The sequence below is a fragment of the Pelobates fuscus genome, chromosome 5 (assembly GCF_036172605.1).
Source record: "Pelobates fuscus isolate aPelFus1 chromosome 5, aPelFus1.pri, whole genome shotgun sequence".
NCBI classification, from domain to species: Eukaryota; Metazoa; Chordata; class Amphibia; order Anura; family Pelobatidae; genus Pelobates; species Pelobates fuscus.
In genome coordinates this window covers 378,458,860-378,570,901 of record NC_086321.1, presented here as the reverse complement: position 1 = coordinate 378,570,901, position 112,042 = coordinate 378,458,860, and the positions used below count along the sequence as shown (strand labels likewise).

The 112,042-nt window shown below is 44.9% G+C and overlaps 2 protein-coding genes across 6 annotated transcripts; one reads left to right on the top strand and one right to left on the bottom strand.

Moving 5' to 3' along the window:
* Positions 1 to 8,904: 8,904 nt before the first annotated feature.
* SGSH (N-sulfoglucosamine sulfohydrolase) lies at positions 8,905 to 36,658 on the top strand. 3 transcript variants are annotated; one of them, XM_063456278.1, is made up of 8 exons: positions 8,905 to 9,021; positions 10,638 to 10,798; positions 13,198 to 13,303; positions 13,608 to 13,758; positions 26,185 to 26,341; positions 26,734 to 26,815; positions 33,658 to 33,861; positions 35,289 to 36,658. In XM_063456278.1, the coding sequence occupies exons 1-8, from the start codon at positions 8,934 to 8,936 to the stop codon at positions 35,843 to 35,845; spliced, it is 1,506 nt and encodes a 501-aa protein (XP_063312348.1). In that variant the 5' UTR covers positions 8,905 to 8,933; the 3' UTR covers positions 35,846 to 36,658. The 3 variants fall into 3 exon arrangements, with proteins under 3 accessions (XP_063312348.1, XP_063312350.1, XP_063312349.1); XM_063456280.1 differs by having other exon boundaries at positions 35,246 to 35,327; XM_063456279.1 differs by lacking the exon at positions 8,905 to 9,021 and having other exon boundaries at positions 10,727 to 10,798; positions 13,161 to 13,303.
* Positions 36,659 to 38,489: 1,831 nt separating this feature from the next.
* Positions 38,490 to 110,090, bottom strand: CARD14 (caspase recruitment domain family member 14). Of its 3 annotated transcripts, XM_063456286.1 has the most exons (23): positions 75,171 to 75,206; positions 74,995 to 75,078; positions 74,642 to 74,759; positions 72,687 to 72,983; positions 69,870 to 70,007; positions 66,956 to 67,281; positions 57,883 to 58,041; positions 57,625 to 57,741; positions 55,714 to 55,839; positions 54,570 to 54,722; positions 53,653 to 53,781; positions 53,244 to 53,344; positions 51,816 to 51,895; positions 49,419 to 49,473; positions 48,361 to 48,550; positions 46,977 to 47,103; positions 44,065 to 44,302; positions 43,909 to 43,972; positions 42,954 to 43,044; positions 41,179 to 41,352; positions 40,074 to 40,213; positions 39,877 to 39,992; positions 38,490 to 38,866 (listed from the first exon to the last, which is right to left on the bottom strand). In XM_063456286.1, exons 4-23 carry the CDS (start codon positions 72,895 to 72,897, stop codon positions 38,659 to 38,661), a joined length of 2,943 nt encoding a protein of 980 aa, XP_063312356.1. In that variant the 5' UTR covers positions 72,898 to 72,983; positions 74,642 to 74,759; positions 74,995 to 75,078; positions 75,171 to 75,206; the 3' UTR covers positions 38,490 to 38,658. The 3 variants fall into 3 exon arrangements, with proteins under 3 accessions (XP_063312356.1, XP_063312355.1, XP_063312357.1); XM_063456285.1 differs by lacking the exons at positions 74,642 to 74,759; positions 74,995 to 75,078; positions 75,171 to 75,206 and adding an exon at positions 110,054 to 110,090; XM_063456287.1 differs by lacking the exons at positions 74,642 to 74,759; positions 74,995 to 75,078; positions 75,171 to 75,206 and adding an exon at positions 73,590 to 73,607.
* Between the last annotated feature and the right edge of the window lie 1,952 nt (positions 110,091 to 112,042).

Below are 112,042 nucleotides of genomic sequence, written 5' to 3'. Positions count from 1 at the left end.
GTTGTCACACAGTAGGCAGGCAGTCACTGGTCACACAGTAGGCAGGCAGTCACTGGTCACACAGTAGGCAGGCAGTCACTGGTCACACAGTAGGCAGGCAGTCACTGGTCACACAGTAGGCAGTCAGTCACTGGTCACCCAGTGGTCACACAGTAGGCAGGCAGTCACTGGTCACACAGTAGGCAGTCAGTCACTGGTCACACAGTGGTCACACAGTAGGCAGGCAGTCACTGGTCACACAGTAGGCAGACAGTCACTGGTCACACAGTAGGCAGACAGTCACTGGCCACACAGTAGGCAGGCAGTCACTGGCCACACAGTAGGCAGGCAGTCACTGGTAACACAGTAGGCAGGCAGTCACTGGTCACACAGTAGGCAGGCAGTCACTGGTCACACAGTAGGCAGGCAGTCACTGGTCACACAGTAGGCAGGCAGTCACTGGTCACACAGTAGGCAGGCAGTCACTGGTCACACAGTAGGCAGGCAGTCACTGGTCACACAGTAGGCAGGCAGTGACTGGTCACACAGTAGGCAGTGACTGGTCACACAGTAGGCAGTGGTCACACAGTAGGCAGTGGTCACACAGTAGGCAGTGGTCACACAGTAGGCAGTCACTGGTCACACAGTAGGCAGGTAGTGGTCACACAGTAGGCAGGCAGTCACTGGTCACACAGTAGGCAGGCAGTGGTCACACAGTAGGCAGTCAGTGACTGGTCACACAGTAGGCAGTCAGTGACTGGTCACACAGTAGGCAGGCAGTGGTCACACAGTAGGCAGGCAGTGGTCACACAGTAGGCAGGCAGGCAGTGGTCACACAGTAGGCAGGTAGTCACTGGTCACACAGTAGGCAGGCAGTCACTGGTCACACAGTAGGCAGACAGTCACTGGTCACACAGTAGGCAGTCACAGGTCACACAGTAGGCAGTCACAGGTCACACAGTAGGCAGGCAGTCACAGGTCACACAGTAGGCAGGCAGTCACAGGTCACACAGTAGGCAGGCAGTCACAGGTCACACAGTAGGCAGTCACTGGTCACACAGTAGGCAGTCACTGGTCACACAGTAGGCAGTCACAGGTCACACAGTAGGCAGGCACAGGTCACACAGTAGGCAGGCAGTCACTGGTCACACAGTAGGCAGTCAGTCACTGGTCACACAGTAGGCAGTCAGTCACTGGTCACACAGTAGGCAGTCAGTGGTCACACAGTAGGCAGTCAGTCACAGGTCACACAGTAGGCAGGCAGTCACTGGTCACACAGTAGGCAGGCAGTCACTGGTCACACAGTAGGCAGGCAGTCACTGGTCACACAGTGGTCACACAGTAGGCAGGCAGTCACTGGTCACACAGTAGGCAGGCAGTCACTGGTCACACAGTAGGCAGACAGTCACTGGTCACACAGTAAAACATAAAAACATAGAATGTGATGGCAGATAAGAACCATTCGGCCCATCTAGTCTGCCCAGTTTTCTAAATACTTTCATTAGTCCCTGGCCTTATCTTATACAGGGAGTGCAGAATTATTAGGCAAGTTGTATTTTTGAGGATTCATTTTTTTTTTTTTTAAATTCTTTATTTTTGTTGCGCAGGTGGTTACAGAAATATTGACGAACGCCACAACAGCGTATACGTGCAAATCAACGACTTAAAACAGTGGCAGCGCTACATGCGCATTTTTAGATTTTTAGGTACAGGCTTATCTATACGCCATAGATGCGTTCCTAGATGCGTATACATGCTTAGTAATGGCGTGAGAGTATGTATGGTTTAAAACATAACTGGTTAGACCTTTTCGCTTTAAACAAAACTAGTGGGGTGTTACGTTGCTACATATTACGATCATATAGTAGTAATAACAGTAGTATGGTTATCATATCATGAGGAAAAACAAGTGAACAAGACATTATGCTAGCAGAGCTGTACTGTATATAAAGAGTAAACTTGGGAGCAAATCGAGCATACACAAAATAGTGATACTGTATAAAACTGGCATTATAATTATGGGTATTGGAGTCACTAGCTTAATAGGGACTTTACTGATCAATGATCTGCGTCCAGTCAGCCAATACCCAAGTCTGGGAAACCGAGACCTGGAACATGGGGGTTCAGTAAGGCGATCTTGACTGCACTGGGTGTGAGTCCCTCTCCGGTTTGTTTTCTCTCCATGTTCTTTGGTGCTGTGGCGTGGTGTGCCGATGGGGTCTGTTTCCAGGCGTACCAGGGGTGCAGCCCGCGGGAGAGTCGTGCGGGTGAGTGCCCTTTAGTGGAGAGCGCTTGTGTGACTGTCCCTGTAGTGGATACTTGGTTTAGGTTAGGTCGAGGTTGGTCTTGGTGCATTTTGCCTTTTGGGTGCTTTTTTCTTCCCCCTCCCTGGGCATATTTGTTCTGCTTATACAGGGTTTTTCCATGGTGTGCTTTGTACGCCCTGAGGGAGTATGGCGGTTTCTGCAGCTGGCCAGGTTTGGCCGCTCTCGTGGGACCTAGTGGTCTTTTCGGCAGGGCGCACATGGTAGCGCTGCTGTGCCCAGCCTCGTGTTCAGTGCTTGCTGCTTGCTGCAACCTGTGGGGTTCCCCCTGTTGTTGTCTGCCCCCGGGAGGTGAGTATCCCTGCTGTACCTGCTTTGTTTGTTGTGCTTTGTGTCGGAGCTTTCGCCAGAATCTTTTGAACAGGTCGTCCAGACGCTGTTCCAGCGTTGTGTGCTGCTCGTCTGCCTCCGCCTCGTGGTCAGCTGCCGCCATCTTGGTCTCTGTGGCTCGACCGAGTGTGCAGCGCTGGCCGACCAGTAGCGAGGTGTGGATGCGTGCGGTTGCTGTTCGGCGACCGGGATAACCCCCACCGGTCGGGGGGGGGGGGAGGGGAAGTACTTCGCTGTGGTCCCTGTTACTATTGATATGCCCGGAGAGCGGCCGTCTCTCCGTGGCTCAGTCCCATGAAGGCCGCAAGCCTCGTCGTGTCAGGTCGGCTGTGCAGGGGATTACAAGAGGTACCATACGATTCGGTAGCCTACCCTGATTACGGGTACCGAGGTCTGCAGTCTGTGGGAGTCAGTGTGCAGGCGCTGTGCCCCGTTTTTTGTCCCCAGACGTGGGAGCTCTTGCTGGGCACGTCTGGGCTGCTTGCCTGCTTGGCTCCGCCCCCTTGAGGATTCATTTTATTATTGAACAACAACCATGTTCTCAATGAACCCAAAAAAACTCATTAATATCAAAGCTGAATATTTTTGGAAGTAGTTTTTAGTTTGTTTTTAGTTATAGCTATTTTAGGGGGATATCTGTGTGTGCAGGTGACTATTACTGTGCATAATTATTAGGCAACTTAACAAAAAACAAATATATACCCATTTCAATTATTTATTTTTTACCAGTGAAACCAATATAACATCTCAACATTCACAAATATACATTTCTGACATTCAAAAACATAACAAAAACAAATCAGTGACCAATATAGCCACCTTTCTTTGCAAGGACACTAAAAAGCCTGCCATCCATGGATTCTGTCAGTGTTTTGATCTGTTCACCATCAACATTGCGTGCAGCAGCAACCACAGCCTCCCAGACACTGTTCAGAGAGGTTACTGTTTTCCCTCCTTGTAAATCTCACATTTGAAGATGGACCACAGGTTCTCAATGGGGTTCAGATCAGGTGAACAAGGAGGCCATGTCATTAGATTTTCTTCTTTTATACCCTTTCTTGCCAGCCACGCTGTGGAGTACTTGGACGCATGTGATGGAGCATTGTCCTGCATGAAAATCATGTTTTTCTTGAAGGATGCAGACTTCTTCCTGTACCACTGCTTGAAGAAGGTGTCTTCCAGAAACTGGCAGTAGGACTGGGAGTTGAGCTTGACTCCATCCTCAACCCGAAAAGGCCCCACAAGCTCATCTTTGATGATACCAGCCCAAACCAGTACTCCACCTTGCTGGCGTCTGAGTTGGACTGGAGCTCTCTGCCCTTTACCAATCCATCTGGCCCATCAAGACTCACTCTCATTTCATCAGTCCATAAAACCTTAGAAAAATCAGTCTTGAGATATTTCTTGGCCCAGTCTTGACGTTTCAGCTTGTGTGTCTTGTTCAGTGGTGGTCGTCTTTCAGCCTTTCTTACCTTGGCCATGTCTCTGAGTATTGCACACCTTGTGCTTTTGGGCACTCCAGTGATGTTGCAGCTCTGAAATATGGCCAAACTGGTGGCAAGTGGCATCTTGGCAGCTGCACGCTTGACTTTTCTCAGTTCATGGGCAGTTATTTTGCGCCTTGGTTTCTCCACACGCTTCTTGCGACCCTGTTGACTATTTTGAATGAAACGCTTGATTGTGCGATGATCACGCTTCAGAAGCTTTGCAATTTTAAGAGTGCTGCATCCCTCTGCAAGATATCTCACTATTTTTGACTTTTCTGAGCCTGTCAAGTCCTTCTTTTGACCCATTTTGCCAAAGGAAAGGAAGTTGCCTAATAAATATGCACACCTGATATAGGGTGTTGATGTCATTAGACCACACCCCTTCTCATTACAGAGATGCACATCACCTAATATGCTTAATTGGTAGTAGGCTTTCGAGCCTATACAGCTTGGAGTAAGACAACATGCATAAAGAGGATGATGTGGTCAAAATACTCATTTGCCTTATAATTCTGCACTCCCTGTAGTTAGGATAGCCTTATGCCTATCCCACGCATGCTTAAACTCCTTTACTGTGTTAACCTCTACCACTTCAGCTGGAAGGCTATTCCATGCATCCACTACCCTCTCAGTAAAGTAATACTTCCTGATTTTATGTTTAAACCTTTGTCCCTCTAATTTAAGACTGTCCTCTTGTTGTGGTAGTTTTTCTTCTTTTAAATATAGTCTCCTCCTTTACTGTGTTGATTCCCTTTATATATTTAAATGTTTCTATCATATCCCCCCTGTCTCGTCTTTCCTCCAAGCTATACATGTTAAGATCCTTTAACCTTTCCTGGCAAGTTTTATCCTGCAATCCATGAACCAGTTTAGTAGCCCTTCTTTGAACTCTCTCTAAGGTATCAATATCCTTCTGAAGATAGGGTCTCCAGTACTGTGTACAGTACTCCAAGTGAGTAGGCAGTCAGTCACTGGTCACACAGTAGGCAGTCAGTCACTGGTGACACAGTAGGCAGGCAGTCACAGGTCACACAGTAGGCAGGCAGTCACAGGTCACACAGTAGGCAGTCAGTCACTGGTCACACAGTAGGCAGGCAGTCACTGGTCACACAGTAGGCAGTCAGTCACTGGTCACACAGTAGGCAGGCAGTCACTGGTCACACAGTAGGCAGGCAGTCACTGGTCACACAGTAGGCAGTCACTGGTCACACAGTAGGCAGTCAGTCACTGGTCACACAGTAGGCAGGCAGTGGTCACACAGTAGGCAGTCAGTCACTGGTCACACAGTAGGCAGTCAGTCACTGGTCACACAGTAGGTAGGCAGTCACTGGTCACACAGTAGGTAGGCAGTCACTCGTCACACAGTAGGCAGTCAGGCAGTGGTCACACAGTAGGCAGGCAGTCACTGGTCACACAGTAGGCAGGCAGTCACTGGTCACACAGTAGGCAGGCAGTCACTGGTCACACAGTAGGCAGGCAGTCACTGGTCACACAGTAGGTAGGCAGTCACTGGTCACACAGTAGGTAGGCAGTCACTCGTCACACAGTAGGCAGTCAGGCAGTGGTCACACAGTAGGCAGTCAGGCAGTGGTCACACAGTAGGCAGTCAGTCACTGGTCACACAGTAGGCAGTCAGGCAGTGGTCACACAGTAGGTAGGCAGTCACTGGTCACACAGTAGGTAGGCAGTCACTCGTCACACAGTAGGCAGTCAGGCAGTGGTCACACAGTAGGCAGTCAGGCAGTGGTCACACAGTAGGCAGTCAGTCACTGGTCACACAGTAGGCAGGCAGTCACTGGTCACACAGTAGGCAGGCAGTCACTGGTCACACAGTAGGCAGGCAGTCACTGGTCACACAGTAGGCAGGCAGTCACTGGTCACACAGTAGGCAGGCAGTCACTGGTCACACAGTAGGCAGGCAGTCACTGGTCACACAGTAGGCAGTCACTGGTCACACAGTAGGCAGGCAGTGGTCACACAGTAGGCAGGCAGTGGTCACACAGTAGGCAGGCAGTGGTCACACAGTAGGCAGTCACTGGTCACACAGTAGGCAGTCACTGGTCACACAGTAGGCAGTCACTGGTCACACAGTAGGCAGTCACTGGTCACACAGTAGGCAGTCACTGGTCACACAGTAGGCAGGCAGTCACTGGTCACACAGTAGGCAGGCAGTCACTGGTCACACAGTAGGCAGGCAGTCACTGGTCACACAGTAGGCAGGCAGTCACTGGTCACACAGTAGGTAGGCAGTCACTGGTCACACAGTAGGTAGGCAGTCACTGGTCACACAGTAGGTAGGCAGTCACTGGTCACACAGTAGGCAGTCACTGGTCACACAGTAGGCAGGCAGTGGTCACACAGTAGGCAGTCAGTCACTGTTCACACAGTAGGCAGTCAGTCACTGGTCACACAGTAGGTAGGCAGTCACTGGTCACACAGTAGGTAGGCAGTCACTGGTCACACAGTAGGTAGGCAGGCAGTGGTCACACAGTAGGTAGGCAGGCAGTGGTCACACAGTAGGTAGGCAGGCAGTGGTCACACAGTAGGCAGTCAGGCAGTGGTCACACAGTAGGCAGGCAGTCACTGGTCACACAGTAGGCAGGCAGTCACTGGTCACACAGTAGGCAGGCAGTCACTGGTCACACAGTAGGTAGGCAGTCACTGGTCACACAGTAGGTAGGCAGTCACTGGTCACACAGTAGGCAGGCAGTCACTGGTCACACAGTAGGCAGTCACTGGTCACACAGTAGGCAGTCAGTCACTGGTCACACAGTAGGCAGTCAGTCACTGGTCACACAGTAGTAGGCAGTCACTGGTCACACAGTAGGTAGCCAGTCACTGGTCACACAGTAGGTAGTCAGTCACTGGTCACACAGTAGGTAGTCAGTCACTGGTCACACAGTAGGCAGTCAGTCACTGGTCACACAGTAGGCAGTCAGTCACTGGTCACACAGTAGGCAGTCACTGGTCACACAGTAGGCAGTCACTGGTCACACAGTAGGCAGTCACTGGTCACACAGTAGGCAGGCAGTGGTCACACAGTAGGCAGTCAGTCACTGGTCACACAGTAGGCAGGCAGTCACTGGTCACACAGTAGGCAGTCACTGGTCACACAGTAGGCAGTCACTGGTCACACAGTAGGCAGGCAGTGGTCACACAGTAGGCAGTCACTGGTCACACAGTAGGCAGTCACTGGTCACACAGTAGGCAGGCAGTCACTGGTCACACAGTAGGCAGGCAGTCACTGGTCACACAGTAGGCAGTCACTGGTCACACAGTAGGCAGGCAGTCACTGGTCACACAGTAGGCAGTCACTGGTCACACAGTAGGCAGTCACTGGTCACACAGTAGGCAGGCAGTGGTCACACAGTAGGCAGTCACTGGTCACACAGTAGGCAGGCAGTCACTGGTCACACAGTAGGCAGTCACTGGTCACACAGTAGGCAGTCACTGGTCACACAGTAGGCAGGCAGTCACTGGTCACACAGTAGGCAGTCACTGGTCACACAGTAGGCAGTCACTGGTCACACAGTAGGCAGTCACTGGTCACACAGTAGGCAGGCAGTCACTGGTCACACAGTAGGCAGGCAGTGGTCACACAGTAGGCAGTCAGTCACTGGTCACAAAGTAGGCAGTCACTGGTCACACAGTAGGCAGTCACTGGTCACACAGTAGGCAGTCACTGGTCACACAGTAGGCAGGCAGTGGTCACACAGTAGGCAGTCACTGGTCACACAGTAGGCAGTCACTGGTCACACAGTAGGCAGTCACTGGTCACACAGTAGGCAGTCACTGGTCACACAGTAGGCAGTCACTGGTCACACAGTAGGCAGTCACTGGTCACACAGTAGGCAGGCAGTCACTGGTCACACAGTAGGCAGTCACTGGTCACACAGTAGGCAGGCAGTCACTGGTCACACAGTAGGCAGTCACTGGTCACACAGTAGGCAGGCAGTCACTGGTCACACAGTAGGCAGGCAGTCACTGGTCACACAGTAGGCAGTCACTGGTCACACAGTAGGCAGTCACTGGTCACACAGTAGGCAGGCAGTCACTGGTCACACAGTAGGCAGGCAGTCACTGGTCACACAGTAGGCAGGCAGTCACTGGTCACACAGTAGGCAGGCAGTCACTGGTCACACAGTAGGCAGGCAGTCACTGGTCACACAGTAGGCAGGCAGTGGTCACACAGTAGGCAGGCAGTCACTGGTCACACAGTAGGCAGTCACTGGTCACACAGTAGGCAGTCACTGGTCACACAGTAAGTAGGCAGGCAGTCACTGGTCACACAGTAGGCAGTCACTGGTCACACAGTAGGCAGTCACTGGTCACACAGTAGGCAGGCAGTGGTCACACAGTAGGCAGGCAGTCACTGGTCACACAGTAGGCAGGCAGTCACTGGTCACACAGTAGGCAGTCACTGGTCACACAGTAGGCAGTCACTGGTCACACAGTAGGCAGTCACTGGTCACACAGTAGGCAGTCACTGGTCACACAGTAGGCAGTCACTGGTCACACAGTAAGTAGGCAGGCAGGCAGTAACGGTATACAGGTCACACGGAAGGTAGGTAGGTAGGTAGTTAGTTAGTTAGTTACAGACAGTAGGTAGGCAGGCAGGCAGGCAGGCAGTCAGTCAGTAACGGTATACAGGTCACACGGTAGGTCCCCCCCCCCCTCGGTCACTTACCTGCTCCAGCTGCCGGTACCGATGGGTTTGCCAGGAGGGGCGGGGCTTTCTCTCATGTGACAGGAGGCGTGGCTACGTGTGAGGGGGAGGGGTTAGATACCGGAAGTATTGCTGGGTGAAGCAGCCATGGGATCCCCAGCCTGGTACTGGCTGCTGTCTGCCCTCTGTGCCCCCAGTGTGCAGAGCCAGGCCAGGAATGTGCTGCTTATTATAGGTGAGATTAATAAATAATAATAATAATAATAATATATCCTAATACAGAGCCAGGCCAGGAATGTGCTGCTTATTATTGGTGAGATAATAATAATAATATTAATAATAATATATCCTAATACAGAGCCAGGGCAGGAATGTACTCATTGTTATAGGTGAGAATAATATTAATAATATTAATAATGGAATATATCCTAATACAGAGCCAGGGCAGGAATGTGCTGGTTATTATTGGTGATAATAATAATAATAATAATATATCTTAATACAGAGCCAGGCCAGGAATGTGCTGGTTATTATTGGTGAGATATTAATAATAATATTAATAATAATAATAATATATCCTAATACAGAGCCAGGGCAGGATTGTACTCATTGTTATATGTGAGAATAATAATAATAAATAAAAATAATAATATATCCTAATACAGAGCCAGGCCAGGAATGTGCTGGTTATTATTGGTGAGATATTATTAATAATAATAATAATATCCTAATACAGAGGATGAGAGGTATGTGTCCAGATTAGGAGGAGGTGAGAGGTAGTTGTCCTGATGTTTGTGTATTAGGAGGAGGTGAGAGGTACGTGTCTTGATGTCTGTGTGTTAGGAGGAGGTCAGAGGTAGATGTCATGATGTCTGTGTATTAGGATGAGGTGAGAGGTAGGTGTCCTGATGTCTGTGTATTAGGAGGGGGTGAGAGGTAAGTGTCCTGATGTCTGTGTATTAGGAGAGGGTGATAGGTAAGTGTCCTGATTAGGAGGGGGTGAGAGGTATGTGTCCTGATGTCTGTGTATTAGGAGAGGGTGATAGGTAAGTGTCCTGATTAGGAGGGGGTGAGAGGTATGTGTCCTGATGTCTGTGTATTATGAGAGTGTGATAGGTAAGTGTCCTGATTAGGAGGGGGTGAGAGGTATGTGTCCTGATGTCTGTGTATTAGGAGGGGGTGAGAGGTACGTGTCTGGATGAGGAGGGGATGAGAGGTACGTGTCTAGAACAGGAGGGGATGAGAGTTACGTGTCTGGATTAGGAGGGGATGAGAGGTAAGTGTCCTGATTAGGAGGGGGTGAGAGGTAAGTGTCCTGATTAGGAGGGAATGAGAGGTAAGTGTCCTGATTAGGAGGGGATGAGAGGTAAGTGTCCTGATTAGGAGGGGGAGTGTTCTGATTAGGAGGGGCTGAGAGGTAAGTGTCCTGATTAGGAGGGGCTGAGAGGTAAGTGTCCTGATTAGGAGGGAATGAGAGGTAAGTGTCCTGATTAGGAGGGGATGAGAGGTAAGTGTCCTGATTAGGAGGGGGAGTGTTCTGATTAGGAGGGGCTGAGAGGTAAGTGTCCTGATTAGGAGTGGGTGAAAGGTGTACATAAAATATTGATAAAGTAACAGATCACCATATTATTGCTCTCTAAGGTCGATGACATGTCAGGGCTGCCATGATAATGAAGGGGTTAATGATGTTAGTAATTATGAGAGCATGTTACCTTCACATCCTGTGCTCCTCTTTCCTGCAGTAAATGATTGTATTGGGGGTATTTCAATCCTGTCTTTTTGGAGGGGTGGGATTTGTAACCCAGTGGGTGGGGCTTACTTTTAACCCTTTCCTCCCTCTCTCCCTTGCAGGTGACGATGCTGGCTTTGAGACTGACGTCTATAATAACACTGCCATTAACACCCCCCACCTGCGACAGCTGGCTCAGAAAAGCCTGATCTTCAAAAACGCCTTCACCTCTGTCAGCAGCTGCTCTCCCAGCCGGTCTGCAATACTGACCGGCCTGCCACAGGTACTGCTGCATGAATCGAAAGCTCTGCCCTGATGGATGTAGTATTCATAAGCTGTCAGAGGGCAGTTCGGGGGTATCCCTGCCTACAATGATTGCTTCCCCTTCTGTACCATGTGAATAGTACATACAGTGCGGCAGCACCTTTCATGTTCAGCCCATCACCCTTGTGAAGTGGACTGGGTCCAGGAGAACAGTGTGGTTCTGACAGCCCTAGGCTTGGACTGGAAACTCTGCAAATTAGCTGGTGATTCAGTGGAATTGTAGAGACTAGAAAAACGAATTAAAAAATGTACACAAAACTAGCTGATTTAGTAAATTCTCCAAATCAGCTAAAGTCCGAGCTTCACTAATTTTACCTAAATTTTGCGATTCAGTTGGTTTTCATATAATCCCGTCAGATCGGGTTACTTTCTGACTGTGCCACATCGCTTTATGTCCTTATGATGAAAGTGACCCGTTCGCTGATCCTTGCAAGATTACATGAAGTGATCCTTGGAGCGAATTCACACAGCTTGGCATTGCTCAATGTGTCTTTGTTTTTTTAAATCAATCAACAGTTTTCTATTTCTGTTTTATAGAAACGTTATAGTCACTTTTTACATGTTTGTGTTTTTTTTTTTAGGATTTTATTTAAAGTTCCCAGTGTTTTCTATACACCCCAAATCAGATAGATGATTTAACCAAGGACTATTTATCCCATCCAGAATTTTATTCCATGCAGAATTAACTAAATAGGAAACTGGGGAATTGGCAAGGAAATTACCAATCTGAGGCCAAAGTAGCAGAATTAAAGAAAACCAAAAACCCAATCTATTTCTCCAGTTCGGATATTTTGGTCTGCAGTTTGCAGTTCGTCATAATTCACATTATATTAAACTAAACTTGTATTCTCAGCCCAGCGCTCTGTACTCCAGAACCAGATCTTTGTAGAATGTCTGTGAGTGATGGGCAAGGAATATGAAGGCCAGATTTCATTTCTTTGGAGAAATTCATTTTAAAATCTTTCTACAAAGTTTGTACCTTGCATGAGCATTGATGTATTCTATGGTTATATGCCTACTTGCATCCAAGGGGTTAAAACTGTAAGTTAAAAAAATCTTTTGAAACGTTCTGTATTCGGTATAATGGGCCAATAGTGTGATTTCGCAATCCGTGGTCCCCTGACCTTCTCTGCTCGCTCTCTGTAAAACCACAATCATGCTGTAAATAGAATCATGTTATTCATAAGATGTGCTAACATTTCGCAATCGCTATAGATTTCCGGCTAGCGCCGCTGGTCGAAGGCTTGGCCGTGATATCAGATCTTAACAGTGAAACAGATTGGTCGCTATCGCAGTTCTGTGGTTGCACAAATTGTCTTCTGAGATCTGATAAATAGCCACGAGATGAATTCCTTCCTGTAACAAGCAGTTATTAGAAGCTTTCAGGCTCTTGGTCCAAGGATTGCACGCATGCAGCGTTATTTACTAAAAAGAGAATTTAAAGTGAATTTCACATTTAAGGCCAGAGTAGCAAACATGAAAGCAAAGCTGACTTCCAGTTTAACAACCCTGACAGTCTAATTCAATTAGCAAATCCAAGAAACTTTGGGAGAGACACCCATGCTGAGCAAAAATAAAATCGACTGGGTTATTCGCAGAACTTACCAAATGTATTAACACTGGGGCCTAAATAGCCACGATCTGACTTGGCTCAGGTGGAGAATTTTTCCTGATCTGATTTTCTGGCTCTGTTTTATCATTTAGAATTAAGTCACAAATGTTCAAGTTTTTTGTAAAACCCTGAAAGAATCACCTCTGTTTATCAACTGTGCCCCTCTTAAAGGAACCATTGAATCACCATTAAAGCGGGCAGTAGTGGTTATGGTGCCAGGAATGCTCTGTCAATCCACCACCTTGAATATATAAGTAGTCAAACTGTTTGGTAATCTGGGGTCTCGTTGGTGCCTGTCTCATTGCGGTCTCTTTGGCTGAGAGTGTCAGTTGATCTCTCTCCAGCAACAGCTAAGCCCTGTAGTTAGGTAGCGGTACCCAGAGGCCTCCTGGTGAGAAGCCAAACTATTACCAAATGGTATGACTTCTAACAAGCCTGAAAAAGGTTTGACTGCTTATATTGGGCGGACACCAGAGGGCTGTAGTGATTATGGTACTTGGGGGTCTAACTTTAAAACCGGGAGGAAGAAAGCAGGAGTTGATTGGCAATGTGGAATGTCACTGAGAGCTCATTTAATGATGGATGCAGGAGTCCGGAAACAAGTGTTATAAAATCAGGACTGTTCTTCCAGGTTTAGAACTATTGGCAGGTATGACGTTTGACATAGACTTCGTGGACCGTTTAAACCTTTACTGTTCCTCTTGTATAGGAACCTGCTATAGCTTTATCCCTCCATGTCTCTACAGCATCAAAATGGCATGTACGGCCTGCACCAGGATATGCACCACTTTAACTCGTTTGATGACGTGAGGAGTTTACCCGGGCTGCTCAGACAGGCTGGCATCCGCACAGGTACTAACTATCCCTCTGGTGATAACGCCACATCAGTCTTTCCCAAGGCAGCTTTATCTGATTGGCGTTACAGTGCTACCTAGGCCATCAGTATGAAGTCAGTTCTAGTGCAAAGTGGAAAGCTTGTTTCAAAGCCTTGGCTCAGCTTCTCTGGTGATTTTCTGCAGGCGTAGCATTATATTTTATAACAGGACAATATATTCTGCTTAACTTGTGGTGCTGCAGACATTCTGTGAAATCAGGGGATTGGAAGACATGTTTCCACTCCCCATTGTGTTCTGATTAATCTGTGGTTTCACTGCAGGAATTATTGGGAAGAAACACGTGGGTCCAGAATCAGTTTATCCGTTCGACTTCGCGTACACGGAGGAGAACAGTTCGGTCCTACAGGTTGGGCGAAACATCACGCGGATCAAGTTGTTGGTCCGGAAATTTCTGAATAGCAAAGACCAAAGGTATGAAATGGATGCCTTTTCAATGTTCTTTATTTTATTTCTATATGATTGTACATCTCCAGATCTCAGGGTATCTTCTCACAGAGTGCAGGGTGTCTCCCGGCTTCTAATATTCCCTGGGTTACAGAGTGCAGTGTGTCTCTCGGCTTCTAATATTCCCTGTGTTACAGAGTGCAGTGTGTCTCTCGGCTTCTAATATTCCCTGTGTTACAGAGTGCAGTGTGTCTCTCGGCTTCTAATATCCCCTGTGTTACAGAGTGCAGTGTGTCTCCCGGCTTCTAATATTCCCTGTGTTACAGAGTGCAGTGTGTCTCCCGGCTTCTAATATCCCCTGTGTTACAGAGTGCAGGGTGTCTCCCGGCTTCTAATATTCCCTGTGTTACAGAGTGCAGTGTGTCTCCCGGCTTCTAATATTCCCTGTGTTACAGAGTGCAGTGTGTCTCCCGGCTTCTAATATCCCCTGGGTTACAGAGTGCAGTGTGTCTCCCGGCTTCTAATATTCCCTGTGTTACAGAGTGCAGTGTGTCTCCTGGCTTCTAATATTCCCTGTGTTACAGAGTGCAGGGTGTCTCCCGGCTTCTAATATTCCCTGGGTTACAGAGTGCAGTGTGTCTCCCGGCTTCTAATATTCCCTGGGTTACAGAGTGCAGTGTGTCTCCCGGCTTCTAATATTCCCTGTGTTACAGAGTGCAGGGTGTCTCCCGGCTTCTAATATTCCCTGGGTTACAGAGTGCAGTGTGTCTCCCGGCTTCTAATATTCCCTGTGTTACAGAGTGCAGTGTGTCTCCCGGCTTCTAATATTCCCTGTGTTACAGAGTGCAGTGTGTCTCCCGGCTTCTAATATTCCCTGGGTTACAGAGTGCAGTGTGTCTCCCGGCTTCTAATATTCCCTGTGTTACAGAGTGCAGGGTGTCTCCTGGCTTCTAATATCCCCTGTGTTACAGAGTGCAGTGTGTCTCTCGGCTTCTAATATCCCCTGTGTTACAGAGTGCAGTGTGTCTCCCGGCTTCTAATATCCCCTGTGTTACAGAGTGCAGTGTGTCTCCTGGCTTCTAATATTCCCTGTGTTACAGAGTGCAGTGTGTCTCCTGGCTTCTAATATCCCCTGTGTTACAGAGTGCAGTGTGTCTCCCGGCTTCTAATATTCCCTGTGTTACAGAGTGCAGTGTGTCTCCTGGCTTCTAATATTCCCTGTGTTACAGAGTGCAGTGTGTCTCCTGGCTTCTAATATCCCCTGTGTTACAGAGTGCAGTGTGTCTCCCGGCTTCTAATATTCCCTGTGTTACAGAGTGCAGTGTGTCTCCCGGCTTCTAATATTCCCTGTGTTAGAGTGCAGTGTGTCTCCCGGCTTCTAATATTCCCTGGGTTACAGAGTGCAGTGTGTCTCCCGGCTTCTAATATTCCCTGTGTTACAGAGTGCAGTGTGTCTCTCGGCTTCTAATATTCCCTGGGTTACAGAGTGCAGTGTGTCTCCCGGCTTCTAATATTCCCTGTGTTACAGAGTGCAGTGTGTCTCCCGGCTTCTAATATTCCCTGTGTTACAGAGTGCAGTGTGTCTCCCGGCTTCTAATATTCCCTGTGTTACAGAGTGCAGTGTGTCTCCCGGCTTCTAATATTCCCTGTGTTACAGAGTGCAGGGTGTCTCCTGGCTTCTAATATTCCCTGGGTTACAGAGTGCAATGTGTCTCCCGGCTTCTAATATTCCCTGTGTTAGAGTGCAGTGTGTCTCCCGGCTTCTAATATTCCCTGGGTTACAGAGTGCAGTGTGTCTCCCGGCTTCTAATATTCCCTGTGTTACAGAGTGCAGTGTGTCTCCCGGCTTCTAATATTCCCTGTGTTACAGAGTGCAGTGTGTCTCCCGGCTTCTAATATTCCCTGTGTTAGAGTGCAGTGTGTCTCCCGGCTTCTAATATTCCCTGGGTTACAGAGTGCAGGGTGTCTCCCGGCTTCTAATATCCCCTGTGTTACAGAGTGCAGTGTGTCTCCTGGCTTCTAATATTCCCTGGGTTACAGAGTGCAGTGTGTCTCCCGGCTTCTAATATTCCCTGTGTTACAGAGTGCAGTGTGTCTCCCGGCTTCTAATATTCCCTGTGTTACAGAGTGCAGTGTGTCTCCCGGCTTCTAATATTCCCTGTGTTACAGAGTGCAGTGTGTCTCCCGGCTTCTAATATTCCCTGTGTTACAGAGTGCAGGGTGTCTCCTGGCTTCTAATATTCCCTGGGTTACAGAGTGCAATGTGTCTCCCGGCTTCTAATATTCCCTGTGTTAGAGTGCAGTGTGTCTCCCGGCTTCTAATATTCCCTGTGTTAGAGTGCAGTGTGTCTCCCGGCTTCTAATATTCCCTGTGTTACAGAGTGCAGTGTGTCTCTCGGCTTCTAATATTCCCTGTGTTACAGAGTGCAGGGTGTCTCCCGGCTTCTAATATTCCCTGGGTTACAGAGTGCAGGGTGTCTCCCGGCTTCTAATATTCCCTGGGTTACAGAGTGCAGGGTGTCTCCCGGCTTCTAATATTCCCTGGGTTACAGAGTGCAGTGTGTCTCCCGGCTTCTAATATCCCCTGGGTTACAGAGTGCAGTGTGTCTCCTGGCTTCTAATATTCCCTGTGTTACAGAGTGCAGTGTGTCTCCCGGCTTCTAATATCCCCTGGGTTACAGAGTGCAGTGTGTCTCCCGGCTTCTAATATCCCCTGGGTTACAGAGTGCAGTGTGTCTCCCGGCTTCTAATATTCCCTGTGTTACAGAGTGCAGTGTGTCTCCCGGCTTCTAATATTCCCTGTGTTACAGAGTGCAGTGTGTCTCCCGGCTTCTAATATTCCCTGTGTTACAGAGTGCAGGGTGTCTCCCGGCTTCTAATATTCCCTGTGTTACAGAGTGCAGTGTGTCTCCCGGCTTCTAATATTCCCTGGGTTACAGAGTGCAGTGTGTCTCCCGGCTTCTAATATTCCCTGTGTTACAGAGTGCAGTGTGTCTCCTGGCTTCTAATATTCCCTGTGTTACAGAGTGCAGTGTGTCTCCCGGCTTCTAATATCCCCTGTGTTACAGAGTGCAGTGTGTCTCCCGGCTTCTAATATCCCCTGGGTTACAGAGTGCAGTGTGTCTCCTGCCTTCTAATATCCCCTGGGTTACAGAGTGCAGTGTGTCTCCCGGCTTCTAATATTCCCTGTGTTACAGAGTGCAATGTGTCTCCCGGCTTCTAATATTCCCTGGGTTACAGAGTGCAGTGTGTCTCCCGGCTTCTAATATTCCCTGCTTTACAGAGTGCAGTGTGTCTCCCGGCTTCTAATATCCCCTGGGTTACAGAGTGCAGTGTGTCTCCCGGCTTCTAATATTCCCTGTGTTACAGAGTGCAATGTGTCTCCCGGCTTCTAATATTCCCTGGGTTACAGAGTGCAGTGTGTCTCTCGGCTTCTAATATTCCCTGCTTTACAGAGTGCAGTGTGTCTCCCGGCTTCTAATATTCCCTGTGTTACAGAGTGCAGTGTGACTCTCGGCTTCTAATATTCCCTGGGTTACAGAGTGCAGTGTGTCTCTCGGCTTCTAATATTCCCTGCTTTACAGAGTGCAGTGTGTCTCCTGGCTTCTAATATTCCCTGTGTTACAGAGTGCAGTGTGTCTCTCGGCTTCTAATATTCCCTGGGTTACAGAGCGCAGTGTGTCTCCCGGCTTCTAATATTCCCTGTGTTACAGAGTGCAGTGTGTCTCCCAGCTTCTAATATTCCCTGGGTTACAGAGTGCAGTGTGTCTCCTGGCTTCTAATATTCCCTGTGTTACAGAGTGCAGTGTGTCTCTCGGCTTCTAATATTCCCTGGGTTACAGAGTGCAGTGTGTCTCCCGGCTTCTAATATCCCCTGTGTTACAGAGTGCAGTGTGTCTCCCGGCTTCTAATATTCCCTGGGTTACAGAGTGCAGTGTGTCTCCCGGCTTCTAATATTCCCTGGGTTACAGAGTGCAGGGTGTCTCCCGGCTTCTAATATTCCCTGGGTTACAGAGTGCAGTGTGTCTCCCGGCTTCTAATATCCCCTGGGTTACAGAGTGCAGTGTGTCTCCTGGCTTCTAATATTCCCTGTGTTACAGAGTGCAGTGTGTCTCCCGGCTTCTAATATCCCCTGGGTTACAGAGTGCAGTGTGTCTCCCGGCTTCTAATATCCCCTGGGTTACAGAGTGCAGTGTGTCTCCCGGCTTCTAATATTCCCTGTGTTACAGAGTGCAGTGTGTCTCCCGGCTTCTAATATTCCCTGTGTTACAGAGTGCAGTGTGTCTCCCGGCTTCTAATATTCCCTGTGTTACAGAGTGCAGGGTGTCTCCCGGCTTCTAATATTCCCTGTGTTACAGAGTGCAGTGTGTCTCCCGGCTTCTAATATTCCCTGGGTTACAGAGTGCAGTGTGTCTCCTGGCTTCTAATATTCCCTGGGTTACAGAGTGCAGTGTGTCTCTCGGCTTCAAATATTCCCTGCTTTACAGAGTGCAGTGTGTCTCCCGGCTTCTAATATTCCCTGTGTTACAGAGTGCAGTGTGTCTCCTGGCTTCTAATATTCCCCGTGTTACAGAGTGCAGTGTGTCTCCCGGCTTCTAATATCCCCTGTGTTACAGATCGCAGTGTGTCTCCCGGCTTCTAATATTCCCTGGGTTACAGAGTGCAGTGTGTCTCCTGGCTTCTAATATCCCCTGGGTTACAGATTGCAGTGTGTCTCCCGGCTTCTAATATCCCCTGGGTTACAGAGCGCAGTGTGTCTCCCGGCTTCTAATATTCCCTGGGTTACAGAGTGCAGTGTGTCTCCTGGCTTCTAATATTCCCTGTGTTACAGAATGCAGTGTGTCTCCCGGCTTCTAATATTCCCTGTGTTACAGAGTGCAGTGTGTCTCCCGGCTTCTAATATTCCCTGTGTTACAGAGTGCAGTGTGTCTCCCGGCTTCTAATATTCCCTGTGTTACAGAGTGCAGGGTGTCTCCCGGCTTCTAATATTCCCTGGGTTACAGAGTGCAGTGTGTCTCCTGGCTTCTAATATTCCCTGTGTTACAGAATGCAGTGTGTCTCCCGGCTTCTAATATTCCCTGTGTTACAGAGTGCAGTGTGTCTCCCGGCTTCTAATATTCCCTGTGTTACAGAGTGCAGTGTGTCTCCCGGCTTCTAATATCCCCTGTGTTACAGAGTGCAGTGTGTCTCCCGGCTTCTTATATTCCCTGTGTTACAGAGTGCAGTGTGTCTCCCGGCTTCTAATATTCCCTGTGTTACAGAGTGCAGGGTGTCTCCCGGCTTCTAATATTCCCTGGGTTACAGAGTGCAGTGTGTCTCCCGGCTTCTAATATTCCCTGTGTTACAGAGTGCAGGGTGTCTCCCGGCTTCTAATATTCCCTGTGTTACAGAGTGCAGTGTGTCTCCCGGCTTCTAATATTCCCTGTGTTACAGAGTGCAGTGTGTCTCCCGGCTTCTAATATTCCCTGTGTTACAGAGTGCAGTGTGTCTCCCGGCTTCTAATATTCCCTGTGTTACAGAGTGCAGTGTGTCTCCCGGCTTCTAATATTCCCTGTGTTACAGAGTGCAGTGTGTCTCCTGGCTTCTAATATCCCCTGGGTTACAGAGTGCAGTGTGTCTCCCGGCTTCTAATATTCCCAGTGTTACAGAGTGCAGTGTGTCTCCCGGCTTCTAATATTCCCTGTGTTACAGAGTGCAGGGTGTCTCCCGGCTTCTAATATTCCCTGTGTTACAGAGTGCAGTGTGTCTCCCGGCTTCTAATATTCCCTGTGTTACAGAGTGCAGTGTGTCTCCCGACTTCTAATATTCCCTGTGTTAGAGTGCAGTGTGTCTCCCGGCTTCTAATATTCCCTGGGTTACAGAGTGCAGTGTGTCTCCCGGCTTCTAATATTCCCTGTGTTACAGAGTGCAGTGTGTCTCCCGGCTTCTAATATTCCCTGTGTTACAGAGTGCAGTGTGTCTCCCGGCTTCTAATATTCCCTGTGTTACAGAGTGCAGTGTGTCTCCTGGCTTCTAATATTCCCTGTGTTACAGAGTGCAGTGTGTCTCCCGGCTTCTAATATGCCCTGGGTTACAGAGTGCAGTGTGTCTCCCGGCTTCTAATATTCCCTGTGTTACAGAGTGCAGTGTGTCTCCCGGCTTCTAATATCCCCTGTGTTACAGAGTGCAGTGTGTCTCCCGGCTTCTAATATTCCCTGGGTTACAGAGTGCAGTGTGTCTCCCGGCTTCTAATATTCCCTGTGTTACAGAGTGCAGTGTGTCTCCCGGCTTCTAATATCCCCTGTGTTACAGAGTGCAGTGTGTCTCCCGGCTTCTAATATTCCCTGTGTTACAGAGTGCAGTGTGTCTCCCGGCTTCTAATATTCCCTGTGTTACAGAGTGCAGTGTGTCTCCCGGCTTCTAATATCCCCTGGGGTACAGAGTGCAGGACAGATTTATAGCTACAGTCCTACAGACTCGATATCCTGCAAGGCCGATACATTTATTGCAATGCATAATGGTACTTCTGTAACAGCTGGGGGGGCATTGATTACATCCAGTATTTATTATCTGACTAATGCTTGATGTATTAATATCGCTAAATATCTCCCAGGTTCGGCCTTCTCTTTAACCCCTGACGATTAGTCCTTTTTTATTATTTGTTCCTGTTTCCATCCATACTCTTGCTCCCTTCCTGATTTCTTTAAAGGTCAGGGTTAATGCCGTTCTTTGTGTTATTTTTATTTTTCCATTGTCGCATTCATAGATTCACTTCAATATGTCAAGGGTTGTGAAACAGTGTTTTTTCCCCTTAAATTATTCTTGCTACATGTTTTGAGGACAATTAGAAGCTTAAAAATTATTCATTTAAGGGCCATCTACTGCTCAAATAAAATAAGAATCACTATTTATTAGATAGGCCCCCAATGAAAACCTGCATGCATTTAATTGTGAATTTTCTCATTGGGTATATGTAAAAGCAAATGCAAAAGTTGTAGATCTCTTGTCTGCAGCCTTTGCAAGCCCTCCCCTTCCAACCCCGCCCAGACTTTCTCTGGCTGTCCAATCACAGACTGCCCAATGCAGCTCAATGAGAAGTCTTTACAAGGCGGGTGCTCTCGACAATTGTTGCTGTAACGGACCGTTTCAGCATACAAGGGGAAAAATGCGTTTAGGCGATAATCCCCTTTTCCATAGACAGGCACAGCTACTGCAGAACATCAGAACTCACGAGCTGGATACGAAATACACTCCGAACTGGAACAGCTGAACAAGAAAAGCAGACATCGGCTTACACTCTTGGCAGTCAGCATACAATCCCATTCCCCCAAAGACCGAGACGACACATCGCTTTGAGGGTTAAGCAAGACTCAAGACTGGGACACCCAGTCTGGCTTTTATTACCAACAAGTACATACAGGACACTCCCAGGGGGAGGATGAAATTAACCAATCACATGGATGTACCTCCCACACATTTCCTCCCCTTAGATTAACACTTAACACAATTATACTGTACACCTTTTTCCCCAATTCCTGGATGTACCCCAAATACATATGCTACACCTCCAAAACAGGTATCCCCTGATAGCCCTTATTCAGGGGGACAACATATGCAAGAATCAGCCCATTCGGATAAATGGTTCAGGAGTTATGGAACTTTAAAGTATTGACCGACCGCATGGGTAAAGTATCCGAAATCAGTTCCATGCATTTTGGCCCTGCGGTCGGTCACAAACAAGGGAATGAAAACAGGCGAATTGCCTGTGTTATAGAGCCTGGAGAGGGTTAGAATGAATTCCCTTGTTTGTGGGGTTCTTTCTACCGAACGGCGGGTCATTCGGTAGTTTCCATACGAATTTCTGGAAGTATGGAGGTCTCAGCGGTGTTTGCCTAGTCAAGTGTCCGATTTTAGTTCCAGACACTCGACGGCAAAACACCGCTGTTCGGTAGTTTAAGATGGCCGCCGCCACGTGGTTGTTTCCTGAATGGCGGCCACCCAGAGGACACAGAACACATTACATGATTGCCAATTACCCGTTTGCAACATTGTTGCAAACGGTAATTGGAGGCACACTTAGTCCTGGGTGGTCTGGTTGTTCGGTAGTTTCCTCAATACAATGAATGGAGTGATTCTACCGAACAATCAGATGAATGCTGTACACATATATAACCCAGGTTAACTGCATACAAAAATACATACATGACATGAAAGTATTAAAGGCAGGATTACTGTACTACGCTCCACAGTCTTAAAGGGACAGTAGTCCCAAAATGTCCATTGCTGATTTTAAAGGGCCAGTAGCAGCAATATAAATTAGTACATGCCCAAATATAGTCTTTAAAGTGCAATATGTCCAGGGGCCATAGTCAGCGGGCAGGAGGCTAGCAGCCAGGCCTTTCCAGTTCACAGTGGCGAAGCTGGTTTCGCCACATTTCTCCCCTTTGTCAATTAGACTAACAGGGTACCTGACTTTCTGCCGGTCAGTGCCCTGGTTAGTCCAGCAACCCACCCACGAAACAGAAATAACAGAGCAGCCCACCCACACTAACCGGTTACTACATCTGGGTGAGGAAGGATTTTGTCCAAGTTCTGGTGTTTCACCACTGCTGGGTGGGAGACGGGTAGGCTGCCTTGGTGGGTTGCTGAGGGGGCAGAGACCAGCGGTACTCTGTCCTGTTGCCAGCCCTACCACGGGAGTAGTCTGGTGGGCGCCTGGTTGCTGGAGACTGGCTGTCTCCCCTTTAGGTGCACAGCTCGACTGCCGGAGGGGGAGACCGACTGTCTCCCCTTTGGATCCATCACACTGAGGCTGGGGAACAGGACCGACCGTCCCTATCCCTTGTGCTGTAAGTGCAGAGACTACGGTCCCATCTGCACAGTTGTGGGGCTTAACATCTCCCCTTGGTGAGTTAGGCTGCCGCTGGAGAGAGGGTGTAACAAGCTCCTCTCTCTGGACGGTAAACTGCCGCTGGGGAGGGGGGTTAGCAGGCTCCTCTCCCTGCCACTCTCTCTGCTGGTGGAAAGGGGGACCAGCTGTCTCCCCGGTCATTCTCTTGTCCGGCTGCTGGGGTGCGAGACTGACTGTCTCTGCTCCCTGCAGGACACACTGCCGCTGGGGAGGATGGACGACACCATCAGCTCCCTGGGGCACACACTGCCGCTGGGGAGGGAGGACGCTGCTCTCCTCTCCCTTCGCTTCACACTGCCGTCTTGGCATCTCACTTTGCTGCTGGGGGGCAGGAACAACAACCTCTGCCCCCTGTAACTCAGCCTGCCGCTGGGGAGGAAGGACTGCACCTTCGGCTCCTTTGGACCCACACGGCTGCTGGGGAGGATGGACGACACCATCAGCTCCCTGGGGCACACATTGCCGCTGGGGAGGGAGGACGCTGCTCTCCTCTCCCTTCACTTCACACTGCCTTCTTGGCATCTCACTTTGCTGCTGGGGGGCAGGAACAACAACCTCTGCCCCCTGTAACTCAGCCTGCCGCTGGGGAGGGAGGACGACACCATCCGCTCCCTGGGTTACACACTGCCGCTGGGGAGGATGGACGACACCATCAGCTCCCTGGGGTACACACTGCCGCTGGGGAGGAAGGACTGCACCTTCTGCTCCCTGGGACACACACTGCCGCTGGGGAGGATGGACGACACCATCAGCTCCCTGGGGTACACACTGGCGCTGGGGAGGAAGGACGGCACCTTCTGCTCCCTGGGACACACACTGCCGCTGGGGAGGATGGACGACACCATCAGCTCCCTGGGGTACACACTGCCGCTGGGGAGGAAGGACTGCACCTTCTGCTCCCTGGGACACACACTGCCGCTGGGGATCTGGGCCGACTGCCCAGCATCCCTGTAGGGCCGGTAGAGAGATCTCGGTCCCATCTCCCCCGGCCATCTGTGGGTCTCTCCAGGGCCAGTCCATGAGGTCCCCCACTTCTGCAGCTGGTAGTGAAGCAGGAGGTACCTCGGCCCCGTTTTCCCAGCTGTAGGCTAGCAGGTCTGGGTCTGCCACCCAGTTTTCCCGGTCTGCGTCCCCTCTCTGCGGCTGGCCGGAATTTAATAGTTCTACATAGTCCATCTCCAGCCCTTGTTCCATGCCAGCGAAACGGCGGAGGTCTTGTCCCAGTCCAATAGATCTCGGGCCCTGTAACATCTCACTCCGGTAATGCACGATAGCCCAGTACCGTGACTCTGCTGGACTGCCGAAGTCGACGTCTTCTGTTAGGGCCTTCCACAACAGGCCAGGGCTAGTGTAGTGATCCCCCTCCGGCTGGATGCCCTCTGCCCTCCACGTCTCTGGCTGGACAGTGCACCACCACAGTGCCCGGTATGAGACGTCCAGGCTCAGTTCCCTTTCCACGAGGTACTCAAGTCGTCTTACCCGCTCCCCTCCGGGTTGGTCCCCCAGAAGCGGCATCCGCCAGGCCATTTGTTCCTCCAACTGGTATGCGGCACCAGGAAAGCGCTGCTGCCGTTGATACTGGACTTCTTCCAGGGCATCATCCCATAATTCTATCCGGGCATTATCTCTCCATTCTAATTCACTCTCTTCCTCAGGTGTGTGTGTTGCCCAGGTGTGCGTGTTGCCCATTTTCCCAAAATCCTTTGTAGATAGGGTCGCTGTACGGGTACTGGCGTTGCCCTCACTTTGTAATCCAGGAATGGTGTTGTCTGTAGCTGTCCCTCTGGTTGTAGAAACGATCCCACCGCTGCCACCAATTGTAACGGACCGTTTCAGCATACAAGGGGAAAAATGCGTTTAGGCGATAATCCCCTTTTCCATAGACAGGCACAGCTACTGCAGAACATCAGAACTCACGAGCTGGATACGAAATACACTCCGAACTGGAACAGCTGAACAAGAAAAGCAGACATCGGCTTACACTCTTGGCAGTCAGCATACAATCCCATTCCCCCAAAGACCGAGACGACACATCGCTTTGAGGGTTAAGCAAGACTCAAGACTGGGACACCCAGTCTGGCTTTTATTACCAACAAGTACATACAGGACACTCCCAGGGGGAGGATGAAATTAACCAATCACATGGATGTACCTCCCACACATTTCCTCCCCTTAGATTAACACTTAACACAATTATACTGTACACCTTTTTCCCCAATTCCTGGATGTACCCCAAATACATATGCTACACCTCCAAAACAGGTATCCCCTGATAGCCCTTATTCAGGGGGACAACATATGCAAGAATCAGCCCATTCGGATAAATGGTTCAGGAGTTATGGAACTTTAAAGTATTGACCGACCGCATGGGTAAAGTATCCGAAATCAGTTCCATGCATTTTGGCCCTGCGGTCGGTCACAAACAAGGGAATGAAAACAGGCGAATTGCCTGTGTTATAGAGCCTGGAGAGGGTTAGAATGAATTCCCTTGTTTGTGGGGTTCTTTCTACCGAACGGCGGGTCATTCGGTAGTTTCCATACGAATTTCTGGAAGTATGGAGGTCTCAGCGGTGTTTGCCTAGTCAAGTGTCCGATTTTAGTTCCAGACACTCGACGGCAAAACACCGCTGTTCGGTAGTTTAAGATGGCCGCCGCCACGTGGTTGTTTCCTGAATGGCGGCCACCCAGAGGACACAGAACACATTACATGATTGCCAATTACCCGTTTGCAACATTGTTGCAAACGGTAATTGGAGGCACACTTAGTCCTGGGTGGTCTGGTTGTTCGGTAGTTTCCTCAATACAATGAATGGAGTGATTCTACCGAACAATCAGATGAATGCTGTACACATATATAACCCAGGTTAACTGCATACAAAAATACATACATGACATGAAAGTATTAAAGGCAGGATTACTGTACTACGCTCCACAGTCTTAAAGGGACAGTAGTCCCAAAATGTCCATTGCTGATTTTAAAGGGCCAGTAGCAGCAATATAAATTAGTACATGCCCAAATATAGTCTTTAAAGTGCAATATGTCCAGGGGCCATAGTCAGCGGGCAGGAGGCTAGCAGCCAGGCCTCTCCAGTTCACAGTGGCGAAGCTGGTTTCGCCACAGTTGCCTCTTGAGTTCAGCTCAACTAAGTTAACCAAACCAGGAAGTTACAGGACCGGTTATCTGATTGATAGCCGAGGGGTGTAACAGTGTAAATTTCCATTGAAATCTGCTCTTTTTGTAAAATGAAAAAAAGGACAAACTTTTCAACAAGGTAAAATGCTTTAGGAGTATGGAGTGTCCTTTTAAACGTGTGTTTGTTTTGGGTGGAGAGGGGGGAGTTTGTGTTTTACACTGAATTGCAATATGGCTTTCAATTCACAACCGATAGTGAATTAAATCCCAACATGTTTTATAAATATTTGAATATTTATTGGAGGGAGTTTAGTACATTTTTCTGATTCAGTCTATAAAGCCAAATCTGTTTTTGCCATTTATTTGAGAAGAATGTGATCATTTTGCTTAGTCCATGCTACAGATTCTGTCTCTCGTTCTGTCGTTCCAGGCCTTTCTTCCTATACGTTGCATTTCACGACCCTCATCGATGTGGACACTCCCAGCCTCAGTACGGCGCCTTCTGCGAGAAGTTTGGAAATGGAGATGTTGGTATGGGACGGATCCCAGACTGGACCCCACAGTACTATACCCCCGAACAAGTTCAGGTTAGAAGTCGCATTCTTTGTGATGGTTAAAGAGGCTGTGGGACTTGGTTTATAGAATCAGTCATTAATGGCTTGCGTATTTACACATTGAGAATGCTAATCTTGGAGATGAAACTCCAGAAGGCAATAAGGCACAATTTTCTGCCTCTCCTTGTAATGTGTTCTGAATGAGAACTAGAGTTGGTGATCACCAATGGTTTTCCCTTGGTTTTCCTTTTTCATTTTACTCCTATTTTTTTTTCTTTCCTTTGTTCTGAGTTGTTTTGTTTTTTACCTGACTTATCTTAACTCAATATTTACTAAATCGAATTCTTGGGATTCTGCACCCCCTGCTCTCTCTCGATTGTTATTCTTTATATACTGTTTTTTCTTTTTTTTTTTTTTTCTTGTAGCTTCCTTATTTTATCCCCGACACACCCAGTGCCCGAGCAGATGTGGCCGCGCAATACACCACAATTGGCCGAATGGACCAAGGTAAGGGGAAGAGAGACCTTCTTATATCCATATCCGGTAACAGTTGGGCCTCAGATCCACAAAAGGATGCCAATCCATTAATGGTTAATCCTTAATCCAAGAATTGTTATAAATTGAGAAGGTAATTCAAATTTTAAAATGACACTATTGTGTGAGGAATACAAATGTGTATTCCTGACACAATAGGTCTAAATACCCAATTAGCCCCCAGCACCCCCTTCCTCCGGTTAAAATGTGATTTACTCCTTGGCTGAGATTATCAAACTTGATGATCTCAGCCAATCCAATGCTTTCTTATAGGATAACATTGGTAGGCTAATGCACATGCGAGGAAAAACACCGCTCTGCGCAAATCAGCATCTCCTCAGTCGACTTATTGCATCTCTATGGGAAAGTTCAGTGCCTCCAAGCATTTCATGTTGTGTTTGGATCCAAATCCCAGACCCTGACACGTATCTGCACGGCTCTGTCTGACTCTGGGAAAGGATATGTGACCAAGTCATGTGCCGTTCATACGGGTCATGGAACATCTCACTACAAAGCTCGCATTCCTAATCCGGATTTTGGATTTGTGCCTGTACACCCTGCAACAAGAGAAAAAAAAAAAAAAAAAATTCCCACAAAAAATTAACCCCTTTAGTGCCTTGGTTTATTGTGATTTAAAAAGCCTGTGGTGCATTCTGTATTGCAGGGTTGGTAAACACTATAGAAGATAAGTAAGCGTCCATCTCTTTGTCTATTTGTTTATAAAAACGTGGGAAGGTGCCGAAACTCCTGTTTCATCAAACCAATAGATATTTACAAATATTATAAAATAACTGCCCAGCAGTGGCATTTAGACCACGCGTGGTCTTTGTCAATCACCAGCTGCCAGGGAAATCATACTGATCACTGCGGCCGTCAGCGAAAGGCAGAGAGGAGGCAGCGGTGTGGGACGCCGGACCAAAAGAGATATTGTTTCATGTCTCCCGCTCTCTGTCTGCTCTCTGTGCTGACTGCCAGTTGTAGAGAGGGGAGCTTATAAAACAATGACTGACAGGGAGCTAAGATGGAGGTGTCTCTCTCTATACTGATTGCCAGGTATAAAGGGCAGAGCTTATAAAACAATGATTGACAGGGAGCTAAGATGGAGGTGGCTCTCTCTATACTGACTACCAGGTGTAATGGGCGGAGCTTATAACATTGATTGACAGGGAGCTAAGATGGAGGAGGCTCTCTCTATACTGATTGCCAGGTATAAAGGGCAGAGCTTATAAAACAATGATTGACAGGGAGCTAAGATGGAGGTGGCTCTCTCTATACTGACTACCAGGTGTAATGGGCGGAGCTTATAACATTGATTGACAGGGAGCTAAGATGGAGGTGGCTCTCTCTATACTGATTGCCAGGTATAAAGGGCAGAGCTTATAAAACAATGATTGACAGGGAGCTAAGATGGAGGTGGCTCTCTCTATACTGACTACCAGGTGTAATGGGCGGAGCTTATATCAATGATTGACAGGGAGCTAAGATGGAGGTGGCTCTCTCTATACTGACTGCCAGGTGTAAAGGGCGGAGCTTATAACAATGATTGACAGGGAGCTAAGATGGAGGTGGCTCTCTCTATGCTGACTGCCAGGTGTAAAGGGCGGAGCTTATAACAATGATTGACAGGGAGCTAAGATGGAGGTGGCTCTCTCTATACTGACTGCCAGGTGTAAAGGGCGGAGCTTATAACAATGATTGACAGGGAGCTAAGATGGAGGTGGCTCTCTCTATACTGACTGCCAGGTGTAATGGGCGGAGCTTATAACAATGATTGACAGGGAGCTAAGATGGAGGTGGCTCTCTCTATACTGACTGCCAGGTGTAATGGGCAGAGCTTATAAAACAATGACTGACAGGGAGCTAAGATGGAGGTGGCTCTCTCTATACTGATTGCCAGGTATAAAGGGCAGAGCTTATAAAACAATGATTGACAGGGAGCTAAGATGGAGGTGGCTCTCTCTATACTGACTACCAGGTGTAATGGGCGGAGCTTATAACATTGATTGACAGGGAGCTAAGATGGAGGTGGCTCTCTCTATACTGATTGCCAGGTATAAAGGGCAGAGCTTATAAAACAATGATTGACAGGGAGCTAAGATGGAGGTGGCTCTCTCTATACTGACTACCAGGTGTAATGGGCGGAGCTTATAACATTGATTGACAGGGAGCTAAGATGGAGGTGGCTCTCTCTATACTGACTGCCAGGTGTAAAGGGCGAATCTTATAACAATGATTGACAGGGAGCTAAGATGGAGGTCGCTCTCTCTATAGTGACTGCCAGGTGTAAAGGGCGGAGCTTATAACAATGATTGACAGGGAGCTAAGATGGAGGTGGCTCTCTCTATACTGACTGCCAGGTGTAAAGGGCGGAGCTTATAACAATGATTGACAGGGAGCTAAGATGGAGGTGGCTCTCTCTATACTGACTGCCAGGTGTAAAGGGCGAATCTTATAACAATGATTGACAGGGAGCTAAGATGGAGGTCGCTCTCTCTATAGTGACTGCCAGGTGTAAAGGGCGGAGCTTATAACAATGATTGACAGGGAGCTAAGATGGCGGTGGCTCTCTCTATACTGACTGCCAGGTGTAAAGGGCGGAGCTTATAACAATGACTGACAGGGAGCTAAGATGGAGGTGGCTCTCTCTATACTGACTGCCAGGTGTAAAGGGCGGAGCTTATAACAATGATTGACAGGGAGCTAAGATGGAGGTGGCTCTCTCTATACTGACTGCCAGGTGTAAAGGGCGGAGCTTATAACAATGATTGACAGGGAGCTAAGATGGAGGTGGCTCTCTCTATACTGACTGCCAGGTGTAAAGGGCTTTGCTTATAACAATGATTGACTGGGAGCTAAGATGGAGGCGGCTCTCTCTATACTGACTGCCAGGTGTAAAGGGCGGAACTTATAACAATGACTGACAGGGAGCTAAGATGGAGGTGGCTGTCTCTATACTGACTGCCAGGTGTAATGGGCGGAGCTTATAACAATGATTGACAGGGAGCTAAGATGGAGGTGGCTCTCTCTATACGGACTGCCAGGTGTAAAGGGCGGAGCTTATAACAATGATTGACAGGGAGCTAAGATGGAGGTGGCTCTCTCTATACTGACTGCCAGGTGTAAAGGGCGAATCTTATAACAATGATTGACAGGGAGCTAAGATGGAGGTCGCTCTCTCTATAGTGACTGCCAGGTGTAAAGGGCGGAGCTTATAACAATGATTGACAGGGAGCTAAGATGGCGGTGGCTCTCTCTATACTGACTGCCAGGTGTAAAGGGCGGAGCTTATAACAATGACTGACAGGGAGCTAAGATGGAGGTGGCTCTCTCTATACTGACTGCCAGGTGTAAAGGGCGGAGCTTATAACAATGATTGACAGGGAGCTAAGATGGAGGTGGCTCTCTCTATACTGACTGCCAGGTGTAAAGGGCGGAGCTTATAACAATGATTGACAGGGAGCTAAGATGGAGGTGGCTCTCTCTATACTGACTGCCAGGTGTAAAGGGCTTTGCTTATAACAATGATTGACTGGGAGCTAAGATGGAGGCGGCTCTCTCTATACTGACTGCCAGGTGTAAAGGGCGGAACTTATAACAATGACTGACAGGGAGCTAAGATGGAGGTGGCTGTCTCTATACTGACTGCCAGGTGTAATGGGCGGAGCTTATAACAATGATTGACAGGGAGCTAAGATGGAGGTGGCTCTCTCTATACGGACTGCCAGGTGTAAAGGGCGGAGCTTATAACAATGACTGACAGGGAGCTAAGATGGAGGCGGCTCTCTCTATACTGACTGCCAGGTGTAAAGGGCGGAACTTATAACAATGACTGACAGGGAGCTAAGATGGAGGTGGCTGTCTCTATACTGACTGCCAGGTGTAATGGGCGGAGCTTATAACAATGATTGACAGGGAGCTAAGATGGAGGTGGCTCTCTCTATACGGACTGCCAGGTGTAAAGGGCGGAGCTTATAACAATGACTGACAGGGAGCTAAGATGGAGGTGGCTCTCTCTATACTGACTGCCAGGTGTAATGGGCGGAGCTTATAACAATGATGGACAGGGAGCTAAGATGGAGGCGGCTCTCTCTATACTGACTGCCAGGTGTAAAGGGCTTTGCTTATAACAATGATTGACTGGGAGCTAAGATGGAAGTGGCTCTCTCTATACTGACTGCCAGGTGTAAAGGGCGGAGCTTATATCAATGATTGACATGGAGTTAAGATGGAGGTGGCTCTCTCTATACTGACTGCCAGGTGTAAAGGGCAGAGCTTAAAACAATGACTGACAGGGAGCTAAGATGGAGGCGGCTCTCTCTATACTGACTGCCAGGTGTAAAGGGCGGAGCTTATAACAATGATTGACAGAGAGCTAAGATGGAGGCGGCTCTCTCTATACTGACTGCCAGGTGTAAAGGGCGTACCTTTTTTCAATGATTGACAGGGAGCTAAGATGGAGGTGGCTCTCTCTATACTGACTGCCAGGTGTAAAGGGCGGAGCTTATAACAATGACTGACAGGGAGCTAAGATGGAGGAGGCTCTCTCTATACTGACTGCCAGGTGTAAAGGGCGGAGCTTATAACAATGATTGACAGGGAGCTAAGATGCAGGTGGCTCTCTCTATACTGACTGCCAGGTCTAAAGGGCGTAGCTTATAACAATGATTGACAGGGAGCTAAGATGGAGGTAGCTCTTCTATACTGACTGCCAGGTGTAAAGGGAGGAGCTTATAACAATGACTGACAGGGAGCTAAGATGGAGGTGGCTCTCTCTATACTGACTGCCAGGTGTAAAGGGCAGAGCTTATAACAATGACTGACAGGGAGCTAGGATAAAGAGATGTGATTTTCTACTTTTTAATCTATTATTAATTTATTTTACACCTCTAAAAATATATCTCTGGTCACAATATGGGACAAATAAACATCATTTTAAAACAATCCTGGAAAATTACATGTCCATTTAAAGAAACACTACAGTCAGTTCAAGGGTGAGTGGTCAAGCCCTTTGCAAACAGTTTCACAACTTACTTGGGGTCTGCCAGGAATCCGTCACTTGGTCGTCTGGAGCCCAGAAGCTCCCGCAAGGATCCTTCATCAGCTCCTGTGAGGTGAGCCCTGCATTGCTGGCCTGGCTCGTTGGCTTCTGTCCTTGTCAGCTGAGTTCTTCCACCAATGAGATAAGACCTGCACTGCGGGGCGTAGCTCAGTACTGCGTAGGAGGTGGGGACCAGTGCCTGGCAGACCTCAGGTACGTTGTTAAACCTTTCGCAAATGATTTTACTACTTACCCTGGTATGGCGCCAGGGAACTAACGACAGCACTCTGCAGTAGTTATGGTGCTTGGAGTGCAATGTGGTAGTTTGATGGTGTATCCATAACGCCTGATCATTTGATTCAGTTGCTTAGTAACCATGTAAACATTCACATTATAAACAAAGTACAAAATGCCAGATATTCATCACAACTTTGTGCTAATGAATCATCCCTGAAGTGATTCATTTTCCATTCGCGCCTGTTCATCTGTGGTAATAGTGGAAGTTAGTTTTATTCCGCTAGTGACCATATTACATAAAATATATCTGCTTTTGTAGAATGTTAGAATGTTGTGGATATACCCTCCAGCAAACGGTTCACCATTATGACTCTATAACCAGAACAACTGGTGTGATGCGATAGCCTGAAGGAGGTAACCCTGAATATCACATACACATAAACACATACATGTCTAATCGGCTGTGAAAATTCTTACCTTTTTTCTTTGATAGTCCCAGTGTTTATATTAAATAAAATGATGCGTCTTTACTATTTAACTATGTTATAAGGGACCTTGTGTGCATTATGGACGTTCCAGCCCATTAGACATGTATGTGTTTCTGTGTACATTATGACGATGTATTACTTTTTTTTTTTAAGTGAACTTGCACTTTAATTACCTTTGCGATCTCCCCTCCCCGAGTTCATTGTTTTGTACCTATTTTTCCTCATTCATTATAGTTCACTGTTTTACAGATTAATGACTTGTTGTACGTGGGATTTTTATACAATATGTTTTTGTTTTATAATTAATGCTGGAGAAATTGTTAATTCCATTATTACAGCTCACATAAGGCATGGATCTCACCCTGTCACCCTGTTTCTCCGTTTTTTATATTGTTTTTCCATTTATTTATTTTTTTTGTATTGCATGTGTTAGGCCAAAGTAACAGCTGGAAAAATGATCCAATCTTGTTCATTACATAGTTCTGCTATTTTGGTCTAAACAGTGGAAATGAGTGATCCTTGAGGGATGGTTAGAGAAGTGAAGCTGTAGGTGAGGGATTTCTGTGAATCAGAGTCTCTTCTATTCCTTCCTTCATTTGAAATCGTCTGTCATTAGGACGGGTCCACACCTAATCTAATTACTTAATGAATAGAAAAACTAGCATGAATTAGTGCCAGGGTATATCCCAAAACTCAAATCCAAATCACTACTGAAATCCTAATCATTTATTATAATTTCATCAATAAAATAAACTGAAAAAACACAATATAAGAAAGAGTTGGGAAGTGAAGGATTAGTTATTTACACTGGATGCTGGAACACTGTTTGTTGTATGTCCGTATTGGTTAGTAATTACTAAAGTGGCAATTTGTACTGAATCCCCTCTAGCAATAGTGCTGAGAAGGTGCAGGAACCTTAGAATGAGGTCTTGAACATTTCGGCTGAATTCACATCACCAAGGACATGACCGAAACCCCGAATTGCTGTTAGCACGCATGCATGCCCTGTTCACACAGTTTCTTTGTTGCATTGTCTGATTTTTATCCTCCAGGAATAGGTCTGATCCTTTCTGAGCTGCGCAGTGCAGGACACGAGAACGACACACTAGTGATTTTCAGCTCTGACAATGGAATTCCGTTCCCAAATGGACGCACCAACCTCTACTGGTCGGGCAGGGCGGAACCACTCCTGGTGTCCTCACCCACCCAGCCGAAACGCTGGGGACAAGTCAGCCAGTCATTTGCCAGTTTGCTCGGTAAGAAATCAACTCTAGGCAGCGTGATTACAGGCTATTTACTAACGCACTCGTTGTGGAAAGTTCAGAGTGAATTTCAAATTTTAGCAGTCAGATTTTAGGAATCAAATTAGCTGAATTTAAAACACAGAGCATTTATTCCAAATCTGCTGTCTTAGCCTCAAATTTGAAGTTCACTTTGAATCCTGGCATTTCAGACTAGAGAATTACCATAAGTGTCTCTTGTGTGATTCTATATATTATTATTATTATTACATATTTTTTTTTGAAGTGCAGTGTGATACATTAAGACAAATGTTTACTTTCTCAAGTAGCATATAAATAGCTGTCAATTGCATTTGCACAGTATGAGAGGTTGCTATTATTTTTTTTTTTTAAATTCTTTATTTATTACAAGGCGTGAAACCACAAGCATGTGAAAACTTAAGAAATAACACAAAGTGCGGTAATACATTATCATATATAAGAACACTGAGAATAACAATACATAAAAGCATTGAAAACATTTATGCTGAGGAGAGTAGAAATGATGATCGATCCGAGGTTTTCGTAACAAATAAGTGTTCCGTAGCCATAAGTGTGTAAAATTTTATGGTGTTACACCTTATTAGTTTTATTTTATTAAAATAAGAAAATATCGGACATCCCCTGTACACCTGTCAGGCCTATGTATATCCCACGTTTATTAGGGTATCGGGTACGGGCTTTCGCCCAAAAAGCCTAGTAGATCAAATCCAGTAGGCGAGACCCTTTAGCATAGGTGATCCATTTAGAGGTTGCTATTATAACACTTATTTTTTTGGTAAGAGAGCGGAACTGATTGCATGATCGGTTGCCAAATGAAGGAATGTGTGAGCCATCTATGGGTCGTGTGTCTACTTGAACCATTCTATATATTATTTTGAAAACATGCTGCTGCCCTTTCACGGAACGGGCTTCTACAAAAAAAATCCCAAACAATTGGGGTCCCCTAGGATGCCCCCAAAACAGTAGAGACCCAGTGAACGCTCCCCCTCATGTGGCCAGTGGGGTGGAGAGCAAAATATAAATATTTTTGTTTTGTAACTTAAAATTTTTGTTTTGTAAACTTTGCTGTAAACGAAATTAAACAAAGACAGGCTCTACTGAAACAACACAACTATATGGATGCTATTCAGTTGTCCTCTAGTAAATAACATGTAGTTATATATTCAAACACCATTCACTCAATGCATGCTGGATAGTTTATCTGAAATGTGAGCTGTGGATTTCTTTAAATTACCCTTGATTCCATTTTTATACATATTTTAGCTTTAGTTTAGCGTGTGTTTTTCTCTCTGAAATCGCACAATTTTTCAAGTAATTTCTTGTCTCAGAAAATGTTGTTTCCATTCTCCCTAATCAGACTCTTTAGGATAATTTGAACACCTTACATTTTTCTTGGCCAGATATCACTCCCACTGTCCTGGATTGGTTCTCCGTGCCGTATCCTGACTATAAGGTATTTGGGAAGAGTGTTGAGCTCACTGGGAAATCCCTTCTTCCAGCTCTGGAATCGGAGCAACCTTGGGCGACTGTCTTTGGAAGCCAATCCCACCACGAGGTCACAATGTATTACCCAATGAGGTCAGTCCAGCATATGCAGTATCTCCTCATACACAACCTCAACTACAAGATGCCTTTTCCCATCGACCAAGATTTTTACGTCTCTCCAACCTTTCAAGATCTGCTTAATAGAACTGTTTCTGGCCAGCCAACTAACTGGTTCAAGACCCTTCACAGCTACTATTATCGTGACCGCTGGGAGCTTTACGACCGATCAGGAGACACGGCAGAGATAAAGAATGTGGCTGGAGAGGTCATGTACCAGGGAATTTTAAATTCCATGAAGGACTTACTGCAGAAGTGGCAGTGGGAGACCTCAGATCCTTGGGTGTGTTCTCCTGATGGAGTTTTGGAGGAGAAGTTAGATCCAGAATGCCGTCCTCTTCATAATGACTTGTAATGATTACTGGGTTAAAATAGACATAGAAGTCGTTTTAACACCAGGTCATGCTCTACTGTAATGCTAGTTAATAGAGAATGTGAGTAAAAAAGGATCAGCTGGTGTGATCCTCGCATGGACCTTTAAATTAAAAACGAGAGCAAATGTCCAATGCTAGGCATCAGCCCAAGGTTCTACCTTGGGATCTTTCTCTGGAATGTCTGGGTTTTCTTTTGACTAAATGTATGAAGACCAGTTCTGTGGCTGCTAAAAGGTAGGGGTGGCTGGTGGTTAAATAAGCCCGTCATGCAGTATTACAACCCCAATGTGCATGTCCACTCCAGAAGCATGGGGCAGAAGCCTTAATACTCCTATGCACTAAATACTGAATGTTACCAGAAAGCCTGCTTATTTTTTTGCACTTTATTTCAAGAACTGTGCCTTTTAAAAACCAAGAGTGCGGTTAGTACATGGAGTATTCATTTAATCCCACATTGTCATGGTGTCTGCTGGGTTTCTGGTGCCATCGTCGGGTAACTGGTAACTCGGCCTTTTCATCTCCCCAACATCCATTTTTGAGAAGCATGTGTTGTATTTAGTTTCGGGTGCCATTTTTGCAGGTTTTATATTGAATTCTTTTTTTTTTAACCTAATTTACCAAAGTGAACCATTTATTTAAGTGCCGTTTATTGACTGTGTCTGTGATGCACAAATTGTATCGTTCTACATTTTCACGTTTGCTCAGTATAAAATGCGATTGCCATAATACCTACAGGAAACTCTTACTGTAGGATTAGCTGTGATCATCGTGCCTTTTATCAGTTTCGATAAAAACACACAGTTTAATTTACCACCAGTACAGCTATCTGATATCAGCAGATCCATTTCATATCCAAACCGATACGATCATAACTTTCTGTACGCATTGTTTTTTTTGTTTGTACATTTTAGAATGATAATTCTGTTACATTTTTTCATAGCAATAAATCTGGAAAAAAACAATGAATATTGTATATTTGTAATTTGTTCAATATCTTAAATATTCTTCCAGATTGACACTGGATACCTGGTTCGGGCTTCTTGATTTCTGCTCACTTGTTCTAAGTATTTTTCCCAAGATTCTAATTTAAAAAAAAAAAAATAGAAACTTAAAGTATTATTTTTTTGTGTGGAAAAATCTAAACTTGGAGAAAATATTGGAGTGCGGTCCAAGGGCCCTTTATTGCCAAGTACTTTGTGTGTTTAGCCAATCTGCATTTCTGTTTTTATTGTATACACCGGTCCCTCCCTACCCCGAAAGGCTCGTGTTGTGGCTCAGCAGATGTTTGTAAACGAAAACAGGCAATGTCACTTTACAGCTCTCTTTCCAAAAATCCAAAATGGAGCTGTCTGTAAGCTGATAGCAAACACTGTGCAGACTTGGATACTTATTGCATTGATGAAAACAGAAACAAAATAATCAAAACTACAGTTAGCTACCCGTCTGCTTCCACAGTGTTCCTCAGCCAGCGTAGAAATACATGTGTCTATTTGTAAATGATATCAGGCAATTTGACAATATGCTGGAGGAGTAAGTTCAGTTCTGGGAATGAAGCCTATGCCTGGTTTTATCTGAGTAAACACATTCAATGAATGTGGGCATTGAACTCGCATGCATTCATAATGATTTCATTCTGATGGCTTATTTACCAACAGATTGCTTATAAATACTCCACAGCGTGCGATTTGCCCTTAAAAAAAAAAATTCACCTTTTGTTTTTTGATTCTGATAAAAATACAATATTATGGAGGTTATCTGCAAAAACTTCTCATTCTTTAAGTCCCACATAATGCTTTCTTCAACCCCACCATTGCAGAGGAACTGTGCCTTTTCATTTTAATATTCCTAATAAAGGGACACTATAGGCACCCACACCACTTCACCTCACCTATTTTCAGCAGAGATTCTTCAACGATATCACACAAAGTCCATATCTTTAAAAATCGCAATGGAGGAAGGAGTGGATTGTTCTAAGGGATAATGTATTATGTGAGAGAACAGATTGGAACAGACCAGGTAACATTCTTTTCTTTACTGAAATAGTTTTAAGGTGCAGATACAAGCGAAGTTTCATAGTAGGGGTGCTTAGCACTGCTAAGTACCAACAAAGGTGAAACAGTGTCAGAGAAGGATATAATTGCTATATACAAGAAGAAGAGCGATGCTTTGCAATGCTATGTACTAATGAAAGATCTACTAAGTGCTGAGGTGGCTCCGAGTACACTCCCAGAAATTAATTCTTAATGATAATTCATCCTAAAACATTCACTAAACTGTACATAAACCGTTATGTCCATTAATCTAAAGCATTTGAAAAATTCCAAATTACGTGTGAATTGGATCACTATATGCTCAGATCTAACGTCCACTGTTTTGCAGTTCGTAGGGCTCTTCCTCACACATGACAAACTTAGAAGAGAAGTCGAGCTGCGTCATTCTGTCTCCTGTTTAACCATAATGCTCACAATCCAGAACGAGCACTAACACAAGCTATAGTTTGTCAGGATTCCCAGCTGGAGACATCTGGTAGTTGTAGTTTCACCCTTGAAGATAATATTCGTTGCAGCTCCTCAACATCTGTTGAGTCGTCGGTTTTCTAAAATGGCTTTAGAACATAAGCACTCGTTGTTTCTCTTTATCCGCCAGCAGTGGTCTCAGAGGAAGTGTGAAAATAGCTTTTCAGGCGATCTTGAGGACCTGTGCTGCTAGGGAGTCCTGGACAGTTGGTTTGAAACCCGACATCCTCTGATATGAAACGAGCTGTGAAGTTTTGGACACGTTTAACATCCAACGATCAGCACAGCTTGTTCTCCAGCCACACAAAGCGTTTTTGTTCGTCCATTATAACTTCCTTCACGCTGCTCAGCAGAGATTCCGTATCGTTCCACGTCTCTGGTTCCACGGTGCGGTAAAAGCATGGCAAGGCGTCTAACTCTGTCTCCTCCCGCTGCGCACACTCCAAGAGGAGATCCTCCCAGTTTCTCCACCAATGGAGTGGTTTTCTAAGGAGAAAAAAATGGCGGTGAAGGTTATGCAGCTGCATATACGAGTCGTCAACTAAGCCAGTGATTCCCAAACCAGACCTTATTGCAATGGAGATACTGACAAAACCTGGACTGTTGCTGAAACATGAGGAAAGGTTTGAGAATCACTGTTCTAAGCTAAACAGAAATGCACAGAAATTTAAAGGGACAGACACTCTTTAGTTTTGTTTAAAAAGAAAATTGCACCATTTAGCAGTATAACTCCACTCCATTAACCACATCTCCCCTTTTCACAAGGCATCTTTTTGATTGGAAGGTACGCAGTGTAGCTCAACCATTGACAAAGCGTTGTGAGCTAAGCTGCTGTTCTGACTCCTCCCAAGAGCCAATCGCTGTCCCTTTATTATACCTATAGTATGTCAAAGCCATGCGCAACACAAAAGGGGCATATAAGAGGACAGTTAAAAAAAATAATGTTAATGACATATATTCATTGCTATATACAATTACACAACACCATCAGTTTAAAAACGCCCAATGACTATTCATATACAAACACAAAGATAATGCACCGCGCTTACAGCAGCAGTAGCTTAGTATCCAGCAGCTTAAAATACATAGTAAAAACAAAGAGATCGTTACCTGCGCTCTGGCCTAAATCCCCAATAACTATTCGCCTATAATCCACACATAAACCATCCAGTACCCTCCCCATACCACTCCCCACCAAAACAAAAAAAAACCTGGGTCCATCTTGCTCTACATCACATCCTACCTACTAAATATTAAAATTTTCTAAACTCTCAAAGCCTACCCAAGATGCCTTGCTCCCACTCAATGTGAACACCACCCCTGAGGAGCTACACATTGATATCAAAGCTCTACCCTACGCGTGGATATATTATGTGTATCAGGGTATTTCGTGAGACATTAACTAAGTTAACACCAAGGGAGGACACTCCCGGCACCCTGTTCTCCCTTTCTTATAGAAACCTACGCAGTACATAAGGCATGGAAGTTGCACTCACTTCAGTTTTTTTATACTCTTCTCTGTCAATGGGACATGCAGGACAATTGGGTAGATCCCCACTCGGATCAGAGGAGCCAGACAAGACAGACCAAGTTCCAAGAGGCAGTGTGTGTTCTGCGAGAAAATAAATAAAAAGTGAGATTGCCCTTTTTATATTCCCTCAATTCAGCATTGCAGATCTTCAAGTGCACCTACCTGCTGGGCCACAGACTCCACAGTATGTCTGGTGAAACAAGACACAGTATGTCTGGTGAAACAAGACCTCTCACCCTCCTTCTCACCGATCACATCACCGCGCTGATACTTTGCCGCGTACTCTGCGTCAGTCAAGCATTCTGGAGTAAAGGTAAAAGGTCACAACATGTTACCATGAGGACATACCGATTACTGTGTTTTGGAGCTGGTTGTATTAAATATCATTATCTGATGTGCTAGGACAGTGGTTCTAAACCCAGTCCTCAAGTACCCCCTAACAGCCCAGGATTTAGGGGTTGCCCAACTGTGTCTAAGGTGTTTTTAGAAGAATAAAAAAACACTTTAGACACAACAGGGTAATCCCTAAATCCTGGACTGTTAGTGGGTACTTGAGGACTGGGTTGGGAACCCCTGTGCTAGGAGATGCTGGACACAATGAGTAGACTTTCCATCCATCCACACATCTCTCCAAAAGTGATCGATTAGATACCTCTGGGACAGGAAACACTGTCTTTTCCCCTTGAGCAATATATCTCTACTATCAAACCTCAGTATGGAGAAGAAATGTGATCTAAGGGACTGGTAGCAGAATGATTACTGGAGTCATCTTTTGGGATTTTCTTGCACAGTAGCCTTTAGAGCATGGCTCAAAATTAACACTCACCCACTCACAGCTTACAAGTAGAAGTTGAGCCATGCTGAGATATTTTTGGAGACTCTAGTGACCCAAGAATCCCGGAGTCTTAGGTAGCTGCTATGAATGCAGGAATCGGGGTTTCTAATATTGGCACTTTCCTCCCAAGCAGCTCACTGTGACAAATATACAGAAATTGGTTAAACCATCCAGTGAGTCCTGCTAATAAATCAGAGGCATTGCCAGCCTGGTTCAGTATTAATAAAGTGACCAGTCAGTGTTATAGTGTGCAGTAGACTATGATCTTGTTCCACCACATTGGATTACCAGCTAATGATGGGGCACTAAGCTCCATAGTCTTTCGGGACTCTGGGTCCGTGGTCTCAATGAAGACCCTTTAGAACGCCGTGCAAGAGCCCGTACCTTCAGTAATTATGTAACGGAATGAACACAATGACGAATGGAAGGTACCTGTATCACATTTCATGAAGTCCTTGGTGGCACAGAGCTTCTCACTCAGATGTCGGCCAAGCAAAGAAGGGACAACCAGGACCGGTCGTGGTAACGTAACCTTGATTTGTGTCACCAAGGTGTATGGCATCAGCGTGAAGCAGCTTCTGGTCAGTGCCGAACTTGTAGAGGAATCTGTACAAACACAAAAAATGAAAACAATGAGAGAACAACAAGTGGTGTTACTTGAAATTAATATAAAAAAAGGAAATACTACAAACTAAAAAGGTATTTCTATAAATTCATAGTCCAGAGACTTTATAGAATGAGTAATTGGGCGTTAGTAACCTGATGGGCATATTACCAAACCAAATGTTCTTTGCAACATACTGCAACCTGTCATTAATACTGCTTATGTAATGGCTATTCTTTTATGGGAAAATGGGCAGAGTGACGTTGCAGATACAAAGTCACCCCTGATAGTGTTTTTTATTGAGGGGGGGGGGGGGTGAGCGGTGGCCACAGCAAATAATTTTGTGACAAGATAAACATTTACTCTTCTACAACCAAATTTAGCAAACAGAAAATAAATTTCTAATAAAAATACATATTATAAATAAATTCAAAAAAGTTTACAAATTATAAAAACCTTGTCCAAAGAAGGGAGCGATATAATCCTTAAAGGGGCTCCCAAAGCTCTAAAACAGCTTCAGCTTAATGAAGTAGTTTTGGTAAGTAGATAATATCCCTGCAGTCTCACTGCTCAACGTACACAGCCTCCATTAAAAAGTGTTTTGTTTTTCAATCAGATCTTACAGCATAGTGTGTTTTCTTTAGAGGTTCTTATCTCCGGTTCTGTTAATTGAACTTGAATTATATACAAGAAGCTACTGAATGATCTAACAGGCAATTAACAGGCGAGTAGGAGATAAGACCAAACACTATATGCTAAGTAAGATAAAAAATATAAGCTCAAAAAATATAAGCTAGACAAGAGCCTATTATATATATATATATATATCTCCCAATAAACTGACTTAAGAATTTAAAAAATTAAAATAAATAGGATAAAGTATGCAACAACACCAAAAAAGTTATACAAAAAAGGGGCCATCAAGCACAGCAAATTATAAACGAACAAAATCTCAAAATGTCTCCAGTATAAAGTCCCCAACAATAACTCTATCTACAGCAAACACCCAGCCAGGCTAGGTATATGTGTTAAAAGGATAGGATAGATTTGGAATATTAACAATATCAGTCCTCATATAAATATGTTAATATTGTCATAGGCAATCTCCATTATATTAAAGGAGCAGCAAGAATCACATTAAATCACTTAAAACGTGTGTATCCTGTGTGACTATAAAAAAACGAATAGAGCAGTAATATCGCGAATAGAGCAGTAATATCGCGAATAGAGCAGTAATATCGCTTGTAACCTTTAGAGGGCAGTACAATCCACACTAGAAGTGTCCAGAGGGGAGGGAGAAAAAGGGTTAACCATATTATTATTATGTATATAGTGCCAGCAAATTCCGTAGCGCTGTATAATGATGGCAGAGGGGAAATCCCTTATTGCTCACATTTTTGCTTCACATTTTTTGATACTGGTTCACACTTTTTACTAAGGTCTGGATTTGGGATTGTTTAGTATATATTGTAAGCATATAATATTACGAGCCAAGAACTACAATATCCACACCTTCCTCTACATAGGTTACAGTCTAGGTGTGGGCATCCACGCTTTCGATGCTGTGTGGCCCGGAGAGCAAAGCTAACAAACTAGTACTTACCTTCACATCGACAAAGTCCACAGTCTATAGATGTCCACAGCAAGTGAGACGTGCACCGGTCTGTACTCACTATGCGGACTTGCTTTTTTGACTGTGGAAGAATAAACCAGAGACAGATACTATTACCGACAGGATCATGTTACCAACACAAGGCTATGGAAATGAAGTAAAAGTAAGCTGTGAAACTGACATAGATAATAAAAACAATTCTACATCGGGGTAGGCCCTATCTTTTGGTGGAGCTGTGACAAAGTAAAACTTTGAAGCCCCTCAGGGTGCCGGCCCTACTGTTGTAAATAATGTTTATGTATGTTAAGGATTTCTGCTTGTGTTATGTATGGGTGTAGAAGATGCTTTATGAAGTTGTATATGTGTGTATGTAAGTGGGCTGTATGTATTGTGTGTGGCAGGGACGGTTTGTGGGGTTGTTTATCTGTACATTGTTTGTTGTAGTGTGTTATTTTTCATGTTATGTATGTGTGTTCCCTGTTTGAGGTAGTTATGTGGGGGGGGGCTGTCTGTGGTATTATACGTGTGTATGTGGAATGTTTGTTGTATTTGTGTTTGTTGTCTGTGATAAATTGTGTGTATGTGAGTCACTTGTAGTATTTGTGCGTGTGGTTAGAACTGTCTGTGGTGTTGCATGTTTGTTTGGGCATTTGTGATACTGTGTGTGTGTGATGACTGTTGTGTTATGAATGAGTGTAAGCTTTCTGTGGGTAAGTTAGTGTATTTGGGATGCTTGTAATATTTCTGTGTGTGGTGTGTGGGTCTTAAGGTGCAGAGCCTCATTTTCAGCAGTTTGAAAAAAATTGGTTTCCTGACTCCCAAACGTCAGCCTCTGCTACTATAAATCAATTCGATCCCTAGTAACACAGTAATACAAGTATATGCCTAGTAACAGAGCTGTAAAATACTCCTTGAAAGAGAGGACTTGCCCGTCGTCCCACCTTACCTTGCGATGGACAGCATTCTGCCACGTTATGGTCTGGATGGAGCTGATTAAATGTTCCTGAGCCCTGATTTATGGCAAAGAAAGGTTTTAGTTGGAAGTAGTGATGGGCAGGTATACTTAAGGTTCTATGCAATAGGGGGGGTATCAGTAACTTACTGTCGATAGTTGGGAATTGATCCAGACTCGCCGTCATTCATGGTGTAGGGATTGACTCTGTGAGCATACCACTGCTGACGCCCTTTGTACATGGTGTCTTTAATGTGAAGTATTTCACCACATGTGACCTGCATGCCGCCCCCTAACCGTCCTGGCATAGATTGGTTGACACGTACGTAGAAGGAGTCCCCCGAAACGGCTGATCCGCTGTCTATATCATTCAGCAACTTACGGTACTCTGTGAAATGACATGCAGAATGTCAGGTATGTCTTAACGTAACCCGGCAAGAAGACGATCAGAATTATCATATCGCACCCTGGCAAGAAGATGAGTCAGAATTCTGTGCTGTCACCATATTCTTTATATCAGAACTGGATGAAGGGGCATTTCTAAGCATCCAAAGAACAGGAATATAGGATCTATCTTTAAGAAAATTAGTATTTTATGAACTAAAGGATACCCAGCATAATTACCGCAAACGTTTCTAAATCTATCTAAAGAGGTCCATATATTCAACATGAATGACAGCCTTATGTTATCCCATGAACAAAAATTCTCAAGGAAGCAAACTAACATTTGGAACCTTAGGTAGGCAAAAAAAAAATCAAAACCTAGAGCCTTAGCAGTCAAGTTTCTGTCAAAGAAAAGGTCCAATGCTAAACTTGGGAACTCTCTGCTAAAAATGTTGTCGAATTTTTCCAAGTTCACCTTTTAGCTCGCCAAAACTCAAGTCACAGGAATCCTGAATTTAGCACCTGTAGATACAGTCTAGCAAACGAAGAATTGTGTCTGCGGACTCTGTGGATTCACTAAGGTTTTATATAAAATATCTATTTGGCCAACGCACCAACAAAGATCTGGCCAGTGATCTTTTCAGAAATATAAATCATGTCTCATATCTGGAAATGGACCTGTTCTTCCTGGGAAAAGTAACGTTGTCTGAACGTTTGGTGTCATCACATTTTTAAAGTGTAATTATAGATCTGTTTTGGGAAGATCTCATTTGCTTTCTGTCATATAGTGACATCCTGACCTGTTACTACACAACCACAAAGTGTTTTATATGGGGATTGTCTGTTCTGTTTCTGGAAATCAACTTTGTACACACAGACACAGAATCCTGAAATGCTCTACACATGGAATGGACACACACAGAATCCTGAAATATTCTACACATGGAATGGACACACACAGAATCCTGAAATATTCTACACATGGAATGGACACACATAGAATCCTGAAATATTCTACACATGGAATGGACACGCACAGAATTCTGGAATATTCTACATATGAAATGGTCATGCACAGAATTCTGGAATATTCTACACATGGAATGGACACACACAGAATCCTGAAATATTCTACACATGGAATGGACACACATAGAATCCTGAAATATTCTACATATGGAATGGAAACACAGAATCCTGGAATATTCTACACATGGAATGGACACACATAGAATCCTGGAATATTCTTCACATGAATCTACACAGAATCTGTTGTCGCTATATAAATGGCAATAATAATAATAATAATAATGAAAAGGACACAGAGAATCCTGGAATATTCTACACATGCAATGGACACGCACAGAATCCTGGAATATTCTACACATGGAATGGACACGCACAGAATTCTGGAATATTCTACATATGGAATGGACACGCACCGAATCCTGGAATATTCTACACATGGAATGGACACACATAGAATCCTGAAATATTCTACACATGGAATGGACACACATAGAATCCAGGAATATTCTACACATGGAATGGACACACACATAATCCTGGAATATTCTACACATGGAATGGACACACACAGAATCCTGGAATATTCTACACATGGAATGGACACACATAGAATCCTGAAATATTCTACACATGCAATGGACACACATAGAATCCTGGAATATTCTACACATGGAATGGACACACATAGAATCCAGGAATATTCTACACATGGAATGGACACACATAGAATCCTGAAATATTCTACACATGGAATAGACACGCACAGAATTCTGGAATATTCTACATATGAAATGGTCATGCACAGAATTCTGGAATATTCTACATATGGAATGGACACACATAGAATCCTGGAATATTCTTCACATGAATCTACACAGAATCTGTTGTCGCTATATAAATGGCAATAATAATAATAATAATGAAAAGGACACAGAGAATCCTGGAATATTCTACACATGCAATGGAAACACAGAATCCTGGAATATTCTACACATGGAATGGACACGCACAGAATCCTGAAATATTCTACACATAGAATGGACACACACAGAATCCTGAAATATTCTACACATGGAATGGAAACACAGAATCCTGGAATATTCTACACATGGAATGGACACACACAGAATCCTGAAATATTCTACACATGGAATGGAAACACAGAATCCTGAAATATTTTACACATGGAATGGACACGCACAGAATCCTGGAATATTCTACACATGGAATGGACACACACAGAATCCTGAAATATTCTACATATGGAATGGACACGCACAGAATCCTGGAATATTCTACACATGGAATGGACACACACAGAATCCTGAAATATTCTACATATGGAATGGACACGCACAGAATCCTGGAATATTCTACACATGGAATGGACACACACAGAATCCTGAAATATTCTACACATGGAATGGAAACACAGAATCCTGGAATATTCTACACATGGAATGGACACACACAGAATCCTGAAATATTCTACACATGGAATGGACACACATAGAATCCTGAAATATTCTACACATGGAATGGACACACACATAATCCCGGAATATTCTACACATGGAATGGACACACATAGAATCCAGGAATATTCTACACATGGAATGAACACAAGCGGATTATTCAACATTTTTTACCGTCCATGTTGCATCGAATGGAAAGACAGCAGAACCCGTTCACTCTGTTCAGTGTCCAGTGGGCATCTTCTGAAGTCATCCCTTCCAGATCCACCCTGTGAGAGGGATTCATGACATCAAAATCTACCTGCACAAAAAAAGTATATATAAAAATGTTAAGATTAGTCCTCGGTATTAGAATTATTAAGATACTTTGTTTACTGATAATGTTTTACAAGTGTCAATTGATTGACCCAATGCATGTATAACGAGACAGTCTGTATGAGGTCTAGCAGTGATTATCAATTTCTAGAAACCCAAATACTTAAGTCGAGATTTTGCTTCATAGTTAGCAACTAAGAACACGTCAAGCAGACACACAGTTTGAAAACAGTGCAAATACTGTGACATCATCCTTCCCAGCTGACCACCTAGACAGCAATTACAGGAACACTATAGGGTCAGGAACACAAACATGTATTCCTGAACATAGTGTTAAAAACACCATGTAGGACCCTTGGCCCCTCATTGTCCCCTAAATATAGTAAAAATTTACTTTTAATCCAGTATGTTGCTGCTGGCTCTGCCCCTGATCTGCCTGCTTGGCTGACATTATCAGAGGTGATGATCTGAGCCAATAGCAATGCTTTCCCATAGGAAAGCTTTGGCTTGGCTGAGACTGTCAAGAAGCCTACATTTTACCTGTGGGTAAACGGCTGGTTGGGCTAGTGGCCGCAGGGGGAGGTCTTCTGGCGGCCGCTGGCTGGCGGAGGTCTGCTGGCCGGTGGCCGCTGGCTGGGGGGAGGTCTGCTGGCGGCTGGCTGGGGGAGGTCTGCTGGCGGCCGCAGGGGGAGCAGGCTGTTCTGTCTCTGCTCCCCCGCCCTTGCGCGCTAGAAAGAGACCGGCGCCGGAATATGACATCATATTCCGGCCCCGGTCTCATTAAGCTGCGCGCGAGGGCGGGGGAGCAGAGACAGAACAGCCTGCTCCCCCTGCGGCCGCCAGCAGACCTCCCCCAGCCAGCGACCAGCAGACCCAGCTGTCTGCCCGGCCCCAGGTGCCGACGGCCCACCGGGAAATTTCCCGGTATCCCGGTGGGCCAGTCCGGCCCTGTATACAGTACAATAAGCTGTAGTTGTTCTAGTGACTACAGTGACACTTAAATAGCTTCTGGAGTTCCAGGGGTTACCTACTCACAGTCCAAATGCTGTGAAGAAGAGTGTCCTTCATAGATTATCACTTAGAAGACAGGTTCACGCTCACAGTTCTAGACGTTGCCTATCCAAAGTGCAGAGTCAAAGTTGAGTATGTTGAGTAGAATTAGTCAATGGACTGAGTGTGCCATGGTAGGGAGGTTGAAGTTATGAGTGTATTAATACATGTAAGAGGATATAAATTGACTCACAGCCATTATCTGACATCCTGGAACCAGTGACATCTCATCTGCTGCGGAATCCTTGGTCACCTGGTGGATGAATATTCCTGTTTTGTTTCCCCCAATGATGCAGATCTGCTTTAGAAGGTCATCACCCTGGAAAGCTATTATGGTTGTCCGCGTGTTCATTCTTTGGGCATGACGCCTTCGTGGCATGGATCTGTTAACGCAGAACAAAGTTTCAGTGAGAAAGGAGGACGGACCATATGCAAAACATTATTCATAAGGAATTATTGCAGATCTCAAACTACCAGCAAGTAAAAGTTATGTTGTGTTTGGCAAATGATCCCCCCAATACAGGCAGGTACAGAGACTGCACTTACTTAACAGCCCTATTAATGATTATTGTTTTTTTTTTTACAAATCGGTGTTGATGGAGATACATGGGACAACTGAAGCACCCTGAGAACAGACAGAAGCTTATAGATAGACTCAGTAGCTTGTCTTTCAGTACATCCCCGCTCGGGTGAGTTTTTGCTCACTTGTGCCATTACAGAGAGAACATATCTGAAGCATATCAGACTGGTCCCACCCGTACGGGCAGTTCAGATCCGAAATGCCAGCAAGTTCCCTCTGCACGAGAGATACGGCAACCCCAGACAATCATTTCAACCTTGTAAGGTATCAGCAGTGAAGCATAGCTAATATCCCTCTAGGCACAGGGAGCACCGATGTTGGACATAAAGTGGGTGAATGGGTTTTGGGGGTGTGACGTGTACAGTCGGCAAGCTTTCAGTATTCAGGGGAATTGGGTAAAAACTTGCTTTATATTGTCTACATGCCATTTATATATTTACAATACAAATATTCCGAGCTGATACAAAGTATTCACTAATGTTACAAACATCAATCTACACCAGTAAAGCTCTGATGGAGCTATGAGCATCAATTTTAACATTAAATCCAGCAAATCAACGCAGACCTTGGATGGCTGCAACAGGCAAAGTCAGGTTAAAAGAAGTTCTGTTTTGCTGGATAATAAATAAAAACTAAAATACAATGTATGAATTAGAAGCGGGCTTACGTACAATCCTTTCTCCTCCGTGCTCTCACCACTTTCCATATTAGAGAACATCTGGAGATCTGAAACACAATGAGGGGAAACGTGTGTTTGGTTGGTAGGACCTCAATAGATGCCATAGACCAGGGGTAGGCAACCTTTTAGCAGCACTGTGCCAATATAAGATTGTGATGTCCCGTAGCGTGCCGGTCCTATTTTTTTTAATTGAGGTGTGTATGCTGCCGTATTCTGCTTGTGTTATTTTTACTGTAATTGCTTTGTATCGTTGTATTTGTGCGTAATATGCAGGGACGTCTTTAATATTGACTGGACCTTGGGCAAAGCATTTGCTTGGGGCCCCCTGGACCCTGTCCCCCCTCCCCAGGCGTGCAATCACGTCCTCCACCTCAACGCAGTGGCAGACCTAAAGTAGAGAGGTGCAAGAATTTTATTGGGCCTCCCTGTTGCACGGGTGATTAAAAGGTAGATCCCCATCTGTCGTGCAACTCCAGAAATGCATTGACAGCTGGGGCTCTACCATTAACCCATGTTTCCAGGTCTGTATTAAGCACTAAGCAGTTTTTGTGTGTTTGAATGTAAACAGGTTTTTGTATGGAATATGTTTGTGTGTGGTGTTGGCATGATTGCAAGCATGTATTTGTGTAGTGTTGGTTTTTGAATGCAGGGGTGTATTTACATATGATTTTGGTGTGTAACACAGACGTGTTTGTACGTAGTGTTGAAATTTGAATGCAGTGGTGTATTTGTGTGTAGTGTTAGTGTGTGAATGCTGAGATGTATGCACATATACACGCACACAGAGATATATACACACTGAAACACACACAGATACACAGACATACTGACACACACAGACATACAGATATACTGACACAGATTTACTGACAGACACACACACAGACATACTGACACACATACACACACAGATATACTGACACACAAACATACTGACACACACAGATATACTGACACACACACAGACATACTAATACACACACACACACACAGATATACTGACACACACAAAATGTACACTTTAAAAACCTGCTGGTGGCAGAAGGTGTTGGGAGTTGGGGTCTGGCTCTCTCGGCCAGCCCCCCTCCACTCTGCCTACTCTTCTTTCCCGTGCGCTCCTCTCTTTGTGGGTGGAAGTGATGCGTGTCCATCACTTCCTCCCAGCCTGCTGCCAAAAAGCAAGGGACCCGCTCGCGCTGTTAAGTGCCTCAGCGCGACCGGGCCCCTGCTGACAGAAGCCCACCGGGTGGCCCTTTGTGCACGGGCCACCCAGTGGGCCTCCTTAGTGTGCGGATTACCAGCCAGGTGTTAGAAATAGTTGAGGCCAGCGGGGCTCACTGTGCAGCTGCCCAGTTTGCCCCGCGTTAAAGACGGCCCTGCGTATATTAGCTATTATATTGTATATGTTCATGAGTAGTTTATGGATTGTGTATGATACATATGAATGTGAGTTGTGTAAGGGGGCTGCTTGTGGAATTGTGTGTGTGAATGGATATGTCACATTGTGTGTTTGGTAGTGTCTGTGGGGGCTGTTTGAGGTATTGCATGTGAGAGGCTGCATGTGGGGTTGTGTGCATGTATGTGGATTGTTAGTGGTGTTGCATTTGTGCGGATTATGTGTATGTTTGTGTGTGGGCTGTCCGTATTATTTGTATGAGGGGAGGGTTATTCTGCATTTCTGTGTATATCTACCAGTGTGGGTGTCTTCCCTGGGGTCCAGTGGGGACCAGGCCGGCCAGGTACATGTCAAGGACAGGAGCTGCAACTGCGAGCTGTTCTACTATTGTGTGGATTCCCATTCACAAGTGCTGGGAGGAAGTGATCTGAGATCACTTCCTCTACGTGCTGCAATGCATAAATTGAGGATTTTCCTTCACCACCTTTTCGGATTAGCAGATATCTGAAGTTTTACTGGGACTCCTGATAGGCCAGAGCCTGTTTGTCTCTAGCAGCCTTGAGTGCCGTGCAAAGACACCTCGAGTGCCGTGCATGGCACTAGTGCCGTAGGTTGCCTACCCCTGCCATAGACAATGCTTTATAGACACAAGGTTAACATAAAGAATATTTGAGCATTTATAAAGATACAGTTTGGTTGTTTTACTATCCCCTTGTTCTGATCATTTCTTTACACATATGATTCAATGAGGTCCCCCACCCACCCTTCCATGTCTCTCTGCTTACTGAAGGGTTATTCACTAAACAAACAACACATTTTACTGGACTGATTCAAAATGGCAAAAAAAACAGATTTGGAATATTTCTCCAACTCAGCTGTAGTCAAAATGTAGCTATTTAAACCCAAACTATGACATTCTGATTTCATTTGCTAAAGATAGGCGTTTAGTTACTGACCCTGAGAGAGCCAAACAACCGTTTGTACGGTTCTCACCTTTCTTGTACTCCATTTCCGACTCGCAGTCCAAGTCTGCTACTTCACACTGCAGGAGATCCGGAAGATTAGTGGAACAACTACAACCAAAATAGGGGAAACGGTGTAAGAGCAATCGTGTGATGTTACGATTCTACAATGTGTCACAGCACTCCTTACAAATTGTTACATGAAAAAAGCCATTACTACCATTTCCACCCTCTAGGCAACGTCCAGCAATCCACACAATCCCCGGATAATTCTACTAATATTCTACTTTAGGAAACAATGGCTACATTCTGTCCAAAACGTGAATAATACTGAAGGCAGGAAGACCTAGATTTAAGTTAAAAATGAGAGGACACCTTTTACTTTAGGAACAATAAAGAGAGACAACGTTTTAACATAAATGGAGGTTATTCAGGCTTGAGAAGGATTTTTTGGTGGGGATGTTGCTTTTTCTTAGTTAACACAGAGTAAAGAGAACACTCTCATTTTATGGACCTTGTGGGGTTTGCTATTCCTTAGATCAGGGTTGCCCAAACATTAGATCCCCTGCTCACATGATGCTTTGCATGCCTGTAGAATGACAAAGTATTATGGAAGCTGTAGGTTTAAAACATCTGGGGATCTACCTTTTTGGGCACCCCTGCCCAAAAAGGTAGACCCCTGCCCAAAAAGGTTTGGTCATTTCTCCCCTGGGAAGCAAGACAACACAAAGTCCTGGGACCATGGTACCCTCAACCTTACAATCTTTATTTATTTAAATAATTTCTGTAATAACATAACATAACAGGTAAGAGTATACAGGTAGAAGAGATTATTATATCAGCAATGGTACATATAGGTACAGATATCATTCAGTCAAAGTTTTATAAAGCAAAATATGAGCATCATTTCAATCACAAGATGCATGGGTAGCTCAACCGAGTTTGTTCAGTTTAGTTCTGTTAAAGTTGGAGCAACTTCTTTTTGACACACGGATATTATTTCACTCAATGGACACATTACGTGTATAGCCTTCATTAAATATGGTCAGGGGTAGGAGTTTGGCCCAGAGATGGACAATTTTACCACTGATGAGGTCCATGATCTACATGTCCCACTAGTATGTAAAGACATTTTGTAGCCATGTGTTTAGGAGATGCCGCCTGCACTGATGTCAGAAGATTTAATTCTGTGGGTTTCTCCTGCATTTCAAAACACCACAATATGGCTTTTCACAAAGAATCAAATAATTCATAATGGCATTTTCTAAAATTCTTAACCTAACTGAGCAGGGGCAAACTTGACCTAACTGAGGGATAAATCTCTCCAGGGTCCATCTCAGTCCTGGAACCCAGTGATTTCAATACAAAATAGTAGCCCTGAAACCTGGCAGACTAGTGAACGAGCCCCTTCAGACACAGGGTTGGAGGTGTAGGTTCCAAATCCCATATCTTTAGTTACCTCTTGGTGAAGGCACTTTGATATCCTTCTTGAATGGGAGTGCTGCAGGGCAGGATATTCTCACCCAAACTGGAGCAGGTGTCATTGTTTATTTGCCAAGGCTGAAACACAAAATGCAAGGTCAGATCATTTCTTGTCAAACAAAAACAGTTAAGAAGAGTAGAAAAAATATATATTTATATCCAATAGTACATTAATATCCACCTGTTTATAAAACACACAATACCTGTCCCAGTATTCTCTAATTGCACAATAAAATGTCATACTACAATAAGCCATAACAATACAATAATCTAATGATTATGGTCGAGTCTGCATGTGAAAAACCCACTTTGAAGTAGCCAGAATTTCCCAAGATAACCATGATGACAGATAAAAGCTGGGTTCTTGTTGGCGAAAGATCACATACCTCGATGCTACAGTTTGAGATCCGGTCAGCCTCCTCGGAGGGGCAGATGGCGTCCATTCGGACCAGTCTCTGGTGTTTGAACTTTAGACATTTTTCTCTCTGTTCAGTGTCCATGCAATTTCTTCTCATCTGTACCACAGAAAGGAGAGATTTGGGATGAAAATCTCCTAGTCAGTACAATTCACAGTCACTATTGAGTCCAGATTATCTCATTTTCTTCTGGCGTTGGCAAACACCGTTTTAACAATTGAGTAAGAGCATGGCATCATTTTGCACATGGCATATGTCCTATCGAAGAGAGTGTGTAACTGTACGGACCTATAAAACGTGCTTGACAATGACGGTGTATTTTTATTGTTAGACAGGAGTTGTGCAAGTTACCATGCAGGTCGGATTGCGTAACATTCTGTTTTAACATTAAATTATTTAAGACACAAACAATTATATAGGTTATCTAGGCAGATGCAATACTTCGCCTACTATCGCCTCTGCCCACACTACTTGTACGTGGGATTTCTTATTTTTTACTGGGAAGTACCTACATGTTACATAACAGGATACGTAGGACTTCAAGGTGTATATCTCAATCTCTGACTGGGTTCCTGAGTAAGAGGAAGCAGCCAGGACCGAAATCCATTTAGCAGGCTTTTAGTGATATGTTTTCTGTTACTATGTTACATTAACGTATGTTTGTCAAACAAACATTAGGTTGAATACATTGATCCAAGTGTTGCTACACTCATACAAAAATAGCTTTACGTCATCGGTCTGAATCCAATCGCCTGGATTCTCATGTTTTGTCAGTGGAGAGAAAGGCCAGGAGAAGCAATCTGTGTCTCCTTCAGAGGTATACTTGTTTATGCGGAGGTATTTAAGTTTGTATATATGTCTGTATGAATGGTGTATACAATTCTCACCCTCTGTGTCTGCAGTTGCTCCTCCAGACTCCGAATTTGCAGTCTGAGCTTAGAGTTGGAGTCAGTTAGTTCCATGACTTGCTGCCTCAGACCATCTTTTTCTGCCAGGAATGAAGATATCTCAGCTTGAACCATATCACGAGCTTGGTAGGCCTAGACAGACACAACAGAAACTACAGGTCATGTAGGTTCATTATTTCCAATCGCCAAATATTCCATGAGACAACGCTTATAAAGAGCTAAACTACTGGTGGTTTTAAGTATCTTACTGCTAACTAAAAAAATAGATTACAATTTAAATGTAAGGCCGTGTTTATAACTAAAGGACCATAAAAGGACACTCTAAACACCAAAACCACTTCATTTTATTGAAGATGAACCATTTGATTTTAATGCATAGACATTGTTTTTTTATCCCTGACTATGTCAAAATTGCATTTCAGAGAAACAGCAAAGATTGCATTTTGCCCAATCCACGTCGCTAGCTGCTGTCAGACAGACAATCACTAGAGGCACTTCCTCCTTGAAAATGCTTGATTTTTGAAGGTCTTCATGTTTGAAGCCATCACTCCCAGCATGATGGTGGAGCTGCTGCTAAAGTTTTTCATAGCAAAGCATTGTATTCAGTGCTTCTCTATTACAAACATTGGATTGTAGGAGTGCAGCAATTGCTGTGCATGCGCAATAGATCCCCAGAGCTTCCTTAAGGCCATTGAACCATTGGACCACGATATTCTGCGTTGGTCTCAATAGAGGTGGAATCCCTGAATCTAAAACATTATTACTATTTATTATTCATTTTGAGTGTTGCTTTCAGGAGATATTACAGCAAGATAAACGTACGGAGACACCAGACTGCATTTTATATCGCGGCATGTGTTTGTTTGTTTTTTAAGAAGGCATCTATAAAGTATTTGGCTCCATAGTTTGCCTCCCTGTTTTCTATTTCATTCTCTTATTAAATCCTTACGCAGTAGACTAGCCCCTGCTTGTTTAACTGGTAACATTTGGGGTTTTGTAAAACACTGGCAGAAAATGCAAGATATTAAATGTGTACAGGTAAAATGGGCAGATCATTGTGTAACGGATGCACAGTAACACATGCTGTGTGTGCCAATCGTGCCCCACAATCCTCGGTAGATACCTGGTCTCGTTCCTTCTGCAGTTCAGAAACCTGGTGGTGAAATGCGTCGGCTTTCTTCTTTAGGATATCATTGTCAGTTTGTAGATGGCATTTTTCTTTCAAAATGGTCTCTTTCTCCTCCTGCCACTGTAAACATGAGGACAAGTAATTTTCAGCTTTAATTCCTAACTTGAACACTGAAAACATTACTTAACGAGACTGGAACCGGGCTCTACGTGGGATGGGTTTATTGCATGAATCTCTCACTTCTGTTATATGAATGTGCCAGAAGCCATGTTATTTTATAGTTTAACTTGTTGTTGTCCACACTAAAGCAACATGTTTTCAGAGAAAAAAACTTGTCTGGAATTTTATTAATAGAAATTTGTCATACACCTCTACCCCTGTGCCATCGACTACAGTGCCATAATACCAAGTAGTGTGATTGCCATGAAGTGAGCTTCCAGGGGATCCACAAAGTTTAGATATTTCTGAAATGCTATTATAACAAGTCTACAACCCACCGATTATAAGCATTGATAACTTACTATCCCTCAAGAGAGGATGGGGCAGTTTGGGGAATGTTTAAAATGTTAACCTCAAGCTCTGCCGTCTTTGTAATCATACTAATTCCACAGTGATGCGAGATGTAACATACCCTTTTCAATATTCTTATCATCCTCAATAAAAAAAAAACTGCTTGCAAAAAAATAAGAAAAAGTACTAAAAGAAAGGCAATCACCGCAGGAACTCATGGAATCACCTTTTATAAATCTTCCTGTTTATCTGATAACACTTAGACTCAAAAATAATGACATTTAAAAGGGTACTGTAGGCAATGTAACTGCTTCGTATGGTTGGAGTGGTTATAGTGTGCTGCCCTTCCATTCATTGTTTTATTTTGGGGTTTAATGCTAAACGAGAGCCTCTGTCAGCTCGTCCCCTCTTCACTGCTTGGGCTAAGAGGAAGCAAAAACATGCGCAGCAATGGGAGGCAGGCAGTGCTTGGCTGAGGTGTGTCTACTGACCACTTTAAACCTATCACAGCCGCTCATTGCTGTATCAATCGGTACGGCTAACCCATACCTCAGTGTGGACAGGAACTTCATTCAATATTACACTGAATGGAGGGACAGTGCCGAGGACTCCAGACACTATAACCACTTCAATGAGATGAAATTATTATAGTACAGTGTCCCTTTAAATTAAAAATATTACATGAAAAATAGTTAGAATTAAAGTAAAAAAAATTATAATTAAAATATGCAGTTTGCAAAAATATTCAACTCCTCTGCTCTGGAAGTTCAATATTTACACCACCTCATGGCAATACAATTATTATACAATTAGCTAACAATTCATTTCCACTGGATAAAACTCTTTGGAGTGGATAAAGAGCGAGAGCTAATGTTCTGTAGTCGTCAAGTCCTGATCTTGGTCGTTGAGAGAATCCTTGGCACTATTTGAAAATGGCAGTAAACAAGCAACCTATTCCACCCGCAGCAAATCTGCCAGGATACATGCGCAAACATTGCTCTCAGACAATGCCAAAAGCTGGTGGGCACTTACTTGCCCCCAAAAGACTTAGAGCTCTTATTACAGCTAACTGTGCCAATATTAAAATGAGGGCTTTGAATCCTCATGCAACTTGCATGTTTCAGTTCTTCTTCCAAGTATCTACTGCGAAATAAACCATTTTAGAATTTGGAAATAAATTGTACGCATAGAACAGTTGATTTTGTAATAAAAAAATGTTGTATTGGCATTTGTGACTATGTATCCAGAAAATGTACTGAAATAATATTTTTAATTGGTCTGAAGGCACTGAATAACTGTTTAATAAAGTTTTACCTTCCGTCGTGGGCATTCAGAGCTGGCAATCAATCACGTTCAATATCAATGTTACATTTTACCCTCTCACCCACCACGTACCGTCTTCTCTAAGGCCTCCGAGGATGCAATCTTCTCCCTGGCACAAATAAGCTGGTTCAGCAGTTTTTGAGCATTTTCCGGAGTTAAATCTGCTTGTTGCATCTCACCCAGTTGCAGCTGTGGGGATTAGAAATTGATCAAAGGCCCGAGAAGGTGGATTGAATTTATTTTTGATTGTGTTGCAGTGCGTTCAGATTTAGTTGGGTCAGACTCAAAGGACTGTGAATGAGTGTCAGCGATCCAGTGTGTATTACTCACCAACTTGTCCTGTTCTTTAATCTCCAGCATTTCTCTCAGTTTTTGGTTCTCCTTCCTGAGCATAAATAGCTCCTCTTCACACAGGGTGGTGGTGCTCCAGTTCTGAGCCGCCTGCAGCTCAATCCGAACTCGATGAAGCTCTTCCTTCATGGCGTACACCTACAAAGGGGCAAGAGTTGTTTGTTTGTTTTTGTTTTTTTTTGTTACATAATTTTCAGACAGCTATTTTGTCTGTCATTGCAGAATCCCAAACCGCAGATACTAGAAGCTGTAGAATACACGTTGTGCTATTACAACTCTGTATGTCCAGTTCAGTAACTATGAACCTATGGGGGTCTCACTAACTGCTTAATAACAAGTGAGCTGGAACTGTGTCGCCCTACAGACAGACAGGAGTAAATATTACATCCAATGCTGTACTTCCATTTTGCCATCATTCTGGTGTCAATTCTAACGCTTAGTACTGCTGTATCGTATCCTTTTATCATGAACCACTCTTGCGTCAGAATTATGATGCTGATTCCATGACATCATTCTGACACTGACGCACAATCTGTGCGCATTTGTGTGACGCTACAAATCAACACGTAGTTACAACTATATACTCTCCACACATTCATTGTTGTGGTTTCCTGGTGTTCCGACAGATAGGTATTGAAGAAAGGGAAACGAGGGGGGGGGGGAACAAGCAATTGGAAAGTGGTAGTAATCGAGGGAAGGGGAATTTAAATAATGTGGGAATACACACTAACAAATCAAAGGGAAAGCTGGATGTTTAATCCAGGAAATAGGTTCCCGTAAATCAGTGTTCTACCCATAATTATCAGCCCTGCACACCCATTACCGTATTAGTTGATGACACATACTGAACACCTATGTAAAGCATGATAGCTATGCGTTAAGGATGGGCAATCATAGATGTTTGATTACAAAACAGGTTTTAAATACAAACAATCATTATCTGTTGCACTAGATGAGTTTGACTTCCTTCCAACTATGTAGCAGTCTAGCACTTTGCCCATTAACTGACGGCAGAATAATTAACATCATATTAAGAGCTGATAAAGGCTCACTATATAGTAATATAGATCTAGCTATACAACACACTGCACTGTTTCAGTAATAGCACTACACGATACATTGTGCATAATCAGCCCTAATTAACGGCTTGGCACAATAATCACAGCGTTACGTTTATGATCAATTACGTGAATCACTAAATTTGTTTTGTTAAGGCTGACTGAACACCTAATGAATTCATACAATTCTGGGATGCCAGTATTTGCCAACGCCGGCATGAACCAAGATGCACAAAGTAAAGCTGAATTGGGGAGTTGTGTTTTCTGATTTCTAAAGGAACACAGCAGAAAGTGTTGGAGCAAAAACTTGTATTATTGTTACTGGAATTTATATAGCGCCAACAGATTCCGTAGCGCTTTACAATATTATTAGAGGGGGGATTTAACTATAAATAGGACAATTACAAGAAAACTTACAGAAACGAAGGGTTGAAGAGGACCCTGCTCAAACGAGCTTACAGTCTATAGGAGGTGGGGTGTAAAACACATTAGGACAGGAAATAGCAATCAAATAAGGTGGGAGTGAAGCAAAGCTGGAGGAGAGAGTAGAGTATTGCCCTTCAGGAAAGGGCAAGAGACAGGTATGTGAGGTAGAGATTACTCTGGGAGTGTCAGGATCGGGACAGGGATCCAACACGCAGAGTACAAAGTGTAGTAGGTACGTATACCGGACCTTAGAATGGCCGGACTTAACGTAAGGAGTAAGAAGAGAATGGTCAGAGACAAGCCGAGGTCGAGGGAACGAGAAGACAGGTAAGCGAGAGACAAGCCGGGTCAAAGGATAACGGAGATAAGCAGAGTGATACAAACAAGCCGGGTCAGAACCACAGAGACAATAGACATACAAGAGCACTGAGTGACTAGACTGGCTAGAACCACGACAGGGCAATGAGCAAATGCGGCAAGCTCTATTAAATACCCCGGTTCTAGGAGGTAATCACGCCCCCGACGAGTCCTGGTTCGTGTTCAGGGTTTGAGTGACAGGTCGAGCCGGCTTGGCGTCATGACGTCGGCTACTGAACGTCACGTCATAAAAAGGCGTGGATCCCTCGCGGCCGGCGTGTAACCGACCGGAGGAACCGCGAGGAACGGGGGAAACAGCCCTTCTGACCGGGAAAACGTCTAAGTCTCTCCTCTTATCAGAGGTAGAGACTACAGGTACCCTGACAGTACCCCCCCCCCCTCAGAAACGCCCACCGGGCGGAAGCAACCGGGACGAGATGGAAAGCGGGAGTGATAAGCCCTGCGGAGGCGAGGAGCATGAACATCCTCCTGAGGTACCCAAGTCCTCTCCTCAGGACCATATCCCTTCCAGTCGACAAGATACTGTAACCTCCCTCGAGAAATTCGAGAATCGATGATGGAGTTGATCTCGTACTCCTCCTGACCCTCAACCTGAACAGAGCGAGGGGAGGAAACAGTGGAGGAAAATCTGTTGCAAATTAACGGTTTCAGCAAGGAAACATGAAAAGAGTTAGGGATGCGTAAGGCAGATGGAAGTACTAGACGATACGCAACCGGGTTAATACGAGCCAGGACCCTGTAAGGGCCAATGTAACGAGGAGCGAACTTCATGTAAGGAACCTTTAAACGAATGTTTTTTGTACTCAACCATACCCTATCACCAGGAACAAAAACAGGAGCCGCCCTTCTGCGTTTATCAGCGTGTTTCTTGAACAACATGGAGTTATGTAGGAGAATTTGTCGAGTCTGATCCCACAACTTCCTCAGATTGGCAACATGAACATCAACCGACGGTACCCCTTGGGAAGGAGAGACCGAGGGAAGAATGGAAGGATGAAAGCCATAATTCATGAAAAAGTGGCTAGAACGAGTGGAATCACAAACAAGATTATTGTGTGCGAACTCTGCCCAAGGAATCAAACCGACCCAATCGTCCTGATGTTCGGAGACAAAACAACGCAAATATTGTTCAATTTTTTGATTAGTACGTTCAGCAGCTCCGTTAGACTGAGGGTGATAAGCAGAAGAAAAATTCAATGTGATGCCCAATTGAGAACAGAAGGATCTCCAGAAACGTGAAACAAATTGGGAACCTCTATCAGAAATAATTTCGGAAGGTATCCCATGTAAACGAAAAATTTCTTTAGCGAATATTTCCGCCAATTCAGGAGAAGTCGGAAGTTTAGGTAAAGGCACAAAATGAGCCATCTTAGTAAACCTATCGACTACAGTGAGAATAACAGTCTGTTTCTTAGAAATAGGCAAATCAACAATAAAGTCCATGGCCAAGCAGGACCATGGTCTCTCTGGAATGCCCAAGGGCTGTAATAGACCACATGGAAGAGTATGAGGTTGCTTAGTCTTAGTACAGATCTCACACACTGCAATGAAATCCTTAATATCCTTTCGTAAAGAAGGCCACCAGAAATCTTTAGAGATTAAGGAATATGTCTTGCGAATTCCAGGATGGCCCGCCACCTTACTCTCGTGGAAACACTGTAAGAGCTCCCTTTGGAGTTCAGGAGGAACGAAATGTCTTGCCACAGGAGTCTGTCCAGGCGCCAGATGTTGCAACTTCATGATTCGGTCAAGCAGTGGAGAATGAATTTTAAGACTTGTGTTGGCGATAATATTGCACTTGGGGACTATAGAGGACAACACTGGCTCAGACACAGTAGAAGGTTCATATTGGCGAGACAAAGCATCGGCTTTAGAATTCTTAGAACCAGGTCTATAAGTGAGTACGTAATTGAAATGGGTGAGAAATAAAGACCAACGAGCTTGCCTGGAGGATAATCGCTTGGCCTCCCCAATATAGGACAAGTTCTTGTGGTCCGTCAAAATAGTAACAGGATGTAAGGTCCCTTCCAATAAATGTCTCCACTCTTTTAAAGCCATGATAACTGCAAGTAGTTCCCTGTCACCAATGTCATATTGGTGATAGGAGCAATAATTGACGAGTAACCCTTAATGAAGCGCCTATAATAATTGGAGAATCCAATAAACCTCTGAATGGCCTTGAGTCCCTTAGATAAGGGCCAGTCTAAAATGGACTGGAGTTTATCCGGATCCATCTTAAACACTTCCCCAGAAATCACATAACCAAGAAAGTTTGTCTGAGACTGATCAAAACTACATTTCTCCAGTTTGCAGTACAAGCCATGTTGAAGAAGTTTACGCAAAACCCTTCTGACTTGTCTGTGGTGAGTCTCAATGTCCCTAGAATGTATAAGAATATCATCCAGGTATACAATAACGCAGTCATGTTGAAACTCCCTAAGAACTTCATTGATCAAGTCCTGAAATACTGCCGGCGCGTTGCAGAGGCCAAAAGGCATTACGGTATACTCGTAGTGCCCATATCGAGTGTTGAACGCCGTCATCCACTCGTGACCCTGCTGAATCCTCACCAAGTTATATGCCCCTCTGAGATCTAACTTGGTGAAAATCTTGGAACCCTTTAAACGATCAAAGAGCTCGGTAATCAAAGGAATCGGGTAGGCATTTCTAACGGTTATTTTGTTCAAACCTCGGTAGTCAATGCAAGGTCTCAGCGTACCATCCTTTTTTTTAACAAAAAAAAAACCAGCCCCGGCAGGGGAGGAAGATCTCCTAATAAATCCTTTGTCTAGATTTTCACGAATATACTCCTCTAGGACTAAGTTCTCTTTGGTAGACAAAGGGTATACATTGCCCCTGGGAGGCATGGTACCAGGAAGTAGATTAATCTTACAATCAAAGGACCTGTGTGGTGGTAAAGTATCGGCCTTCTTTTTGTCAAATACCGCCTTTAAGTCCAGATACAGAGGCGGTATTTGTACTTCAGTAGGGTCGGTAGACTGATTGGATGCATTAACTATGCAAAGCGGTGAGACTTTCTGTAAACACTTCTCCTGACAATTCTGACCCCATGAGATTATCTCCCCTAATTCCCAATCAATAATAGGGTTATGTCTCTTTAACCAAGAATACCCCAGGACTATGGGAACAGAAGGAGATGAAATGAGTAACAGAGATATGTCTTCCTCGTGTAAAATACCAACAGTTAAGTTAACGGGTATGGTTTCACGAAAAATCACAGGCTCAACTAAAGGTCTACCATCTATGGCCTCAACGGCCAAGGGCGTCTCCCTTAACTGAGATGGAATAGTGTGTTTAGTGACAAAAACTTGGTCGATAAAGCTCTCAGCAGCTCCGGAATCTATCAATGCCACAGTCTCTACTACTCCCCCCTCTCAAGTTAAGGAAACGGGTAGCACAAGCCTATGATCTTTATAATTATGAGTAGAGGACAAAATAGAAACACCCAAGGCCTGTCCTCTAGAGAAACTTAGGTGCGAGCGTTTCCCGATCGATTAGGACAATTTAGGCGTAAGTGACCTCTGACTCCACAGTACATACACAGCCCCTCCCTTCTCCTGTACTGTCTCTCCTCTTCTGAGAGATGAGTATTGCCTATCTGCATAGGTTCTGGAAAAGGTAAGGTTTTGATCTCAGGGCTTAGAAATGAGGGAGCTAGTTTGAAGGAAGGTCTACAGGTTCTATCTCGAGTGTTCTGTCTCTCTCTTAAGCGTTCATCAATGCGAGAGATGAAAGAAATTAAATCCTCCAAATTCTCAGGAAGCTCTCTAGTAGCAACCTCATCAAGTATTACATCTGATAATCCGTTTAAAAATACGTCTATATAAGCCTGTTCATTCCACTTAACTTCTGCCGCCAAGGACCTGAACTCTAGTGCATACTTCACAAGAGTTTGGTTATCCTGTCTAAGGCGCAACAGTAATCTGGCTGCATTGACCTTTCTACCAGGAGGGTCAAAAGTTCTTCTAAAAGCAGCTACAAAGGCATTATAATTATATACTAACGGATTATCGTTTTCCCACAACGGATTGGCCCATCTCAGAGCTTTCTCAATGAGTAAGGTGATAATAAATCCGACCTTCGCCCTATCTGTAGGATAGGAACGGGGTTGTAATTCGAAGTGGATACTGATTTGGTTTAGAAAACCTCGACACTTCTCAGGAGAACCACCATAACGTACAGGTGGGGTAATACGAGAGAAGGCACCTACAGTGGCTACCTCTAAACCTGAACTTACAGAGGGGATAGAATTATTACGCATCTCTTCTGGTGGGTTATTAGGACGAGATAATAACGCCTGTAGCGCTAAGGCCATCTGATCCATTCTATGTTCCATGGCGTCAAACCTAGGTTTGGAAGGACCAAGCTGACTACTTGTACCTGCAGGATCCATTGGCCCTGTCGTAATGTCAGGATCGGGACAGGGATCCAACACGCAGAGTACAAAGTGTAGTAGGTACGTATACCGGACCTTAGAATGGTCGGACTTAACGTAAGGAGTAAGAAGAGAATGGTCAGAGACAAGCCGAGGTCGAGGGAACGAGAAGACAGGAAGCGAGAGACAAGCCGGGTCAAAGGATAACGGAGATAAGCAGAGTGATACAAACAAGCCGGGTCAGAACCAAAGAGACAATAGACATACAAGAGCACTGAGTGACTAGACTGGCTAGAACCACGACAGGGCAATGAGCAAATGCGGCAAGCTCTATTAAATACCCCGGTTCTAGGAGGTAATCACGCCCCCGACGAGTCCTGGTTCGTGTTCAGGGTTTGAGTGACAGGTCGAGCCGGCTTGGCGTCATGACGTCGGCTACTGAACGTCACGTCATAAAAAGGCGTGGATCCCTCGCGGCCGGCGTGTAACCGACCGGAGGAACCGCGAGGAATGGGGGAAACAGCCCTTCTGACCGGGAAAACGTCTAAGTCTCTCCTCTTATCAGAGGTAGAGACTACAGGTACCCTGACAGGGAGGCCATAAGCTTTCCTAAAGAGATGGGTTTTAAGACACTTCTTAAACGATTTAAGACTAGGGGAGAGTCTGATGGGGGTAGGCAGGCTATTCCATAGGAAAGGAGCCACCCGCGAGAAGTCCTGCAAGTGAGCAGCGGACAGAAGAAGGCCACGGGCAGAGCGGAGAGACCGAGAAGAGGCATACCTATGGTTTTGTGAAGAGATATAGGAGGGGCTAGAATTGTTCAGTGCTTTATAGAACTTTGAATTGACTACTATAGGATACAGGAAGCCAATGTAAGGACTGACAGAGGGGAGAGGACCGACTAGAGAGGAAGATCAGTCTGGCGGCAGTATTCATTACAGACTGTTGGAGGGCAATACGGCTTTTGGGAAGACCAATTAGGTGAGAGTTACAATTATATATTATTATTATATTATTATATTATTTATAGAGCGCCGTCAAGTTCAGGGTTTGAGTGACAGGTCGAGCCGGCTTGGCGTCATGACGTCGGCTACTGAACGTCACGTCATAAAAAGGCGTGGATCCCTCGCGGCCGGCGTGTAACCGACCGGAGGAACCGCGAGGAATGGGGGAAACAGCCCTTCTGACCGGGAAAACGTCTAAGTCTCTCCTCTTATCAGAGGTAGAGACTACAGGTACCCTGACAGGGAGGCCATAAGCTTTCCTAAAGAGATGGGTTTTAAGACACTTCTTAAACGATTTAAGACTAGGGGAGAGTCTGATGGGGGTAGGCAGGCTATTCCATAGGAAAGGAGCCACCCGCGAGAAGTCCTGCAAGTGAGCAGCGGACAGAAGAAGGCCACGGGCAGAGCGGAGAGACCGAGAAGAGGCATACCTATGGTTTTGTGAAGAGATATAGGAGGGGCTAGAATTGTTCAGTGCTTTATAGAACTTTGAATTGACTACTATAGGATACAGGAAGCCAATGTAAGGACTGACAGAGGGGAGAGGACCGACTAGAGAGGAAGATCAGTCTGGCGGCAGTATTCATTACAGACTGTTGGAGGGCAATACGGCTTTTGGGAAGACCAATTAGGTGAGAGTTACAATTATATATTATTATTATATTATTATATTATTTATAGAGCGCCGTCAAATTCCGCAGCGCTTTACAATGGGTGGACGAACAGATATGTAGTTGTAACTAGACAAGTTGGACACACAGGAACAGAGGGGTTGAGGGCCCTGCTCAATGAGCTTACATGCTAGAGGGAGTGGGGTAAAATGACACAAAAAGGTAAGGATAGTATTAGACTAGTGACAGTTGCAGAAGAGGAATCAGTTGGGAGCTATTAACAGTTTAATTGATACGCTTTTATGAAGAAGTGGGTTTTAATGATTTTTTGAAGGAGTGGAGACTGGGTGAGCATCTGACGGAGGAGGGAAGCGAGTTCCACAGGAACGGTGCAGCCCTCGAGAAGTCTTGAAGGCGAGCATCAGAGGTGGGAGTACGGACAGAAGATAGACGTAAGTCTTCAGCAGATCGTAAGGGCCTAGACGGAACATACTTGTGTATAAGGGAGGATAGATAGGTGGGAGCAGCATTATGTACAATAATCCATGTGGGAAATTACTGGAGCATGGACAGCATCTTGCGTAAGAAAGAGCGGATGCAGGCTATGTTTTTAACATGGATTTATCATTCCTTTACTAAACTGACTCCTAGAGTGTTAATTTGCTAATTGCGGGATACATCGATGATGAAGTGTAGGTTGCACACAATGCTTAGTTTTTTAAGTTGTGTAGTATAATCTTTTTTGGCTCCTCCTTACAGAGGAAAGGTCATACTTTATCTGTTTTTAATAAATGTTACATTTTAGGTAGGCACGTTCACAGAAGCAGAAAACGGCTGAATTTTAGCTGTAACCTTTATATTATAAGTATAATGCGGACTTCAAAAACATGCATATTTAGGGAAAATACTGGAGAAAATATCTTCTGAATGACCCAAAATTTAAAAAAAGGAAATTCCAAATATATCCTTGTGCTTACTAATATGAAACCTTTCAAATACACAACCGGAAGGATACTTCCAGCAGTTTATGAGACTCAGGTTAAGATTACGCGTCATATTTGGGACATAAAAATCTCACTTAATTCTTGCTGCTTGACCTGTTCCTCAAGTTTCATTGTTCCCAGGTTTAGCCCAGGGGCCACATTGTGGACCAACACGCTCTCTGTTCCACCAGCTAACCTGTTCTTGGAGTTCACTGCTCCTGGTCTGCATGGTGTCTTTCTCCTGTAGTGCCAGCGAGTAGCTCATGGACAGATCATACTGTACATCCTTTAATTTGCTCAGTGCCTGGCTTTGTTCGTCCATTTCCTTGTGGAGTCGATGGTTCTCTGTCTCCATGTTGCGTAGAGACTTGCATTCCGTCTCCAGCTGTTTAAACCTGTCCCATAACTTGCGCAGGTGATACAGTAAGGAATCCTTCAGCTGTTTCTCCTTCGTTAATTCCTCGTGCAAGCTGCTCATTGAGCTCAACAGGAACACATTCAGCTGGCCGCTGTCTATCAGTCCTGCGGAGAAAGAACAAGGTTAACGCGGACGAAAACTTTCCAATGTGTTATTCTCCTACAACACATACTGTCACCACGTCCTCCTACAACTCATATTGTCACCATTTCCTCCTACAACACATACTGTCACCAAGTCCCATTACATTTCATATTGTCACCATGTCCTCCTACATCTCATATTGTCACCATGTACCGCTACATCTCATATTGTCACCATGTCTTCCTACATCTCATACTGTCACCATGTACCGCTACATCTCATATTGTCACCATGTCTTCCTACATCTCATACTGTCACCATGTACCGCAACATCTCATATTATCACCAAGTCCCATTACAACTCATATTGTCACCATGTACTGCTACATCTCATATTGTCACCATGTCCTCCTACATCTCATATTGTCACCATGTACCGCTACATCTCATATTGTCACCATGTCCTCCTACAAGTCTAATTGTAACCATGTCTTCCTACATCTCATACTGTCACCAAGTCCCATTACATCTCATATTGTCACCATGTCCTCCTACAACTCATATTGTCACCATGTCCTCCTACATCTCATATTGTCACCATGCACTGCTACATCTCATATTGTCACCATGTCCTCCTACAACTCATATTGTCACCATGTCTTTCTACATCTCATACTGTCACCATGTACCGCTATATCTCATATTGTCACCATGTCCTCCTACTTCTCATACTGTCACCATGTACCGCAACATCTCCTATTGTCACTATGTCTCACTACATCTAATATTGTCATCATGTTCCGTTACATCTCATACTGTCACCAAGTTCAGCTACATGTCATAGTGTCACCATGTACCGCTACATCTCATATTGTCACCATGTCCTCCTACATCTCATATTGTCACCATGTACCGCAACATCTCATATTGTCACCAAGTCCCATTACATCTCATATTGTCACCATGTCCTCCTACAACTCATATTGTCACCATGTCCTCCTACTTCTCATACTGTCACCATGTACCGCAACATCTCATATTGTCACCATGTCTCACTACATCTAATATTGTCATCATGTTCCATACATCTCATACTGTCACCAAATTCTGCTACATCTCATACTGTCACCATGTCCTCCTACATCTCATATTGTCACCATGTCCTCCTACAACTCACATTGTCACCATGTCCTCCTACATCTCATACTGTCACCATGTACCACTACATCTCAGATTGTCACCATGTCCTCCTACTTCTCATACTGTCACCATGTACCGCAACATCTCATATTGTCACCATGTCTCACTACATCTAATATTGTCATCATGTTCCGTTACATCTCATACTGTCACCATGTCCTCCTACATCTCATATTGTCACCATGTACCGCAACATCTCATATTGTCACCAAGTCCCATTACAACTCATATTGTCACCATGTCCTCCTACAACTCATATTGTCACCATGTCCTCCTACATCTCATACTGTCACCATGTACCACTACATCTCATATTGTCACCATGTCCTCCTACTTCTCATACTGTCACCATGTACCGCAACATCTCATATTGTCACCATGTCTCACTACATCTAATATTGTCATCATGTTCCGTTACATCTCATACTGTCACCATGTCCTCCTACATCTCATATTGTCACCATGTACCGCAACATCTCATATTGTCACCAAGTCCCATTACATCTCATATTGTCACCATGTCCTCCTACAACTCATATTGTCACCATGTCCTCCTACTTCTCATACTGTCACCATGTACCGCAACATCTCATATTGTCACCGTCTCACTACATCTAATATTGTCATCATGTTCCATACATCTCATACTGTCACCAAATTCTGCTACATCTCATACTGTCACCATGTCCTCCTACATCTCATATTGTCACCATGTCCTCCTACAACTCACATTGTCACCATGTCCTCCTACATCTCATACTGTCACCATGTACCACTACATCTCATATTGTCACCATGTCCTCCTACTTCTCATACTGCCACCATGTACCGCAACATCTCATATTGTCACCATGTCTCACTACATCTAATATTGTCATCATGTTCCGTTACATCTCATACTGTCACCATGTCCTCATACATCTCATATTGTCACCATGTCCTCCTACTTCTCATATTATCACCAAGTCCTATTACATTTTATATTGTATCCATGTCCCTCTACATCTATTATTGTCATCATGTCCCATTACATCTCATACTGTCACCATGTCCTCCTACATCTCATATTGTCACCATGTCCTCCTACATCTTATATTGTCACCAAGTCCCATTACATTTTATTTTGTATCCATGTCCCTCTACATCTAATATTGTCATCATGTCCCATTACATCTCATATTGTCACCAAGTCCCGCTACTTCTCATATTGTCACAAAGTCCCACTACATCTCATATTGTCACCAAGTCCTGCTACTTCTCATACTGTCACCAAGTACAGATAGATCTCATATTGTCACCAAGTACAGATAGATCTCATATTGTCACCAAGTCCTGCTGCTGTACTATGTTGCATTCACATAGGAGAGCGCCTTCAGATGGTTACCCCCCATCCCTCTTGTGATCTTACTGCTGAAGCTGTTGGGGGCGATGGAAGCTTCCTTTCCTGTAATGAGGGTGTACATCTTGGGGTTCACCAGGAGCAGGCTTTCCAGGAACGCCACAGCACCATTCTTCCCCCGAGTACGAAGCAGGTCCAGGAGATATCCTGCCAAGAAAAGAGCAGGTCAGAAGAAAGGCGGACATCGCAAAAAGAAAACAGGCAGCTCCCCAGCCTTAACAAAACTCACATAAAGCCATATTCTGGTTGCTTGGAAAGCTAGCTGGTGTAAAAGCTACTAACTGACGATGCTAGCGTGGATTATTTACAAAAGATCACAATGTTTGGAAATAAAGATTCCCAATCAAACTGATGGCCTGCAGTATGTAAAATACTGGCGTGTTACCAGTATACTGGCGTGGCCCACTGGTTTACGGGGCAAGAACAGACCATTCCTTCCTGGTGATGAAGGGGTCGGTATAGGCAGACCCTCCAAACTGTGAAATTACATGATCATTGAGGGTATTATTTTCATTTTTTAATAGGTTACTCCGACCATCATAACTACTACGGCCTTGTGTACAGCACTCTGTAGTGGTTATGGTGTGAGGAGTATACTGTCACTATTTCCCAATAATGGGGGAAGCTGTCTTGCAGAGGTTTTTCCTCATATTGTGGTCTCCATTGTAGGCAGGTTACAACATGTGACTCTTTCAGAACTGCAGAAGCCGAACGCCAATCTTCATCCATTGGCTGAACGCATCAGTTGACCCCTCTCAGCCAATGGCTGACATTCTGTGCAGGAGGAAAATTTCATATAATGTATAATTTCCAGTCTGGAACTCTCGCTCTGGGCTGGTTAATGACGCCCCATTGAAGCTGACATCGGTGGAGTCACATCTCTCGCAGCACAGGGGGTTAAACTCCGTATGTGTTGACTCCAGATACCATGACCACTTCAAATCACCGAAGTGGTCATGGTGTTTGGAGTAACCTTTAATACTGCTTTCAATACATAATCTATATAACGCATTACAAAATAGACCATCATTTTGACCCCTCGATTCCAGGAATCATTGAAGAATTCACCATGAATAAATGTGTCCAGAAAAACATTGCGGACATGCCGCGTTGTTTGGGACTTTTTACTGTGAATTTATCCATATTTTATGTAATGCTAACTTGTGTATAAACATATTACTTCGTTCTCTTTTTTCATCATTCGTATTTCCTCTTGTTGAAGAAGCCTTTCCTAATATTTTACATAAATCTGTCCAAATGGGAGTAAAAGGATTTATCTGTTTTCAAACCGTGAGAATTTCCCGATGGTGCGTTTATTAAAGGAATTTACACACAATTGTGTAGAAGCCGTTATTAAAATAAAAGTTCAATTTATAGTAGTTTAAAGTTCCTCTTCAATACATATACAAAAAAGGTGAATTCATTGAGACTGACTCGATGTGAATTTCAAACTCAAGGTCAGAGTAGGCAAATTAGAAGCATAGCTGACTGTGGGGGGAAACTTTGTCCCTAAATTTGAAATGCGTTATGAATGTCCAAGAATTCTCAATTTGGCAAATCACCCTGAAATAGAAAGTCCTGCGTACATTTCCTGATTGCCAGCTATGGGTGAAAGCAGACAGATTTGCATGTTAAAGTTTATTAAATGCTGACAGTGGGTAACTGCCCTGGAATATAATTCCCTATCGCTTTACGCGGAAATCCCCATCAGCATTATCAGGTTTGCTGAATTACAGCTCTGATTACCTTTATCATTGTGTAATGCAGAGACAAATTCAGGTCAAGTGTTCATTGACAGCTATGTCGTATTCTCAGTCAAACCTATTATATTAACAGCTTGAGAGCTCCTTGCGAATCCCTGGTTCTGCGATTTCCTGCCAAGTCCTATCACCAGTCTACAGAGAGCATCCAGCAATGTGTCCGACATTAACACTGTGATACTGCATAGACTGAGTGCTTACAATCATACCTGCCAACAGTCCTGAATCTGGCAGTACAGCCCTCAAACAGGAATGCCATACAAAAAAAAAAAGAGACCCTCCATTGCCCCAATAATTAAAAATATAAACAGCGCTGGTTAGTAAATCTATACCCAAATGGCATTGAAGAAATGCAATTTTTTTATTGGAGATATATTTGAAAACAGCTTGTGCAGTGGTCATGTCCTTGTAACCCTACGATGTAATTTTTAAACATAAATTGCAATGTTTACATTGAAGGTTTCAATCCACCTCTAGGGGCTGTCATACCAAGCAAGATACACACTTAGACCCAGTTTGAGTTAAAACTTTAATGAATTAGCCCTTCTGTATACACTGATAATCCATGTGCAGTTGTCATATCTGCAATCCTCCTTAATCAAGGACACTGACACAGAACAGGTACAATAACAGTGTTCAGGCAGAGATGGACACTGCGGACCTGACAGAATGTTCAGAATGTCCCCACCTGGGCGGAATATTGAACAGGTAACAAAGTACCAGAGCAGGAAGTGTACCCTGACATATTGGGGAGATTTATAAAAATGTCATATATCGAAAACGTGGAGCTATCCATCTGGAAGCCAATGGATATACCTGCTGATTTCTTAGAATTTCCCAATTTTTTGTAGTTCTAATACTTTTATAACAGTCTCCTTTAATAGTTGAAGCTCTAAAACTGGGTTTTGGGAAAGTCTCCCACAAAGTGACGGTTTGTCAGATACACAGAATAACCCTGCGTCAGCTTCCCGGACAAAATCTGAATATAATGGGAATCCATTGTACGAAAACAGAAGGCACGGAGAATTGACATCTCTGCCCATGCAGATCACAGACCCAAACTCACCTTGTCTCATTGGTCTTGTTGACAACCTGACCGAATGCAGAATTTCTTCTTCGTCCAACGAATCTAGCACTTTGATTTGGCGCAAATATGGAGTAAGCCGTTCTGGATGTAATCTTGAAACAATTTTACACCTGTGTCGGTTTATCATCTCCCATAATTCCTCTTCCTCCAGATCCATAAGTTCTGGGTCTGCCTTCCAGCTTGCGGCCATCCTTGCCCGAACTAAACGAACGGGGTCTTGGAGAACGGACAATCTCACAAATGGCCCGCAATGCTCAGGTTCAGTTCAAGTGAGGCCTGGGTGAGAAAAATAGGAAAAAAATGTTTAATGTCCCAGTTATTTTATTAATTAATACGTTTTCCTTTGTTTTAAAAGTTAGTTTCTACAAATATTAATACAAAACTAATTAACATTGGGCATTGGTTTTCGAGTATACAGTAAGTGAGTCACTGAAATTAATTAAATTTTAATTTTATTAATAAAAATTAATAAAAATGGTCAAACACCTCCATAGCTGTATTTGTAAAGAATATGCTGGTAATTTTGAGAGAGCAGTTTCCCAGACTAGGAATGCATTAATGACAGGCACTGTTTATCAGAATTCTATTGTCAGCTGTGGCTTCAGAACATTATAAACGTATCAATACCGAGGTAGAATTTCATTCACCAATTTAAAATACACTCATAAGACAAAATGAAAACCAAGAATATGAGACAAAAATACAGACAGGTAGGGATGAGTGAGTGTGATCTGAGTATGTGTCAAACAGAAATCAGCTTTCATAATGTCTAAAACCAAGAATTAAAGGATCACTAAAGAGTATTCCTGACCCTATAGTGTTAAAACCACCATCAAGCCCCCCTGGGCCCCTTATGCCTCCATAAATATATCAAAATCTTACTGTATTCAAACCTGAAGCTGTAGATCTGCATGCTGTTAGACTCAGAAAAACAAGCAGTCTGCTGACATGTGGTAGCCTGATCCAATCACAGTGCTTCCCCATAGGATTGGCTGAGACTGACAAAGAGGCAGATCAGGGTCAGAGCCAGCATGATTCAAACACAGCCCTGGCCATCCTCTTAGAGATGAATTGAATCAATGAATCTCTCTGAGGAAAGTTCAGTGTCTGCATGCAGAGGGAGGAGACACTGAATGTTTGGATGCATTTTAGGCAGCCATGACCCAGGAAGGATCTCTAACAGCCATCTGAGGAGTGGCCAGTGGAGGTATCCTTAGGCTGTAATGTAAACACTGCATTTTATCTGAAAAGACAGTGTTTACAGCAAAAAGCCTGAAGGTAATGATTCGACTCCCCAGAACACATTCAATAAGCTGTAGTTGTTCTGGTGACTATAGTGTCCCTTTAACAGGAGACTTGAGACCAGACTGCACTGGTTAGTTTATTCAATGTAGAGTCAACTGTGTCAACTCAAAAGCTGCTACACTTTGTAAAAAATAAATCAAGTTAAAAAATTCTTCTAGCAAGAATATACAGGCATTCACCAGTTATGTAAATAAGCCCTCTCAGTTTTGTACGGCACCTGACTCACTAAGTAACCAAACAATACGAATCTTAGTGATGACAAAAGGATTAGGTGTGATTACTCTAGCAAAGTGTCTTCCAAATGTGAAAGGATTACATCAGTCCAAGCTACTTAGAAATACAAAGAGCGTGGGATACGGCCACTGCAGAGAGAGAGTGCAAAGTCTGAAAAGCTGAGATTTCACATAGAGCAAAGAAAAGTGTTATTTACTGTAAGAGAAGATATACCGGTTATTCACTGCACTGCACATTTTAAAGAATGATAAACCGAGATCCCAGGGTAAGCTGTATTTGGATGCTATTATTGAATTTATACATTCAAACCATAATATTTTTATCGAATGAAATGTTACGTTCAGAATCTAAAAATACTTCGTATCAACTGCATCCTGACTTTGGTTAGTGCTTACGTAATTTTTTGGGGAGGGCAGGCTGCCCCCTCGCATTCACTGCAGCGGCCATCATGCAGGACACACTGATCTCTTGATCTAAACATCTGGCTGGGATTTTACAACGACACTGCAATGCCTAATTGGAGCTGAACAATTAAACTTTGTCTCAGTATATTTCCTACATCTGACATTTCTAGACCAGCGGTTCCCAACCCAGTCCTGGATCCTCCATGGACCTCAATGCCACTCTTTAATAAATAACCCAAACTGCAATAATGATACTAAAACATGTTACAATGTCACCAATATGAATTACCAACTAAAAGCACATCAAAGAATATACATACAGTCAGAGCTGGGGGGCATCTAACCTGTGGACATCTCACGTCGAGTGTCAAATCTCAACCCTTTAATCTCTAGTATTCCGTACAGAGTCTGGGTTCGAATTGTAACACCTACCTTCAAAATGGTACAATCGGACACAAAACCCAAATTAAGGACTGTCCTTTGAAATCTGGGACAGTTGGCAGTTATTTTTTAAATTTACTTTACTTTTGTTCCCCGTGTAAGGTGAAGAGATACATCGTGGTAGATGTTAATGTTTAGGATGTATTGATCCCAGGTTAAGGATGCGAATTCACTTTATTCTATATATAAAAATGAAGAGATACATTGTGGTAGATGTTAATGTTTAGGATGTATTGATCCCAGGTTAAGGATGCAAATTCACTTTATTCTATATATAAAAATGAAGAGATACATTGTGGTAGATGTTAATGTTCAGGATGTATTGATCCCAGGTTAAGGATGCGAATTCACTTTATTCTATATATAGAAATTCCAGTGAATACAAGGTAACCGTATCACCGAATTCCTGCTCCTGAATTATAGCCATTAAAATGTTAAAACATTGATCTGATGGAATAAAATACAGATAGCAGTCTGTCAGAGGCCCTGCAGCTCCTAGTCGTTAACCTTCGGGTATGAAGACTCACCTTGCTAAACGTTCTGCACTCAGGATGTGCTAGATATTAGTTCCCAGCCTGTTTCATACATGGAATTCCACCCCCTGGGCAGGGTTATTACCCCACTGTTAGTGACATTATATAACAAAGTGCAGGTGTTAAGACACAAGTGGAAAAACACTCAGGATTTACATATAATAATATATTCAATTGATTATATTTACCAGTTAGGTGGAACTAGAAGACAAGTGTTTGATACGTCATAGAATATATTATCTATTACTTTCTAAAGTTCTAAGTTCCAAAACATTTTATTGTAAAATGTATCCATCCCAGCCTTTATATACTATCAGTGAGAGAGACTATGTGCCTCCTCTTATCAGTGCGGATCAGGCTGCTGCCACTGATCCAAACAGTTACACAGCCCAACTGCTGTCTGAAGAATACTCAGGGAGCACAGCCAATCACACTGGAGGGGTGAATTAACCAAACTCCCCAATATCTTTTACACAAAAGGGATACGGACATTACAATGTAACTGCTGTCTGTAGAATACTCAGGGAACACAGCAGCTCACACTGGAGGGGGCAATTAACCAAACCCCCCAATATCTTTTACACTAAAGGGATACAGACATTACAATGTAACTGCTGTCTGTAGAATACTCAGGGAACCCAGCAGCTCACACTGGAGGGGGCAATTAACCAAACCCCCCAATATCTTTTACACTAAAGGGATACGGACATTACAATGTAACTGCTGTCTGTAGAATACTCAGGGAACCCAGCAGCTCACACTGGAGGGGGCAATTAACCAAACCCCCCAATATCTTTTACACTAAAGGGATACGGACATTACAATGTAACTGCTGTCTGTAGAATACTCAGGGAACACAGCAGCTCACACTGGAGGGGACAACTAACCAACCCCCCCCAACATCTTTTACACTAAAGGGATACGGACATTACAATGTAACTGCTGTCTGTAGAATACTCAGGGAACACAGCAGCTCACACTGGAGGGGGCAATTAACCAAACCCCCCAATATCTTTTACACTAAAGGGATACGGACATTACAATGTAACTGCTGGTCTGTAGAATACTCAGGGAACACAGCAGCTTACACTGGAGGGGGGCAATTAACCAAACCCCCCCAATATCTTTTACACTAAAGGGATACAGACATTACAATGTAACTGCTGGTCTGTAGAATACTCAGGGAACACAGCAGCTCACACTGGAGGGGGAATTAACCAAACCCACCAATATCTTTTACACTAAAGGGATACGGACATTACAATGTAACTGCTGTCTGAAGAATACTCAGGGAACACAGCAGCTCACACTGGAGGGGGCAATTAACCAAACCCCCCAATATCTTTTACACAAAAGGGATACGGACATTACAATGTAACTGCTGTCTGTAGAATACTCAGGGAACACAGCAGCTCACACTGGAGGGGGCAATTAACCAAACCCCCCAATATCTTTTACACTAAAGGGATACAGACATTACAATGTAACTGCTGTCTGTAGAATACTCAGGGAACCCAGCAGCTCACACTGGAGGGGGCAATTAACCAAACCCCCCAATATCTTTTACACTAAAGGGATACGGACATTACAATGTAACTGCTGTCTGTAGAATACTCAGGGAACCCAGCAGCTCACACTGGAGGGGGCAATTAACCAAACCCCCCAATATCTTTTACACTAAAGGGATACGGACATTACAATGTAACTGCTGTCTGTAGAATACTCAGGGAACACAGCAGCTCACACTGGAGGGGACAACTAACCAACCCCCCCCAACATCTTTTACACTAAAGGGATACGGACATTACAATGTAACTGCTGTCTGTAGAATACTCAGGGAACACAGCAGCTCACACTGGAGGGGGCAATTAACCAAACCCCCCAATATCTTTTACACTAAAGGGATACGGACATTACAATGTAACTGCTGGTCTGTAGAATACTCAGGGAACACAGCAGCTTACACTGGAGGGGGGCAATTAACCAAACCCCCCCCAATATCTTTTACACTAAAGGGATACAGACATTACAATGTAACTGCTGGTCTGTAGAATACTCAGGGAACACAGCAGCTCACACTGGAGGGGGAATTAACCAAACCCACCAATATCTTTTACACTAAAGGGATACGGACATTACAATGTAACTGCTGTCTGAAGAATACTCAGGGAACACAGCAGCTCACACTGGAGGGGGCAATTAACCAAACCCCCCAATATCTTTTACACTAAAGGGATACAGACATTACAATGTAACTGCTGTCTGTAGAATACTCAGGGAACCCAGCAGCTCACACTGGAGGGGGCAATTAACCAAACCCCCCAATATCTTTTACACTAAAGGGATACGGACATTACAATGTAACTGCTGTCTGTAGAATACTCAGGGAACCCAGCAGCTCACACTGGAGGGGGCAATTAACCAAACCCCCCAATATCTTTTACACTAAAGGGATACGGACATTACAATGTAACTGCTGTCTGTAGAATACTCAGGGAACACAGCAGCTCACACTGGAGGGGACAATTAACCAACCCCCCCCAACATCTTTTACACTAAAGGGATACGGACATTACAATGTAACTGCTGTCTGTAGAATACTCAGGGAACACAGCAGCTCACACTGGAGGGGGCAATTAACCAAACCCCCCAATATCTTTTACACTAAAGGGATACGGACATTACAATGTAACTGCTGGTCTGTAGAATACTCAGGGAACACAGCAGCTTACACTGGAGGGGGGCAATTAACCAAACCCCCCCAATATCTTTTACACTAAAGGGATACAGACATTACAATGTAACTGCTGGTCTGTAGAATACTCAGGGAACACAGCAGCTCACACTGGAGGGGGGAATTAACCAAACCCACCAATATCTTTTACACTAAAGGGATACGGACATTACAATGTAACTGCTGTCTGAAGAATACTCAGGGAACACAGCAGCTCACACTGGAGGGGGCAATTAACCAAACCCCCCAATATCTTTTACACTAAAGGGATACGGACATTACAATGTAACTGCTGGTCTGTAGAATACTCAGGGAACACAGCAGCTTACACTGGAGGGGGGCAATTAACCAAACCCCCCCAATATCTTTTACACTAAAGGGATACAGACATTACAATGTAACTGCTGGTCTGTAGAATACTCAGGGAACACAGCAGCTCACACTGGAGGGGGGCAATTAACCAACCCCCCCCAACATCTTTTACACTAAAGAGATACAGACATTACAATGTAACTGCTGGTCTGTAGAATACTCAGGGAACACAGCAGCTCACACTGGAGGGGGGCAATTAACCAAACACCCCAATATCTTTTACACTAAAGGGATACGGACATTACAATGTAACTGCTGTCTGTAGAATACTCAGGGAACACAGCAGCTTACACTGGAGGGGGGCAATTAACCAAACACCCCAATATCTTTTACACTAAAGGGATACGGACATTACAATGCAACTGCTGTCTGTAGAATACTCAGGGAGCACAGCAGCTCACACTGGAGGGGGGAATTAACCAAACTCCCCCAATATATTTTACACTAAAGGGATACGGACATTACAATGTAACTGCTGTCTGTAAAATACTCAGGGAACACAGCAGCTCACACTGGAGGGGGGGGGGGGGGATTTAACCAAACCCCTCCCCCCCCAATATATCACACTGGAGGGGGGGGGGCATTTAACCAAACCCCTCCCCCGCCCAATATATTTTACACTAAAGGGATACGGACATTACAATGTAACTGCTGTCTGTAAAATACTCAGGGAACACAGCAGCTCACAGTGGAGGGGGGGGGGGGGATTTAACCAAACCCCTCCCCCCCCAATATATCACACTGGAGGGGGGGGGGCATTTAACCAAACCCCTCCCCCGCCCAATATATTTTACACTAAAGGGATACGGACATTACAATGTAACTGCTGTCTGTGGAATACTCAGGGAACACAGCAGCTCACACTGGAGGTGGACAATTAACCAAAAAAACCCAATATCTTTTACACTAAAGAGATACGGACATTACAATGTAACCACTGTCTGTAGAATACTCAGGGAACACAGCAGCTCACACTGGAAGGGGCAATTAACTAAACTCCCCAATATCTTTTACACTAAAGGGATACGGACATTACAATGTAACTGCTGTCTGTATAATTCTCAGGGAACACAGCAGCTCACACTGGAGGGGGTCAATTAAACAAACCCCTCAATATATTTTACACTAAAGGGATAAGGCCCAGGGGAGATAGTGCAGCTAAGCGGACAAGGGCACATGTATGAGTGTGAGGATGGATGCGTGTGATTGGTTGTGTATGTATGTGTGGGTGGGATTATGTTATTATTATTATTATTATGTTATTATTTATATGGCGCCATCAAATTCCGCAGCGCTTTACAGTGGGTGGACGAACAGACATGGAGTTGTAACCAGACAAGTTGGACACACAGGAACAGAGGGGTTGAGGGCCCTGCTCAATGAGCTTACATGCTAGAGAGAGTGGGGTAAAATGACACAAAAAGGTAAGGATAGTATCAGACTAGTGACAGTTTGGTGGGATGGTCTTACCTCAGTGCCACTTGGGATTCAGGCCAGCAAACAGCTTCCCTCCCGCCCGCCCCATTGTTATGTATTCGCAGCTAGCCGGGGGGTGTGTCCTTGCCAATTCAGTTTTGGGGGGGCTATGTCAATATGTGGAATGATGTGGTCATCATTCCCAAAGCGCCCCTGCTTTAACGGGTTAACTTTAGGTTACCTGTTTTGACGTGCCCACCGAGAGAGGTAAAGGTTGGCTGGTGGTAAACATTGGAAGGAAAATAAATGAATGGTCGAGAGGGGAGGTGAGATTACGTGGTGCATAGGCTCATGGTCAGTATATTGGCGAGGACTGTTGGGTTATACTGTATGACACTATGTGTTAAAGGGAAACTCCAGTGCCAGGAAAACGATCCGTTTTCCTGGCACTGGAGGGTCCCTCTCCCTCCCACCCCCCAATCCCCAGTTGCTGAAGGGGTGAAAACCCCTTCAGTGACTTACCAGGGGCAGCGACAGGTCCCACGTCGCTGCTTCCTCCTCCCCCGCCGCTCCTCCTTCTACTTACGTCGGCCGGTGGGCGAGACTGATCTCGCCCGCCGGCCGAGGAGACCTAATGCGCATGCGCGGCAATGCCGCGCATGCGCATTAAAGCACCCCATAGGAAAGCATTGAAAATGAATTTCAATGCTTCCCTATGGGGAATAGAGCGACGCTGGAGGTCCTCACACAGCGTGAGGACGTCCAGCGACGCTCTAGCACAGAAAACCTGTGCTATGAAGCAGGAAGTCCCTCTAGTGGCTGTCTAATAGACAGCCACTAGGGGAGGACTTAACCCTGCAAGGTAATTATTGCAGTTTATAAAAAACTGCAATAATTACACTTGCAGGGTTAAGGGTAGTGGGAGTTGGCACCCAGACCACTCCAATGAGCCGAAGTGGTCTGGGTGCCTGGAGTGTCCCTTTAAGCTGTTTGCTAAGTTATGGTTATTTATGTTTGACTTTTTTTTATATTAAGAAAAGATAATGTTTAACATAAATTATGGATGTGTTATACAGTATTTTATCATATGTTATAATAAATGCTGTGGCCTGTTTCATCCATACTACGTTGTCTGTCATTATTTGGGGATAAGTGGGATAGAATACTCAGGGAACACAGCAGCTCACACTGGAGGGGGCAATTAACCAAACCCCCCAATATCTTTTACACTAAAGGGATACGGACATTACAATGTAACTGCTGTCTGTAGAATACTCAGCTCACACTGGAGGGGGCAAATTACCAACCCCCCCTCCCCCCCAACATCACTTACACTAAAGGGATACGGACATTACAGTGTAACTGCTGTCTGTAGAATACACAGGGAACACAGCAGCTCACACTGGAGGGGGCAATTAACCAAACCCCCCAATATCTTTTACACTAAAGGGATACGGACATTACAATGTAACTGCTGGTCTGTAGAATACTCAGGGAACACAGCAGCTTACACTGGAGGGGGGCAATTAACCAAACCCCCCCAATATCTTTTACACTAAAGGGATACGGACATTACAATGTAACTGCTGTCTGTAGAATACTCAGGGAACTCAGCAGCTCATACTGGAGGGGGGCAATTAACCAAACCCCCGTATCTTTTACACTAAAGGGATGCGGACATTACAATGTAACTGCTGTCTGTAGAATACTCAGGGAACACAGCAGCTCACACTGGAGGGGGCAATTAACCAAACCCCCCAATATCTTTTACACTAAAGGGATACGGACATTACAATGTAACTGCTGGTCTGTAGAATACTCAGGGAACACAGCAGCTTACACTGGAGGGGGGCAATTAACCAAACCCCCAATATCTTTTACACTAAAGGGATACGGACATTACAATGTAACTGCTGGTCTGTAGAATACTCAGGGAACACAGCAGCTCACACTGGAGGGGGCAATTAACCAAACCCCCCAATATCTTTTACACTAAAGGGATACGGACATTACAATGTAACTGCTGGTCTGTAGAATACTCAGGGAACACAGCAGCTCACACTGGAGGGGGCAATTAACCAAACCCCCCAATATCTTTTACACTAAAGGGATACGGACATTACAATGTAACTGATGTCTGAAACCACGGAGCAACGCAGGGAGAAGTGGGCCTTGACAGAGCCAGGAGTAGGCAGGTGAAGTTTAGGTCAAGGGGTTGTCCTAAGGTTTGTGCTAGGGGGCGTGGTTTAGAAGGGATGTTAAATAGCGGCCATTTTAGGGTAAGTCCATTCTAATTTGAGCCTTTCTTACCTGTAAATTGTTGCAGGTCGGCTGGGCTCTTCTTTTCTTCTTTTTCAGGTGCAGCATGGCTTCTTTGGAAGAAATCTTGTCGGGTGTGCGGTCCGTGGTGAAGGAGAAGGGTATGGCGTGGCTGCAGGAGCAGTTGGGGGTTCCGAGCACGTCTGCTCCCCCCCATGCGATTCCGGATCGGAGGCCGGAGAGGAGAGCCAGGCCGCCTCAACGGCTGAGTCCTGGAGCGGGTCCGGCTGCACGACGGAGGAGGAGCTCAGCGGGCAGCAGTTTGAGGCAGGCCGTGGCACCAGCCGGAAAACAAGGACGGGGAGTGAACCGCCGGCCGGGACCGCCAGCCGGGCGCAACGCCGGGGCGGTGAGGTTGCAGGCCAGGAAGAGGCCTCCCTCGTCGAGCGCCCCCTGCCGGAGGGAGGCGGGGGGACAGGCCAGTGCTGGAGTGGACATAGAGGACTCGGTGGAAGGGTCCGATGGCAGCCCAAGACGTCCCGGTGAGTCGCCCCCTGGGGGCAGAGCTGAGGGGCAGGGGAGGGTGCATGGTACTGGCAGTGACAGGGCAGCGGTCTCCCAAGATTTGGAGGGGGACCAGGTCAGCATGAGGCAGCAGGCAGCGACTGGAGCTAAGGGCAAGAGGGATGGTGCTGTAGATTTACAGGAGCGGAGGAGCGTGACCAGGAGCATAGGAAGAAGGGGTGACGGACGCAGCAGTGGTGTAGCTGGGGTCTCTAATGCAGCAAGGAGCAGTAGTGTGGAGCGCAGTGGAGACAGGCGTGCAGGTGTACAGAGGGGGACGACGACAAGCGCAGTGGCCACAGGACAGCGGGTGGCTGGCCGGAATGACGGTGGCACCCAGGACAGCAGTGGGCGGGAGGCCATTAGGGGTCGCTCCCTGGATCAGCGGGATAGGAGGAGCGCCAGCAGTGGGAGCAACGGTGGACGTCAGCGTGGAGGAGCGGAGTGTAGGGACAGCAGGCGGAGATCTGAAGACAGACGGAGGCTAGGGGACAGGAGCCCAGTGAGGAATCGGAACAGGGGGAGGAGGTCTGTTTCCAGGGACAGGTGGAGGAGGCGCAGGCACAGTGAGTCAGGATCGTCAGAGAGGAGTTATGCTACTCGGAGGAGGAGGAGAAGCGAGCAGGAGGGACGTTACAAGCGTGGGAGTGGGGATGTCACGTCTGCTCACAGGGATGAGGGGCGGGTGGGACTGCAGTCGGACAGTTCACCCAGGCTATATTCTCCTTGCAGGTCGCTGTGTAGGACGCCCACGGGAGCGAAGCACGAACAGGCGGGCAGGAGTCGGCGTCCACTGGTTCCTTCTGGGTCGGCTGATGCTGTGGACAAGATGGCGCCCCCGCGGCCAGCAGCGGCCGGGGGCTCGAGCGGTGAGTCTCCAACTGCACCACACTCGGGGAATTTACTGGGGTGTTTGCGATCATTGTTAGAATCATGGTCGGGGGACGGGGGGTCACCGACGCAGTTTGAGAAGGTGTGGGTCGCGGATGGCGGTCGGGAGGCGGGGTCGAAGGCCGCAGCGGCCGCAGCGCTGAAAAGGGGGTGAGGCCAACACGAAACCGGGTCAGGGACTGACTGGTGGGGAAGGAGATCTTGTCGATCTCTGCGGGGAGGTGACGGATGCGGCGCGGCAGAATGTTCATGTGTCTTTTGCAGGGCCGCTGGGGTGCCACTTAAAGGTGGAGATTAAGGATAAGATATGGAGAGGGGAGTTTGTGGAAATATTTTCCCTGCTTCCTCTGGAGGAGTTTTTGGATTTGAAAGAGGAGGATAAGAAGGATGCTAAAAAGGAGGAGGAGGAAAAGAGGCGGAGGTATCGGAAGATACCCAAGTCCTTTGGGAACTGGTTGAGAGCCTTTTGTATTTTGGCGAGCGTGATCGGGGAGAAATACCCTGATCGCTGTTCGCAGCTGTTTTGTTATTTAGACGGGATTGGGGACGCGTATCGAACCTACGGGGGTTTGGCGTGGTGGAAGTATGACGAACAATTTCGTCAACGCTTAGCGGCTAATCCGTCCATGCGGTGGGACCAGATGGACCTGCCTTTGTGGATGAGGCTGATGATGGCACAGAAGAGTGCCCCCTTTCTCGGAGCAGCCGGCGCGGGCTCGGGTACCGCGTCGGCGGGACAGAAGAAGGGGTTTTGCTGGCTCTACAATGAGAGCCAGTGCAAGTGGGGAGCGTCCTGCAGATTCAAACATGAGTGCTCCGGTTGCGGGGGCAATCATGGAGTTTCCAGGTGCTTTAGGAAGGGTAAGCCGAGCGTTGGAGGGGGAGTCGCCGGTGCATCCGCTGCTGCGTCTGCAGCGGGGGGCGTCACCGGTGAAGGTAGGCGCGATGCTGCCTTGGTTAAGAATGTACGATAACCAGGAGGTGGCGAGGTTTTTGCTGCTCGGTTTTACAGAAGGTTTCAGGATTCCGTTTCAGGATAGGGCTTCGGGAACGTTGTGTAAAAACTTGCGGTCTGTGGGGGAACATCCAGGGGTAGCTCGAGATAAGTTATGTAAGGAAGTGCAATTGGGGAGAATGGCGGGGCCATTCCCTTCCCCGCCGTTGGTTGGTTTGCGAGTGTCTCCACTCGGGGTAGTCCCCAAGAAGGAGGTGGGTAAATTCCGTTTGATACATCATTTATCGTACCCACACGGGGCTTCGGTTAATGATGATATCGATGAGGCCCTGTGTTCTGTTTCCTACACGTCATTCGACAGGGCTGTTGAGTTGGTTAGGAAAGCAGGTCAGGGGGCACTGATGGCGAAGTTGGATGTGGAGGCAGCTTTTCGGCTGCTTCCCATACACCCGGATTGTCATCACTTATTGGGGTGCTATTTCAAGGGGGGGTATTTTGTGGATTTGTGTTTGCCTATGGGTTGCGCCATATCGTGCGCTTACTTCGAAAGGTTTAGCACCTTTTTGGAGTGGGTCGTGCGGCGGGAATCGGCTGGGGGTGCAATAGTGCACTACCTCGACGATTTTCTGTGCGTTGGCCCGCCTCACACGGAACGCTGTAGTCAGGTGTTACAGACCTTTCAGTGGGTGGCGCAAACATTTGGGGTGCCGTTGGCTGAGGACAAGACGGTGGGGCCCACCACGTGCCTAAGCTTTCTGGGGTTGGAGATCGACTCGGTGAGGAGAGAGTGTAGGTTGCCAAGGGACAAGCTACACGCCCTTCAGCGGCTGGTGGTCACGGTTGAGAAGGCAAGGAAGGTGACCTTGCGTGAGCTTCAATCGTTGATAGGTAGTTTGAACTTTGCGTGTCGGGTCATTCCGATGGGGAGGGTGTTCTGCAGGCGGTTGGCACGGGCGACGAGTGGTGTTAAAAAGCCGTCGCATTATGTCAGAGTTTCGGTGGACATGAAGGAGGATTTAAGGGTTTGGGCTAGGTTTCTGAGTGAGTTTAATGGGAGAGTGTTTTTTCGGGATCCGGTGGGATCCTCCGCGGATGTGGGTTTATTTACGGACGCATCGGGTAGCGTCGGGTTCGGGGCGTACCTGGCTGGAAAATGGTGCGCGGAGGAGTGGCCGGAGGCATGGAAGGCGAGCCCTTTAATTAGGAACTTAGCCTTTTTGGAATTTTTCCCAGTTGTGGTGGCGGTGTCGTTATGGGGGGCGGAGTTAGCCAATAAAAGGGTAGTGTTCAATTCGGATAACATGGCGGTGGTTCAGGCTATTAATGGTTTATCTGCTTCCTCCTGGCCAGTGGTACAGCTGTTGCGGCAATTGGTCCTCTTGTGCATGTCGTGTAATATTGTGTTTCGTGCTCGGCATATTCCGGGACTCGACAATGTTGTTGCTGACGCGCTGTCTCGCTTGCAGTGGGAGCGCTTTCGGGAGGCGGCACCGGAGGCGGAGGAGGACGGCCTGGCCTGTCCTGCGGAGATGTGGGAGCTCGGGACGTCCTGCTTGGGGAATACGTAAAGAAGTCTCTGGCGCCTGGGACATGGTTTTCCTATGTTAAGGTTTGGCAGGTTTGGGAGGATACTATGCAGGAGGTTGGGGCAGGGAGCTCTGAGGATGCTCGGCTGGATGTACTGTTATGGATACTGTGCAGGTTGTTCGCTAAGCAGGCGTCGCCGTCAATGGTGGATAGGCACTTGTCGGCTTTGGCGTTTATGTTTAAATTTAATGGATGGGCGGATGTCACGAAACATTTTATAGTGAGGCAGGCAGTTCGGGGTTTTAAGAAAGGTAAAAAGACGAAAGATACGAGACGACCAGTCTCGTTTGCAGTGTTGCAAGGGTTGTTGGGCATACTGCCGGAGATCTGTTTTTCCGGGTTCGAGGTGACGTTGTTTACGGTGGCTTTTTCGTGGGCCTTTTTTGGGGCATTCCGGATTGGTGAGTTGCTTAGTGCCAACAAGAAAGGGGTTGGCGGACTTAGGCTGGAGGATGTGACGGTTGGTGGGGACAGGGTGATGATCCGGCTGGTTCGATCGAAGACGGATGTCTTCGGGAAAGGTTTCACGGTAACGTTATTTGAATTGCCGGGGTCAGGGTTGTGTCCGGTGGCAAGCGGGCGTGGGTTTTTAGTACTCCGCCCAGTAAGGAGAGGATGTTTCTTCATTCATGCCGACGGTACGGCGTTGTCTCGGTTCCAATTTGTGCGGGTTTTCCGTTTGGGATTACAGAGATTGGGTCTGGAGCCCATGCAGTTTGGTACACATTCATTCCGCATTGGTGCAGCAACCGAAGCGGCTCGCTTGGGCTTAGGGGATGAGCGGATAAAAAGGATTGGGAGATGGGAATCGCTTCGTTTTCGCTCTTATGTACGGCCAGATAGGCTGGTTTGAGTTGGGGGTTGAAAGTGGATGTGTTTTGGGGGGTATGTGCTGCTTCATCACTGTTATGTTTCCTTTTAGGTTGGACGGTGTGGATAATCGGCCATTCGTATATTCACTGGGCACGGAGGAGGGCCGCAGTTAGAAGAGACGGAACGCAGCTGGGCTTTCCTGTGGACCGGGTGGCACTATTCTGGTTTGGTTATCGGGGGTTTGATTGGCAGCACATGTGTACGGCACTGTTTCGTAAGGTAGCAGAAGGGGCCTTACCGGATGTGGTGGTAGTTCACGGGGGTGGGAACGATTTAGGCTTGATTCCCCAGCGTGATCTGGTTCAATGGATGAAGCGGGATGTGGATAAATTGAGGGGGCTTATCCCTGGCGTGAAAGTGGTATGGTCGGAGATGGTACCTCGTTTATGCTGGAGATACGCCAGGGATGTGAAGGCTGTTTCTCGATGCCGTGGTAAGGTGAACAAGACCATGTCGACGTTCATTCGTAGGCTAGGAGGAGTGGTGGTACGGCATCGGGAATTGGAAGAACGGTTACCTGGTTATTTTCGGGCAGACGGAGTGCATTTGTCAGATGTAGGCTATGACCTTTTTAATCTAGGTTTGCAAGATGGGATAGCACAAGCCCTGTTTCTGTGTGGTGGGGGTCGCACATGTCCTTAAGGGGTCAAGGCAAGTGCTGTGGCGGAAAAGGTCTTGGTTAAACTGGAAGTTTGGTGGGTTAAGAAATTGGTAGGCCAAGGTCTAGGCGAAAGTAGGCCGGAAGTTAAAAGTTTGGAGGTAGGTTCGAGCCCATCGGTGGCTACGAACCAAGGGGTGTAGGGGTGTCTGGGTACACCCCTGCAGTTGGACAAATGGAGGTGGGGTCTCTTGGTAGGCCGTTGAGTTACATGTAAATATTATTGGTTATGTTAATGTTTATTTTGGTAGGGTCATTGTCGGGGGTATGATACAGGAAAGAGCGTAACGAAAGGAGTACTGTTGACAATGACCCTAAATTGTTAATTATATATATATTCATATTAATTAATAAAGCTGTGGACGTTATACTCCAACAGAAAACTTGGTGTCTGTGTGTTATTAAGGTATGGTTGGCACATGCCGAATAACGACTGTGCAATAATGTCATGAAACCACGGAGCAACGCAGGGAGAAGTGGGCCTTGACAGAGCCAGGAGTAGGCAGGTGAAGTTTAGGTCAAGGGGTTGTCCTAAGGTTTGTGCTAGGGGGCGTGGTTTAGAAGGGATGTTAAATAGCGGCCATTTTAGGGTAAGTCCATTCTAATTTGAGCCTTTCTTACCTGTAAATTGTCCCTCCCACCCACCCTATGTTTTGGAAGTTGTTCCCGTTTGGTCACAGCGGCGGGAAAAGGTCTTGGTTAAACTGGAAGTTTGGTGGGTTAAGAAATTGGTAGGCCAAGGTCTAGGCGAAAGTAGGCCGGAAGTTAAAAGTTTGGAGGTAGGTTCGAGCCCATCGGTGGCTACGAACCAAGGGGTGTAGGGGTGTCTGGGTACACCCCTGCAGTTGGACAAATGGAGGTGGGGCCTCTTGGTAGGCCGTTGAGTTACATGTAAATATTATTGGTTATGTTAATGTTTATTTTGGTAGGGTCATTGTCGGGGGTATGATACAGGAAAGAGCGTAACGAAAGGAGTACTGTTGACAATGACCCTAAATTGTTAATTATATATATATTCATATTAATTAATAAAGCTGTGGACGTTATACTCCAACAGAAAACTTGGTGTCTGTGTGTTATTAAGGTATGGTTGGCACATGCCGAATAACGACTGTGCAATAATGTCATGTAGAATACTCAGGGAACACAGCAGCTCACACTGGAGGGGGCAATTAACCAAACCCCCCAATATCTTTTACACTAAAGGGATACGGACATTACAATGTAACTGCTGTCTGTAGAATACTCAGGGAACACAGCAGCTCACACTGGAGGGGGCAATTAACCAAACCCCCCAATATCTTTTACACTAAAGGGATACGGACATTACAATGTAACTGCTGTCTGTAGAATACTCAGCTCACACTGGAGGGGGCAATTAACCAAACCCCCAATATCTTTTACACTAAAGGGATACGGACATTACAATGTAACTGCTGTCTGTAGAATACTCAGGGAACACAGCAGCTCACACTGGAGGGGACAATTAACCAAACACCCCAATATCTTTTACACTAAAGGGATACGGACATTACAATGTAACTGCTGTCTGTAGAATACTCAGCTCACACTGGAGGGGGCAAATTACCAACCCCCCTCCCCCCCAACATCACTTACACTAAAGGGATACGGACATTACAGTGTAACTGCTGTCTGTAGAATACCCAGGGAACACAGCAGCTCACTGACAGAGGGGCGTGCAATTTAATCAAACCCACCATATTTGTGACATTGAAGGAATATGGAATTTAAAAGTTAAAAGAACACTCAAAGCATTGTAAATATTGCTGCCTACTGTTATGGTGCCAGGAGTGACCTGGCCCTCTCCTGGAGTAGTCAAACCGTTTAAGTACAGTTTGACAACCTACCTGGGTCCCACTGGGCATCTGCCTCCACCTACCCTGCTTCCAGTACCTACTGAAGCTGGTTTTAGGAATTATCGTAGTGGGATGATATGCGTGCGTTTCTGTGTTTGTGAATTTGCAGCAAACAATGTTTTGAAACTTGAGGTTTTTGTGGCAATGTACTAAGAATTAATTTCAAACATAACATGATATTTAAACATGGCGGCTGCCAACATTTCAAGGTTGGTTGGTGAAAGTTGCTTACTAATTAAACACAACGCCTCCGGCAATTAACGAGAGGTTAAAAGGAATGTAGAATGGATTGTGTTTGTGTTTTGTGAGTCCTTTGTTTTGAAATATGTGCATATCTAGGTCAGCAAAGTACCAGCCCACATAGGGACGGGGTACATCCACTTAGCTGGGATTCTTGGATAATTGACTGGAGAATTGTAAATTATAAGCTAAAATACTTGCAATGGAGAATTAGGCAATATATATATATTAAAATAATAAATAGCTCTGAATTCAGCATGCTCTGTACAGTAACAAATTAAGGAGGGACTGCTGCATGCTACCCCTCTCCACATTGTAAATAGATTGCAGCATAGTAAAGCGGTATCTGGGCTGGTGTTACACCCAGGGGGGCTGTGCAGTGTTGGAGTTCGGCACAAAACCTAGCTTCACATCTTGCCTCGTTTAGCACCCTAACACCACGCTCTGTCCAATTCAATCAGAGCAGATGTGGGCTGTGGCGTGGCACAAGAAGAAAGACGGGGGTGCCGAGACACGCAATCGGGTCAGAGGGTAAAAAGATGCAAAAAAGATTTATCGGCTGTAGGTATACAAAGGGGAAGACAATTTCGTCTTTGGCTCCTAGATACACCGCTGATTCTATCTGGAGCAATAGGTTGTCGGAATCCCTGGGAACACTACGTTCATAAATGGAATGTAGTTAATGACCTACACTTGTTATTGACGGGAAAAGATGCGTTTTAAAACTGCAAAGAAGACAAACCCAACCTTAATTTTCTCACGTGGCCCAGTCTGTACTTAGATCGCTATGACTGACAATGTTTGCTATTTGCAATGCACACACCTACTAGTATAGATATAAATCATAGGTTTTACTTCTGGTTATGACTCTGTCCAAGCGATTTTGTTTTTCTTTTCTTGCTCTTAAAACCTAGCAACCTTTAAATAAAAATAAAAATAATAATAAATAAAATAAACTGAGATATCAGAAAGAAGAGACAATGCAGATGTAAGGGTGAAACGCGCTGGCTAAGGTGTAATGCGTGCCACTATATCAATGAAACAGCACAATATCTATTCGCAAACGCAATCATTTCACGTAAAAAATAGGTGAAAGTGGGAACAGTCAGCTAAATCTTCTTAATGGACTCGTGCACAGAAGCTGCTGCACCCACAGGATAGACGCCAAATGGTGAGGGGATCGCGCAGATACGGAATGCTTTGCAGGTTTATACCGGACTACGGGATGCGGAAGGATGCAAGCACAATGGGTGATACAAGCACCCAGAGCTGAGATAGTGCAGGTGCTGCCACAGTGGGCGAGCGACATCCACACTCCTGTAGCCAGTTACGGAATCTATAGTCTGCAACACACACAGAGAGCACAGTGCTGTGCATGGCTTTAAATAACCCTACAGAGATTAGAAGGATCTGTGTTTCTGGTCAAACAATGTGTAGAGTATCTGTGCAATGGCTCCCATCCTGTGCTCTCGCAGGGCTAAATGTCAGGGCGTAGGGTTAGCTTAGTGTTCCAGGGATGTGTATTAATTGTTGACTCATACAGAAGAAATGTCTATTCCTCTCCTTCACGATCACCACCTTCTGTCAGATAAGTTGATGAGACCTTTATAGAAGCAGTGATATTTAAAATGTTAACCTTTACATTTCTGCAGGTATGGGGGAGATGAATAAATATACCGGCTGTGACTATCAGTATCCTATTTGCACATCAATACAAAGACTCAATGAAGTGGTCTGGATACCGTGCCCCCCTAACCCTGCAATTGTAATTATTGCAGTTATTGCAATAATTCCGGGTCACCTAACAGACACTGGACATCCTCACTCTTTGCTTGATACAATGCTTTCCTATGGGGTGTTTCTAATACGAGCACGTCGCTCACCGCACATACGTATTAGGTCGTCCACGCAGGCCGACATCAACGGAGCAGTGAAGACAGATCTTGACCCAGCGCTGAGGGACATCAGTGCTGGATTTAGGTAAATGACATGAGGGGGGCTGCGAGCGAGGGGGGCGCTGTAGTATAGGGTACTAAAGTGCTGGGAATACATGTTTGGACTATAGTTTCCCTATAACTGCATCATGGATGACAATATGCAAATAGGTGATAGGATAGTGGGCGGGAAAAACTAAATGAATTAAAGACTGCAGCACAGAGCTCCACAACAAGAAAGACTGCAGCACAGAGCTCCGCATGGAGAAAGACTGTAGCACAGAGCTCCGCATGGAGAAAGACTGCAGCACAGAGCTCCGCATAGAGAAAGACTGCAGCACAGAGCTCCGCACGGAGAAAGACTGCAGCACAGAGCTCCGCACGGAGAAAGACTGCAGCACAGAGCTCCGCACGGAGAAAGACTACAGCACAGAGCTCCGCATAGAGAAAGACTGCAGCACAGAGCTCCGCATAGAGAAAGACTGCAGCACAGAGCTCCGCACGGAGAAAGACTGCAGCACAGAGCTCCGCACGGAGAAAGACTGCAGCACAGAGCTCCGCACGGAGAAAGACTGCAGCACAGAGCTCCGCACGGAGAAAGACTGCAGCACAGAGCTCCGCACGGAGAAAGACTGCAGCACAGAGCTCCGCACGGAGAAAGACTGCAGCACAGAGCTCCGCACGGAGAGAGACTGCAGCACAGAGCTCCGCACGGAGAGAGACTGCAGCACAGAGCTCTGCACAGAGAAAGACTGCAGCACAGAGCTCAGCACGTAGAAAGACTGCAGCACAGAGCTCCGCACGGAGAAAGACTGCAGCACAGAGCTCCGCACGGAGAGAGACTGCAGCACAGAGCTCCGCACAGAGAAAGACTGCAGCACAGAGCTCAGCACGTAGAAAGACTATGCACAGAGCTCCACACGGAGAAAGACTGCAGCACAGAGCTCCGCACGGAGAGAGACTGCAGCACAGAGCTCCGCACGGAGAAAGACTGCAGCACAGAGCTCCGCACGGAGAAAGACTGCAGCACAGAGCTCCGCACGGAGAGAGACTGCAGCACAGAGCTCCGCACGGAGAAAGACTGCAGCACAGAGCTCTGCACAGAGAAAGACTGCAGCACAGAGCTCAGCACGTAGAAAGACTGCAGCACAGAGCTCCGCACGGAGAAAGACTGCAGCACAGAGCTCCGCACGGAGAGAGACTGCAGCACAGAGCTCCGCACAGAGAAAGACTGCAGCACAGAGCTCAGCACGTAGAAAGACTATGCACAGAGCTCCGCACGGAGAAAGACTGCAGCACAGAGCTCCGCACGGAGAGAGACTGCAGCACAGAGCTCCGCACGGAGAAAGACTGCAGCACAGAGCTCCGCACGGAGAAAGACTGCAGCACAGAGCTGGTTTAAAGAGAAGCATCCGATGTGACAAAAGTCATCAGATTGCAGTGAGGAGACTCTCCCAGTGCTGGAATAAAGGGTTGAATAGCAAATAAAGAAATACTTGTTTTTAAAAAGCTGTTATTGGCTCCCCTTTAAATTCCACCAAACCAATGTGTGTGATATTTATGCAACAACCGTAACATTCACATTGTATTCACACATACCAAGTGTCCCTATGTAGGAGAGACAGTCACTATATTGGACCCAAACTCTGTCCCTCATTTCTATCCTAATGTCCCTCATTTCTAGGAGCTCCATATTGTTGGTGTGTCTGAGTGTATAACAGAGCTCCACGGCAATAATACTCCCAGTAATGTGTCTGAGTGTATAACAGAGCTCCACGGCAATAATACTCCCAGTAATGTGTCTGAGTGTATAACAGAGCTCCACAGCAATAATACTCCCAGTAATGTGTCTGAGTGTATAACAGAGCTCACAGCAATAATACTCCCAGTAATGTGTCTGAGTGTATAACAGAGCTCCACGGCAATAATACTCCCAGTAATGTGTCTGAGTGTATAACAGAGCTCCACAGCAATAATACTCCCAGTAATGTGTCTGAGTGTATAACAGAGCTCCACAACAATAATACTCCCAGTAATGTGTCTGAGTGTATAACAGAGCTCCACAGCAATAATACTCCCAGTAATGTGTCTGAGTGTATAACAGAGCTCCACAGCAATAATACTCCCAGTAATGTGTCTGAGTGTATAAAAGAGCTCCACAGCAATAATACTCCCAGTAATGTGTCTGAGTGTATAACAGAGCTCCACAGCAATAATACTCCCAGTAATGTGTCTGAGTGTATAACAGAGCTCCACGGCAATAATACTCCCAGTAATGTGTCTGAGTGTATAACAGAGCTCACAGCAATAATACTCCCAGTAATGTGTCTGAGTGTATAACAGAGCTCCACAGTAATAATACTCCCAGTAATGTGTCTGAGTGTATAACAGAGCTCCACAGCAATAATACTCCCAGTAATGTGTCTGAGTGTATAACAGAGCTCCACAGTAATAATACTCCCAGTAATGTGTCTGAGTGTATAACAGAGCTCACAGCAATAATACTCCCAGTAATGTGTCTGAGTGTATAACAGAGCTCCACAGCAATAATACTCCCAGTAATGTGTCTGAGTGTATAACAGAGCTCCACAGTAATAATACTCCCAGTAATGTGTCTGAGTGTATAACAGAGCTCCACAGCAATAATACTCCCAGTAATGTGTCTGAGTGTATAACAGAGCTCCACAGCAATAATACTCCCAGTAATGTGTCTGAGTGTATAACAGAGCCCCACAGCAATAATACTCCCAGTAATGTGTCTGAGTGTATAACAGAGCTCAACAGCAATAATACTCCCAGTAATGTGTCTGAGTGTATAACAGAACTCCACTGCAATAATACTCCCAGTAATGTGTCTGAGTGTATAACAGAGCTCCACAGCAATAATACTCCCAGTAATGTGACTGAGTGTATAACAGAGCTCCACAGTAATAATACTCCCAGTAATGTGTCTGAGTGTATAAGAGAGCTCCACAGCAATAATACTCCCAGTAATGTGTCTGAGTGTATAACGGAGCTCCACAGCAATAATGCTCCCAGTAATGTGTCTGAGTGTAAAACAGAGCCCCACAGTAATAATACTCCCAGTAATGTGTCTGAGTGTATAAGAGAGGTCCACAGTAATAATACTCCCAGTAATGTGTCTGAGTGTATAACGGAGCTCCACAGCAATAATGCTCCCAGTAATGTGTCTGAGTGTATAACAGAGCCCCACAGTAATAATACTCCCAGTAATGTGTCTGAGTGTATAAGAGAGGTCCACAGTAATAATACTCCCAGTAATGTGTCTGAGTGTATAACAGAGCTCCACAGCAATAATACTCCCAGTAATGTGTCTGAGTGTATAAGAGAGGTCCACAGTAATAATACTCCCAGTAATGTGTCTGAGTGTATAACAGAGCTCCACAGCAATAATACTCCCAGTAATGTGTCTGACTGTATAACAGAGCTCCAAAGCAATAACACTCCCAGTAATGTGTCTGAGTGTATAACAGAGCTCCACGGCAATAATACTCCCAGTAATGTGTCTGAGCATATAACAGAGCTCCACAGCAATAATACTCCCAGTAATGTGACTGAGTGTATAACAGAGCTCCACAGCAATAATACTCCCAGTAATGTGTCTGAGTGTATAACAGAGCTCCACAGCAATAATACTCCCAGTAATGTGTCTGAGTGTATAACAGAGCTCCACAGCAATAATACTCCCAGTAATGTGTCTGAGTGTATAACAGAGCTCCACAGCGATAATACTCCCAGTAATGTGTCTGAGTGCATAACAGAGCTCCACAGCAATAATACTCCCAGTAATGTGTCTGAGTGTATAACAGAGCTCCACAGCAATAATACTCCCAGTAATGTGTCTGAGTGTATAACGGAGCTCTACAGCAATAATACTCCCAGTAATGTCTGAGTGTATAACAGAGCTCCACAGCAATAATACTCCCAGTAATGTGTCTGAGTGTATAACAGAGCCCCACAGTAATAATACTCCCAGTAATGTGTCTGAGTGTATAACAGAACTCCACAGCAATAATACTCCCAGTAATGTGCCTGAGTGTATAAAAGAGCCCCACAGTAATAATACTCCCAGTAATGTGTCTGAGTGTATAACAGAGCCCCACAGCAATAATATTCCCAGTAATGTGTCTGAGTGTATAACAGAGCTCCACAGCAATAATACTCCCAGTAATGTGTCTGAGTGTATAACAGAGCTCCACGGCAATAATACTCCCAGTAATGTGTCTGAGTGTATAACAGAGCTCCACAGCAATAATACTCCCAGTAATGTGACTGAGTGTATAACAGAGCTCCACAGCAATAATACTCCCAGTAATGTGTCTGAGTGTATAACAGAGCTCCACAGCAATAATACTCCCAGTAATGTGTCTGAGTGTATAAAAGAGCTCCACAGCAATAATACTCCCAGTAATGTGTCTGAGTGTATAACAGAGCTCCACAGCAATAATACTCCCAGTAATGTGTATGAGTGTATAACAGAGCTCCACAGCGATAATACTCCCAGTAATGTGTCTGAGTGTATAACAGAGCTCCACAGCAATAATACTCCCAGTAATGTGTCTGAGTGTATAACAGAGCTCCACAGCAATAATACTCCCAGTAACGTGTCTGAGTGTATAACAGAGCTCCACAGTTATAATACTCCCAGTAATGTCTGAGTGTATAACAGAGCTCCACAGCAATAATACTCCCAGTAATCTGTCTGAGTGTATAACAGAGCCCCACAGTAATAATACTCCCAGTAATGTGTCTGAGTGTATAACAGAACTCCACAGCAATAATATTCCCAGTAATGTGTCTGAGTGTATGACAGAGCTCCACAGCAATAATACTCCCAGTAATGTGTCTAAGTGTATAACAGAGCTCCACAGCAATAATACTCCCAGTAATGTGTCTGAGTGTATAACAGAGCTCCACAGCAATAATACTCCCAGTAATGTGTCTGAGTGTATAACAGAGCTCCACAGCAATAATACTCCCAGTAATGTGTCTGAGTGTATAACAGAGCTCCACAGCAATAATACTCCCAGTAATGTGTCTGAGCGTATAACAGAGCTCCACAGCAATAATACTCCCAGTAATGTGTCTGAGCGTATAACAGAGCTCCACAGCAATAATACTCCCAGTAATGTGTCTGAGCGTATAACAGAGCTCCACAGCAATAATACCCCCAGTAATGTGTCTGAGTGTATAACAGAGCTCCACAGCAATAATACTCCCAGTAATGTGTCTGAGTGTGTAACAGAGCTCCACAGCAATAATATTCCCAGTAATGTCTCTGAGTGTATAACAGAGCTCCACAGCAATAATACTCCCAGTAATGTGTCTGAGTGTATAACAGAGCTCCACAGCAATAATACTCCCAGTAATGTGTCTGAGTGTATAACAAAGCTCCACAGCAATAATACTCTCAGTAATGTGTCTGAGTGTATAACAGAGCTCCACAGCAATAATACTCCCAGTAATGTGTCAGAGCGTATAACAGAGCTCCACAGCAATAATACTCCCAGTAATGTGTATAACAGAGCTCCACAGCAATAATACTCCCAGTAATGTGTCTGAGTGTATAACAGAGCTCCACAGCAATAATACTCCCAGTAATGTGTCTGAGTGTATAACAGAGCTCCACAGCAATAATACTCCCAGTAATGTGTCTGAGTGTATAACAGAGCTCCACAGCAATAATACTCCCAGTAATGTGTCTGAGTGTATAACAGAGCTCCACAGCAATAATACTCCCAGTAATGTGTCTGAGTGTATAACAGAGCTCCACAGCAATAATACTCCCAGTAATGTGTCTGAGTGTATAACAGAGCTCCACAGCAATAATACTCCTAGTAATGTGTCTGAGCGTATAACAGAGCTCCACAGCAATAATACTCCCAGTAATGTGTCTGAGCGTATAACAGAGCTCCACAGCAATAATACCCCCAGTAATGTGTCTGAGTGTATAACAGAGCTCCACAGCAATAATACTCCCAGTAATGTGTCTGAGTGTATAACAGAGCCCCACAGCAATAATACTCCCAGTAATGTGTCTGAGTGTATAACAGAGCTCCACAGCAATAATATTCCCAGTAATGTCTCTGAGTGTATAACAGAGCTCCACAGTAATAATACTCCCAGTAATGTGTCTGAGTGTATAACAGAGCTCCACAGCAATAATACTCCCAGTAATGTGTCTGAGTGTATAACAGAGCTCCACAGCAATAATACTCCCAGTAATGTGTCTGAGTGTATAACAGAGCTCCACAGCAATAATACTCCCAGTAATGTGTATAACAGAGCTCCACAGCAATAATACTCCCAGTAATGTGTCTGAGTGTATAACAGAGCTCCACAGCAATAATACTCCCAGTAATGTGTCTGAGTGTATAACAGAGCTCCACAGCAATAATACTCCCAGTAATGTGTCTGAGTGTATAACAGAGCTCCACAGCAATAATACTCCCAGTAATGTGTCTGAGTGTATAACAGAGCTCCACAGCAATAATACTCCTAGTAATGTGTCTGAGCGTATAACAGAGCTCCACAGCAATAATACTCCCAGTAATGTGTCTGAGCGTATAACAGAGCTCCACAGCAATAATACCCCCAGTAATGTGTCTGAGTGTATAACAGAGCTCCACAGCAATAATACTCCCAGTAATGTGTCTGAGTGTATAACAGAGCCCCACAGCAATAATACTCCCAGTAATGTGTCTGAGTGTATAACAGAGCTCCACAGCAATAATATTCCCAGTAATGTCTCTGAGTGTATAACAGAGCTCCACAGTAATAATACTCCCAGTAATGTGTCTGAGTGTATAACAGAGCTCCACAGCAATAATACTCCCAGTAATGTGTCTTAGTGTATAACAGAGCTCCACAGCAATAATACTCCCAGTAATGTGTCTGAGTGTATAACAGAGCTCCACAGCAATAATACTCCCAGTAATGTGTCAGAGCGTATAACAGAGCTCCATAGCAATAATACTCCCAGTAATGTCTCTGAGCGTATAACAGAGCTCCACAGCAATAATACCCCCAGTAATGTGTCTGAGCGTATAACAGAGCTCCACAGCAATAATACTCCCAGTAATGTGTCTGAGTGTATAACAGAGCTCCACAGCAATAATACTCCCAGTAATGTGTCTGAGTGTATAACAGAGCTCCACAGCAATAATACTCCCAGTAATGTGTCTGAGTTGATAACAGAGCTCCACAGCAATAATACTCCCAGTAATGTGTATAACAGAGCTCCACAGCAATAATACTCCCAGTAATGTGTCTGAGTGTATAACAGAGCTCCACAGCAATAATACTCCCAGTAATGTGTCTGAGTGTATAACAGAGCTCCACAGCAATAATACTCCCAGTAATGTGTCTGAGTGTATAACAGAGCTCCACAGCAATAATACTCCCAGTAATGTGTCTGAGTGTATAACAGAGCTCCACAGCAATAATACTCCTAGTAATGTGTCTGAGCGTATAACAGAGCTCCACAGCAATAATACTCCCAGTAATGTGTCTGAGCGTATAACAGAGCTCCACAGCAATAATACCCCCAGTAATGTGTCTGAGTGTATAACAGAGCTCCACAGCAATAATACTCCCAGTAATGTGTCTGAGTGTATAACAGAGCCCCACAGCAATAATACTCCCAGTAATGTGTCTGAGTGTATAACAGAGCTCCACAGCAATAATATTCCCAGTAATGTCTCTGAGTGTATAACAGAGCTCCACAGTAATAATACTCCCAGTAATGTGTCTGAGTGTATAACAGAGCTCCACTGCAATAAAACTCCCAGTAATGTGTCTTAGTGTATAACAGAGCTCCACAGCAATAATACTCCCAGTAATGTGTCTGAGTGTATAACAGAGCTCCACAGTAATAATACTCCCAGTAATGTGTCTGAGTGTATAACAGAGCTCCACAGCAATAATACTCCCAGTAATGTGTCTGAGTGTATAACAGAGCTCCACAGCAATAATACTCCCAGTAATGTGTCTGAGTGTATAACAGAGCTCCACAGCAATAATACTCCCAGTAATGTGTCTGAGTGTATAACAGAGCCCCACAGCAATAATACTCCCAGTAATGTGTCTGAGTGTATAACAGAGCTCCACAGCAATAATATTCCCAGTAATGTCTCTGAGTGTATAACAGAGCTCCACAGTAATAATACTCCCAGTAATGTGTCTGAGTGTATAACAGAGCTCCACAGCAATAATACTCCCAGTAATGTGTCTTAGTGTATAACAGAGCTCCACAGCAATAATACTCCCAGTAATGTGTCTGAGTGTATAACAGAGCTCCACAGCAATAATACTCCCAGTAATGTGTCAGAGCGTATAACAGAGCTCCATAGCAATAATACTCCCAGTAATGTCTCTGAGCGTATAACAGAGCTCCACAGCAATAATACTCCCAGTAATGTGACTGAGTGTATAACAGAGCTCCACAGCGATAATACTCCCAGTAATGTGTCTGAGTGTATAACAGAGCTCCACAGCAATAATACTCCCAGTAATGTGTCTGAGTGTATAACAGAGCTCCACAGCAATAATACTCCCAGTAATGTGTCTGAGTGTATAACAGAGCTCCACAGTAATAATACTCCCAGTAATGTCTGAGTGTATAACAGAGCTCTACAGCAATAATACTCCCAGTAATCTGTCTGAGTGTATAACAGAGCCCCACAGTAATAATACTCCCAGTAATGTGTCTGAGTGTATAACAGAACTCCACAGCAATAATACTCCTAGTAATGTGTCTGAGTGTATAACAGAGCCCCACAGTAATAATACTCCCAGTAATGTGTCTGAGTGTATAACAGAGCCCCACAGCAATAATATTCCCAGTAATGTGTCTGAGTGTATGACAGAGCTCCACAGCAATAATACTCCCAGTAATGTGTCTAAGTGTATAACAGAGCTCCACAGCAATAATACTCCCAGTAATGTGTCTGAGTGTATAACAGAGCTCCACAGCAATAATACTCCCAGTAATGTGTCTGAGTGTATAACAGAGCTCCACAGCAATAATACTCCCAGTAATGTGTCTGAGTGTATAACAGAGCTCCACAGCAATAATACTCCCAGTAATGTGTCTGAGCGTATAACAGAGCTCCACAGCAATAATACTCCCAGTAATGTGTCTGAGCGTATAACAGAGCTCCACAGCAATAATACTCCCAGTAATGTGTCTGAGCGTATAACAGAGCTCCACAGCAATAATACTCCCAGTAATGTGTCTGAGTGTGTAACAGAGCTCCACAGCAATAATATTCCCAGTAATGTCTCTGAGTGTATAACAGAGCTCCACAGCAATAATACTCCCAGGAATGTGTCTGAGTGTATAACAGAGCTCCACAGCAATAATACTCCCAGTAATGTGTCTGAGTGTATAACAAAGCTCCACAGCAATAATACTCTCAGTAATGTGTCTGAGTGTATAACAGAGCTCCACAGCAATAATACTCCCAGTAATGTGTCAGAGCGTATAACAGAGCTCCACAGCAATAATACTCCCAGTAATGTGTATAACAGAGCTCCACAGCAATAATACTCCCAGTAATGTGTCTGAGTGTATAACAGAGCTCCACAGCAATAATACTCCCAGTAATGTGTCTGAGTGTATAACAGAGCTCCACAGCAATAATACTCCCAGTAATGTGTCTGAGTGTATAACAGAGCTCCACAGCAATAATACTCCCAGTAATGTGTCTGAGTGTATAACAGAGCTCCACAGCAATAATACTCCCAGTAATGTGTCTGAGTGTATAACAGAGCTCCACAGCAATAATACTCCCAGTAATGTGTCTGAGTGTATAACAGAGCTCCACAGCAATAATACTCCTAGTAATGTGTCTGAGCGTATAACAGAGCTCCACAGCAATAATACTCCCAGTAATGTGTCTGAGCGTATAACAGAGCTCCACAGCAATAATACCCCCAGTAATGTGTCTGAGTGTATAACAGAGCTCCACAGCAATAATACTCCCAGTAATGTGTCTGAGTGTATAACAGAGCCCCACAGCAATAATACTCCCAGTAATGTGTCTGAGTGTATAACAGAGCTCCACAGCAATAATATTCCCAGTAATGTCTCTGAGTGTATAACAGAGCTCCACAGTAATAATACTCCCAGTAATGTGTCTGAGTGTATAACAGAGCTCCACAGCAATAATACTCCCAGTAATGTGTCTGAGTGTATAACAGAGCTCCACAGCAATAATACTCCCAGTAATGTGTCTGAGTGTATAACAGAGCTCCACAGCAATAATACTCCCAGTAATGTGTATAACAGAGCTCCACAGATATAATACTCCCAGTAATGTGTCTGAGTGTATAACAGAGCTCCACAGCAATAATACTCCCAGTAATGTGTCTGAGTGTATAACAGAGCTCCACAGCAATAATACTCCCAGTAATGTGTCTGAGTGTATAACAGAGCTCCACAGCAATAATACTCCCAGTAATGTGTCTGAGTGTATAACAGAGCTCCACAGCAATAATACTCCTAGTAATGTGTCTGAGCGTATAACAGAGCTCCACAGCAATAATACTCCCAGTAATGTGTCTGAGCGCATAACAGAGCTCCACAGCAATAATACCCCCAGTAATGTGTCTGAGTGTATAACAGAGCTCCACAGCAATAATACTCCCAGTAATGTGTCTGAGTGTATAACAGAGCCCCACAGCAATAATACTCCCAGTAATGTGTCTGAGTGTATAACAGAGCTCCACAGCAATAATATTCCCAGTAATGTCTCTGAGTGTATAACAGAGCTCCACAGTAATAATACTCCCAGTAATGTGTCTGAGTGTATAACAGAGCTCCACAGCAATAATACTCCCAGTAATGTGTCTTAGTGTATAACAGAGCTCCACAGCAATAATACTCCCAGTAATGTGTCTGAGTGTATAACAGAGCTCCACAGCAATAATACTCCCAGTAATGTGTCAGAGCGTATAACAGAGCTCCATAGCAATAATACTCCCAGTAATGTCTCTGAGCGTATAACAGAGCTCCACAGCAATAATACCCCCAGTAATGTGTCTGAGCGTATAACAGAGCTCCACAGCAATAATACTCCCAGTAATGTGTCTGAGTGTATAACAGAGCTCCACAGCAATAATACTCCCAGTAATGTGTCTGAGTGTATAACAGAGCTCCACAGCAATAATACTCCCAGTAATGTGTATAACAGAGCTCCACAGCAATAATACTACCAGTAATGTGTCTGAGTGTATAACAGAGCTCCACAGCAATAATACTCCCAGTAATGTGTCTGAGTGTATAACAGAGCTCCACAGCAATAATACTCCCAGTAATGTGTATAACAGAGCTCCACAGCAATAATACTCCCAGTAATGTGTCTGAGTGTATAACAGAGCTCCACAGCAATAATACTCCCAGTAATGTGTCTGAGTGTATAACAGAGCTCCACAGCAATAATACTCCCAGTAATGTGTCTGAGTGTATAACAGAGCTCCACAGCAATAATACTCCCAGTAATGTGTCTGAGTGTATAACAGAGCTCCACAGCAATAATACTCCTAGTAATGTGTCTGAGCGTATAACAGAGCTCCACAGCAATAATACTCCCAGTAATGTGTCTGAGCGTATAACAGAGCTCCACAGCAATAATACCCCCAGTAATGTGTCTGAGTGTATAACAGAGCTCCACAGCAATAATACTCCCAGTAATGTGTCTGAGTGTATAACAGAGCCCCACAGCAATAATACTCCCAGTAATGTGTCTGAGTGTATAACAGAGCTCCACAGCAATAATATTCCCAGTAATGTCTCTGAGTGTATAACAGAGCTCCACAGTGATAATACTCCCAGTAATGTGTCTGAGTGTATAACAGAGCTCCACAGCAATAATACTCCCAGTAATGTGTCTTAGTGTATAACAGAGCTCCACAGCAATAATACTCCCAGTAATGTGTCTGAGTGTATAACAGAGCTCCACAGCAATAATACTCCCAGTAATGTGTCAGAGCGTATAACAGAGCTCCATAGCAATAATACTCCCAGTAATGTCTCTGAGCGTATAACAGAGCTCCACAGCAATAATACCCCCAGTAATGTGTCTGAGCGTATAACAGAGCTCCACAGCAATAATACTCCCAGTAATGTGTCTGAGTGTATAACAGAGCTCCACAGCAATAATACTCCCAGTAATGTCTCTGAGTGTATAACAGAGCTCCACAGTAATAATACTCCCAGTAATGTGTCTGAGTGTATAACAGAGCTCCACAGCAATAATACTCCCAGTAATGTGTCTGAGTGTATAACAGAGCTCCACAGCAATAATACTCCCAGTAATGTGTCTGAGTGTATAACAGAGCTCCACAGCAATAATACTCCCAGTAATGTGTCTGAGTGTATAACAGAGCTCCACAGCAATAATACTCCCAGTAATGTGTCTGAGTGTATAACAGAGCTCCACAGCAATAATACTCCCAGTAATGTGTCTGAGTGTATAACAGAGCTCCACAGCAATAATACTCCCAGTAATGTGTCTGAGCGTATAACAGAGCTCCACAGCAATAATACTCCCAGTAATGTGTCTGAGCGTATAACAGAGCTCCACAGCAATAATACTCCCAGTAATATGTCTGAGTGTATAACAGAGCTCCACAGCAATAATACTCCCAGTAATGTGTCTGCGTGTATAACAGAGCCCCACAGCAATAATACTCCCAGTAATGTGTCTGTGTATAACAGAGCCCCACAGCAATAATACTCCCAGTAATGTGTCTGAGTGTATAACAGAGCCCCACAGCAATAATACTCCCAGTAATGTGTCTGAGTGTATAACAGAGCCCCACAGTAATAATACTCCCAGTAATGTGTCTTTAAACTACAATAAATGTGTTCAGCAATCAGTCTGTATAAATAAGATACATTGTTCTTAATTCCATTTAAGTAGCATAAATTGTTATTAGTAAGTCACCTAAAATTTCTCTAAACAGCCCCGTCCCCTAGTCACACCCCCACTCACACCCCTAACATTAAAGTGTCCCTCTTTGTCCACGTGAAAGGTTGGTATGTTCACATGATGTTATTATTAAATTAATAAATGAAGTCCAGCCACACCTGGGACCAAGTCCCCATTCACTGTTTCAGGAGGGTGAGTTACACCCATCATCATGTTCGGTACCATTTCCTTTACATAGTGCGTTGGATCTCCCTGTCCTTCTGATTGGCGCAATCTTTGGAAATCTGTAAATTAAGTTACAATCGGAAACTTTTAATTGCTCTGCCAGCAGGGTCTAGCTACAGTTCCCGCCATGCTGTTTTATAATACGGCATTATTTAAAGGAACCATTCCTAGCTTGACTTCTTAGCACGTTAACCTTATTATTATTAAAGGATAGATACATTTCTCATAAATATCTTTTTTAATCTGGAGTTTAACAGGTTAAAGTGTTGCTTACCCATTCATGAAACTGAATGGTTTAATCTAGGATTTGGGCCTATCCTGGGGCAGAAAGGGTTACATTCATTTTTGCTTCTTTCTGATAAAGGCAGATATAAAATAAAGAACTGCCGTCAGTGGATATATAATATTTTAAAATAGACGGGGATTGTATGTAAAATACAGGCTTCTCACTCTGACCGTAGAATCTAAAATGTCTCTAAATTAATCTAATCTTATAAAGATAATAATCAGAGTGCTGGCAAACATAAATCGCTATAATTACCACATGCAGTCTCCAAAAATATTCTGCAATAGCCTCACCCAGTTTGTTGCACCTCTAGCCCCAGCCTCCTACATAAAGGAAGCTCTCCTAAATGTTGGCAGATATACCTGCTTCGTGACATGCAATGTACAAACCACTTCAATCTATTAATAGCAAGTCTGATGGCAAGATCCATTGTAAAAATAAACATCACAAAATTCCTATCGCATGCCAAGATTATACAGATAAACTAGTCGTGAACACTGCGTGTTAACTAAACCGTTCAGTGCTAAACATAGCAGTTTTATTGTCATTATTATTGTGATTCTTGTACTGTATATGTTAGAGAGAAAATACATATGTAACTTCCTTGTTTACAGGCAATTCTGAAAAGTGCAACAAAAAAAACAAAACAAAAAAAAAATTAAAAATCAATTCTTCTAGAACTGAAATACAAACGGTCCATTAAAAAACAAACAAACCGTAAATCTCACACTTTGCATGTTGAGTGATACAGTTCGGTAATTAGAGTTTTATTCACTAGACAGCAAACCGCAAATGTCTCGCATTAGCAGGACTTGGTCGAGACACGGACGAGCTGCTAAGCATCTCTAATTTTGCGAAGGAATAAATGCTAAGGTGTCAATATATCTCCGACTCTCAGCCAGGGTCCTACGCGTTCCAAGGCACTTTTCTTAATCAAGCAGTTTGTGGGAAAAGTCCCCAGATCTAGGGATGATGGAACCCCAATGAGATGGGACCACCGGTTTGGAGAACAACCCACAAGCGCAGATTGGTTTTGTATGTGCCAGGGGGGGGGGGGGGGGGGAAGGAGGGGGGGGTACTAGCACCTTCCATGTAGATAATGGCATCCTACTGAACCCACACTGCGTGCGGGCAGGGAGGTATAGACAAAAATATAGAAAAATAAGAAAACAAACATAAATATAAGATTTTTTCACAATTTTTTTTTTGTTCTTAATTTTGCAAGTCGTTAATGAAGTCATTATTTAGTAAGTAATATCTAACGAGTTCCAGAAATAGCAGTTAGTTGGCACAGGGTGTCAGAGTGGGGAGAGGAAAGGTTGCAATTTGAGACCTTTGCCTCCAATCCCAGTCGGTGTGTGAGATGTGGACTTTTTATTAACCTGAATATGACAGATACAGTAACAGACAGTAATGACAATCATTGACTTGGGTGATGAATAGTATGTATCTACAATTCACAATCAGCTCAATTCTCTATAATTCATTATGTCGATTTATCCTGCGATGTGATTACACTATTAATCATTGTCATTGATCTATCAATTATCTCTCTTAGCTCTCTACATTCTCCAAAGTCACTACAGCATGTTCGTTCTACTCCCCACTGCCCCTATGGCACAATCTGCCCCACCCTGCACCGCCCCTAAGGCACAATCTGCCCACTCTGCACCGCCCCAATGGCACAATCTGCCCCACTCTCCACCACCCCTATGGCACAATCTGCCCACTCTGCACCACCCCAATGGCATAATCTGCCCCACTCTACACCACCCCTATGGCACAATCTGCCCCACTCTACACCACCCCTATGGCACAATCTGCCCCACTCTACACCACCCCTATGGCACAATCTGCCCACTCTGCACCGCCCCAATGGCACAATCTGCCCCACTCTCCACCACCCCTATGGCACAATCTGCCCACTCTGCACCACCCCAATGGCATAATCTGCCCCGCTCTCCACCACCCCTATGTCACAATCTGCCCACTCTGCACCGCCCCAATGGCACAATCTGCCCACTCTGCACCGCCCCAATGGCACAATCTGCCCCACTCTCCACCACCCCTATGGCACAATCTGCCCACTCTGCACTGCCCCAATGGCACAATCTGCCCACTTGGCACCACCGCTATGGCACAATCTTCCCCACTCATCCCAGCCCATATGGCACAATCTGCCCACTCTGCACTACCCCAATGGCACAATCTGCCCCACTCTCCACCACCCGTATGGCACAATCTTCCCACTTGGCACCACCGCTATGGCACAATCTGCCCACTCTGCACCGCCCCAATGGCACAATCTGCCCCACTCTCCACCACCCCTATGGCACAATCTGCCCACTCTGCACTGCCCCAATGGCACAATCTGCCCACTTGGCACCACCGCTATGGCACAATCTCCCCCACTCATCCCAGCCCCAATGGCACAATCTGCCCCACTCTCCACCACCCCTATGGCACAATCTGCCCACTCTGCACCGCCCCAATGGCACAATCTGCCCCACTCTCCACCACCCCTATGGCACAATCTGCCCACTCTGCACCGCCCCAATGGCACAATCTGCCCCACTCTCCACCACCCCTATGGCACAATCTGCCCACTCTGCACCGCCCCAATGGCACAATCTGCCCCACTCTCCACCACTCCTATGGCACAATCTGCCCACTCTGCACTGCCCCAATGGCACAATCTGCCCACTTGGCACCACCGCTATGGCACAATCTTCCCCACTCATCCCAGCCCATATGGCACAATCTGCCCACTCTGCACTGCCCCAATGGCACAATCTGCCCCACTCTCCACCGCCCGTATGGCACAATCTTCCCACTTGGCACCACCGCTATGGCACAATCTGCCCACTCTGCACCGCCCCAATGGCACAATCTGCCCCACTCTCCACCACCCCTATGGCACAATCTGCCCACTCTGCACCGCCCCAATGGCACAATCTGCCCCACTCTCCACCACCCCTATGGCACAATCTGCCCACTCTGCGCCGCCCCAATGGCACAATCTGCCCCACTCTCCACCACCCCTATGGCACAATCTGCCCACTCTGCACCGCCCCAATGGCACAATCTGCCCCACTCTCCACCACCCCTATGGCACAATCTGCCCACTCTGCACTGCCCCAATGGCACAATCTGCCCACTTGGCACCACCGCTATGGCACAATCTTCCCCACTCATCCCAGCCCATATGGCACAATCTGCCCACTCTGCACTGCCCCAATGGCACAATCTGCCCCACTCTCCACCGCCCGTATGGCACAATCTGCCCACTTGGCATCACCGCTATGGCACAATCTGCCCCACTCTCCACAGCCCCTATTGCACAATCTGCCCCACTCTGCCCAGTCCCCTATGGCACAATCTGCCCCACTCTGCCCAGTCCCCTATGGCACAATCTGCCCCACTCTCCACAGCCCCTATTGCACAATCTGCCCCACTCTGCCCAGTCCCCTATGGCACAATCTACCCCACTCTCCACAGCCCCTATGGCACAATCTGCCCCACTCTCCACAGCCCCTATGGCACAATCTGCCCCACTCTCCACAGCCCCTATGGCACAATCTGCCCCACTCTGCCCAGACCCCTATGGCACAATCTGCCCCACTCTCCACAGCCCCTATGGCACAATCTGCCCCACTCTCCACAGCCCCTATGGCACAATCTGCTTCGCTCTCCACAGCCCCTATGGCACAATCTGCTTCGCTCTCCATGGCCTCTATGGCACAATCTGCTTCGCTCTCCATGGCCTCTATGGCACAATAGTCCCTGTTTACTTTTTAGAGCAGTAAATAATTTCTATAAAAATAAGCTCCCCTTTGTACATTGTATTGTGTTACCTGTGAGTCCAGAATACACACGACAGAAACCTTAATGTATTCTTCTTGGTAAGAGCACTTTTCACATACATGTATATATCACACAATTTCCACTTTAACTTGTTTATGGCAGGGGAGACAAAGGTCCATCGTGTACACAGAGCACAGACAGACAACAAACACAAACAAAAAAACACACACACAAGTAAAACAGCGGCCTACAGCTCTTCAAACACAGTGCTAAACACAATCACAGAGCTCTACATACACAGTGTTAAACACACAATAAGCAGCACACAGCTTTACATACACAGTGCTAAACACACCATCACACAGCTCTACATACACAGTGCTAAACACACAATAAGCAGCACACAGCTTTACATACACAGTGCTAAACACACCATCACACAGCTCTACATACACAGTGCTAAACACACCAACATCACACAGCTTTACATACACAGTGCTAAACACACCATCACACAGCTTTACATACACAGTGCTAAACACACCAACATCACACAGCTTTACATACACAGTGCAAAACACACCATCACACAGCTTTACATACACCGTGCTAAACACATCATCACACAGCTTTACATACACAGTGCTAAACACAAAATCACACAGCTCTACAAACACAGTGCTAAACACACCAACATCACACAGCTCTACATACACAGTGCTAAACACACCAACATCAGCACACAGCAAGTAATATGATAGAGACTCTTCAATAAAAGTTGATAAATCAGTGAATTACCTGAGGGAGTCCCTTAGAGTTCTGACCCAGTAGCAGCAGGAAATAATTCTTAAATAGCAGTTTGGTACCAAGCCTAATTTCCCAGTTTGTGGGTGAGTGTCCAAGTCCACACGTACTCTGACAGTCACTAAATCCTCTGTGTGGCCCTGGGGGGCCTGTTCTGTACTGTGTAGTGAACTAGCTTTACCTCCTAAAACACCCACAGAGAGGAGGGAAGAAGGACTGAACCAGCCAGTTCTGTGACTTTCTCTTCCTGCATTCAGTCTGTCTGGAATGCAAGCAAAGGTCTCCCAGCCATGGACTGTGACTCAAATGATGCTCAGTCAGCCAAAGCACCATGTACCAGCATCTGAGTCCCATGACAGTATGGGGGGGACTGCTGCACCTTGGCATTGAGAAAAAACAAACATATAACTAGGGAACATTCTTCTGGTTTCCATGGTGACTGCTCCATATTAGAATTTGACTATAACTTATACACACTCTAACTCTCACCAAGTATGTTCCAATGATACAGCTAGCAGGGAACGCCCCCCATCGCCCCATATAGTCAGCCCCATTTTATTAACAAATATAAATAATAATTTTTCCTTTTTAACATCCCTGACCCGGACAATCACATGAACATTTGTTTACCACAAATAAGGCCCGCCTCCACTAATCCGCAATACGCAGCCCAGCTCATGGAACGCGTAGGGGACCCTGTTATAAAACGCATCTTGTGCCCTGAGAGAAACAACTTGACCATATTGAAACTTTTGCAAAGATGATTGTAGGAACCGCACTCAATCCCAGCAGCCACCAGTGCTCCGGAACAGGACCAGCAATCCCAACACGTTAAGGCAACAAAGATATTCCCAGGCACTCAGAGTGTTAAAGCCGCAGGCAGATTTAATGAAACAAAAAAGCAGCCACGTTTCGACCTTCTACGAGGTCTTTTTCAAGCTAACACCACAAACCAAACATCAGTGTATATATATAGCAAATAATGCCAAGGTCAAAAAAGGTCAAACAATAATTCACTTAAAGGTAAGTCATTAACATGAATTATTAACACAAAATATACAGATCTTACAAAATATATCTATAGATACACAATATACAACAATCCATAACTTACCCCTATGTGCCAAAGGAGGGAGAGACAAAGGTTGATAATAAAGGTATAAAAATAAAATAAATAAAGAGATCTACATGAATAAAACACCTGTCAGGGCACTTAGAAATAATTTCCGGTTAGATAGAATGCAGAAGGGCTTCTGGAACGCAAAAGGAACGCCCCTACTCCGGAGACACGTAAATGCCAACCAAATAGCAGTTTGTATGTTTAAACACACGAACAGCACCAAGTGAACGCACGGACACGAACAAGCTATACGATTTACAAGTCCAAAATAAATGCCAGTTCATATGCTCAAACACACGAACGACACCAGGTGAACGCGCGGACATGCACACGACCAAATCATACAATTTGCAGATCAAAATAAACATAAACCCTGCGACTCCAGGTAATCTGCCGAATAAGGCTTACTATAGGCATGTATAAAACGTGCAAAGCAACACTGAATCGCAGGGAACAATAGAATAAGAAGATAGAATAAAAAAATAAATACATTAATAAATAGAAAGAATAAGAAAAACAATAAAAAATAACAAATTATAGAGAATAATAAAGAATAAATAAGGAGTAAATAATAACATTGAAAAATAAACAATTGAGAAACAATGAATACAATTTTTAAAATATATATATATATAAATAAATAATAAAATAATATAATAAAGAAATAAAAAAAAAAAAAAAAAAAAATATTTTAAAAATTATTTAACATTTTAAAAATAAATAAAAAATTAATAAAAATGTAAAAAATATAAAGAAATAAAAAAAAATAACAATGAATAATAAAAAATAATAAAGAATAAATAAAAAAATACAAAATAGAAAGATATAAAAATACAAAAGAAAATATACAAAGAAGAAAAGTA

What these genes read in the sequence shown, in the direction of transcription:
- SGSH (XM_063456278.1), top strand. Translation starts at nt 8,934, where the DNA reads ATGGGATCCCCAGCCTGGTACTGGCTGCTGTCTGCCCTCTGTGCCCCC. An exon ending in GAATGTGCTGCTTATTATAG is followed by an intron (nt 9,022 to 10,637) that starts GTGAGATTAATA and finishes TCTCCCTTGCAG; the next exon opens with GTGACGATGCTGGCTTTGAG. An exon ending in TACTGACCGGCCTGCCACAG is followed by an intron (nt 10,799 to 13,197) that starts GTACTGCTGCAT and finishes ATGTCTCTACAG; the next exon opens with CATCAAAATGGCATGTACGG.
- CARD14 (XM_063456285.1), bottom strand. Translation starts at nt 72,897, where the DNA reads ATGGCCGCAAGCTGGAAGGCAGACCCAGAACTTATGGATCTGGAGGAA. An exon ending in GCAGTGAACTCCAAGAACAG is followed by an intron (nt 58,042 to 66,955) that starts GTTAGCTGGTGG and finishes GCCCCTTTGTAG; the next exon opens with GTGTACGCCATGAAGGAAGA. An exon ending in AGAATGCTGTCCATCGCAAG is followed by an intron (nt 43,045 to 43,908) that starts GTAAGGTGGGAC and finishes ATTCTTCCACAG; the next exon opens with TCAAAAAAGCAAGTCCGCAT.